The 144,179-nt window shown below is 43.0% G+C and overlaps 2 protein-coding genes, 1 long non-coding RNA gene and 1 pseudogene across 17 annotated transcripts; 2 read left to right on the top strand and 2 right to left on the bottom strand.

The window, feature by feature from the left end:
- The first annotated feature begins 4,386 nt into the window (after positions 1–4,386).
- LOC131396456 (ral-GDS-related protein-like) lies at positions 4,387–5,764 on the top strand. The gene is made up of 2 exons (XM_058528681.1): positions 4,387–4,446; positions 5,213–5,764. The coding sequence occupies exons 1-2, from the start codon at positions 4,438–4,440 to the stop codon at positions 5,540–5,542; spliced, it is 339 nt and encodes a 112-aa protein (XP_058384664.1). The 5' UTR covers positions 4,387–4,437; the 3' UTR covers positions 5,543–5,764.
- Positions 5,765–5,881: 117 nt separating this feature from the next.
- On the top strand, positions 5,882–51,077 carry LOC131396454 (ral guanine nucleotide dissociation stimulator-like). Of its 14 annotated transcripts, none has more exons than XR_009216558.1 (9): positions 5,885–6,469; positions 7,996–8,077; positions 8,475–8,551; positions 9,156–9,188; positions 9,550–9,671; positions 11,301–11,452; positions 16,149–16,183; positions 49,901–49,982; positions 50,693–51,077. XR_009216558.1 is itself a non-coding variant. In XM_058528678.1 (8 exons), exons 1-7 carry the CDS (start codon positions 6,461–6,463, stop codon positions 16,163–16,165), a joined length of 492 nt encoding a protein of 163 aa, XP_058384661.1. In that variant the 5' UTR covers positions 5,885–6,460; the 3' UTR covers positions 16,166–16,183; positions 49,901–49,995. The 14 variants fall into 14 exon arrangements, 9 of the variants coding, with proteins under 9 accessions (XP_058384663.1, XP_058384654.1, XP_058384656.1 ...); XR_009216556.1 differs by lacking the exons at positions 49,901–49,982; positions 50,693–51,077 and adding exons at positions 15,404–15,504; positions 21,370–21,514 and having other exon boundaries at positions 5,887–6,469; XM_058528678.1 differs by lacking the exon at positions 50,693–51,077 and having other exon boundaries at positions 49,901–49,995.
- LOC131396465 (uncharacterized) lies at positions 12,889–60,874 on the bottom strand. 2 transcript variants are annotated; one of them, XR_009216567.1, is made up of 3 exons: positions 60,779–60,874; positions 46,427–46,548; positions 12,889–12,982 (listed from the first exon to the last, which is right to left on the bottom strand). It is a non-coding gene; the product is annotated as an uncharacterized LOC131396465 (long non-coding RNA). The 2 variants fall into 2 exon arrangements; XR_009216566.1 differs by lacking the exon at positions 12,889–12,982 and adding an exon at positions 45,342–45,372.
- Positions 28,855–29,338, bottom strand: LOC131396455 (large ribosomal subunit protein eL34-like; annotated as a pseudogene).
- Positions 60,875–144,179: the final 83,305 nt, after the last annotated feature.

Below are 144,179 nucleotides of genomic sequence, written 5' to 3' on the forward strand. Positions count from 1 at the left end.
CAATGAGAGGCATTAAGATCCTAGGGGATTGCTGCCCACCTCTCTCCATATGGGGTCATTTTCCCCTCATCATCGCATGTGCACAGGCACACCCACTCTCACTGACTTCTCATGTGGGGACCACGGAGGTGCAGTCAAGAAAGAGCCGACACCGGGGAAGTGACAAGAGGCAGGAGGGAGAGAAGTTGCAGGCAGCTCTCCCACAGGGCAGTAACATCCGTTCTCCTAGATACGTGTCCAGGGGCGCAGAGATGGGCAGAGGAATGTGTAACGTTCCTAGGTTTCCACCTGTTCCAGACCCATCCCTGGCCCAGCCTGGGGAGCACAGGACTGGGGTCCTGCAGTCCACCTCTGTGGGCACCGAGAACTGTGATGAGCCCATCCTCCCCTAGTGTAGGCATTGGGAACAGGAGAGAAGACCACAGTGAGGGTCCTTCTATATAAAGTGGAGTGCATCCCGCAGGTGACTCCAAGTGTTCCATGTGGTTGCAACATGTCTGTCGGACTGGGTTCTCCGTCAATGACCTACTGTCATCAATGCTGAGAAAATGCTTTCCACCCCCTGGAGATCATTTAGAACTGAGGAGGCTTGGGGGCTGGGGTGGATGAGAACTGGGGATAAGGAAGAAGATGCTAGAGCACTGGACACCAAGTCCAGGGTCCAGGGAGAAGACCAGTCCTTGTTGGACCGTCGGGGCCCTCATCTGGAGGGAGGGGAGATTCATTGTCCTGGTTGAGATTGGATGCCTCAGGAGTGAAGAGGACACCTGGTGAAGGGCAGCAAGATGGGGGGAAAGGTAGGCTCCCGAGATTGCTCCCACTCCCTAGAAGCCGACAGGTCCTGCTCCTTTACCCCTGGGACCCTGGAGAGCCTCTGCCTTGAGGACACCTGAAGAAAAGTTCCTTTCTGTTTGGTGGTGTTTTGGCAAGGGCTGCAGCGCTAGTGCGGGCCGCCAGGGGGCGGGCAGCCTCTTGTGTCAGTGGTTGCCAGTGAGTTTTTGTTTTTATGTTTTTTCAGGTCTACTGAGACATACTTGATATACAGCACTGTGCAAGGTAACACTGCTGTGTGGTATATTTGAAAGTTGCCAAGAGAGTAGATCCTAAAACTTCTCATCACCAGGAAAAAAGCTTTTATTTCTGTTTTGTGATGGATGTTAACTAACCTTATTTTGGTAACCATTACATAATATATATATATCAAGTCATTCTGCTGTAAACCTGGAATTTACACAGTGTCTGCTGAACTTTTCTTGAGCACCTGGAGCAGCGAAGAGTCAAGCAGAGGTCTTTCTGGCTGTCCCCCTGCCTCAGAAACAACTTGTACCTCCTCTTACTAGTGTTCATCTCCACAATCAAAGTTGGTCATAAGCAGGGGGAGGGGTGCAAGAGCTTCCCATGTACTCATTCAGCAGCTGTGCACTGAGCACTCACCCTGTGCCGGGTGCCCTGGTGGGCCGAAGTGCAGGATGAAAATGACCAAGTGGTCCCTGCCCGCCAGGAGCTCACAATCTAGAGGGGAAAAGGACAAAAGCAAAGACATGAGAAAGAAAAGAGCAAGTGCTGTAGAGAAACACAGCAGGGGGTTGTGAGGGAGGGCTGGGGGTCACTGGTAGGAGGGTCTGAAAGGCCTCACTGGGGTGACATTTGCTGGGACCAGAATGACAGGGGGGAGCCAGCCCTGCACGAGCCTGGTAGCAGTGTGTCAGGGAGAAGGTGCGACTGATGCAGAGTCTTGCAGGCAAGAGTGAGTTTGGCTGGAAGAGGTTAGAAAGGTGGCCAGTGTGGCTGGAGGGACCCTGGGAGGAGAGAACAGGAGCTGGGGTGGAAGGTAGGGCCAGGGCCTGGTGGGCTGTGTCAGTTACCTTTCCCTCTCTGACTTCATTGCCCCAGCCTTGCATTTCAAAACTACAAATGCTGACTATCTCACAATTTGTGTGGATCAGCAATCAGGCACGTTTTAGCTGGGCGCCTCTGCCTCAATGAGTTTAACAGGTTGGGGCTGTGGCCTCAACTGAGGCTCGACGGGGGGAGGACTGGCCCCCAAGTTCACTCTCAGCCTTCAGGGTTCAGTTTGGACTGAGAGCCTGAGTTCCCTTCTGTCTGTTGGCCTGGGCACTCCCTTGCTTCTCTCCTCGATGGGCCTCCACGTTGGGCAGCCCCAAAACACCAGTATTTGATTCCTCAGTTCCAGGGATTCGACAGAGTGAGAGAGAGACATGGAGTAAGAGGAAGTGAGAGACTTTTTTAGTTAAAATCTAGACAAGACATCCCGTCACTTTGGCTGTTATTATGTTCAGAAGCCAGTTACTAACCACTTAGTGGTTCCACGGGGAGGTGTATAACATGGGTGGGGCTTACTGGGTACCACTGTGGAGGCTATCCACCTCATAGGCCAAGATGAGGCTCTTGGGTCTGATTCTACATAAAGCAGCAAACAATTGAATGGGTTTATGCCACAGTATGGCAATATCTGAATTTCCATTAGTTTCAAACCCCTCATGATGCTGACCTGAAAATGAGGCCAAGTTGGATGTGACTGTCCCAATATCACATTCCTGGAACCCAGGCCTATTTTGAGTGGTGTTCTGTGCTGCGTGTCACCTCTCATTATTATTCTTCCATCTCTAAGTTTGGGCCTTAGGTACATGTGACACCAGCCCACAGGGGTAATAGATATTATCTCATATACACTGGGTGACGTCCCTAGGAAGTAGATTCTAGCCTGATCCCCATGGTACAGGTTTGGAGACTGGGGAGGACCTGAGAGGCAGAGTGACTTTCCCAGGATGCAGAACTGGTAAGAAAAAGGAGGTCTGCATTCATCTCTGTCTCCTCAAAGCTAGGACCCTAGTGAGGTTTCCAGGGAGCTGTGGCTAGGGCTGTGTGGGCTCCTTGTGTACAGTTCAGGAGATGACATGGGGGAGGAGGGTGAGCAGCCCGGGGGCAGGGAGCAGCTCTGGGCAAGTCTGATCGAGGGAAGGGGCCCAGGTAATGGAATCTTGAAAAATGACCTCACTTCTTTGGTCATAGACCTCAACAGATCTTAGAACTCTGGTAACCAGGCACCCACAGACCCCCATCCAGCTCACTTGACTGGCGACGGTCAACAGACAAAGATGTTTAGTTGTTGTGTCCCGATTTTTGGAAGATCTGGGCTCAGAAAAGCCCAGAAAGAGAATCTTTTTCGTCGTTGCCGACGTTGGCTCAGCCCTCATCCCCGATGCCTCTGGGCATCTGGCAGGAGGCAGCGAAAGGTAACAACGGGGCAGCCCAGGAAAGGCTGGTGCAGGCCAGGACACAACTGTGATCCCACCTGATCAGCCCCACACTCCTTGCCCCTCTTCGTGTGTGTGTGTGTGTGTGTGTGTGTGCATGTGTCTGTGTGGAGGGGGGAAGGCAGGGCATGAGGGGTGGGTCATTCCTAGTCAGGAGCTGGTTGTTAGGTGTCGGAAGCCTGGTGGGTCTGTCATGTTCATACAGGGTCATGGCTGGCAGCGTGAGAAGGTGAGCTTCTCTACTCATGTGTTACCGAGCCCTAGAGGTTTCATCTATTTCCCTCCCTGACCACAGTTCTTTGCAGGGATGCCCGTCTGTGCCTGAACTGAGGAGCGGACTTGCTCTTGGGGGTCGGCCCCAGTGGCAGTGCAAGCAGCCCCTGATTCCTTCTGGCACAGCTCCCGGGCAGTCTTTGCAGAACTCCACTCAGGAGGTCGTTGAGGAGCTGCCCAATGGTTTCAACTCCACCAACTCACTAGACAAGGGGCAGGTGCACGAGGCCACCCGCACCATCCAGTGCTGCTCTGAGATGAGAGCAGGAGCAGAGGGTCTCCACACTCAGGACCTTGAGACGCTGGGCTTGGACCAGAACTAGGGCGGGACCAGACTGGGGCTGTCCCTTTTTCAAGCTAAAGGGGATGCACATGCAGGTCACCTTGCCTGGTTCGGAGCTGAGCTGCCGTGACCCTCTTTCCCTTGCCCGGTGTGAGCTTCTGGAGGCCACTGAGGCAGAGCCAGAGAGTAAGGGGGACTGCAGGCTGGGAATTCCCGGAAGGGAAGTGGGATCTTTCCTGTGTTTAGAAGGACACGTGGAAAGTCAGCTATGTGGATGAACCTTTCCCTTTATCCCGCTGCAGTGCCAGCTGCAGAGCTCCAGCCAGCAGCAGAAGCAGGGCAGTGGACAGTGGTGGAGGTACAGCTGGCTGCAGCTCCGTCAATACCACCCCCTCTAGCGCTGGAGCCAGCGTCCCCTCCCTCAGCAGTGTTGGAGCTGGAGCAAGGGCCCACGTTGGCTCCAGCAGGAGTGGGAGCTGCTGAGCTGGAGTCACCTGGACCATCACTTCTAGTGGGAAGTCCATCTCCACCTGTGGCCATTAAGAGAAGAAGCCTAACCTCACGGCCTTCCCTCCTAAGCTGGTGGCGGAGCAGTTGACCGTGATGGATGCGGTGAGCAGCTGGGCTCTCAGGGCGGAGGGGCAGGCCTTCCCTCTGCCATCATTGCCCCAGACCTGATCCGGACTCCTATGACCTGGGCCCAAATCCTGGCGCTCCCCCTTACCAACCGTACGACCTGGGCAACTTTCTGAACCCCCAAGGCTTTGCTGTCCACCTGCAGAGCGTAGAGGTGGACACTAACAGGACCTGCTGCACAGAGTGGCTGTGCCGGCTCCACGAGGTAGAAGAGACGGAAAGCTGCACGGGGTCTGGCCCATCAGTGGGGGAGGGGAACTCACTGTGTGCAGCCAGGTCCCTGGTGGCCCAACCGGCTGCTCAGGAGGCTCAACAGCCTCAGCATTTATTAGAGACCTGATGTGTACTTCACTACAAGGGAGACAGACAGGGCCTGTGGTTGTAGCTGCCGCAGGGGAATGTGCATCAGAATCGGAGTGGGACCAGAGGGGGCATCAGGGTGGTGGAAGATGCCCCCTTGGGATGAGCCTAGTTGAGCCACTGTCTGGAGCTTGGAGTTAGCCAGGACGGGCTGGGTGCAAATGCCCCCTCCCTTCCCTGTCAGTATTGGGTCCTGGGTCATCCTGTACTGGGTGCCCGCAGTGGACAGAGAAGAAAACCCAGGGACTCTCACAAGGCTCAGACCACATCCTGAGCTTCCTGAGCTCCCGCTCTAAACCGTGACCCCTGTGCGGCACTTTGGGGGCTGTAGACATGGAGCTGGGGTGTGGCAGGGCTGGGTGACACTCCTCCTGTTCCCCAGGAGCTCTTCCGGAAGGTGATGCCCTCTCAGTGCCTGGGCTCCACCTGGGGCAAGAGGAACAAGCCCGGCAATGAGCACCTGGCACCCACCGTCCAGGCCACCGTCGACCACTTCAGAAGGGTGGTCAGCCTCGTCGTCACCACCTGCCTCGGGGACCCAAGCATGACGGCCCAGGACAGGGCGAGGGTGGTGGAGCACTGGATCCAGGTGGCCCAGGTGTGCTGCGGGAGGCCCAGTGGAGCCCCTCTCTGGAGCCTTGGGAACCGCCTCTGCACCTTTATCAGCTCCCAGGATTGCAGTGTGTGGTCTAAGCCCCTGCACAGTCCCTAGGCCCTTCCTGCTAGGGGCCCGCTGACCTTGACTCCAGGTCCCAGTGGGAGGATGCTCACTTCCTCCCTGGCTCCTTCCCTGGGTTGAGCTAAAATCCTCCTCCTTGTGAAGTGTTACTCTCTGGGTCCTAAATGTGCCCTTCTGGGGCTCCCTGAGCATCTGTCTCATCCAGGAGGGGAGATTTAAATAGAAGGGGACTGAAGCTAGAGCAAGCGTGTCTTTAACGCCCCACCTCACAGCTCATTCTCTTCCCTTCCCCAGGAGTGCGAGATCCTGAAGATCTTCTCCTCGCTCCGTGCTGTCATCTCTGCTCTGCAGAAAATCTCCATAAGCCACCTGAAGAACACGTGGGCGAATGTTTCCCGGTGGGTAGGCCCCTCTCCATAGGAGGATCAGGGTGGATGGGGGATCTCTCGTATGTCTGCCATTGCCCCCTCAGTCACGTGGGAACTCCTGGGAGGCAGCAAATGCTGGGGACAGGACGTGGGCCTCGGTGGGGGTCTCTAAGCCTCCCTGGGTCCTTAGTGCACCAGTTCTGCTTCAGGACTCAGTTTCCCTAAATGCCAGGGTTGAGCCACATTGGAGATTTTCAAGTGTTTATGGCAACAGAACTCTACGCCCAGTTGAAACTCAAAGTGGTCAAAACAGAGGTGCTCTGTAGAGCTGGGGAATGGAGACCCCAGTGACCAACAGGAGAGCCCCTGCCCAGTCCCACGAGACCTTAGCGCTCAGAGGAGCCCAGTGAGAACACTCCTCCAGGCAGGTTGCATCTCTTGGGTTTGCAAAGAAAAAGGATTTGCACTCAGACCCCTCACATTATCCCCCAATTTATCCTTCCTTCTTTCCCCTCCCCTCAGGGAGAGCTCTGAAAAACTTAAGGAGCTCTGTAGCCATGACAAGTCCTTGAGAAGAGAATTGATGACCAAGGTAGAGTGGAGGCTGGAGGTCTGGAAAGAGAGGAGGGGCGAGGGGGAAAGGGGGACTGGGCAGGCTGTGGTTTTGATAGTTTCTCACTTGAACGTTCTCTGAAACATTCCCGTCTGTCTTGTCCAGATTAACAAGCAGAGGGATCTGTTTGGTCCACGGGCGGGTGGGGTGCCATTTGTGAGCACGAGGCCCTGGTCCTGGGACTCGGTGGTGTTGGCTGGGCTGTTCCAGGAGGAGTTGCCGAGCTGGCACCATCAATAGGTCTCTGGCTTCCAAGCACGTCCATCCTGCTGGATGTAGCTTCTTCCAGGCTGTTGGGTGGTTGGGCTGGGTTTAGCCCTCAGCCTAAACCTGTCCTCAAGAAGCCAGGCCCCTGCCGCTCCTTCTGTCTTCACCATGTCTCCAAGGGGAGGCCACCTTGCCTGCCCCAGGTTCGGGCATGACAGGGGATTCCCGTGGCCCAGGTGGACAAACAGGCTGCTCAGCCTTGGTTCTGAACGTCTGGACCAGAGACAGATGTGTGTGCATTCTGGGACCGCCCCCGAACCCCTAGAGCAGTCACTGGAGCCAACCACAGGAGTCTCACCTGAGTGCCCGGTTGGCAATGACATATGCCCCAGGTGGCTTATGTGAAGCGTCTAGGTAACTGACGGATTCTTAGTGGATCTTTCTGAAAGGACGTTGGGAGCTTCATGTAAACGAGGAAGCAAAGCGTCCTGTCACCCCCTTCCCTGTTGATCGGAGGTGGCACCTTGGGGGTCCAGTTCCTGAGTGGATAAAGAAAGAGTTCATTGCAGGGGAATGTCCTGAGGGATTCCTTGGGGAGGAGTAGGATTTGGCACGGCCTGTCCTAGCCTGGGGGCCAGACACTCCATGGGACTGGGGCAGGCAAGAGCCACTCAACCGGACTCCCAAGACACCTCGTCTTCTCCATCCACAGCTCGGCCCAGAACCACGCTTTGAGAGCTCAGGGGACAGTACTGTGGTCAGTGGTGGGGCGGGGGTTAGGTGAGGACGTTGGAACAGGGCCTCTGGCTGGGAGGGGCAAGCGGCCTCTCCTCTGTGGGCCCCTGAGCAACTCACTGCCCCTGTTTGGGCCTCTGCCTCCTCATCACGGAAGTGGAGGGATGGTGATTGTGTGGTGCAGGCCTCATACGGTGGTGATGAGATAAGAGGGAGGAAAGGAATGTGGGAGCTTTCTGCCTGCTCCACACGGAGGGGTGAGGGTGAGGACAACGATGACAGTCATATGTCACTGAGTCCTCAGGAGAACCTCTGAGGTAGCTGGAGTTCTCACACTTTCCAGATGAGGAAACAGGCTCGGGGAGGCCAGGCCACAGGCCCCAGCTCACACCTAGAGTGCGAGTTGGAGCTGGGTTTGTTCTAGAATCACAACACCTTGGAGGATGGAATAGCATTGGTACCAGTTGACTCGAATCAGATGTCCAGGGTCAGAGGCCAGTGGTGCCGGAGAGAAATGGGGTGAGGGGAGTATGGCCCGCTGACACTGTCCTCGACCCTGGCAGGAGGGGCCCTCCACGTTTGCCCCCCCGGAGATCATCCCCCAGAGAGTGCAGGAGAAGCAGCAGCAGCAGCAGGTGAGTGTGCCTGTTGGGGAGTGGCTCTGCCTTCCCAGCTGGAGGCCTCAAATCAAGAGAGGAGGGCCCTTCCTCCTGGTGCCACAGTGCCTGAGTCCCCCAGTAGAAGTGAGCAGGAGGGGGGCCTGGAAGAGCTGGTGCAGGATGGGTGTGTTGTGGGGAGGGCCAGGGACCGCATACCCTGTGATTTGCCAGAAGCCAGCCCTGGGAGGTGAGGAGGAGGAGTGTGGGTGTTCTTGTGGTGTGAAGGGAGGAGGAATTGAGGGGAGGCTGCTAAGGGTCCTAGGCTGCTCCCCGTGGGAACCCTGGGGTGGGCCAGGAGGCTGAGGGTGAGGACTTTTCAGGGGAGGGTCTGCACGGGGACGACTTGACAGCAAGGGCTCATCTCACCCGAACCCCCATGTGACAGGGTGTCGTCCCCTATCTTGGCACTTTCCTCGGTGACCTGCTGATGCTGCACCTGGTGATGGGTGATTATCTCGAGGTGGGTGAATGTGGGGACCAGGCAGTGAGGACCAGGATCCTGAGCCTGGGGATGCAGGAGCCCCCGAACTGAGCTCTGAGCTCTGAGCTCTCAGCACTTGGCACATCTCTCATGAGAGCCTTGCAGCTGCCCCTGGGAGCTGGGGCATCAGGCCCATCTTAGGGATGAGTGAACACAGGCTCCGCCTGAGACACCCATTCTGGTTCCCCAAGCTGGGGAAGCTCAGAGCTGCCTGGTGGCACAGCTGCATGAGGTTTTATCTGAGCTGGACTCAGCCTCTCCCTCCCATGCTGCCCATGGGGGAGAGAGATATCGGGTCCCCCCAAGTCAGGCAGCACGTAAGTGGCTGAGCAATCCCCTCAGCCTGAGGCCTCAGCCTCCATGTCTGTCATCAGAGAGGGTTGTGCTGCCAGGTCCTTCAGCCTCACCCCCCTGTCCTCCTCCTCTGGAGCCCAGAGCCCAGCCTAGGCCCAAGTCCTGTTTTCTCTGCATGCCCGGCCCCCTCTGGGGACCTGGCAGTCGTGCACCATGAGAAGGGGTGGGCATAGAGGGCTAGTCAGGCTAGGGGGCTCTGTCTGATGGACTCTGGCTGTCTGCCTTCCAGGGGAATGAGATCAACCTTCAGAAAAGGACTGAGGTGAGCAGCTGTGGCACTCCCTGCAGGGGAGGGGAAGGAGGTGGAAATCAGAGACCTTCTGGGCAGAACAGTCCCTGGCTCCACCCCCCTGTATCTTAGATTGAGAGGAAGAGTTTGATAACAGAGAAGAGGGAAATCCATCCAATTAGCGGGTGGGTTGAGGGGAGGATGGCATCAAGGAAAACTTCCTGGAGGAGGGGCTGATTATTCCCCTTCTGAGAACAGGTAGAGCCTGGATGGAACTGGAGGGAAGGATGGTTCCCAGGACTGGTCCCCTGCCCCACTTCTCACCCCTGACAAGGCCGCTGCAGCATCCCCCACCCAGGCCCTGTCTGCATCCTCTCCTTCCCTCTGGCCCCAGGAATATCGAGTCATGAGGGAGATCCTGCTGCTCCAGGTGGCCGCAAAGAATTACAACCTAGAGCCCGAGGAGCGATTTGGGGCCTGGTTCCAGGACATGGAGCTGCTTAATGAGAATGATAGGTGAGGCCGGGCAGAAGTTGGCTGAGGGCAGAAGTGGACCCTCTCTGTTGGCCAGTCCAGAGAGCCTGTCTCCATGGCCCCCTGGTCAGCCCCAGGCCTTATCGTGTTGTGACCTCTGGGACACCCAGAATCCAGCTGCTGGGCAGGCAGTGGGGGGGCACCTGAGGTGTGGCTCCTGGTAGGCTCACAGGTGCTTCTCTGTCCTGTAGCTACAGCCTGTCCTGCCAGCTAGGGCCCCAGGCCTAGTTGGCCAGCAGAATACTCTAGGCCAAGAAGAACCGGCCATCATCAAGGTCAGGGGTGAGTGAGTGTCTGAGCCGGGGTGACTGATTCCTAGGGGTTCAGTAAAGCTTCGGGCTAAGCGTGGCCTTGGGGAGTCGGACAACTGGCACTGGGAACCCAGCTCCACTACTGAGCAGTCCTGTGACTGGGGTGACTCTCTCCAGCATCCTGAGACTCTGTTTCCTCCTCTGTAAAACAGGTGATACTAAATGATCGCTCATGTGACAGGGACAAATGGGGTACTGGTGGCTGACAGCACTGAGCACAGGGACTGGAGCACCCAGTGCAGTGGGGACAGGGTGTGGCGCCATGGTTCTGAGGGAGGCCCCCCAAGATAACCCGACTCTTCTACTCAGCTCCCAGGCCCCAACACCGAGCCCCATACCAGTGGCCAATCACAGCCGCATCCTCAGCAGCGGGGACACAGCTGGGACGCTTGCAATGCACCGGGCCGGCTCCTCCCACCTGATGGGTAGGGGAGCATTGCAAGCTGATTCCTGGGGCCCCGTGAAGCCCAAGAGAGTGGGGACGACCCCACCCCAGCTCCCTGACATGTCTACCCCAGCATCTAGTCACCCATTGGGGAGGGACAGTAGTTATGTGTTGTAAATAATAAATGCCATATTTGAATATTATATTAAAGTCCTGTTCCCTTTATAGCCTGGGAGTTGTGGTGTGGTTCTGTCGCTTTCTGTAGGCATGTAAGGGAGACATAGAATCTCACATTTCTCCTTGAATCAAGAACTCTTCTGGGTCATCAGCTTATTGTATGTAGGAGAAGGGAGAAGGGCCAGCCCCTTCCCTGGCCAGTGGGGACACTCCCAAGTCCCCCTAAGTCAGAGGACAAGTTCATTTCAGTATCATTCAGCTGCTCCAGGAGCAGACACGGCCCGCTGCCCGTTCTCTTGGGATTTAAAGGTTGAAGGTACTTTCACAGGCAGAGCAACAACCACTGAAATGTGGGTGTCTTTAAAACAGCACTACCCAGGACCATGTCGTGCCACAGGCAGGGGCTGCCTTTCTACATTCTGGAGGAAGAGGGAATAGTTTCTGCTTCTCTTGTTGAGGTTTCTTTTGATCACATTTTAGGAACTTGTAGTTTTCTAGTTCAACCTCTGGAATTGCATCAGCTGTAAGTGGGGAAAACGATGTAAAAATATCAAAACGTGCACAGGTAGAGGACAAGGCCCGAGGAAGGTCACTTGTAAATGGTCTAAAGGCAGGCAGGACTTTCCCTCCTCAGGCCCCTCTAGGGGCTCCGTGTTCACCCCTGACCTAGATTTGAATCCTCCTGGGATCCTTGCCCAGGTCTCTGACTTCCTTTTCGTGCTTGTTTTCTATCCACAGGCGAAGATTTGTGATGCAGCTTTTAAGGCTACATCTGGGCCTCCTTCCATCATGTCTATGCTGCCTACACACTAGGCTCTCCAGCATCCCTGCACGTACTTATGTAATGCTGTTTCAGGAGGAAATGTCCTGGAGGCCCCAGCCTCTGTCAGGTACATTGTGGCCACTCTTCCCTGGGGGAGTTGATCTGGTGGATCAGGGACGGGTTTTCATTTCCCAGGCTATGGGTCCCTCTATTTGGCCACAGAAAACCGCCACCCTCTCCGTTGCATGCCAAGGTGACTTCTGGGTTTGTGTAGTTCTGAAGTCCATGGTCTCTGACATTCGCCAGTTTACACGCTCAGTCATGATATTACTGACGTGTCCTAAAGGGCTAGATGGGCCTGAACCCATAGATTTTGTAGCCCCCTGGGATGGCTGTGTTATTTTCCACAGCCTTGTGCTGTGGTTATGTGTCATGGGGGCTGTGAACTTTTCCTGTTGGGAGCTTTGAAAGATGAGGCATGAGAGGGGAGGGTGTAGGCAGGTCCATGGAGGGAATGCCACCACACTGATGATCCATGGCCATGAATGGACACAGTCTTACCAATCAAAATACTGAAGTGCTTCCCATCTGGTGGTGAACAGACACTGCTCTGAGCTCACCCTGAGAATCCACCCCATGACCAGGAACTAAAGGGTTCCCACGTGGCTTTTTGAACATCACGTCTGGAAACACCCTGTAAGACAAGGCCCAGATGAATTGCTTGGCAGTTCTGAGCTATCCTCCTCCATCAGAAGGCTGCAAGTGTCCTTCAGACACACAGCAGGCTGGACTCTGCCAGGGAGGCCTTTACAGTGCAAGCTGGTGTTGAGCATACATCCTGGTTCCCAGCAGCCCAGGCCCTTCCTGACATGGCACAGCCATCCAGGAAAGTGATTTGCTAAAGGAAAGATAGGGAAGACTATACTTTACCTCCAAATAGAAAGACAAGCGCCAGCTCCCATGTCTAATCAGGACGAGGAGGTAGTCAAGGGTGCCCACAGGGTTTCTACTGCAGGACTATGAGGCTCCTGAGAACTGATCCTGCATGTAGCAACATTTAATAACCCTTGTGCCCAATGATATAGCAGAAGGGCGACAATTTATTGCACCTTTGGGCATCCATTTGTCAAAAGTGCACTTACAGTCATCCATAAGAGAATCACGTTTGCACAACGGTACATATCACTCAATCTTTTACTGCTTTTTTAAACTTATGTAAATTTAACTAGTGTACAAAATACACAAAATTACTCAAACTTATTCATACCTGAATAAGGAAAAAATATAACAATCACTCCATGTTTTTGCAGGTAGTCACCCTTTCATAGCTGGTATTTATAACTACCTTCTTCCATTACCCACTTCATATTCCCTTTGCCTCAGCAAGCACCTCAGCTGGTTGTGGTTCTTTGCAAACCCTTTTCAATTTCAGTGGTAGAACCTGACCTTCATTCCTGAAGGGTCACAGCCATTCGTAGTCCTGCCTGGACTGGTTTCTTGTAGTTTTCCATTGACGTTAATCACAGGGTACGTGATACTAAGAAAACCCTAAGGAGTCTCCTGTATTCCTTACCTCCATTGTGGAGCAGCAGTCCAGTTTCCTCTTGGTAATCAGGATCAATCACCGCGGCCTGCATGGAAACTCTCTTCCTTTTGCCTGTAGAGTCAGAGGCAAGAGGAGCCGTAAGGGGCTGGGTGGCAGTCTTAATTTCCAGTCCAAAGAAATCAATGTGTTTTCTCCCTTTGGAATGAAGATCCCTAAACCAGTAGAGCATAAGGTCACATGAACATGAAAAAAAATTATGCTAGTGGATCATGAGGGGTAACAGTGGTAGTAGTGAACGGTGCCCCTCGCATTTCCACCCTTGATTGCTGGACTTGTGAATCCCGGCTATGGGAAAATCAGTGCTATATAATGGACGCTGATTTAGAGCATAAGCAGCTTCCTGGGGAACACTGCCCCAAACCTGCAAGGTATTGCCACCTAGGTCGTAGTACTGTAACTCCGTCTTCACACGCCTATTCTTCTCTCAAGTCAGCTGCTTCAGATGGTGGGGAACAGGAAAAGACCAGTGAATTCCATGAGCATGGGTCCATTGCTGCACTTCATTTATGGGCAGTGAGTTCCTTAATCAGAAGCCATGCTGAGTGGAATACCATGGTGGTGGATAAGGCATTCTGTGAGTCTACAGATGGTAGTTAACAGGAACGTTGTGTGAAGGGAAGGCAAATCTGTATCCAGCATAGGTGTCTAACACACTAAGAGCAAAACACTGCCCCTTCCATGGTAGAAGAGGTGCATTGTAATCACCTGCCAGCTGGTTGCTTCCTGATCACCCTGGGGAATAGTGCCCTATCAGGGACCCTGTTTTGGTCTAGGCTCCTGGCAGATTTGGCACTCAGCAGTGGCTGTGGACAGATCAGCCTCGATGAGTGGAAGTCCACGATGCTAAACCCATGCATAACCTCCATTCCTGCCTCTCCGTCACTTTGTTCACGGCCCCCTTGGGCCCCGACAGGAGTGGCTGGGAAGAGAAGCTGGGTAGCACCCACACAACAGGTCATCTTGTCCACTTGACTATCAGAATCCTCCTCTGCTGAGGTTACCCTTTGGTGCGCATTCTTATAGGAAACAAAGAAATTCACCTTTTTTGCCCATTCAGAGAAGTATAGGCACATGCCTCTTCTCCACACCTCCTTGCCACCAATGTTCCTATCACATTCCTTCCAAGCTCTTGACCAGCCATCCAATCGTGCCTCTGTGAACTGAAATTGACTCGTTATCTCTGGCCATTTCTCCCTCCAAGCAAAATAAACCACCAGGTGCATTGCTTAAGTCTGGGCCCCCTGGGAGGATTGCAGCTTGTCACTTTCTTTCAGGGATGTCCCACACAGACACTGTAATGCTTCAGCTGTCCACTTTTGGGTGGCGCCTGCCTATCACATAGAACCATATATAAAGCAGACCGGAGTCTTCTCTTCCTCAGTCAACTTATTGTAGGTATTCTCCGTGAGGCCATAGATGTGGTCTGGGAGAGTGAAGGGAATGTGTCAGGGCTGGGGTCACGGACATTGGGTATACACACTCATGTGACTTGATTGTGCCTGAGGGCCTGCTCCAGCCTGACCTCGTAGACACCACTTCATGGGACGGTGGGGTGCTGCCTGCACCTGCCCCAGGGCCTTCTTTGCTCTGCGCCCCGTTCAAAACTAGCAGCTTTTTGGATCATGCGGTAAAAGAGCCGGAGTTGCCCACCAAAATAAGGAATATGTTGCCTCCAGAATACACAAAGGCGCGCTAGGCAGTATGCCTCTTCTTCATTTGTAGGAAGGGCCAGATGCCGCAACTTATCTTTAACCCTAAAAGTGACACCTCAAAATGCCTGACACCACTAGACTCGCAGACGTGTCACAGAGGCGAGAGGCCCCTGATTCATTTCATTTATTTCCCACCTTCTGACATGCAAGTGTCTTCCAATAAAACAGCTGCTACTTTTGCTGACTAGGTTGAATGAGCATGATGTCAAAAATGTCACGGAACAGGGGCTGGCCTGGTGGTGGGTGGTTAAGTTCACACACTCCGCTTTGCTGGCCTGGGGTTTGCGGGTTCGGATCCCGGGTGTGGACCTACGCACTGGTCATCAAGCCATGCTGTGATGGCATCCCACATATAAAATAGAGGAAGATGAGCGCAGATGTTAGCTGAGGGCCAATCTTCCTCACCAAAAAAGCTCCCCCAAAACAGAAAAGTAACGGAACAGTGTTATGCCTCATGGAAGAGAAAGGTGATCAAGGTCCCTGTAGACTAAGTTATGACATAGAGCTTGAGAGCTGCTACACCCTGAGGTGGGACATTGAAGGTTTATTGCTGGCCTTGACAGGCCAAAGCAAACTATTTCTAGTGTCTTTCCTAACAGATAAAGAAAATACCATTTACCAGATCAAAAGCTGCATACGAGGTATCAGGACTCAAGTAATGAAACTATATGTGGGAAAGCAGCTGTAGTTGTAGTCACCATCTGGTTAAGTTTATGACAATCCTCCATCCTTCTCCAAGATCCATCTGTTTTATACACAGGCCATGAGATGACCTGAATGCAGATATAGTGGGATTCATCACCTCTGCATCCTTCAGTCCTCGGTGGTGGTCCTAATCTCTGCAGCCCCTCCAGGAATGCGGTATTTCTCTTATTTTACTATTCTCCTAAGTAGAGGCAATTCTAGTGGGTTCCATTTGGCCTTCCCTACCGTAATTGCCCTCACTCCACCGGTCAGGGAACCAGTCTCATGATTCTGCCATTTGCTGAGTATGTCAATTACCATTAAGCATTCTGGGACTGGGGGAAAAGCTATAGGATGGGCTCAGGGACCCACTGGAGCCACTATGAGACAGATCTGGGCTAACCTACATTGGTCACCTGATCCTATAAGCCCTACTCTGATTCATGGAGCACAGTGATGTTTTGGGTCTCCTGGAATTAGTGTGTCACTTCAGAACCTGTATTCAATAATCCCTATAATTCTGATTCTTTCCTTTTCCCTAATGTATGGTCACCATCACAAAAAGCTGTACATCCTTTGGGGGAAGGTTGGGAAAAGATTAACCGTTTTAATTTTAAATAGTATATCTAGATCCTTACTCAAGGGAATCAGCCTCCCCTTCACACCAGGGCTCCTGTATCTGTCAAGTGGCTCAGGGGTGGGAAATGATTGAAGGGCCATGACTGTTTCAGTGATTCAAGTTAGACTTCTGTTCACTTGATCTAGAACTATTCTTACACAGATCAAGAATTTCATCGACTGCCTTCTCTTTCCCTCTACAGACACTCGGATCAACTAGCTACCACCATAGGTTTCTGTGAGTCAAATGGATTCTCATTATTGCCTTGACTCCACTATCCATTACAGAAACCATAACCACCTTGTCTCTTGAGATTCAGTGCCTCTGCTTGGTCTCTGCTGCCCCGGGATCCAGGTGTCCTCACTGCATATCAAGATCCCAGGTCACTGGCAGCAGTTCCACTGTAATGTCTGCCCTAAAGAGGAGAGTGGCCACAGAGCTCTTCACTTACTCTGGGGCTGCCCTCATAAATTTATTTCCACAGTAGTAGTGCAAGTGTGTCCTCTGGACCCTGTTGGGGTGGGTAGGCATGTCTTACATGATAAATACACTCTAACGTTCCAAACACCTAAGCCTTGGATACTTTCTTCTATAGGAGACCAAGGAAGGTCAGCCTCACTTAGTGTATTCCCGGCAACCAATGACACTGCTGGAACTCTTTGTGCCCTCTCAAGACACAGCAAAGAGTAGAGAATCTCTGCTTAGTGGGCCCATATCAATAAATTAGACCGGATCCAACTTTATGTTCCTTCCGCCATTATCCAAACCCCTTAATAGCCATTTGCACACAGTTTTCCTAGATTTGTTTCTGTATACACTGGGGAAAGGATGAAGCTATTTTGGAACGTAGCACAACTCCTCATGGGTCATATTTTACACTTCAGTCTCTGGGACATGCTGGGAATTGAGGCTACTAGGTCTAGTAGCAAATGGGGCTGGTGGGTGTAGGTCCTCAGGAGAATCAGCAGTACTTGCAAGGCAGCTTCCCGGGGGAGACCATTACCGAGTCCTTAGGAAAAGCAGAGTTCACCCCCTCACGCAGGGCTGGGAGGGCTTCTTCGTTGGCAAAGAAGACTGTACAATCTTATAATAATTTTTATTCCCATAGAGGTGGTAGTAATATCCAACTTTCATTTCTGGTTATAATAATTTTATCCATTTTCTTTTTTGCTGGTTAGTCTAGCTAAAAGTTTGCCAATTTTATTGCTTTTTTCCTAGAAAACACTTTTGATTTGACTGATTTTCCCTCTTGTTTTCCTGTTCTTTATTTCACCTCTGCTCTTATATTTATTATAAGCCTCTTTTTGCTGGTTTCAGGGTTGGTTTACTCTTCGTTTTCTACTCTTCAAGTTGTAAAGTTAGGTTATGGTTTTGAGATCTTTCTTCTTCTAATGTAGGCATTTACAACTATAAATTTCCCAGTGAGTGTTTCTTTTTCTGCATCCCATGAGTTTGGTAGGTTGTATTTTCATTTTCATTTTATTCAAGGTGTTATCTAGTGTCCCTCATATTTTCAACTTTCATCCACTGGGTGTTAATGCTGTATTGTTTAATTTTTATGTATTTATGATTTTTTCCAGTTTTCTTCCTGTACTTGATTTCTAATTTCACTCCACTGTGATTAGAAATTATATTTTATTTGATTTCAATGTTTTAAAAATTTGCTAAGACTTGTTTGGGGGCCTAAAATATGGTCTATCCTGGGGAATGTTCCATATGCACTTGAGAAGAATACATATTCTGCTGTTTTGGGTGGAAGGTTAAGTCTAATTGATTATGGTGTTGTTCAAGTTCTTTATTTCCTTAGTGATTTTCTGTCTGGTTGTAATATCCTTTTTTGAAAGTGGAGTATTGAAATCTCCATTATTGTTGGAGAACCGTCTATTTCTCCTTTCAATTTTGCTTCATATGTTTTGGGAGCTCTGCTGTTAGATATGTGTGTTTAAAATTGTGACATCGTCTTGATGGATTATACCTTTTATCAATACATAATACCATCATGAATGAGAGAGACCTGATCTCTTCCCTTGAGGAACTCACAAGCAGTCCAGGGAAGAGACTGAGAGACCATCACAGCAGGAGCTGCAAGAGAGGCCTGTGCCACGTGCTGCAGCAGGACCTCATCTCCTTAGGTGTCCTGTGTCCCTGGAATGGCAAATGCACGTAGCACCTGCTCAGTAAGCACTGGCTGGATGCAAGTGAGGAGCACTGACTGTAATGGCAGCACTAGCTCTCATTCAGGGAAACTGAGATTTGTGCTAGTGGCAGAGCTCAGACCAGAACCCCGTGTTCCTGATCTTCTTCTCATTCCCACTTGTCCGTGATGCCAGTAGTGATTCCAGTATTGAATTCATGGCTGAAAGACTCATTCGTCATAGCCTTGTTCTTTTACTTATTCCAAGATCTTACCACGTTACAGGCACGTACTTGGTAATGGTGAGTAAAACTGGAGAAGGCCTCTTTCTTCATGGATCTGGGAGAACAGTGAGAGGTGCGAAGACAGTCATCAGATCACCACAAAGTGTCACATTACAAAAAACAATAACTGATATTTATGGGGAGTGTAGGACATGTCACATACTAGATTGACAGTGTTTGAATGCATAAACTCATTTTGTCCTCAGAAGAATTTTGGATGTGGTAGGTATCACTCCCTATTTATATATACAGTAAAAGGAGCACAGAAAGGCAAAGTAGTTTGGCGGATGTCACACAACTAGAAATTGGTGGTGTGGGGATCCCAACACTCCGAGTCCCAGTTTCCTCAGTTTCTGAAAGCAGAATGACAAAGCTTAGTTGTGCGGATTAAGTTAAAAGAGGAAAACACACCTAGCAACACGACTGAGTTTACAATAGGTGCTCACTAATGATTACTGAATTTCAGTGGCTGTGGGACTCACGAGGTGGACAGGACTTCCCTCATTGTGTTGGTGGGTCCTCATAGCTCTTGCACAAGCTTTGTGAGTGACTTTGAATGGTCAGACTTTGAACAGGTCTCAGGACATCACAGACCTTATGCTTGAAATGTGAAGAATTTGGGTAAGCCCTGGGCCTCCCAGCCTGGCATTCTGGCCTCCTCAGAATGGCCTAACCAGCCTCCAACACTCTTAACCTCAACACACCAGATGGATCACCCTCCTCAAACATGCCCAGGGCTTTCCTCCTCCCACACCTCTGCTCTTCTTGTCCCCCACATAGAATGCCTATCCATCCCACCTCTGCCTCCTCAGACAGGTGGATTTCCTAGGTGACTCCACCCTGTCAGAGAGAATCTGTGTGTCTTCCACGTGAACAAGGCCAGGTCACTTCTGATCCTTTCATCATCCCAATAGCCAAGGGAGAGAGAGCTCATTGTATTCCTGCTTGCCCTACCAGATTGGAGGATGGGATCATAAATTACGTTCTATCCCATGCACTATAAGACATAGAAAGGAGGAAGCAATGGGAATCTTGTTGGGTTGAGGCCATACATCTTCCAGAGAAAAATAGAGCCACACAGTTAAAAAGCCCTGATGTAGATAATTTATCACCTTCTTCAGTAAAACAAAGTTCTGCCATGTAGTCAAACTAAGTGCTTCTTAACATGCAACTCCCTGAGGCTGCTCCTACCCATGAATGGTGGAAATCATTGGGCAAAGTTTGATCAACAGAACTCTTCACTAGTACTGATCTTTTTGCCAAGGGAGTGAAATAGACCTAAGACTTGATCACTCAGCCCAGCTGAGCTCAGCTCGTGGCCAGCCCCGAGTAGACAGTGCTGTATGCCATCTGCATGGACAGTGGTTGTGCCGTCCTATCACACTGCAGGGGACAACTTCTGGGTAGTCTGCATCTCTCTAGGGGGCAGACATCCTGGAGTGGCCTTGGAGCAGATGCTGGAGGACAGTGTCAACTCTTGAACCATGTCTGCAGAATCTGGGTAAATTCACAGGAACCATGGCCTGGTTTTGATTTTCTGAGGATGACCAGTCTAGGGTTATGGATCAAAGTCTGCAGCAGGAGCCACCTCATCCTGGACCTAGCTGAGAGGCAGGAACCTAAGATAGAATCAGAGTAGATGGACCAGGGGAAGGGGCAGCTTGTCTCTGTTCTTCTCAGAGGCTGTTGGAAAAGCTTTCTGGGTGGTGTGACATGTGAAAGGAGCTGGACCAGGACTCCCGGGGACATGAAGATGGCTGGAGGGATCTGAGGTTGTCCCACAGAGCTGGGTATCTACAGTGTTAGGAACAAAAATGAGCTGAGTCCCGACTGGCACTGAATGTCCACAGATAAGACATGGCTATGGGCTTCCAAGGAGAAGTCAGAGCAGAGGAATAGGGGTGGAAGGGGTGGGAGTAGACAGTATAGAGCCTTGAGGGGGAAGGAGTTGGTGACCTAGAGAGCTTCTGGTGAGCAACAGGGCAGATTAGGCAAAACTGAACCCCATCTTGGAGGGCAGCAGGCCTGCAGCCTGGAATATGGACAGAGACTCCAAGAAATGGGGGATGGAGGACTCAGCTAGCAGAGGTAGAGTTCATTTCCAGGAAAAAGAGAAGGGTCTATTTGGAAGGGCAAGGACACAAGGCTTCAGGGGTCCCATGGCCAGGCTGACAGGGGGCTAAGCCTCCTGATCTCCCAGGTAGAAGGGCTCCCAGGGCGTGGAGTGTGGAGAAAGGGGGCAGGGGAGGGGGAACCTGAAGCATCTCAGGGATACCAGGGAAGTCAGCGTACTTGTGTCCTGGAGTTCAACCCCAGTGTGGATTCAAACAGCAGGCATTACCTGCTGACTGATTTAGGCCCCAGTATTTGACAGCCTGTGGCCTGCAATCAGGATGCGAGAAAAGCTGATGAGCATGGGTTGGTGTGATAATGGTCCACATAGAGCCCCCAAAATCCCAAAGGCAAGTCAAGCCAGGCAGTAGGTCACAGGCTGGCCCAGCATCAATTTGTTCCTAAATGGTGCCTGTGTCTTTGCTGAGAATCTAGAAAATGAGGTACAAAAAGCTGGAAGGGTTCATAGAGATCACATTCTAGTCCATCCATCTTGTGAGGAATTTGAATCTCAAAGGGGCTGGGAGCTGCTGTGGCTAATAGAGAGAAGGCATCAGTCACATGACAAATGGATGACTGCATGAATAGACATGGGACCGAAGTAGAAAAACTACCTTTGCTGCACAGAAATGGCTGATTTTGAAGTATTTCAACTGAACAGACCATTTTTCTTGACTAAATAAGTTTCCAACTGACACCATTAAATCTAAAAGGCATTCTTTCTCAAAAATGTCTAAGCCACACATCCATAAATTAAACTTCTAATTGTTCAGCTCGAATCCCACTACCTCTCTCTGACCTCCATTACACTTCAAAGGTCTGTCAAAAGTGCTGGTTACTTAGTAGACTTAAACTCCCTTCTAACCACTGGGTTGAATGTTTTTCCCACTCAGCTTTATAGCCTCCACGGGAAGATAAGCTCTGAGCACAAGTGAAGAGTGTGAACTGTGAACTGCTGATACCTGACCTCCAGGCAGCTTCTACAAAGGTGCAAGACCAGCCCTCCCCAGACGTGTGGCCAGTTGGGATGGGCCACTTACCCACGTCTGCTCCCTCACAGCCATTCTGCATGATGGCCTTGTCTAGGCGGGCAGTCAGCCACGTGCCCTCGAGGCAGCTGCTGAGCAGCCTGGAGAGGCAGGCGCCCAGGCCCAGCAGCACGCTGTAGAATGTGAAGTAGTTGCAGCTGTGGAACACTTTCCTGTGAAGGGGCAGCACCCTTTCTTATGAGAAGACGGCGAGGCAGGCCGGCTCAGGACCTCCCCAGACTAGTGCTCAAATCCTGACTGTCCCATATCCTAGCTGTGTGACCTCGTGCTCTAAGCAGGAGCTGATTGTCCCCACCTCACAGCACTGGTGTGAGGACCGACTCAGACACAGTGTAGAGGGTGCTAAGCAGGACAAATGTTAGCAGGGACTGTAACATATCCTGGGATCCTTGGGTTTTGAAGTTTCTTCTACAATAAGAAATCTCACGTGGTTACAGCTGGTTTTGTTGTTATCATAAAGACTGTGGCTTTCCCACTGTGTGTTGTAACAGTGACCTGCCCCCAGCTGGAACTGCTCAAGTACTCCAGAGGAAACTTCCCAAATGACCACCTGATCACATGGTATCCTGTTGCCTATGGGATAAAAGCCCAAATTTTATCCTTAGTTTATGGATCCTCTTACAGAGGGGCCGATCTGGCCTTGTTGCTTTGTGCCCACTCCCTGCCCCTGATCATCTAAGGCCACTACATGGGCACCATATTAGATCCCCTCTCTTCTTCTAACATGCCCTGCCTTCCTGTCTTCATCTGCACAGTGGGGGCTCTCTCCTCATCTCTAACTGTAGCAATCCTACCATCCTACTGACCTCAGCCCAAATGTCCCATCTGCAGTTGAGTTACCTCCTGCTTCTCATCCACCACCCTGCCTCTCCTTCCTCATTATTTGTGTTTCTCCTATAATCTTTTCACACCCTCTGGAGTCTACATGTCTGTGTCTGTGGCTCCAGTGACTGTGAGCTTGTCACAGCACGTCCTATGGAGACATCTCTTTATCCTCATATTGCTTGTTCAATGAGTGAATAGCTTTGAATGAATGAATCAGAAAGGATTACCATCTGCCAAGTAGTATTGTTTCCTCTTTGAAGTAGCACAATTATTTGCAAGGTTCCTAGATGATGAGTGAGTTTATGCATGGTCACAATGCTCTAATGGGTGGGGCCAGGATTTGGAAGTCTGGCAGGCAGTCTGGCTCCAGAACCCACTCCTGAAGCTCTGTCCCACCCTCTCTCAGAGACCATAAATCACACCTAGGAACCTGCCAAGGATGAAGGGCCAGCACAGACAGACAGCTGAAGTGGAAACCCTACAATTCCACATTCCCTCCTTTGCCCCCAACTGTTAAAGAGAGCACAAGGCTTCTGCTTGTGAACTGTGTCCAGGTTTGGCTGCAGGAAAAAGCCCAATTAAAGTAATAAAATAAATCTCCAGAAACTGATCCTAAAGAAACAGGGGTCTATGAATTGCCTGACCAAAAATTCAAAATAATTGCCTTAAAGAAGTTCAACATGCTACATCAGAACATAGAAAGACACAAATTAAATCAAGAAAATGATTCATGAACAAAATCAGAATATCCAACAAAAAATATAAAAATGACCTCAAAAAATTCTTGTGTTGAACATTATAATAACTGAGTTGGACAATTCACAAGTGTGGCTGGACACCAGAGTTCATCAAGCAGAAGAAATAATCAGTGAACTTGAAGATAAGTCATTTGAAATCCTTGAGTCACAGGAACAAAAAGAATAAAGAAAAATGAAGAAAGCATAAGGGATTTTTGCAACTTCATCAATCAGATCAATACACATATGGGAGTCCCAGAAAGAGAAAAGAGAGAGAAAGGGGAAGAGAGCTTCTTTGCAGAAATAATGGCTGAAATCTTCCCAAATCTGAAGAAGGAAATGAACATCCAAATTCAAGAAGCTTAAAAGGCTCCAGCTAAACACGTTATAGTCAAACTGACAAAGGTCCCAGACGAGAGAATCTTGAAAGCAGCATGAAAGGGACCTATCAGATACAAGCGAAGACCTATAAAACTATCTGCAGTTTCTCAGCAGGAGCATTACAGGCCTGCCAGAGGGGAGTGGGATGATATATTCAAAGTGCAGTCAGATTTTAAAAACCCTGCCAACCAAGCATACTATATCAAGCAGAACTGTCCTTCAAAAATGAAGGCTTGATAAAGACCTCCCCAGATAAACAAACCTGAGGAAGAGCATCACCAACAGAACTGCCTTACGAGAATTGTAAAAGAGTCCTTCATCTTGAAACACAAGGACACTAGAAAGCAAAATGAAAACATGAAAATAGAAAGCTCTCTGGTAGGGTAAACATATAGACAAATACAGAATCCTGTGATAACGGTAACAAAAATCACTTAAAATTCTCGTATACCATTTAAAAGGTAAAAGCACAGAGGGTAACTATAACAATAAAACTATGTTAATAGATACAAAATATAAAAATATGTAATTTTGAAAGTGATAACATAAAGTGTGGGGTGGAAATGTAAGGGATTAATGTTTTTGTATGCAATTGAAGTTAAGTTGTTATCCATTTAGAATAGATTGTTATCACTATAAGATGTTTTATGTAATCCTCACAGTAACCGAAAGGATCATACCTATGGGGATGACAGCAAGACAGTGGATAGGACGTTTCTTCCTCTTGTCTCCCCATAGGAACAATAATTTGGTAGCCATCTACGGACAAAAGTGCCTTTTTGGGAGCTTCGAGATCCAAGTAGGCAGCTGTGAAACACTGGTGGAGCCCAAGACCGGGGAGGGACTTTTCTTTGAGAAGGCAACCCCACAGCCAGGTCTCAGGCTTGCTGACCATATCCCTGGCTGCAGCCATGCTAAAAGCCTCGTTTCCTTGTTGAATTGGCTACAGCCCCATTTGGCTTTGGTCCTGCCATCAGCACCAACCACCAAGAGACCCAGAGGGAGTTACGCCTCTCTGTGTCTTAGGTAACAGGCCTGTCTGCCTTGGTCCTTGCTGTGGACCCTGCAGTGGCCTATGACCAAGCTACAGCTTCTCTCAGCCATGTTCCAGGAATAGACAAGTTTCTACAGAGACCCAGTGGGAGACACACACATCCATGTCCCCAGAGGATGGCCCACGGACATCATTCCAAAAGTGGATCTTGAATCAGCCCTGTAACCTGGCTCCCATCCATCCAAGCCACACTCCAGTAGCAGTTATGCCTGTCCAGGGACCTGCTGGGAGACACGCCCATCTGTGCCCCTGGAGGCAGGTCCACTAACCTAGGTCCAACCATGGGTTCTGAAGCAGTCCTGTAACGTGGCTCCAGCCCCTCTCAGCAGCAGTGAGGGAGCAGACATGCCCACCCAGGGACCTGGTAGGAGGCACCCCATCTGTGCCTTCTAAGGAGGACCTGCAGACCTCAATCTGGCTGCAGATCTGAAGGAGCCCTGTGACTTATTTAGAACACCTCTAAGCTGTGACACTGGGCTAGTCCTGCCACCCAGGGATCCACCTAGTGTCCTGGTGGGGCCATCCCAGGAATCTGACAAGAGATTTACCATTTAACCATCCACACACCTGGAAACAGGTCCACCTTCTGCAGACTCAAATGTGAACCCTGAAGTGGACCTTTGTCCCAGCCAGCCCTATTGACCAAGGTCCTGGATGCAGTCCTATCCACTGAGGGGCCAGACAGGATTCAGCTTGCCCAAGCCCCTAGTAACAGGCCCACAAATCATGGACACCACTGTGGACCCAGCCACAACCACATGACCCATCTCCAGTAGGCTTGACTGTGACCTTGGAGGCAAACCCTTCAGACCATGGACCTGACAGGAGAAGGATTTTTACCAGTGGAACCCAGTCTGTAAGGCTTGAAGAAGTATTTGCTTCTTCACATGTACTAACAACAGTACAGAGCTATACAGATCATAAAGAATCAGGAAAACATGACACCATCAAAAGTAACAAAGTTCCAGTAACCTAACTCAAAGAAATGGAGATCTACAAACTGCCTGACAAAAAATTCAAAATAGTCATCTTAAAGAAGCTGAATAAGATGCAAGAGAACACAGACAGACAACTAAACAAATGCAGGAGAATAATGAATGAACAAAATGAGGTGATTAATAGAGAAATAGAAATCATAAACAAGAATCAAACAGAAATCCTAGTATAATGACAACACCAAAAATTCGAGAGAGCTTCAACAGCAGATTTTATCATGCAGAAGAAAAAATAAGCAAACTCAAAAACATCATTTGAAGTCATCCAGTTAGGAGATCAAAAAGAAAAAATAATGAAAAAGAGTGAAAAAGTGTATGAGATCTATGGGACACCACCATGGGAAGGAATACGCATACTAGGAAGTCCCAGAGGGAGAAGAGAGAGAGCGAGATGGGCAGAAAGCTTATTTAAAGAAATAATGACTGAAAAGTTCCTAAATCTTGGGAGGGATATAGATATTCAGGTTCTTGAAGCTCAAAGGACCCCACCAAGTTCAATATGATGAATATTACCCCAAGACACATTATAATCAAATTGTCATAAGTCAAAAACAAAAAGAGAATTTTGAAATCAGCAAGAGAGAAGTGACTCATCACATTTAAAGGGGTTGTAGTTTTCCCAGCAGAAACCTTGCAGGCCAGGAGGGAGTGGGGTGACCTATCCCAAGTGCTGAAAGAAAAGCACTGCAAATCAAGAACACATTATTCAGTAAAGCTGTCCTTCGGAAATGAAGATAAGATGAAGACATTCCCAGACCAATAAAAGCTGAGGGACTTCATCGATACGAGACCTGCCTTACAAGACATTCTCAAGGGAGTTCTTCAAGTTGAATGAAAAAACACTAAGTAACAACATGAAAGCATATGAAAGTATAAATCTAACTGGTCAAGGTAACATATAGTTAAATTGAGAATATTCCAACACTGTAATGATGATGCATAAACTTTTAACTACGGTATGAATGTTAAAAGCAAAAATATTAAAATAACTATAGCTACAGTAATTTGTTAGTGGATACACAATATAATAATATGTAAAATGTGACATCAATAGCATAAAATGTGAATGAGGGGAGAAATAAAAGTGTACAGATTTGTATGCAATTAAAGTCAAATTGTTATCACTTTAAGTTGGACTTCTATAGGTAGGAGATATTTTACATAAGCCTCATGGAAATCACAAAGAAAAATTCTCTAGTAGATACACAATAGATAATGAGAAAACAATCAAATCATAGAACTACAAAAAAATCAACAAATCACAAGAGACAACAGCGAGAGGAAGAAAGAAACTACAAAACCACCAGAAAATCCAAAAAACAGCAATAGTGGAGCTGGCCTGGTGGCGTAGTGGTTAAGTTCGTGTACTCTGCTTCTGGTGGCCCGGAGTTAGCAGGTTCAGATCCTGGGCGTGGACCTACACACTGCTCATCAAGCCATGCTGTGGCAGACATCCCACATAAAGTAGAGGAAGATGGCATGGATGTTAGCCCAGGGCCAATCTTCCTCAGTAAAAAAGAGGAGGATTGGCAGCAGATGTCAACTCAGGGCTGATCTTCACACACACACACACACACACACACACACACACAAAAGGGCAATAGTAAGTCCTAACCAGCCAATAACTACTTTAATGGTAAATGGATTAAATTCTCCAATCAAAGACACAGGATGGCTGAACAGACAAAATAAACAAGATATAACATTGTGCTACATATGAAAGACTGATTTTAGCTTTTAGGACATACATAGAGTAATAATGAAGGAATTGAACTAAATAACATGCAAATGGTAACCAAAAGAGAGCAGGAGTGGCTATACTTATGTCAGACAAAATAATCTTTCAGTCAAAATCTGTTCACTAGAGACAAGGAGGTCACTATATATTGATACAGGGGCAGTTCATCAAGAAGACATAAAAACTGTAAATATACTGCACTCAACATCGGAGCACCTGACTATATAAAGTAAAAATTAACAGAAATGAGAGGAGAAATCGAGAGTAATAAAATAGTAGGAGGGGACTTCATTCCCCCACTATCAACAATGGATAGATCATTGAGACAGAAAATCAATGAGGACACAGCAGAAGTGAAAAAACACTATTGACCAAAAGGAACCACAAGTCTTGTCTAGAACATCCCATCCAAGAGCAGCACAATACACATTTTTCTTTTCCTTCCTTACACATGGATGATTCTCCAGGATAGACAAAATGTTGGGCCACAAAACAAATCTTAACAAATTTTAAAAAACTGAAATCATCCCAGCTATCTTTTCCAAACACAAAGGTGTGAAACGAGAAAGCAATAACAGGAGGAAAACTGGAAAATTCACAAATATGTGGAAATTACACAACATACTTCTGAACGATCAATAGTTTAAAGAAGATATCAAAAAATACCTTGAGTCAAAGAAAATGGAAACACAACATACAAAAACGTATGGGATGCAGCAAAAATAGTTCTAAGAGGGAAGTATAAAGTGACAAATGGCTACACTAAGAAAAAAGAAATCTCAAACAAACAACCTAGCTTTATGCCTCAAGAAGCTATAAAAACTAGAAAAAGGAGAACAAACGAACCCAAAGGTTAGCAGAAGGAAAGAAATAATAAAGATTAGAGCATAAATAAATGAAATAGATCCTAGAAAGACAATAGAAAAGATCACCAAAAATACGAGTTGGTTTTTTGAAAAAATAAAATAGACAGACCTTTAGCTAGACTAACCAAGAAAAGAGACAAGACTCAAATAGGTAAAATTTAAACTAAAAAGGAGGCATTACAACTGATATCACAGAAATACACAGGATTATCAGAGACTGCTATGAACAATTACATGCCAGCAAATTGGATAATTTAGAAAAAAAGGAACCTAAGCAGAATGTAAGCCCCAAGAGGGTGGAGATGGCTGTCTGTTTTGATCACTGCTGTATCCCTAGCACCCAACAGAGCACCTGGTATACAGCAGTCACTCAATAAAAATTTACTGAGTAAATGAATCAGTGAGTGAATGTGCCAGGCATTGAGTTCAGCACTTTACATGGATGATCTCATTGAGTCCTCACAACACTCTATGCTTTAGCCAGTGTTAATACCATTGATACTTCAGCTAGTATGTCTGACCCAATGGACACTCCCAAGGGTCTTGCTTTGAGCCTCAGGTCCAGCTGCTCTAACGCAGCACTGCCCAACTCCCTTGGTTTTCCCCAGGGTCCTCCCAAATGGACCTCTTGTACAACACATAGGCTATATTTTAAGTCAGGTCACCCCAAATATATCTCCCAATTTGGTGAAAATATGCCCATCCATTTTCCCATAATGTAGGAACAGAAGAAACTTAAATTTTTAGAAGGCTTTTATTTTTATTATTCAAAAAAATCTCCATTTTTAAATCTAGCTTTCTGACTGTGCTTGTGCCATCGACACTTTCACAATGATTTTCTGTTCCTCCTTTAGAAAAGCATACTTGATCCTGTCACAGACACATTTAGCAACCATGGAGGCACCACAGGCCCAGATGATATGTTTTTTTGTTTTAGACAATCTCATAAGAACTTTAGGTCTCACGGCATGAACTCCTTGAAGCTGACCTGGGCACACGCGACATGTGGATTCTGGTGTTGTCCCTCCCTTCTTGGTATAAAGATAGACAATTCTAATACCAGGGGCTTAGGACAGCCTGGCATTGCTGGAAGCTGTATTGTAAGATAGCCTACAACAGTATGTCAAGTGCTGGACCATTTTGAATGCCTCTAGACACTATCCCCAGAAAAGGAAAAGAAAAAGAAACTTAATTGTATTTATAGAGATTAAAAAGAACTGTGTCTTAAAAACATTAGCCCTAATCCTTTGTCATACATTTTGCCAATACCTTCCATTATTTTCATTTGCCTTTTAATTTTATTTACTGTATTTTTTTTTTTACTTGGAAATGTTTTCCTTTTTGTAGCAAAATCTATCAGTCTTTCCTTTATGGTTTCCTTCTTTGCTATTATACATAGAAAACTTTTGTAGTTTAAGTAGGCAAATAATCATACATAATAACCACTTCTCTGTGGAATTATCTGGAGTTGGAATAAAAAACCCTTGGCTTTCCAATGTGAAATCAGGGTGGTGGTGCACAGAATCCCTCCATTTCCACATAATGGCACCAGATTAGCTTTGCAACAGCTCCAGGGTGATCTAAACCTCTCAGGGCCCTGGGGTGTCGAAGTTCTTGTCTCTGGAAGAGAAGATGGAACCATCAGTTCTGTTTCTTCTCCAGCTTCTATAGACTTGGCTCTCTGCAAAGCATCCATCATCACAAACACGACTTCAGTTCCTTGGGCTCAATAACTTTGGGCATTACCTAGCACCTAGGCAATAAGGGAGTATGTTTGCATTACTATGTGTATATTCATACAACTTTCCTCATTAAGCTTCAGAGGACTGAACAACAACAACAATTAAATAGTTTCAAAACAGTCCTCTACAGTAGTTGAAAGTTATATAAGGAAGGAAAAGAAAAAAAAACTCAACCAAATGTAATACTATATGTTAAAACATGGAATTTTCTATGCACGTGAGTGAGAATTGGTTAGGATGAAGAAATTTGCACCATAAAATGAGTTAACTGGTAATGAGTAATGAATTCTAAGTATTCATTGAATTCCAATGAATCCCAAGTAAAGGGCCCTGCTTCCAGTGCCTTGCAAGAAAACCTGGAGACATATAACCTTGCCTATGAGACGGTGGGAAACATAACACAGGCTCACTGTGAGACACTGGTCTCCCAAATACACAAGCAGACCAACATTGTTTTGGCTCTACATTGAGTGCACTGGTTGTCTGGAGACAGTTATATCTTACAGAAATAATAGCAAAGGTAGTGTTGTTCTCTGTGCTATATAATTATCGAAAGCAGCTTCAGAACTTGTTGGAGCCTCCCTCTGTCTTATTTGAAGAAATAAAGTTACGGCAGCAACATGAGGGTTGTGTGATGACAGGGTGCAATGGTAATTAGTTGCTAATTAGAATTTTCTGAAATACTAGGGCGATCATCAGAGGAAAACCCTACTCAACGTCACATGTAAGTTAAAATGCCCCCAGGTAGCTATTAACTTCTGAATATAGTAGCAGGTATAAGCACTTCAGTTGAGGTTAATCAACAGTTCTATTACCTACTTAGCTTTTAGAGGTTACAACTTGATAATTTTTATGGAACTACATCAGTCTAGGTTTATACCCAGGCTTATGAATTTATACATTTAAAAATATCTTTTATTTTATTGCAAGCCTGCTGCTAAAGAAAATTGGCTTTAATAAACATCCTTTTGATATTGGACTCAGTCCGCTTTCTTTTTCCCTTGAGATTTTTTTAGACTTTTCATCAGGGAGAGGTACTTAGGTAACTACCAACACGAAGATGTAAACAGATCTCAAAGACAAAGTCATGTTGACATCATACGGACCTTTCCCTCATGGTGATCCGTGTCAGATCTTTTAAACAAGGAGTCAAAGGAAACTTGGCAAAATGATTCTTTTTAACCTCCAATTACAATTGAAAATCTCATTGGAACCACAAAAAAATTAGAGGGACAGTCCAGAACACAGCCAAAAAATGTAGTCTAGACTTTAACTAGCTACAGAATGCTGTAATTACTGTATCTTGATTTAAGATTTGTATTTAATAAGATACAATGCAGCTGCTATATATTCAGTCTATTTATTGATAAAAATAATACTCAATAGTTTCATCTATGGGGGAAAAGTTCATTTTCTTCACATTCAACAGAAAATATTCAAACATGACAGAATCACATATGATATTTTAACAGATTTGTTTATCTGATCTTGTATGTATTTACCTATTTTTGGTCATTTGCACATAAGAACATAAATATTACCTTATTGTACCAACACTAGTGTATTAGTTATTTATTGATGTTTAACGAATTGTCCCAAAGCTTAGTGGCTTATAATGATAAAAATGTATGATCTCTCAGTTTCTGTGGGTCAGGAATCTGGGGACAGCTTAGCTGGGTGCCTCTGGCTCCAGTTCTCTCATGGGGCTGCAGTTGAGCTGTCAGCCAGGTCTGCAGTCTCATCTAAAGACTGGCGTGGGGGGGATCCACTTCCAAGCTCATACACCTGGTTATTATCAGTCTCAGAAAGTCCACTGCCAAGCTCATTTAGCTGGGCCTCTCCATAGGACTGACTCACAGCATGGTAGCTGGCTGCCCCAGAGTGAACAAAGAGAGAGCTAGAAAGAGGGCATCCAAGATGGAACCTGCAGTCTTTTTTTTTTTTTTTTTTTGCCAAGGAAGATTCACCCTGAACTAATCTTCCTCTTTTTTCGCTTGAGGAAGATTGGCCCTGAGCTAACATCTGTGCCAATCTTCCTCTATTTTGTATCTGGGATGTTGCCACAGCATAGCTGACGAATGGTGTAGGTCCACGCCTGGGATCCAAACCTGTGAACCCAGGCCACCAAAGCGGAGCACACTGAACTCAACCACTAGGCCATGGGGCTGGCCCCTGGAACGCCCAGTCTTTTATAACCGAATCTCAGAAGTGACGTTCCATGCTTCTGCCACATTCTTTTCTTTAGAAGTGAGTCACTAAATCCCCCACCTTGAAAGAGAGGGGATTATACAGGGGTGTGAATAGCAGGAGTCAGGAATGAGAGGGGGATTATCTTAGAGGCTCCTCCCCCAACCATAATCAGTCTATGATGACTTATAGAGAGGAAGCAGATAGTTGTTCTCTCTTACTTCTTGTCTGCCGACCATCTACTTGGGAAATGACTTCCTCCTCATTCTCAGTCTGTGTGGTTCTGGGAGGCTGACTGCTCCCCCTCGCCCTGGCTCTTCGGGTTGGCAGCTGTGCTGTCCCTGGCCTGGCCAGTAATGATACTTCAACTTTCTGGCCACAGTGAGTGGTTCAGGGCTGGGCCATTCACTGTCCTTTTTCAGGAATTGATGTGGGTGCTGGGAAAAAAAGGGTCACAGGTGCTGTGCAACACAGAAAACTGGAATTTTTTCCACCTTCCATACCCATATGTAAGCCGCCTTTACTCCCTGTGAAAAAACTCTTAGAATGAACCAAACACAGAATAACAGAGAGCTGAGAGGTGGAGAGCGAGGGAGCCACACCAAGCTCTCGTGACATCTCCTGCCTCTCCACACCCAGCTATGCCTGAAGTCAGGCTTACCTCTTTTTCAGTTGGTTTTGAATTGGGTTTTTGTCCCTTGCAACAAAAAATGGTCCTGATGTATAGAGATATTATGGATGCAGCCCCAAATATTCTAGCTTCCCTTAACAGAGCTAGCATATCAGTGCCTTTTAGGAATTATCTAAATATTTTGAGTATATTTACATTTTGCAACCTTAGCTTAACTCTTAGAAAACTAAGCTCCATGTGTTTCCTGTTCTGTGAGCTACATCCTTTTATTCACCTTTAATTTACTTTTCTCAAGATTCAGGAATATCTTCTTGTTCCATTTAAGCTCTCTCACAGCAGGGAGACACCGCTTCTCAATTATTTTCTCTCCAACTTGTAGCACAATATCTGGTCATACAGTAGATCCTCAATAACTGTGTAATGAATGAATGAGTAAAGAAACTTCTAAGTACACTTGAGATTATTTTTCCCTAAGTTCAATATTTTATTTTTGCCCCTATAAAGAACAATTCAATATTTTCTGCCTTCTCACATAGCCTCATACTAACATCAATTTATTCCCATATCCTTGGGCTTTTCATTGTGCCTTCCCTCCTGCAAATAAGTCATAAAAATACTAAACAGACGTAGTCATAGGGGAATGCCCGTGTTCACGCTTCTTCCTCCAAGAAGTGTCCTTTTATCCTAAACCATTGTTTCTTGTCTCTAAGCAACCTCCTTGTGCATTGCACCAGTCTCCATCATACCAGGATAACTCCATTTTTAAAATGGCCTTTTGTGTGGAACTTTGTGAAAGGCTTTTTGGAAATCTAAATAGACACCATTGATGGACTTTTGTCCATATGCATATATGCCTCCCAAAAGAGCTTTCATAGATTGATGAGGTCTGATTTCCTCTTATGGAAACCATACGCTCTCCTCCAGCTCCTTCCTTGCCTCCCCCAATCCTACTGGCATGCAATTGTTTTTCTGGGGAGAAGGGCTCAGCTCTTCTCTGTGGATCTGCTTTGATCGGATCCTTGTCAGGTATTGTAAATAATGTAGGGTTAAGATTGCCAAAGTCAAACTATCCTAAAGAGATGAATAACTATGGTTATCTTAGCACGTTGAGATGAGAAACGGAAATATAAACTCAAGTATGGTAAATATGGGCAGAAAAAAGGAAGTAAGGTTAGAAATATAGGAAGTTGTTGGTTGCCAATCAAAGCTTAGGAATGTCTTAGGTCCTTTAGGAATTTGACAATATTATCAATTTCCCTTTTCTTTAGATTCTGCCTTCTTTTGATTTCCTCAACTTTATGCTCTCATCCTACCTTGATAAATGTTCCTTCTCAGTCTTTCTCTGGATACACTTTTTGCCTCTTTAATGTGGTTATTTTCCAGGTCCCATCCTTGGCTTTATTTTTGTTTCCCTCTATATCTTCTCCATTGTCAATTTCATATACTCCTACAGATTTAGGGAGTCTATTTATTCTATAGATGAATAGAATAAAAATGTAAATTTGGGGTGCATACTTGTTCTCTGAACTTCAGAGAGGTCTGTTCACCTGCCTATTGGACATTACCATGTTGATATCCCATAAACACTCCCATTATGAGTCCAAAATCAAATTCATCACCTCTATATAATTTAAGGCCTTTTTCATTATATATGACAAAAAACCATATTTCATGGAATCTAAGAAGAAGCTGAACAGGACAGGGGTACAACTAAGCTCAGAAGCAACTGGAACCAGGACCTGGAAAACTCCATGATTTCTCCCTCCATATCACACCTCTACTTTCCTCTATATGTCTGTTTCTTTCCTCCCATTGTTATAGACTAACTTCTTCTGCTTCTCAGTCTACCTGGTGGGAAACAATGAAGATTTCTGTGTTCCTGCTTCAGTCACACAGAGTGACACTGGCTTGATTCTCTCTGGGTCCTAAATTCACAGTCCCAAGGAAGAAAGTCACGGGCCCAGCCATGGTCAAGTTGTCCACCTATAAATCAATCAGCTTTGGCCTCAGGTACAGGGTTACAGTGTAAGCAACTTGAAGTCCCATAGCTCACTGACGCTCTGCTCATTTTGCTTTAAACTTTTGTTCTCTGTGTGTTTCATTTTGGATAGTTTCTATTGCTACACATTCAACTTTACTATTCTTTTCTTCTATTGTGTCTAATCTGCTGTTAATCCCATCCAGTATATTTTTCACCATATTGTATTTTTCATGTCCACAAGTTCAGTTTGTTTATTAATGTCTTCCATTTCTCTACTTAATATGCTCAATCTTTCCTTTAGATTCTTAAAGAAATGGAATATAGTTATAATAACTGTTTAATGTCTTTATCTACTAATTCTATCTTTGTCTAATTTAATGTCTGTGTCATTTCTGGGTATGTTTCTATTGACTGATTTTTCTCCTCATTATTCATCGTATTTTTCTGCGTGTTTGCACACCTTGTCATTTTTCACTGGATACCAGACATTGTGAATTTTACCTTCTTAGGTGCTGGATATTTTTCTATTCCTATAAATATTTTCTTGAGCTTTATTCTGGGAAGCAGTTAAAAAAACTTGGAAACAGTGTCATCTTTTTGAAGCTTCTTTTAAGCTTTGATAGGCAGGATGAGAGTGGCCTTTATTCTAGAGCTAATTTTGCCACACTACTGAAGCAATGTTCTTTAAATACTCTATCTGATGCCCTGTGAATTACCAGGTTTTTCATTCAAGGACTATTCCCTCTGCTCCTATCCAACGGTTCTTTCTTGAGCCTCGGGTAGCTCCCCCACCCTCAGGTGATCAGTACTCCCCTGAAGACTCTGGGGGCCTCTGCGGGTCTCTGGAGTTCTCTCCCTGTGCAGCGCTCCCCTCCCTACTTCTCTTCCTGAGAACTGAAGATGCCATGGCCTCCCCGGACACTCAGGCTCCACATGGTCTCCCACTCTCTAAGCTGCACCCTGGAGACTCTCTCCAGGCAGTGAGCTAGGATGACCACAGGGCTCCCCTCATTGGTTTCCCCTCTCTCAGGGGTCACTGTCCTCACTGCCTGGTGTGCAGGGTCTGAAAACAAGAGTTTTCTACATTGTGCCTGTTTTTTAAGTTGTTTCTGATGGGAGGGTAAACCCAGTCCATGTTACTCCATCTTGGCCAGAAGTGGAAGTACAATTCAATCTTTTGGAACTACTTGCCGTTTTCTTGTGTGTGTGTGTGTGTGAGGAAGATTAGCCCTGAGGTAACATCCAATGCTAATCTTCCTCTTTTTTTGCTGAGGAAGATTGGCCCTGGGCTAACATCAGTGCCCAACTTCCTCTGCTTTATATGGGACGCCGCCACAGCATGGCTTTACAAGCGGTGCATCGGTGCGTGCCTGGGATCCGAACCTGTGAACCCCGCGCCACCGAAATAGAGTGTGCTCACTTAACCACTATGCCACCGGCCAGCCCCTATTTGCAGATTTTTAAAACTTTGGGCTCTTGCATGTCTCTGTGCTTTTATGTCAGTTCGAAACTTCCTTCCTTTCCACCCTGTCTGTCTGGCAAGGCTCGGTTCCAACATCATCTCCTCCCAAACCTTCCCAGCACCCCCATGCCCCCAGCATCTCTCCTCTGTGCTCCATGGCATCATACACACACCATACGGGCTGGTGCCCCTCACTGAACTCTAAGCCCTGTGTGCACAGATCATAGCTTATTCATCTTTCTAGCTTCAAACTTAGCACAGATGAAACACAGCAGGTACTCAACATATGCTTGGTGAAACGAAGGGAAACATTGCACATAATCACACTGCAACAGAGAACAATCTTCACTGTTGATTTCAGAGTATTTTACAAGCTGTTAACCTGCAAACACTGGCTGTAACTTAAACACTTCTATATTCTGAAGTTCTGATATTGCATTTCTTTGAATCAAGTATGTCATTAGCAGAATTCTCAGCCATTAGATGTGGTGGTTTAGTTAGAAGTGTGTCTGTCTGTAGCCTTCCTTTGAGGACGGTGGCAGACTGTTTGGCACAAGTCTGTGCATTTGGTTTGGTTGCTTATGTTGAGCATGAAATCTTGTCAGTGTGTCACAGATTTTGAAAAAGGGCTTGTGTCTTTACAGCTCACGCTGAGCAGAATGTAACTGTAAACTGCCAAGGAAATATTCTCATCCCTTCCCGACTCAAGACAAAGTCACACCGTCGTCTCCAGGGTGCGTTATATCCTGTGTAAGCTCAATGGCCCGCTCAGTGGAAACATGCTCAACTTCGACAGGAGCTGTGTCAAGAGTTAGATCTCTGCGATTCCATCCCAGGTCCTTCGTGGACTGCACATGTTGTCGTGTGCCCAAATGTGCCCCACCCCCTCCAGATCTCCAGAACACTTTGTGTAGTTTGAGCTTAAACCTACCTGAGGACTCAGTGCTTTCTTTTTGACCTAAATAATTAACTTTATAAAAAAACTGACATAAATAGGACACGTTAACTGGAAAAGAAACAAAATATGTGTGTGTTTGAGCAAGTAAATAATAAAAATCCCCTACAATCACACCACTGAGAGTGTATTATATGTCACATATTATACACGAAGTGTATAATACGTATCTTACATTGTACCTGCTATTTTGTAACTTGTAATCTGCTTTTCTCCCCTAGGATTTTTCCAAGTTAGTATGTTTTCTAAATCCCCAAAGTAGGAAAATTTAAAATAAAATCTTTCACAAACTTTACTTTTTGTTATATTCTCTCTCTTTTTCTCTCTGGAGTATCTGCATTTTAATACAAAACTCTTGAAGACATAATGCCTACCCAAAGGAATTATTCTCAAGTGCTGCAATTTCAGGCATAATGGGGATAAATATTTTGAGTGCTCTTACGTGGCTATACTCATTTCATTCCTGCATAAAGTTAGCTCTGCCAGATTATGCATAACACTAACAGTGTCACTAAACAGGAAGAGTAGGACTAGAAGAGACCATTTAAAAAATTCCAAATGTCATTTTCACTATGTCCTAAGAGACAGCTCCTTTTAGTAACAGCAATGGTATCTGTGAAACTTTACTCCCTAAAGGACAGAAGAAAAATCAGTGGTTTGACATCGCCAACACTTTCCATCAACTTACTCAAGCCAACAATGACCAGTTTCATTGATTCCATTTATTTTCATTTAATTTACTTTTATATTTCTATCTTGAGTTGAGAAAGTCAACAGCCAATTTCCTTTCTTCTTTTTGGGACAATATCATACTGTGAAATAGTCTAATCTAGGCTGATACAAAACTTAATGTTCAGGTCCCTTTAGAAGGATATACTAAGATTCATGATGGCAGGAATGGTGTCTACCTCTAGTGTCTAGCATGGTGCCTGGCAAAGAAGAAGTGCTCAATACACATTTATAGAATCTTATCAAGTGACAGTTGTTTGGAAGTGATCAATTATAACTGAATGATAAAGAATAAACATTTGCATTTGATAACAAAGTACCATCTAAAAATTAATTTCTTTTTGTATCCCTATGTTTTAGAATGACATTGATACACACACACACACACACACACCCCAGGGTTTCTCAACCTTGATACTATTAACATTCGTTGCTTACTGTGCACTGTAGGAGGTTTAGCAGCATCTCTGGCCTCAACCCACTAAATGCCAGTAGCACCTCACTCTCCTCCAAGTTGTGACGATCAAAAATGTCTCCAGATACTGCCTGGTATTCCCTGGGTGAGGGGACTGTCCCCAGTTGAGAACAACACACACAAAGTTAAGACTCTTAAGAAACAATTACAGGGACTCTTACAAGAGATAGATCATATCATTCAAATGATAAATTACTAGTAACACATCAATTCAAAGGAGAGACTAATTTAAGAAGTAGGACTATGTACCTCAATTTCCAGAAAAATGGCTAGTTATCTTGACAATATTAACTGAGTTCTGGGGGAAAAAAATCATACCATGTAAAAAAAACACTCTTTGAAATAGTTCTGCATTAATTTTACACATACAGTTATTTATGTACTTGAACTTTAAGAAAAATATCATCTGATGTCAAATTGGCACCAATATCCTAGTGATTCAAAGAGATTACATGTAAATTCCTTCAAATTAAGATTCTATGATAATTAATGACATTCTTATTTTCTTCACCATGTAAAGTTAATTCTCAATGATACATGCGTGGATTATTCTGGTTCTGCCAATGACTAGTTGTATGATCTTGGGCAAGTTGTTTACCCACTCAGGGCCTCAGTTTCTTCACCTCAGAATGGAGATAATACTAATATCTACTCCTGAATGTGTTGTCAGACTTGAAAGAGTAACTACAAGTGAAGTGCTTAGAGCAGTGACTGAACACCCAATGGATGTCAACAGTTATTAACATCTGCCAATTTGCAACCAGTGTTTCACACCATCTGACCCATCCACTTCCTTCCCTGCCACACATCGTGTTTGGCTAATCCATTCCACTGACCTATACTAAGCCAAATAAACTAACTTCAAGATTAGCTTAAATAAAATATAATTGGGTATTCACAGCTGCTTTACTATTCTATTTATACTATTATTCCTTCTGTTAATATGAATGGGAAACGAAGATTTCATGAGAAAAGAACAACAGTGGATTTCATAAATTCTCATTTTTTCTCCCCAAGTTAAAAATCAATTTTAAATTCATTTTCTCAGGTAATGATTTTTTTCTGTGTGAATCAAAACAATAGTAGGAACAACAGTAACAAGTATTTACCCTCTGTCAGGTACTTTTCTAAGCATATAATTTAATCCTCAACCCTATAAGGTAGGTAATTTTGTTCTTCCCTTTTTATAGATGAGGAAGCTGTGGCAGGAGAGATTACATGACCTGCTCAAGGACATTCGGCTAGTAAGTGGTAGAGCTTGGATAAAAGCCCAGGAAGTCTGACTACGGAGTCTGTGCTCACAGTCTAAATGACTGTAAAACAGCAGCAGCAACAACAACACAGACATAGGACTATACACTTTGTCCCCTTGGATTTTTCTTAGTGTATCTTTAGTATTAAGATAATGACTTCTCATGACCACTGTGAAGCTGAATGACAATATCCCAATTCAATCACTTATTTGCAATTGAAATGGTTAAGTAAATTTTCAGTTGTAGCAAAGTCAGAAAAATCAGTTCTCGGTTCAAAGGAGTATAGTGTATTACATTTAAAAATAGAGCTTGAGAGGGTGGGATATCAGCAAGATATCAGAATAGGAAGACCCAGGCCCTTGTTGCCCCATAGAGACACCAACTTAACAACATACAGACCAAATTGCCTTTGTCAGACTTCCAGAAACGAGTTAAGAGGCTGCAGCAGCCAGGCTAATACAAAGCCAAGAGAGCCACATTGAAGCAGGTAGAAAAGCTTGTTGCATTTTGCCTGCCCTAGCTTTCCCCCCATTCCCCATAGCATGGCACAGTTGGGAGAAAACTCCCAATGCCCAGCTTCTCCTGCAGGAAGAAAAGAGAAGAGTGGAACATAGGCCCAAAGTTTTTGTGGGGGTCCTTGAGGGAATATTCTGTCTCACTTGACTAAGAGTGCTGATGAGAACTGGTGGCATAGTTGCTTGCCAGGTTGGGGGCCACTGAGAACAAAGTGAGGCGTCAAGATGCTGCAGCATCAGGGAGACTGCAGTATCTCAGACACCAGGGAAAGAGAGAGGACAGGCTCTTGAGAAGAAACAGGGGCAAGCCTATTTGACTGGGAAATCACATGCACAAGCCCAGAGAAGACACGTCCCAGAGAAATTCTGAGATGTCCCAGAATCTCTAGTGGGCTGACTGGTGAAAGTCTTCCCCTACATGAAGCCAGTCTATAAAGACTAGAAGAGGTGGCTGTTTTTCAAATGGCAGTGTCTCAACAAAAGATCACAAGGCATACAAAGAAATAGGGAAACATGGCCCAATCAAGAGACCAAAACAAATTTCCAGAAATTGACCCTAAAGAAACAGAGAACAAGGGATTACCTGACAAGGAATTCAAAATAACCATCTTAAAAATGATGAACAAGGTAAAAGAGAAGACAGACAACTAAGAAAATCAGGAAAATGATACATGAACAAAGTGAAAAATATCAAAAAGGAGATAAAAACTATAAAAAAGAACCAAACAAATTCTGGAACTGAAGAATATAATAATTGAATTGAAAAATTCACTAGACGAGTTCCATGCTGAGGCCGCATCCCACATACAGCAACTAGAAGGCTGTGCAACTATGACATACAACTATCTACTGGTGCTTTGGGGGAAAATAAATAAATAAATAAAAATTTATTAAAAAAAAAAGACAGGAGGACGGAATTAGGAATATTTGTTGTTATGAGGTATTTGCACTACCTGTCTAACATTATAGTGTTATTTGAACACGGACTTAGATTAGTTGTAAATGTATAAAGCAAACACTATAGCACCACTAACATGTTTAAAAAATATATATAATTGATATGCTAAGAAATAAGACAAAAGGGAATCTCATAAAATGCTCAGTTAAAACCACAAGTCAGAAAAAGTGTGAAATATGAAAATAGGAACAAAATACAAGGGCAACAAATAGAAAATGGTAACAAATATGACAGGTATTAATCCAACCATATCAATAATCATTGTAAATGTCAATGGTCAAAATACACTAATTAAAAGACAGAGATTGTCAGAGTGGATCAAAAAGCAAGACCCAGCTATATGTTGTCTACAAGAAACCCACTTTAAATATAAAGACACATATAGATTAAAAGTAAAGGTATAGAGAAAGATATACCATGCTAACACTAATCAAAGGAAAGTAGGAGTAGCTATATTAGTTTCAGACAGAGTAGACTCCAGAGCAAGGAAATCTATCAGGGATAAAGGGGAACATTATGTAATGATAAAGGGGTCCATGCTCAAAGAAGATGTGGATAGCCTAAATGGGTACATGCCTGACAACAAGGTGAGGCAAAGCCTGATAGAACTGCAAAGAGAAATAGATGAGTCCAGTATCATAGTTGAAAACTTGAGCACACCTCTAACAGAAATGGACAGATCCAACAGGCAGAAGGCAGTGAGGACACAGCTGGATCAACAGCAACATGGACAGCAACTGGACACAGTTGACATCTATGGACTAAGTCCTCCAATAACAACAGATTACACATTCTTCTCAACTCACCTAGGACACTGACCAGGATAGACACTATAAAACATACCCTGAAGAAATTTAAAAGAATAGAAATCATGCAATATTTGATCTCTGACTGCAATGGAATTAACCTAAAAATCAATAAAAGAAAGATAGCCGGAAAGTCCCAAAATACTTGGAGATTAAACAACAGAGTTCTTTTTTTTTTTCTCTCAAACTACATTCTGCCCAGTGCCAAATCTGGCCTGCTGCCTGGTTTTGTATGACCCCAAGCTAAGAATGGTTTTTACAGTTTTAAATAGTTGGAAGAAAAAAGCAAAAGAGGAAGACTATTTCAGCATCCCTAAATAACATTTTAGAGCAACACAGCTATGCTCATTCATTTAAATATTCTCTATGGCTGCTTTTGTGCTAGTGTCAGAGCTGGGTGGTAAAGACAGAGACCACATCACTCTCGAACCTAAAATATTTACTCACTGGCCCTTTCCAGAAAGTTTGCTGACCTCTGCGACCCCCCCCCAAAAAAACCCCACACATATAAATAACACAAGTCAAAGAAGAAATTTCAAGAAAAATTTTAAAATGTTTTGAATAAATAAAAATTAAAACGCAGCTTATCAAAATGTGTGGGATGCAGCCAAAGATGGGCTAAGATGGACATCTGTGACATTGGATGCATGTATTAGACAACAGGAAAGATCTAAAATCAATAATCTAAGCTTCCATTTTAGGAAACTAGGAAAACAACAGCAAATAAATGAATGTCGTGGCTAAGAGGCCTGACCAAGGTATGGGCCCTTCAGGCGGGCAGGCTCCAAGAGGCGCTCTGCAGCGACCCTGACCACGGGGTCCAGAGGGAGGATCTTGGCAGCCAGAGGGATGGAGGGGATGGCGGGACAGGTGGCTTTGAGAAGGCAAGATCCAGGTTCCCAGGCACCCAGGATTTCCATTTTAGGTAGTGAACTTACTTTTCACAGACCGGCCAGGGAGTTTCTACGTGGGCTTCCACTAGGCTGGTTAGCCCCACCTGGGCGTCAGCCTCAACGTGCGCAGCCCGGCCCGGGGGGGCGGGGCACGGCGTGGAAAGTGGGCGTGGTGGAGAGAAGGGGCGAAGTTGCGGGAGGCGGGGCCCCTCGCTGCACATGCTGGGACCGCACCTGTTGTCTCTTAACCGCTCACAGCCGGCAGCCCGCAGGGCTGCAGGACTACAACTCCCAGGATGCTCTGGGCACGGGGCGAAGCCTAGCCCTGGGGGGAGGAAAAGGGCGGTGTGCACTTGGTCGAGGGCCAAACCGCCCTTGACTCAGGACTCAGGTCCTGCACCGCTCCACGTGGACTGAGTCCTGGAGGGATGTGACGGGCACACGGGGACCAGGGAGTTAGGAGGGTGTGGCGGCTGCATGGGCATCCGCGGGCCTGCAGCGTGCAACTGCTTTTGTCCAAAATTGAAGCCGGGCTCGCGCCTCTTCCCCACCTACTCCCTCCTCTGCTTGATTCCTCCTCCCACCTGCGTGCCTGTGGGTCTTTCCACAGCCTCCTACCTAGTCCAGGGCCAGGTGCTTCTCTAAACCGCTTATGGGAACTGGTTTGACATCCCAGAAACTTTCCACTTTGCCTGTTGCCCTCTGCCTTCTCCAGCCAAAGTGCCATCATTTCATCAGCCTCTGGGAGAAATTCGCTCCTGTGGTCCCTCTTGCAAGCACAACTTAAGAGCTTTGCAGGGTGGTATCATTGGCTGTTGCTTGCCTTTTTCGCAGATGTGGAAGTTGAGGCATCCCTGACGTTAATGATTCGTTTCCCCAGGAGCCACTGAGAGCAAAGAATGGCCCAATTCCCAGGCAAGTATCTAGTAGGCTGTTTTCACCAACCCATTCCAGTGCAGAGGCATAAAATAGCTTGCTTATTTGCAAAAGATAAAATGCAAGCAAGACCTTCCTGTTAATTTTTTTCTGCTCATTCTCTTGGCCGTACTGTACGCTTGAATGCAGAATCAAAAAACTTGAATTGCCAAATTCTCTTTTCCTGAGATCAGTAAACTAACTTCAAAGTTTTATTGAAACCTGTGGAGGAATGGTTAGCAGCTTTCATGATTTATGTCGTCTCTAAAAATCTGGGCATTGATCTAAGTGAAAAAAGCCCTTGTTTATATTACATGTCCCAATAGGTTACATTTCCAATTCCTGAATGTGGGATATTATCAAAACAACTGAAAAACCTGGTCGTGGAAACTGGACTCTGTCAGTTTGTCAAGAATTTGCCTCTTTATGAATTAATGACACATGAATTCCTTACTATTTTTGTAAAGAAAGGACAAGAAACTCTGTAGTGTCTCTGAACGTGGCAAGACGGGGAAGTCTCGTTAGACCACATCCTCGGGTTCTTCTCTCATGTTCAATAGGCCCAGGTGATAGTCCGTGTAGTCAGGTGCAGCGCCGCTCCCCCAGCCCCCAGTGTTGCATCTTACTCTGGCCTGTGCCCTCTTCAGGGGGTTCTGATGACGCTCGTCCACAAGGGTTGGAAGGAGACATTGTAACATGAGGATATCCATCATCTTGAAACAAGGATTAATATAGAGCAAAGTCTCGGGGTCTGTGTGCTCTGATGCACTGCTGTTGGGGTGTGGCTGCAGTGACCACTGTGCTCCCAGCAGTCCCCACAATAGCTGTCTCAGACGTTTGATCTCCTGGCACAACCACAGCAGCTGTTGAGAGCTGGGCGCTCATCATGGTTCAGTGTCTTCCATCATATTTTGTGCCTCTGACGCTCCTCTGCTCACCCCCTTCCCATTCCTATCTGTTTCATTGATTGCTTTGTAGTTGTTTCCTAGGAGCCACTGTGTGTAACTGTATTTGACAGTGTCTTTAGGGACCCACGATCTCTAAATGAGTCACTACACAACACCCACTTATACTGTTGTAGCCTGTGTTCGTCCTCTCCAGTGGAGCTGTGAAGAACCCTGCTTACTCAGAGGTCCTCTCATTCTCATGCTGCTGGGGCTGCTTACGAAGCTGGGTATCTCATCTTTGGTCTCATCAACATTATTCTTTTCATCGATTATTCTGAAGTCGGATACGACTTTGTTAATAATGTGGACACTCGCTGTCACAGGCACTTTTATGTATCTTCTCCAACAGCTCTGTGAAGTAGGCCTGTGACACCCATTTTACAGGGGAGGACACTGAGGTTCAGAGAGGTCGAGTAGCTTCCTTCACTTCACACAGTTTCTTGGTACATTTTGAGCCTCAACCTGGAACTCTGCCTCTCAGATGTGTGCACTTGGCTGGTGTTTCACTTTGCGCCTCTCTGCCAGACCCCCTCAAGGCACACGCCCCATCCTGAGTCCATCATCTGCTTGATGGCAGTCACTCTGCACAAACAGGCTCTGGGCGGGGAATGGACTAGTGGGGCGTGGTCCTCAGGCTTACCCTGGGCAGGTTCTAGGTTCATTGCGAGAGCTGGAGCAGTGGAAGATACTGACCGTCACTCACCTGGAAGGTTTGTTACATAGAAATACTCCACTGACTTTTTGCAGGTGTCCTGTCTTCTTTGTCTTCATCGCTCCTCTGGGCTTTCTCCTACAGTCCGTGCTGTGCAGTAACATACAGTACAGAGACTGGTGAACATAATATTGTTGCCCTGCACCAAACGGTCACATCACTCATTTTTCTAATTATGAAAGAAATACATACTGTAAAAAAAGTCAAATTACACAGATCTATGTAGAGTAAAGTGAAACCCTCCCCTTCCATCCCCTTCCCTGCAAACTCCTCTAGTCAGAAGGAACTATTGTTAAGAGGTTGCAGTTTATTCTTCTGGACATTTCCTATGAATTTATAAATACACAAAGTTTTTTTTAACATAAATTACATAACTACATTGTTTTGCAATTTCCTGTTTCTCAAACCATATATCATAGATGTCTCTCCTTATCCGTGCACGTCACTCTAACTTAGTTTTTTAGATGTTTTACAGGTACTCCAAAGAACAGGAATACCATGATCTGTTTATTTCTTCTTAGATAAAGTTGGGATTACATCCAGTTTCACTATTATACATCATGCTGCAGTAAGATCCTTGTATGGAATTTTTTACACTGCTATTCAACTGCTCAATTTGTTTTGTTTCCTTTTAGTCAGAGACTATGATATTTTCAGCATTTTAATGGGAATTAATTTATAGGGAAATTAATTTTTTCACTGAATAAAGACATTTATGGGGAAACTGGCCTTCAAAGTAATCCATCTTAGTATTCTGGAGAAAAATCATGAAACTTAGAAGGTATTCTGCTTGTTCCATCACATTCTAACAAGTCATGTTAACAATTTAAAGTTGAATGTTTGACTAGCCTCTACTCTCTCTGTCCCGAAGAAGGATGACTTTTTCTTGTCTTAAAAACTTCTGACTCCAGGGGCTCTCAGTTGGGCTTCAGAGAGGATAAGATATTGGTGTTGTATCTGTTTCTCTTCAGCTGTAGGCTGCATCTTCTAAAGATCATAGAATTGAACATGGTCTAATCGATATATATGATTTGGGTCAAAAATTCAAAGTAATGAACCCAAGATAGGAATCTATAACTTTGGTTCTTAATAAAGAATTTCCTTTGATATCCTCAAGTATCTGTGATTACTAGTAAAAACTCACCTGTGGGTGATGAGATGTGGCTCTGCTGGCAATGTCTGGCTTGAACATCCATAGTTAAGGCTGCCACATCCATAGGTAGATTAGACTTGACCTCTCGATGACCTCTGCCCTTGGTCTTTGACCTGGGAAATTTAAGAATTTTAAAAAGCTGCTGTTATTAGCACTCAATGCTAGAAATGCCTGTTAATGACTGAGTTTGATTTGGTAAACCAAAGAGAGCATAAGCAGAACAAAGTCTTTAATATCAATAAAATTTCAAAAAATTCTAATTTTTTAAAATATAACTCTACTTTTGCCACAGTGTAAACTGTGTACATATGAATGAAATATCCCTTTGTCCATTTCTTAAGTTGTTTCCATTGATTTGATGGATTTATCCTCTAATCCGGATTCCAAGTGTGAAAGAACATCTTGGTCCTTCAAAGAAAAGAAGCCATTGAAATTTGATTTTCTTTTAGCTCGGCATCCTACAGGTTTGAAGAATAAATTATCATGTAGTGATACAATGATTCTGAAATCTAATTGTTAATTAGAGGCGTGTAAGTGATGATTGAATGGTGGTTCACCCCCATGGTCAGGGGTATTGTATACATGGACGTGTAAACACGATTCAGGAAGCTGCTTCAGCCCCGTGACATCCCTGAGAACCACAGTGCAGGAGGATCTAGGCACACAGCCATCTGCCTCGATCTCCTGGGTTACATGTAGATCCAAGGGGTCTTGAGAGTGGCTTCAGAGCAGCTAACTTTTATCTATTTCTCCCCTTCCTTCTCTTCAGCTTATCTCAAACAGTCTTGACTATCATATTTTAAAGACCATTATAGTTATTTATATGAGCTGCTTGTTCATTATTGCAGAGTAATAATCAGGCATACCATTAAATATCATTTAATTGACCTAATTAAATTTGTTGTACCATTTCATTGATTAGAACACTAAGTTTACTTCAGAGTTGGATATTCACCAAATGTGTTAATCTGCTTACAATTGCCATGTGCCTCACTCCTCTTAGAAGTGTATCTTTGGCCCATCACAAGATTTTAATGAATCAAATCATCATAAATTAAGATAATGTAGTATCTGGTGGATGACAGGCACATGGGTCCATTTTGGAAATATGCCCATCTGTCTTTGCTCCCCATGGGAAGTTTCTGGTCACTAGGTCTCCAGGTGGCTTGCACAAGCCCTAGGTCTGTAATAGCTTGGTGCCTTTCCTTCTACTTGGGGTCAAAATAAAAGAGGTCAGAGAGACTTACTGAAGTTTCAGAGACTTATGAAGTCTTCTATGAAGACCACCCATGCATAAGTTCTGGATAGCTCTCTGTTCCTAAGACTACTAGTTACTTTAAGGGCTTGTCAGGAGCTGTAAAGGCCTGATATTTTCCCTTACCTGCAAACCAATAAGTTAGCCAATAAGTTAGCAAAGTTAGTCTTTGCTGGCAAAAGACATGAGACCCATGGGTCAGAGACGAAGGACTTAATGACACAGCAATGGCAGTGGTCAGAGTATCAGCATTTGCACCAGTTCACTAAATCTCACTTCCTACAGGGTGATACACAGTGGGCCAGGTAACACGCAGAGGGTTGCAAGAACTCAGAGCTCAAGGAACTCAAATCTTTGATAACGGGCAGGATGTCTGCTGAACTTTGCCCTGGGGGGGGGTGTTAGTTTTATTATACTGGGCAGTAAGCAAGCCTGCCCTTTGCTCCAGAGGAGGCCACTATTTCTATCTTCCAAGGCTGACAGCTCTACATACATCCTTGAAAAGATAGCCTGGTCTTACTGGCTTTCAAAGATAAGCTTGAATGAGACTCGATCATCATTCAGTTTTTCTGTTTCCTTTATTGAGATTGTGAAAATAGGCTCTTTTCTCTGTAAAGTTCACTAACTTTATTCATACATAAGGGGTGCTTTTGGTTTTATTTATTAAGTTGAAATTTTCTCATTAGAGCCAACGATGAAACTATTATGGGTTGGATCTGAAAGTATGCTTTTCCAGGAAAAATGTGAAAGAAGATCAGTGCTCACAGAACTCTGCCACAAGGAGCTGATAGCAACTTAAATGATTTTAATTTGACTACTGTTTTGTACAACTTTCTTCCATCTTACTTCATCCTCTCTGCTTCCAGTAACTCTCATATGGGAATGGGGCAGTCTCAGGGATTCACTGAACTCATTTACAATATTCAAATGGTTTTGTCTGTTGTGTTTTTTAATTGAAGTAAAGTTGACATACAACATTATATTAGTTTCAGGGGTACAACATGATGATTCAATGTTTGTATATATGTTGAAATGATCACCATAATATGTCCGATTAACATCCGTCCCCATACACAGTTATAATTTTTTTTCTCTTGTGATGAGGACATGGAGTATTTCAAGGTGCAGAAGAATCAACGATGATGTCATACTTTTCCATATACAGCTTGATGAATTTGGACATAAGTATACACGCTTGAGACTGTCACCACCATCAAGGCCACAAACATATCCATCACCTCCCAAAGTTTTCTCTCACCTCCTTTATTACTATTATTCTGTGGTGAGAACTCTTAATATAATATCTACTCTATTAGCAAATGTGATGTGTGCAATACAGTCTTGTTAGCTGTAGGCACTATGCCGTATCCTACATCTCCAGAACTTATTTATCTTGATAACTGAAACTTTGTATCCTTTGACCATCAGCTCCCCATTTCTCCATCCCCCAGCCCCTGGCAACCACCATTCTAACCTCTGCTTGTATGAGTTTGACTATTTAAGATTCCATATATAAATGAGTATTTGCCTTTCTCTGTCTGCCTTATTTCACTTAGCATAATGTCTTCTAGGTCCATCCATGTTGTCATAAATGGCAAGAATTCCTTCTTTTTTCAAGGTTGACTAATATTCCATTTCTTTATGCTTCATCCATCAGTGACATTTAGGTTAGTTCCGTATCTTGGTTATTGTGAATTAGCTGCAATGAACATTAGAGTGCAGGTATCTCTTCGAGACCCTGATTTCAATTCCTGTGGGTATATACAAGAAGTGGGATTGCTGGATCACATGCTTGTTTTAATTTTTGGAGGAAGCTCCATACTGTTTTCCATAATGGCTGTACTAGTTTACATTCCCACAAGGGTTCCTTTTCTCCACATCCTCACCAACATTTGTCATCTTTAGTTATTTGGATAATCACCACCTTAACAGGTGTGAAGTGATATCTCACTGTGGTTTTGATTTGCGTTCCCTGATGATTAGTGATGCCAAACACCTTTTCATACACCTGTTGGCCACTTGTATGTCTTCATTGGAAAAAGTCCATTCTGGTCCCTTGCTCATTTTTTAAATTGATTTGTCCTTTTGCTATTGAGCCAACACAAAAAAGAGAACAAAATTTCCAGGCATTATGGGTGCTTCCCAGTTAATACAGATGGTTTTGTATTTACAGTGGTACCAAAAGATCATGTTTCATGCTTTTTCTTCAGCTTGTTATAAGACCAACAGTAGCTGCGACATGGCAGATGATCAGGATCTTCTGGGTTTAGAGGTTTACAACATAAATGAGTGGTAAGGAATTTTTTATTATTCCAAGGAAATTATTGAGATCATAGTCCATGGAATCCAGGATTGATAGGTGTAGGAGGAAATTAAGGTGAGGATTGGTGATCTGGCATTACTTCTGATCTTGAGGGACAGATATCTACTGCATGAGTGTTTGAATAAAAATATTAGAGATCAGGAAATTGTGGTGGGTGAATATGTTTTCTGAATTATTTACTTTTGAACATAACCATTTGGATTATGTGAACATCCGGGATATGGGAGTAAGTCGCTAACAGAGGGTGGTTGATAATGTCACTATTGATTTCACGTCTATGAACACCGAGTGGTCAATGGATTAAGCAAATGAGTAGTCAGAAAACACAGAAATGTTAGGATTTGGGATTTAGTAAAGGACTGGGGACTAACTGTCCTGAGAGGGAGTGCCAGGACTTGTGCGGTTGAGAGTGACAAGGACAAGAAGAGAATAGAATCACACTCAAACAAGGATGGGGTGTTCACAGGATGGAGAGGGAGAAATGATCTGGAGTAGCCTTGAGTTTTGACCTTGAGCTTTCTGTTCTTGATGCAAATCTGCCTGATGACATCCTGGGACACAGGTCAGATCTATCCCCAGAGGATGGGGGAGGGTGGAAGTACAAAACAGCCAGGATAATTGTCCTAAAAAGGCAGGCTTCCTTTATCATTTGACCCAATTTCATGATTTATTTTTGTAGGGTAAGAGGAAAAGAAAGATGATAGCCACGTCTTCACAGAGGAAGCAGCATAACTGTGGGAACCAGTCCAAACCAAATCCTGGTTTAAACATCTCCATCCCTATGAGGATGTCTAGTGACATATTCAAGAGGCCGGTCACTAGAATCCCATCCCATCCTGGCAGTGACAGGTCTCTGGGAGGACACCTTGGACCAGCCCCACAAAGCCTACTGGTCCAAGAGACCGCAAGGACTCCAGGCCTGCAGCAGTGCAGGACAACTAGTAAGTCCTTTCAATCTTGCCAAAGCGTTGCAAAAACTTGCACCTAGTCACACAGGTGAATCCCTGCCAGGTGTGCTCACAGATGGTCTGCACTCCAGGTCCCATGCCCACTCCTGCCAGTCTTCAGATTTGGCAGAGATGATTCCAGGAGCTGATCTGGGTATTCCACAGCTCCACTGCCAACAATTTCTGGTGACTGAGGAAGGTATCAGGAAGGAGGAAAGGGCAGTGAGGAGCACAGGACAGAGACTGGTGATAGCACTGATGGTGGACAGACTTGCTAGCGAGGCAGAGAAAGTGAGGGGCCAAGAATGACGTCCAGAGAGCAGATGAAATGGAGCAGGCACCTCAGTGAGGTCTCTTTGCAGCGTCCCTAATGTTTCCTTGCTTTGAGCTCTTGCAACTTTAAAATATACCAATACTTTTCTTTCATTGAACTCCGCTGCATGACATAGAAAATATAGATAGTGGTTTCTTTCTGAGGTGAGAGGTTGGGTTTCAGGTGAGGAGAGAAGGGAGATCTTCCTTTTTCATGCTGTTCTCTCCTTTTCCTTTACTATGCACATTATTTATTTGTACTTTAAAGTCAGCAGGGAGTTATCAATGTCATGGGATGATTCAAGTTTTGCCCTCAGAGTCACAGTAAAACCTACTTAAAGTGGATAATCCTTTTGTGTAATATTCAATAGATTCCAAAATACTGTTTCAAAAGCGCTTTTATGTCTATGTTCTCAAATAAGATATCTACTTCTAGATCTGCATTTTTCTGTTCTTTGTTGCATGGCTGTCCCGTGTCAGCAAGGGCCTGGTATGTTGGGAACCAAGACTCATCCTCAGCTTCTGGCTGTCCTGAGAAGGTCTCCCTGGCAGAGTCCAGCCTGTGTGTCTGGGTGACACTCGCAGCCATCAGAAAGGAGAGGATAACTCACAAGTGCCAAGCGATTCATCTGGCCTTTTTCTTACAGGGTGTTCCCAAGGGATGAGGTTCAAAATGCCGCATTGTAACCCTTTGAAAGCTCCTGGTCGGGGCCGGCCCCTGGGCTTAGCGGTTAAGTGTGTGCCTTCCGCCACTGGCAGCCCAGGTTTGGATCCTGGGCTCGCACCGACACACCGCTTCTCCGGCCATGCTGAGGCCTCGTCCCACATACAGCAACTAGAAAGACGTGCAACTATGACACACAACTATCTACAGTCACCTTCTTTGTACCATTTCAGATCCTCTTGGCTCCTCATACCCTTGAGTCATATGTCACTTAGCAACCAGCCTTGCAGATATCATATTTGCTTTATGCAAGTGCCTTCTTTTTTTTTTAATTTTATTTATTTATTTTTTCCCCCAAAGCCCCAGTAGATAGTTGTATGTCATAGCTGCACATCCTTCTAGTTATTGTATGTGGGACGTGGCCTCAGCAAGGCCGGAGAAGCAGTGCGTCGTTGGGCGCCGGGTATGCGAACCCGGGCCACCAGCAGAGGAGCGCGCACACTTAACCGCTAAGCCACGGGGCTGGCCCTGCAAGTGCCTCCTGACTGCTCCCCACATTTTGTCCCTGTGCCCTCTGCCTTTCCCTCTCGCCCCGGGGTGTCCATGTTGATGCTGAGGTGTGAAAAACCTCCTGATCAAGCCCACACGTGCCTGACCACGTTCCTTGTTGTGTGGATGTGTGTGTGTTCAGCAATTCTGTATGGCCACAGGGTGCATGGCTATTATGGCATCTATGTGAAGGTGTGTTTTGTTGACATGTGTGTGTTTAGAGAGTTCAAGTCACTGTGGGCTCTGAGACAGTGAGTAGTCTGTATGTGTGTGTGAGTTTGTGTGTATGTTCTGAGTATCAGTGTGCATTATCGTGTGTAGTTTATAGTCTGAATGCGGATGGTCATTTGCAAATAGTATGTATGTGGGTGTGGGTGTGCGTTGTCAGCATTTCCACGTGTTCAGAGGATGTCTGTTATTGTGGGAATGTGTGGAATAAGTATGTTGTTAGAGATCAGTGTGGGCACCAACATTGTTTGCCTGTTACTAGTTCAACACTCAACACCCCTGAAGAAACATTGAGTCCAGACATTCACAGGCCCCATCAGGCCCACAGAGATCCTACTCAGCTGTTTTCTTCCCATCACAGAAATATGAACAGGTAGTCAAGGACCAGTTGATATTTGAGCAATTCCTCTAGCATGAAAGATGGAGCAAGAAACACATACACTGAAGTGAGGGACTAAAGGAGCAGCAGGGAAATCCAGAGATCATAGTGAAAATTCAACTGCATATCTAGTAACATCTTCAAAACATTTAGAGATGTGCCGGTCCCATGGCCTGATGATTAAGTTCAAAGAACTCCACTTCAGTGGTCCAGGTGCAGTTCCTGCAAGTGGACCTACACCACTCATCAGTGGCCAGGCTGTGGTGGCAACTCACATAGAAAATAGAGGAAGGCTGACACAGATGTTAGCTCAGGGTGAATCTTCTTCAGCAAAATAAGAAGATTGGCAACAGATGTTAACTCAGGGTGAATCCTCTTCAGCAAAGAAAATAAAAAAGATAAAACAACCAGTAAGTGCATATATATATGTATTGATGTTATGGCACAATATTGGGGTTCTCTTGCCCAATGCACATTAAAAAAGCCAATTATTCTGGCATCAGTTTTTGGGAAATGAAGTGTAGCTATATTTTGTGAGATTGATCTACAAGGAGACAGGGGGCATGTGTCTGTCTCAGATCTGTCTCCCTGATCCAGGTCTTGGGGCACAATTTATGGGATGAAGGGAAGGGTAGTCTGAAGTGTGGAAGTACATGATTGGAAGTAAGGAGAAGTGAGGTAACTGATGATCTGTGCAAGCAAAGTCAAGCTGCATGGCTCTTCATCAGATGTGTGTTCACAAATTGACAGTGTCACCATGAACGGAGATTGGAGTTTTTAGCTCCTTGATGTCAAAAAGGTCACATATAAAGCATTTGTGTACTCCCAGTTGATGAGTTGGTGGTCTCAACTAGTCTGAACTGGACGAGGGGCCTCAGTTCCCGAAAAAAAACTCTTAACTACTCTGTTGATAAGATGAGGTCAGTTGAACTGGTCCTGGAGGGCCCATGGTTAAGTTGGTATACGCACATCTATGCATATGCATGAGATTATCTGTATGTGTGTTAAATGTAGAGTATACACAAAGCCATGCTCTAGTTAAAGTGGTCAGGACAGATTTTAATCAGGCATATACCACTGCAATAGGGAAGAGGGAATAGGGTGAACTGAACTCAATTTGATTTGTACAGAGGTGACTGGGCATTTGAAAGGGAGAATGAAGGAGCAGACAGAGGGGTGAGCAGGGGCTCAGTAGAGCCAGGGAGGGAAAAGTTGCAGAGTGTTGGTCAGTGCAGTGTGATCTGGCCAGTTATGTCTACTAGTTGGAAATGATCCAGGTTTCACTTCTCTCCTCTCACAGAGTCTGGGAGACAGACACCCTGTCCTCATCTCAAGGAATGGCTCTCAGGACCTTGAGAAATGCACTCCTGAGTTATAGGAGACACACATACAACTCAAAGCGACAGAGGAAAGATTCACAATTGTAAACACTTTTGGGTAAATGCTCTAAGAAAGGAATGTCTGGGGCCAAGGATCGAGTGTTGACCAGAACAGTCAATTCTTTTGGCTGCCTTGAGCTTTCTCAGGCAGGCACTTTAAGGGGGCAGGGGTCATCCTAGGGATGTGGATTTGAGCTCTTAGAAACTATGTCAGTGTTTAAGTCTTATAATGTGTGTGGGGGGGGTGAAATCATTTGTGCTGAGAGGCTGTAGTTATTATAGGCCAAGATCGAGGCCTAGACAGGAATAGGGCTCAAAGGAGCCTGCCTTGAGATTGGTCAAGTACAGGAAACTATATATATAAATAATATATGTATATTTTTTGAATAATACAAATCACTATATTGAATAATATAATATATTGAATTAAATAATATAAATATATATTTAATGAATATATAATGAATGTGTATGTTTATATATATATTTGAATTAAATAATATAAATATATATATATGATTTAAAGGAATATTCAGACATAATAACAGAAATTCACAGAATTGATAAAAGACTTCTACTCTAGATTCAGGCAGCTGAATACATCTCAAGCACAATTAAAAAAAAAAAAATTCTAGAGCCAGATCCATCCAGGGAAACCAAAGAACACTAAATACAAAAGAAGATATTCAAAGCCCCACAGAGGAACAGAACACTTACGGAGACTTACATTTAGACCTGTGATACATTTCTTAACAATGGAAGACAAGAGAGAGTTGGATTAAATCTTCAAGGTACAGAGAGAAAATAACTTTCAGTGTATATCCAATCAAACCATATCTCCAGAACTAGGGTGACTTAAAGATATTTTTATGCAAACATTTACTAAGAGTATTACCACCAACAAATGCTCATTAAGGAACTTCTAAAGAATGTACTTTAAGGGGGCCAGCCACCTGGTGTAGTGGTTTAAGTTCAGCACACTCCACATCCAAGGCCTGGGTTCGTGGGTTTGGATCCCAGGTGTGGATCTACACCACTCCTCAGCCATGCCATGGTGGTGACCCACATACAAAATTGAGGAAGATTGGCACAGATGTTTGACCATGGCTAATCTTCCTCAAGGAAAAAACTTAAAAAGTAAAAAAGAATGTACTTTAAGAAGAAAGAAACTGATAGAAGAAGAAATGCTAAGAGGTAATTCAGATCGTGAGGATAAAAAAGGGTAAACATCTGAATAAATCATTGAAAGCATGACTTTACGAAACAATAATAAAATTGACAATGTATAACTGATGGAGTTAAAAACTAATGACAAGGGAACTTCTGTTTTAGAGGAGACTAGGACAGGAAAGCACTTTTGCTGCAAAACTGGACAAAGCCAGATAAATTATAAATATATTTTTAGAGCATGAGAGAACTTCAGAGTCAACCAACTAAAATTCCAGAAAGAAGAAAAACTCTTTTATGTGAGCAAGGATTTTTATCTTTCTTTCTCCTGCAGGCGTTTTCTGATTCTGGGTGCTTGCCGAGCATCTGGCTTGCTCAGTCAGAGCCTCGGCTAGGGAAAAGAGAAACTAGCCAAACTTGTAGTGATTCTGCAGGAGTGGTGTGGCAGATGAAACCTGAGGGCTTTCAGACACACAACTGCTCTTTCTTACAGCACCTGTGCTAAGTTTTGGTGCCACACAGGAATCTGGGGATCTAGGCCACAAGCTTCCACAAAACAAAGTGAAACCTCCAGAAGTGGTGGAAGTGGGCTGAGTCCAACATACTGCTAGTCTGACCTTCAGGGAATTTGCCATATTGTGAAGCGATGTAAGGTAGGAGGCTGGAGAGCTGCACTGAGATATCTGAAGGGCGTAGCTGAATTTTCTATGGGCTCCCAAACCTGAAGAGACAGAGATCTACCAGACTTAGAACCAGACCCCTGTGCGGGGGAGGGGAGCAGAGCAAACAGGAACAGGGGGAAAGTGGAAGGGCTGGGTTTACTAAAAGTGAGACCCGGCCCCAACTCTGATCAAGGTCTGATTGGACTCAGGCTCTCCAACCTCACTCTGTTTCTCAACGAAGGAAAATAAGGTCATGTGGAACCTCTTAAGTTATGTTACACAGACCTTCCAAAGACACTGGTGAGAGGATGGAAAAGGCAAGCCACAGACTGGGAGAAGACCTTTGCAAATCACATATCTGACAAGACTATAAAGAACTCTCAAAACTCAGCAATAAGAAAATCCAAGTTTAAAATGGGCAGCAGATTTGGACACTTCACCAAAGACGATACGCAGATGGCAAATAAGCACATTAAAGATGCTTGAAGTCATTAATTGTGAGAAAATGCACATAAAAACCACATTGAGATACTGCTACGTACCTATTGGAATGACTAGAATTAAAGAGGTTGACCATACCAAGTGTTAATGAGGGTGGAAAGTAACTGGAACACTCCTACATTGCTGGTGGGAACACAAAGTGGTTCAGCCTCTTTGGAAAACAGTCTTATTTATTTATTTATTTATTTATTTTGTGAGGAAGATCAACACTGAGCTAACATCCATGCCAATCCTCCTCCTTTTCTTTTCCCCAAAGCCCCAGTAGATAGTTGTATGTCATAGTTGCACATCTTTATAGTTGCTGTATGTTGGACACGGCCTCAGCATGGCCGGAGAAGCGGTGCATCGATGCACGCCCGGGATCTGAAGCTGGGTTGCCAGTAGTGGAGCGGACACACTTAACCACTAAGCAACAGGGCTGGCCCCTGGAAAACAGTTTTAAAGTGGAGTTTGTTATGCTGCTATAACAAATTAGCACAAATTTCATTTCTTAAAACAACTCAGATTTATTGTTTTACAGTTCTGTAGGTTAGCAGTCTGACATGGGTCTCCTTGGGCTAAAATCAAGATGTTGGCAGAGTTAGGTTCTTTTGGGGGGACTCTAAATGTTAATCCATTTCATAGCCTTTTCCAGCTTCTAGAGACCACAATATTCCTTAGCCTATGGCCCCCCTCCTCCACCCTCAAAACCAAGATCTCTGCATCTCTCTGGCCCTGCTTCCCTTGTTGCATCTTTTTTCTACTCGCCTGCTTCTCTTTCCTTTTAAGGGCCTTTGTGATGACCTGGGCCCACCTGGATAATCCAGGATAATCTCCCTATTTTAAAGTCAGTTGATCAGCAACCTTAATTCCATCTGCAAATTTAATTCACCTTTTCCAAGTAAACTAATGTATTCCCAGGTTCCAGGGATTAGGACATCTTTCTGGGCCATGACTTTGCTACCACAAACAGTTTTTAAAATAAAGTTAAACATACACATACCATGTGACCCAGCAATTCCACTTCTAGGTGCTTACCCAAGAGAAGAAGACTAATGCTCACACAAAAACTTTTTTGCAAAGATTTATAGGAGCTTTATTCATAGTCAAAAAAGACAAAACTGAAAATAACTCAAATGTCCTTCAACTAGTGGTACAGTCACACAATGGATACTACATTCAGCAATAAAACAGAAGGAACTGGGACCGGCCCCGTGGCTTAGAGGTTAAGTGCGCGCGTTCCGCTGCTCGCGTCCCGGGTTCGGATCCCGGGCGCGCACCGATGCACCACTTCTCCGGCCATGCTGAGGCCGCATCCCACGTACAGCAACTAGAAGGATGTGCAGCTATGACATACAACTATGTACTGGGGATTTGGGGGAAAAAAATAAATAAGTAAAAAAAAAAAACAGAAGGAACTGCTGATACAGTCAACAACATAGATGAACACTCAAATCAATGTATTTTGCTAAATGAAAGAAACCAGACTCAAAATCCCAAATACTGTAGGATTCCATTTATATGATATTCTAGAAAAGACAAACCATAGGGAAAGACAACAGATCATTAGTTGCCAGGGGTTAAGGATGCGGAAAGAGTTGACTACAAAAGAGCAGCTGAAGGGAGTTCTGGGTGCTGGAACTGTTCTGTATCTTGATTTTGGTAGTGGCACAGCTCTATGCATTTGTCAAAACAGTTGTACAAAGAGGAAAACAAATACATCATCTCTCACTCATCAGATTGGCAAAACTTTAAAAATCTGACAATGCCGATCTGACAATTCTCAGGGCAAGGATGACTCAGACACTGTTGGCAGGAATGGAAATTGTTAAAACTTCAGAGGGTGATTTGGCTGCAGCTCGTCAAGTTGCAGATGCACATCAGCCTCTGGTCCAGCAATCCACTCACAGGCAGGTGTCCATTCTAGGGAGTCCACGTGTGCTAGAGGAGACACACATATGTATAGTCATTAAACATGGTATGGGAATGAATTAATTGTGGTTAGTAGTTATTTAAAAAAGAAAGGAAAAAATGCATATGGGTAAGAATGAACCCTGCTGGCTACATATATGATCTGGGAAGGTAACTCACTGGTTTGTCTACTGAATAGTACGTAGCACAGAGAGCACTGCACTAGGAATCTGGAAACAAACATCTGAGCATTTAGTTCCAACTCTGCCACTAAGTAACAGTGAGACTATGGATGACTTAACTTGAGAAACCTCACTTTCCATTTCCTAGAAAATGAAGAGTTTAGGCTCTACAACCACTAAAATTATTTCCAACTCCACAATTCTATGATTCAATAAGTCAACAATCAAAAATTATGTTCCAAAGTACCTATGTTCAGAAACTGTTTTTCCCAGACATCCTGAAATTAGAAACTATCAGGGAAATAGGATATCTTAAAACATTGATACATAAAATGGCCCAAATTTCTTGGTACGTCTATGACAAGCTGTTTAATCAAGATCGTAACTCAGAAAGAGCGTATAGACAGTGAAACCTACCATATTGACTTGGGTGACCCTCAGGTAAAACATATGTCCTCACCCATTTTAACATTCCAAAACAAATTCATCATACTAATGAGTCCATCTTGTCAAGTTCAGGTCTGTCTAGCCAAAAGTCATTCATGTATATGGTAAGATTTACTTCATTTTTTAACAAAGATAAAATGATAAATGGCTTTTTGTATTTTTGCCTGTTTCACCTATAAAAATCTTACATTATGATTTAATAGCTTCAGCCTGCTACAATAATTTAAAGAGCCTTTTGAAACTTGTAATATGCCATGTCCAACAGGATCTAGTAAAAAATCAGTAGTTCACAATCCAAAAATGCTTATTTAGATTCATTACCAACAATACTTACACTTCAAAGACACCAATAACCAACATGTCATTTGTTCCTACTGCAGAATTTCATAGGTAGTTAAATTCTGGTATCATCCAAAACTATAATTAGGATACTATCAATAAAATGTATTTTTTTAATCAGAAATATTAAAACTAATGATTAAACTATAAACTAAATGATTAACTAAATATTAAAACTAATGGCAACTAACGATCTGTTGTCTTTCCCTATGGTTTATCTTCTCTAGAATATCATATAAATGAAATCCTACCGTATTTGGCCTTTTAACCTTTGACTCTCTCAGTCAAATCAAAATTTGAAAATTCTTATTCTATGAGCTTTCCAAATCTAAATTCTTACAATTCTAAATGAGTATGGAGACAAAACACACACTACATACTACTTCTAAAAACCTCCTCCTTATCCGGTTTTCATTTTAACACCAACTGCCCAGAAAAATCTTTCCACTGAAACCAAAATTCCGTACACATTATGTCAATCATCAATTGATCAGTCATCAGTCTATGTTAACAGAAGGTGAGTTATTATTAGGAAGCTACATAATTTGCACCAAAGACTGTTTAAAGCTCCTTTCATTAAATGCAGTTTACAACAATTCACAGGCTTCAAAGTTCTCCTTGCAAATATAGAGTCAATTATCAGAAACCATTAATGGGATTAGGCTTTTCTATAAAGGTGGTCCCAAGGAAGTAGGAACGTTTATTTGTTTAAAGAACGCAGTGAGGAGCCCAATAGCCTGAGCGGAGTCAGGCAGAGGAGAGCTGACCACAGTCCATCTTCTGAAGGAAAGTGTTCACCCAGGGATGTCGAGACATGGCCTAGACGGGGTCCCAGGGGCTTGAACTTAGGGCGCGGGCAGAGGGCAGGCGACTCCCTGCCGCCCCCTCCACCTCCGCTGGGTGGGCATGAGGCCCAGCCGGGGTGGGGCCCCGCCAAGACAGAGGGACCAGCCAGCCAGGAGGCGCTCCACTGCTCCTCCAAGGGACAGAGTTGGGCTCCCCCGCCTGGGGCAGCCCGCCAGCAGCCCCGGCCCCCGGCCCCATCCGCCGACCCCCCCCACCGCGCTCCCGCCATCTGCAGTGGAGATCTCCGCAGGGAGCCCGCCGCCCACCACCTACCTCAGCGCTGCCTCCTGCCCAGCGCTCCTCCACACTGCAGAAAGGAGAGCTCCCCAGTGCTGAAAATCCTGGAGGAAGGATCCAGAAACCACCAATCCCCCCCACAGACCTCGGAGACAGCCACGTCAGCACCAGGGACCCTGCCTCCAGTGCACGCGCCCCAGGGCTCTCCAGCTCGCCAGCCCCTCTGCCGCTCTGAGCGCCAGTCCTGCGCATGCGCAGGCCTCCAAGGATACAATGGGAACCTCTGGGGGCACCGGGAGTGGGGTGGGGGTGTGGGGACCAAGATGTCCCTGAGACAGAGAGCGGGAGCGGGCTGGCACTCTGCAGCCCTTGACTCTGCTCTCCCTGGATGACCATCAGCTCCTGGAGAAGATCTGCCTTCCCTTGGGGCGGCTCCTCCTGTCCTGAGAAGCACGTCACACGATCTAACATTTGTTTAAAAAAGAACGATGACATCCTTAACACCTGATGTGTTGTGTCCCCAGAAGAATTCTCTGCTTCCCCAGAAGACTAGACAGCGAGCAGCTGGGACTGAGTTCTGACCCAGGAAGGAAGGACGCTGAAGCCACAGCTGTCTCCCCTCTGCTGGCTCCTTCCCCTGATCTGTGGCCCTGATGGGGCGACAGCGTTGGGGCCTCCTGCAGGTGACAAGGTTCAAATATTTGCCCACGATATTACATTTCTTATGGTTTAGTGGTTAAAACGGGAGGCTAGCTGTCAGTTTTTCAGACGATTTCACTTGCAGAAATGTCTTTGGACAGAGAAGTTTGTTTTCTTAATTTCTGATTTTTATAATCAATAACAATAGTTAAAATACTTATTTTCTTAATCTCATTGGCATGCTAAAACAAACAAGTCACTTGGTTTTCACCAAATTGGCCACATTTTCATTAAAACTTTGGAAGTATTGCTGTTTGAGGTAAAGAAAGCATTTGGGAAGAACAATTACCCTTAGATAATATCTTCCCACATAAATGTACAAACACACAGTTATGAGCCATTCTGAGGGGCCTGGGAAATCCAGTTTGAGTTCTACAATGGATCCTCTGAAGTAAGGTTAAATTAGTAATTTTCTGAGGAGTTTGCAAGTAAATATTCATGTCGCCTTCATCAAATAGGTCTGGTGATTTAAATGATGTTTGAGCTTAATGATAAAAGTTTTCAAGAGACTGAGAAATATTAAGTAAATGTACTTAAAACAAAAGGTGCAAATCAAAGTAAAACATGCCATTATCCTCTTTAAAACAGAGTCACAGTAGCACTATTGTCAAGGTATGAGAAGGAATAGAAATGCTTTATAAAGTCAATTCTTCACTTGTAAAGGACCTAACGTGACATTCTAGAAGTCTCCATAGTCTTTCACTCATCTAGATAAAATTGCTCAATTTATATTTTGAATACTAATGAATCTGAGGGCAAAATATTCAAGGTCAGTGTTTAATTGTTTTTCATTGTTGCAAAGTACATGGGTATAAAGTGTGGCTGAAATCCATGGTCTTGGAGAAGAAAAATATATAGAACTTATTTATCACTCTTACAGCGTGTCCTGACTTAATCCTACAAATGTCCCAAGGATAAAGCCTCGGTGAATTCCATTCTGTTCTTAGATATGACATCTTTCATTTCTAATGAATATTCTCAAATTAGGCTCTAGGTAGTAATTATGTTCCTGATGCAAATAGACAATAAAAAAGAATCCATGCTTGATTAAATTTGGCTCAAGAGGACTACTTAGAACCAAAATTTGTTTTTTGCTTTGTTTTTCTTTATCGATTTCTTTCTTTCTCCTCAGCGGAGTCGACAGATAAATGACACAGAAAGCTGAGAGACTGGAGGGCAGGGTCTTGAAGAATGTGGGATTTCCTAATCTTCCAGATCTTTTTTATGTTTAAAATTCTGTGATTTTTGCTATTTATATAGGGGTTCATTTTTTTCATTATTTCTAATAGTGATCATAATAGTGAGACTAACAAAACTTAGCACCTGTGGAACATTTTTCGTCCTAAAAATTTACGTTATTCTGACAACTGTTAATATTTTAAAAAGCCTCTAAGGGCTAATCTGATGCTCAGAGGATTTTTAGGGTGGTGAGACTGTTCTGTACATAATGGTGGCTACATGTCACTATATGTGTGTCAAAACCCATGGAACTGTACAACACAAAGAATGACCCTTAATCTAGGGACTGTAGTTCATAATAACGTTTCAATATTGTTCATTCATTATAACAAACGTATCACACTAATGCAAGGTGTTAATAATAGGGGAGATGGGGCTTGGGAGAGAGGGGAGGGTCAGTGCGGTGGGTGTATGGAGCTCTATGTACTATCTGTTCAATTCTCTGTAAATCTAAAACTGTACTTTTAAGAATAAAGTTTTTTAAAGTTTTTTTGAAAGGCACCGAAAGGTGAGGTAACACCATAGGGCATCTATTTTGTGCAGAAGGGCAAGGAAGAAGATGTTGAAATGATTTAAACAGTTCACCTTGTGACAGTTTCAATTGTGGTGTGTTTCTGAAGCCTTAGACAAGGGCAGGACATAGAATTTGAGACATGGATGAAATAAAGGAGAAGGAAGACATCAGAGTGATGAGACCTGATCAATTAAAATTTAGGACAAATTACTAAATTGGATGGATTTGTTTTTATTTTCTTTGCTTTTTAGAAACCTTACACCTTTCTATGAAAGCCACACGTGCACAGTGTCAACAGGTAAGTTTCCTACCGAGTGGCAGCTGCTTCTCTCCCTCTGCATCTTCTATTCCTTTCCCCCGCCTCTCACTACCTCTGACTGATGGTCGCTGTGTCTATTTCCCTTCCTTACTCTCCCTCTCTCCTGTTTGTTTTATTTTCTTTATCTTTGTGCTTCTTTCTCCTCTAACACATCAGACTAACCATAACCTTCCTGGTCATTGTTTAGTTCCACTGAAAGAACTCAGTGGTTTCCATCAAGAACTGATAGATCAGTGTTCTGGGAAAAATTTCTCTATTTCAGCTACTTCTCCACCCTCAATCTGAAGCAGGAAAATTTCTTGAACTTTGAAGCAATTTTTTATATATTTATCTTTTTTGAATCCATATTTCAGAGCTCCCGGTCATATTGGAAAAATTCCTGAAGACGGCTGCCTGGAGTTGAGCCGATAGTTCTTCCTATGGCCATAAAGGAGAATCCTTATTTTGGCCATGGGGCCTCAGGAGAAGCCCTCGTGAGAGAGGAATCCTTGCTAACCTTACGTTGTACCTAGGACTGGCTTCTCCTAAGGCAGTGGTTCTCAAACTCCAGTGTGCATTAGAACCGTGTGGAGGTCCACTTCAACACAGAATGTTGAGACCATCCCAGAATTTGTGATCCAGTAGGATGGGGGGACCCGAGAATTTACGTCTCTGACCATTTCCCAGGTGATGTTGCTGACCAGCCACACATGGAGAACCACCGGCTTAGAAAACCTAGGTTTCAAACGATGCTTTGCTTGAGCAGACAGCCAAAAGTATCAAAATCTTAATCAAGATTCACCAACAACTTGAATGCGTTGACATTTGGATCTAGAGGCTCCTGAATTTTCAGGGGTTTAAGCAAACATTACTTTGAGTTCAAGGTTTGTGACTCTCCTAAGTGTCGCCCAATTCCTTTGCTTGCTTCCCTCGACCCCTAACTGGCTAGAAAAGAATATTAAAAACAAAGCCAGCTTTGATTATTTAATCCTCAGTCAATTAAGACATTTTTGAGTAAGATTTTTTTGACAGAATAGCCAACTTTATCTACACTATTGGAAACGAATTATTACTGATAACAATGGTTATTTACTGAGGTCCTAATATGTCTCAACCCCTTTACATACTTTTGTTGCTCTGCTTCTCAGAACCCTACAGCATCCCAGGTGTGTTTACTGTTTCTCCACCACTCCTCTAAGGAACTCCCCAAAGCACACTCATATTTGACCTCACCAAGCCTTCTCTCATTTAAGTTAGCAGTAGATTAAAATTACAGAAGAAACTTGAAGGGGTCTTGAGCCCCAGCAGGAGAAGGGCTAAAGTCTATCCAGGACAAATGGCTTAATGTATGTTTCGGAGAAGTTTCCAGGGACAAAGAGTCCACATCCTCCAGAAACCAGTTCTGTTGATTATTAATATCTGTAATCAATGATATACATTAATTAATTTTTTTATTGATTGGTTGATTGCTATATTATGTTGCCATATAAAAAATTTTTCATTGTGTTTAGTTAAATAATTTTCAGTTTATATCCACCTTTTAAATTTATCCTTCTCTGGACTTCCTCATACATTGAAGATGGTAATTGTCATCTATTAGTATTTTCCTCTTCAGTTTAGATAACCTCAGTTTCTTTACTGTGTTAAAAATATTTAATAAGTGTTGTGCTTTTTTTCTCCAGTTCTTCTCTAGGTTCAATTTATTGGGTAGTATAGTGGAAAGATGACTTCAGAGGTCCTGTGTGGTAAAGAATCATCTTTGTACTGTATTCAATGTGAATAAAATCTCTATTAGATTTGTGTTCAGTCTTATCTGGAAGCTGAACCTTTCCTTCCATCCTCCCTCTATTGTCTGGAATAGTTAATAATCCCAGACCTAGATTTTTGCTTGTGGAAAGTGTTTGTTGTTTTTGTTGGTTAGTTGGCTTGACGTTTTAACAATTCAATTTATTTAGTAGCTATGTGAGTTTTCCTATTTTATGTTATTTTTTGTGTCAGTCTCAGTATAGTGGTTTTTTATAAAGTGAATTTTGACCTTTGTTGTCTAATTCGTAGTCCTAAGTATTTCACAAAATGGTGTATCTCGTTAAGATCTAAGCACTCTGTAGAGAATACTTCTTATTTGATTTCTAACATTTGTGTTTCATTTCTTTCTCTTTTCCTTAATCAGTTTTGCTAGTGGTTTATTAACTTTATTAATATTTTAAAAATAACTTTTAGCCTGATTTGTTTCTTTAGTATTTTTCTATTTCATTGATTCTTATCTTTATTATTGTTTCCATTCTGTATTTTTTCCAGTGTGATTCTCTTTTAATTCTTGAGACAGAAGCTGAGATTATCGATTTCCTGTCTTTCTTCCATATTAATACATTAATTTAAGGCTACACACCATTGCCTTCTAAGCACAGATGTAGCTGGTATCTCTTGTCTTCCCTAGTGTATTTCTAAACTCTGTGCTGCAAGCCATGTCTGACCTATAGGGTCTCCAGCCCATGAGCCTGCAACCATGCCAGTCTTTATGTGTCTCCATCCTTCTACCTGAAGCTCATATCTTCTATCCAGTATCACCATCTCATATGACTGCAGCCCACGTCTGCCCTTTTGTGTTGTCAAGGTTTTCTCTCCCCTTTGTCTATACCACCTCTCAAAATCTCCATTTCTTGTTCCTGTAGACCATGCCAACCCATATGTGTCTCCATGCCCTCTCTCTAAAACCCGTGTCAGACAACTAATGTCATTCTCTCACGTACCTGCAGCACGTATCTTTCCTCGAGTGTCTCTATCTCCTGTGCCCACATTTGATACCAGACCTCACATGTGTCTCTCACTCCATGTGTCTGTATCCCTTTCCATCCTTGGGTGTGCCTGTCTGCTGTGCGTCACCCCATGCCAGCTTGTGTTTGCGTATGTTCTCTGTGCCTCCAGCCCATCTAGACAACCAGTGTTTTATTTGCTGTTTCTCTAGCCCCTGTCCAAACTCGTGTGTTTCCCTACCCTGTTCCTGTAGCCCATGTGTGCCTCAAGTGTCTTCACACAGTGTCCCACACTTGGGTGTCATTCACCTGTTAAAGGACATCTTGGTTCCTTCTAGGTTTTGGCCATTGTGAATAAAGCTGTTTTTTAGATGTTCTTAGGGGTCTGTGTGTGGATGTATATTTTCACAGTAGTTGGAGAAATACACTGGTGCACAATTGGTGCACCATATAGTGACACTATATTTAGCTTCATAAGAATTAGCAAGATGTCTTCTTAAGATGTTGTTCTGTGTGTATTCCCATCAGCAATCAATGAGATTTCCTATTGTCCCACATCCTCACCAGTAATTGGTATTGTGAGTTTTTGGTTTTTAGCTATTCTACTAGAAGAGTGGAGTGTCTCATTGGTGTTTTAATTTGCTTTTTCTTAATGCACAATGCATTTTATTTTCCAATAATTCCTTGTTGTTGAACAATTTATATTTGCTTATTTCCCATGTATATACTTTTTTTGGTAACTTTATTCATATTTTGGTCAATTTATTTTAATTTGGGGAGTTTGTTTTCTTTTTGTAGCATTTGACTGGTTCTTTGATTATTTTGCATGCAAGTCTTCCTGCAGATATGTGTTTTACAAATGTATTATCCTAGTCAGGAGTTTGTATTTCCACTCTGTGAATGCTGTCTTTCCCAGATTGGAGAGTTTAAATTTAACCAAGTCCACATGATCCATTGCTTTCTTCATGGATTGCGCTTTTTGTGTTGTATATGAAAACTAATCATCAAACTATAAATCATGATGATTTTCTCTTGTTTCCCAGTATGATTTTTACAGTTTTGCTCTTTATATTTAAGTTGATGAGTGATTTTGAGTAAATTTATGTCTAAGGTGCAAAGTTTGTGTCTTTGTTCATTTATTTCCATAGGGTCATCCTTTTGTATCATCACCATGGTTGATGATGACTAGAGACTAAAAGACTAAAGACTATTGTTTTTTATGTTGGAGTGCATTTATTGTCTCTACCAAGATCAAGTTTTCTGTATTTGCAGAGGTCTATGTGTGGAATTTCCATGCTTTTTCATTTACCTCTGTGTCTATTCATTTTAAAATATCACGGTCTCTTGATTATTGTAGTATTGTAAAATATCACAGTCTCTTGACTTTGTAATTAATCTTGAAATTGAGAAGTGTGAGTTCAACAATTTGTTCTTCATCAGGATTGTCTAGACTACTCAAGGTTTCAAATGACTTGGTCAATATCTACAAAATAGCTTGGTGAGATTTTTATTGGAATTGCACTGGATCTTTAGATCAATTTAAGAAGAATTGACATCTTAATAATATTGTGACTTTTGGTCATGAGCAAGGAATATATCTCAATTGATTTATTTTTTCCTTTATTGCTTTTAAGAGTGTCTCATATTTTTTTTCCACAGATATCTGTAAATATTTTATTCGATTTACACTTGAGGATTTCTTTGTGTATGTGTGTGTGTTGTTAATGGTATTCTTTCATATTCCAATTATTTGTTGGTATGTAGAAAATCAACTGAATTTTGTATACTGAATTTGAAATTTGCTTCATGATCTCTCTATAAATTCCCATCTGGGCACAGAACAGGGGGCTCTATTTCTGTTTGAACATCCCAAATCATGGCATTGAATAATCTGAATACTGAATTTTAGCCATTCACCAGAATTGCCAAGGCACACAGCCACCACTAATACTGCCGTTACAAACCTTTTCTGAGAGGCATGCCCTCAGATTCACTAAAGAACGCCCGTTATCCACTTTGCCTGGCAGTGGCAGTTTGGCAAGAAGACTGCAGAGCCCTTACAGGCTTGTTCCTAGAGCTGAGCTAAACTATCGCTGTCTTCCATTCCTAAAACGGAGACTGTGCTAAACCTCCCTCAGCTCTAGGAATTAAGACTGTCTCACACATAACTTCCAAGACACACTGCAGTTAAAAGCCTTTTCCGAGAGGCATTCCCTCGGATTCACTAAAGAAAACCGGTACTCAATTTGGCCTGCCAGTGGCAGTTTGGCGAGAAACTGCAGAGCCAGATTGTATGTATAACTGAGATCAAATGGTATTTGTCTTTCTCTGTCTCAGTTATTTCACTTAGCATAATGACCTCAAGGTCCATCCATGACATTGCAAATGGCAAGATTTTTTCATTTTTATGGCTCAATAATATTCCATTGTAAATATATACCACATTTTCTTTCCTTTTATTTTTTGGGAGGAAGATCAGCCCTGAGCTAACATGTGCCAATCCTCTTCTTTTTGCTGAGGAAGACTCGCCCTGGGCTAACATCCGTGCCCATCTTCCTCCACTTTAAATGAGACTCCATCACAACATGGTCTGACAAGCGGTGAAGCAGGGCGTACCCGGGATCCGAACCCCGGGCCACCACAGTGGAACACACGCACTTGACCACTACGACACCAGGCCGACCCATACCACATTTTCTTTATCTACTGATCTATTGATGGACATTTAGGTTGTTTCCATATCTTAGTTATTATAAATAATGCTGTAATAATCACAGGGGTGCATATATCTTTTCAAGTTAGTGTTTTCATTTTCTTCGGATAAATACACTGAAGTGTATCTATTTTTAATTTTTTCAGGAACCTCTACAGTCTTTTCCATAGTGGCTGCACCAATTTAAATTCCCATGAACAGCGCACAAGAGCTCCCTTTTCTTCGCATCCTTGCCAACACTTATTATCTCTTGTCTCTTTGATGATCACCATCCTTACAGGTGTGAGATGATAGCTCTATGTGGTTTTGATTTGCATTTCCCTGATGATTAGTGACGTTGATCTCCTTCTCATGTATGTGTTGACCATTTGGATGTCTTCTTGGGACAAATGTCTACTTAGTCTTTTGCCCATTTTTCGATTGGATTGCTTTTTTGTTATTGGGTTGTATGAGGTTTTTATAAATTTTGTTATGGGTTGTATAAGTGTTACATAAATTTTGGATATTTAACCCCTTATCTAATACATGGTTTGCAAAATTTTTCTCTCAGCCTTTTGATTTTGTTGGTTGTTTCTTCTGCTGGGCAGAAGCTTTTAAGTTTGATGTAGTCCAATTTGTTGATTTTTTCTTTTGTTGTTTGCGGTTTTAGTGGGATATCCATAAAATCATTGCCAAGACCAATGTGGAGGAGCCTCTTCCCTATGTTTTCTTCTAGCAGTTTTACAGCTTCAGGTCTGAGAATGCACAAAAGGCCGGGAGGAGCAATGTCCCTTTTTTTCGGTGCTGAACAGATTCAGTCTCTCATTTCTCTATCAAGCAGTTCTGTTCAGACCTTATAAACACAATTCTTTCCAATTTTAAGCCAAATTAAAAACTTCAGCTTGCCCCATTCACTCCAAAAGTGCCCCCTAGGCTCCTCTGGCCTAGGAAATTCCCCCTGGGTTCCTGTTTCCTAGGAATTCTGCCCTATGTTCCTCTGACCTAGGGAATGTACCAGTACCCCCTTAAGACACCTTGCCTTAAGCCTTGAAAACAGCTCAAATTAACTCTGAACTGTTGACTTACAATAAGGAGGTCCAGGTTTCAGGAGAACTCACTGGGGTCACCTGAAGAATGCAGTGATCTGGAGGGCACAGTGGGCCCCTATTGGTACCCAATGCCAGTTCAGTGTAGATTCCAGGTGGTCTCTCGTGGGTTTCTCTGAAATCCTTCCACGACTACACCAACAAATGTCTACATAAATAATCCATAATCAATCTATAAATCAAAATTGGGATGAGTTTATTATGAGCCAACTTTTGAGGACCATGGCCCTGGGCCTTCCTTCCATAAGGAAGGAAGGGCACCAAAGTAGTGGGGTTTACAGAGTGGTTATATGTCTTCAAAAAGCATGTATCACATAGGATTGTAATGTCCCTTTTACTATAGCTACAAGATCGCCCTGTCAGATTGCCCTGCCAGAACAGCTATTGATGGACGCAGTGGGGAGCAGGTCTGCTGTCTCGATGGGCTTAGCTGGTGTCAGGTCTGTTGTCTCAAACTGGGTGGTCACAGGATGACTGCAACAACCAAATCCTAGCTTAGGGAGAAATGCTCATCCTTAAGGTAATGCCAATGAGGGGGAAGTTGCATCCTTATCTTAAGGGCATTTACTCTTCTCTTTGGGACACGGGAAAGCAGATACACAATGCAGGCGACAAGCCATTTTGGAAAAACAAACTCCGGCCGAATTAGTTTTACCCTAAACGGCTTCCTCATGTGCTCCAATATATCCTATTGCTTGCCATTTATTTATCAGTTCCTTAGTACGCATTGTGTGTCTGTTATGTATATAGAATATGTAATATCCTGGGGAAAACAGGCGTTATACGATGTGGTGCCTGGAGGCAAGGAGCTTACAACCGTACTTGGAAAATAACTACATTTCTGAAATGCTAAACAGAAATACAGCAGAGAAAAAGACATGCCTCGATGGTCGAGGAAATGCCACAACAAAGTTATTAATTGAATACAAAACAGCGACAATCAGCACAAATGCCAAGAAAGCTCTGGAGACTCAAGTTTGCTCAACTAGCTTCTCACAATAAAGCAAAGGTTCAGCACTGTTTCTGGAGAGACCTTGATGTGGACGTATGGTGATGACTTTGAGTTCTTCTGAAGAGGATTTTTTAAACACAGGAAATAATGTGTGATTATTCTAACTAAACATAGATTTTTAAAATGTCAAAATGAGTGGTACCCCTGGTTTGTTATTTCTGAATAACAGCTGTTATTGTCTTAGCTCTTTCCGCATAGTGTTTGCTCCTGCCTCACACCAGCCCTATGAACAGGTCCAGGGCGGGTATCATTCCTGATTTCCTGATGAGAACGCTGAGGCCTTGTCAAGTTAGGACATCTGTCTGGGTGCCAGTATTGATGATATCTTAGGATTTTTGTCTACTCAGTCTTTTTCTTTATCTTCTGTAATTGCCATTATGTTTTGATATAACTGATAACTTGCTACCTTGGTTTTTCAAATGAAACCCACAAAGTTTGTGAGTATCTTTTGGTACCTTGTTAAGCAAATGAGGAAAATGAGATTACCAGCTACAGCTGCTGCTCATATTGACAAGCCATCTCCTTTATTTTTCTACCTGACAAGCGTGTTCATTCAATAGACATTAAGTGGCTGTTATGCAGTCATCATGACATTGTCAAGAGTGGGGGGATTGACAGGACAACTGTGCACACTTCTCATGCTGAGGAGGCTCTCAGTGCATTTGAGGGAAGATGAGATACAGTCAGGAAAGTGTTAAGCTGTCACCCTTCCAGAAAGCACAACATTATTGTCAAAACGAGGGGTGCAAGTGTGCCACGTCTGTGTGCTGATTCTGGAGTGGTCCAGGTGAGCTGGGGCTTCAACCAGACTTTAGTGATTGATGAGACTCTGTGAGGGGAGGACCAGGGAGGGCCTTCTAGTGGAGTGGAGCTTGACTCAGGAAACAGGGAGAGATGACTTTGGGGGCTGGACGGGAGGCATGTAGAAAAATTTAAGTGATAGTCTGGTTGAAGAGATGGCATCTGTAGACACTAAGAAGCCATGAAAGAAATTGTGTTTTCCTTATTTTCTGCTACTGGAGCCATGCAGTGAAGGAGAGGTTTTGAGATTACATCACAGCACTGTAATGTGTGAGAGTCCTGGGGTGTGGCTGAAAGCCTGGAGGACTTGAACTTTCCATATATATATATTTTATATGGGGTTGTATAGAGTGCTTATAGCATACATTGTATTGGGGTGAACGTGGAATCCTAAGTGAAACCATTTATCCCTTTGGCTGTTGGTGCCGCCTGTTTTATATGGAGCCAGCAATGTCCAAGACTGAATGGCATTGTATTAGGATGAGAAAGCGCTCTAGGCAAGAGTCCCTTCATCAGGGGATGTGCAGCTTGCTACCCGGATAGATGCCCGGCTACACCTTCCATGAAAAGTTCACATGATACAGATATGAAGGAGGCAGGATCCTGTGCCTAATGGCTGGCAACAGGCAGGGAGACATTTTCCTAAACCGGCAGCTGGCGCAGCACTGTCAGGACATCACACCTGACATCCTCCTTTGCCCGAGTCTTACCTTCTTCCTCTAAGTATGAGGATATTCTCTGATATTTTCGCCAATCCACATATATGGAATCCCTTCAGTTTCACCAATGAGAGCTCATTTCTAAATTCATGCTAATTAAACAAACCACTCATTTCACCAGTGAAAAGCTATTTCTGATATTCAGTAAGCTAAGTAGCAAAGCCTCTGTTGCTTATCAAGATATGACTAGCTTAAAGAGACGTGAATAGCTGAAATGCACAGCCAGGTCTTAAATGTGACACTTTCTGATACAAGACTAGCTGACCCCTGGAATCTGAATTGTCTATTAGGGTCAATGACTGTCCCTGAAGGTAAAGCTTGAACTAACTGATCTATGTGTTGTGTATTACCATCAATGCTGAAGAATATTTTATGAATTTCTTAATTTGTTAAAAAAATTACAGAAAGAGCGTCTCCTGTCCATCAGTTAATTCAGTTTACTTTATAGTCCCAACACGATAACCACAGTATGTTTTTTGTTTTTAATTTGCTCTTTACCTCTGCCACACTCTTATTCTCTTCGCTCTGCTTTATAATCCACAAAGGTTTAGGGAAATATACATATAGGTAAGGCAAATGTCATGAGGAGAACCCGGGACACGCGGATATTGAACACACACACCCTAAACATGTTGTTGTTCTGAAATCCTAATGAGTAGCTTTGCAAGGTGTTTATAGGCCTCAAAGTGGCCTCCTTTGTGAGATTTCCACTTTACTCCCTGGTGCCAGGTGTAGTTGTGAGCCTTCTCATTCTGTCCACATTCTATTGGTCTGTAGCTGGGAAAAGTTTTCTTTGCCAGCAGATCCCTGTCCAATTCTTTTATTCTTGTCTGGTTTATTTACTTTTTCACTATATTTCTCCCAAACAGTTCCCAACATAGACCCAAGTCAGTTTCCTGGACCTTTTGTTGTTCAAGGCAAGGAAGCCGTTATCATCCTGTGGTGCCTAGTATAGGTTGTCCTTTGACTTTGCCACACGTATTCAAACAGGTGTTAAAGGACAGCATATTCGAATGTGTTAAAGACGCTAAAAAGTTGCTTAAGAGATGCTTGAAGTTCAGGGAGTTCTCCGACTGAGTGTCTGGATTTTCTGATCTTATATTCTCGGCCCATATGCCATCTCTACCTCTAAATAAAGAGACTTATCTTCTCAAAGAAACAGCTCTTAGTTTCATTGAACGTTTCTATTCTTTTCTAGCCTCTCCTTCTGCTATTTCTATTTCTGCTCTGATTTTTGTTATTTCTGTCCTTGTATTGACTTTAGCCTTTGTTTATTCTTCTTTTTCTTGTTCTTTTAGGTACAATGTTAGATTGTTTATTTGGGCTTTTTCTCATTCCTTGAGGTAGGCTTGTATTGCTATAAATTTCACTCTTAGTACTACTTTTGTTGCATCCCATATGTTTTCATATGTTGTTTTTCATTTTCATTTGTCTCTAGGTATATTTTGCTTTCTCCTTTGATTTATTCATTGATCCAATAGTTGTTCAGAAGCATGTTGTTTAGTGTCCAAATATTTGTGACTTTTCCAACTTTTTCTTGTAGTTGATTTCCAGTTTCGTACAATTGTGGTCAGAAAAATGCGTGATATGATTTCAGTCTTCTTAGAATTATTGAGGCTTGCTTTGTTTCCCAACGTATTTCTATCTTTGAGAATGTTCCATGTGAACTTGGGAAGAATGTGTATTCTGCTGTTTTGGGATGAAATGTTCTCTATATATCTATTAGGACCATCTGGTCTGATGTTGCTTTTAAAGCCACTGTTACCTTGTTGACTTTCTGTGTGGATGATCAATCCATTGATGTGGGTGGGGTGTGGAAGTCCCCTACAATTATTGTGTTGCTGTCAATTTCTCCCTTTAAGTCTGATAATAGTTGCTTTATATAGTTTGTTGCTCCTGTGTTAGGTGCATGTATATTAATGTATTATGTCTTCTTGGTGGAATGTCCCTTTTATCCTTATGTAATGTCTGTCTTTGTCTCTTGTCAGGCAAGGGAAACAAAAGAAAAAATAAGGAAGTGGGATTACAACAGACTAAAAAGTTTCTGCACAGCAAAGGACACTGTCAACAAAATGAAAAGACAACCTACCAACTGGGAGAAAATATTTGCAAATCATATATCTGACAAGGGGTTAATTTCCAAAATATATAAAGAACACAAACAACTCCACAACAAAAAAATGAACGACCTGATCAAAACATGAGCAGAGGATATGAAAAGACATTTTTCCAAATAAGTTATACAGATGGCCAACAGGCACATGAAAGATGTTCAACGTTACTAATTATTAGGGCAATGCAAATCAAAACTACAATGAGATATCACCTCACACCCATCAGAATGGCTATTATTAAAAAGGCAAGAAATAATAAGTCTTGGAAAGGATGTGGAGAAAAGGGAACCCTCATATATTGCTGGTGGGAATGCAAACTGCTGCAGCCACAATGGAAAAAAGGATGGAGATTACTCAAAAAATTAAAAATAAAAATACCATAAGATCCAGCTATTCTACCTCTGGATATTTATCCGAAGAATATGAAGTCAGTAATTCAAACAAATGTATGCGCCCCTATGTTCTTCACAGCATTATTCACAATAGCCAACACTGGGAAGCAACTCAAGGACTTATCAATGGATGAATGAATAAAGATGTGATATATATACATATATACCATGGAATACTACTCAGCCATAAAGAAGACAACATCATGTCATTTGTGACAGTATGGATGAACATTGACGGTATTATACTAAGCGAAACAAGTCAGATAGACAAAGAAACATACTGATTGATTACACTCATATTTGGAAAATAAACAAACACATAGATAAGGAGTACAGATTGTAGTTGCCAGAGGGAAAGAGGGAAAGGTGTAAAGGGGCACATATGTATGGTGACAGACGAAAACAAGACTATTGGTGGTGAACATGATCCAGTCTATACAGAACTGAAATATAGTAATGTACACCTGAAATTTACACAGTTATAAGCCATATGACCTCAATAAAATTAAAAAGAAATTTATTTTTAAATATGGCAAGACCCACTTTACACCTGGACTGCAGGTAGCCCACACACTCACTGAATTACACAGAAGGGCAGTTTCCCAGGTGAGTCCTGTCTGTTTTGCCACCCTCGGAACCTCCTGATGAAGAACACAGGCCCTAGGATGCTGAAGCAGGTGGGACCCCTGGAACAGGGAATGTTCTGAGAGTGTGTGACACAAAGTATCTGTGCAGTGCATACTGGGTAGTGAGTTTGTGCTTCTCTTCAAGGTGTGCCTTTGGTCATAATCTGCCAATATCTCAAGGAAAATCACTCTTAGGCTTCTTAAATGGAAAATTCTCGTGTCCCAACTTCAAAGCTGCTGAGTTAGAAGTCCGGGGAAGGGACACTGGACTTGTCCAGTTATTACCGTGTAGACTGAAGTCTGAGAAGCACTGCTGCTGGCGTCCAGCTGTAGCCACTGCCCGAGGTCAAAGCTCCACATCTTGTGAGGCCTGAGACGGCTCCCAGGGGAGATTTCTGTCTGTCGTCTGCAGAGGGGCGGCCACCTCACCTCTTCCCGCTGACTCGCTTCCCTAACTGGCTTCCTTGTGCCTTTCTTAGTCCTTTTCTTTACCTTCAGGGATAACTGGGAGAGGCAAGATAGAGATACAAATTTTACTAAATCTAACACTTAAGTAATCTTTAAAAAAAATTGTACAGCGTTCAGATGTAATATTTATTTTTCTGTTGGGTTGTATTTTGTCTTTCTCCCTTTTGTTGTCTTATAGTATTTTGTGTTATTGGCTGGGAAGATAGCGTGATATTAACATCAGCTTTATATTGAGCCCCAAACCAGGAAAGCACTTTATATTTGTCATATGGAATTAAGAATCACAATTGTGTAATGATGTTTAAAGGAATTTGGTTGTTTTATTCCTTGTTTTTTCTTCTTTTTGGTATAATAAAGTCCCAGTTTCTTCTTGGTGGACTGATCAGGAATATTGATGTCTGATCTATAAGTGAAGAGTAAATAGAAGTGCATTGTTACTATTCAGAAGTCTCTCCCTCACCAACTTTTACTAAATGGTAGCATGGGTGTTAGAATTAAGAAATTGTTTTTTCCCCCATTGGATTATAGAGAGAAAGATAGTCGTTAGAGACTTCACTTGGAGTTGTAGTAAAAAAGCATCACAGAAGAGCACTGAGCTTGGGCTCGGCCATGTATCCGCTTTGTAACCTGGCTTAGTTTTCCAGCCACTGTACCCAGTCTCGTCATCTGTAAAATCGTGAGAAGAACAACATTTACTACATTGGGATATTTTGAGTGTTATGGGAGTTCCTGTATGTTCAAGCACAGAATTAACATTCAGAGTGCAGTGCCTGGTTCAGTAGAAGTGTTTGCTTCTGTTATTATAATTATCATTATTTCATCTCCTTATCTTCCTCACGAGTTCCCTGTAAAACCAACAATGATCCACAGTGTCAACAGTTTTATTCCAGGTCCCTGCTTAAAGGCCTGCAGAGGGAGCCTCGTGCTCATAACCTCCTGTTTTTATCCCAGTCTCTAGGGGGATGCATTTACCTCTTTCTTCTTTGCACTGAGGCACTGAATGGGGGTCCACACCCAGCCCTGCATGTCTTTCTTTTGATATCCGATGCTTTTGAAACACTGCTTAGTGTTTACTTGGTGGACTATACTCCCTAACATGAGCAACTCATGGGAGATAAGATGTAGGAAACATTGTTCCATGTAGGTCTCTGAGTTTATCATAATGCAGAGTACAGTTGATCAAGGGCAAAGGTAGAGTTCCTTAATACAAAGATCTTCAGAGATGAGGGTGTTCTAATGTGACACCACCTGAAAATAAAGCAAGAACATAAAAGCATATGTAGTCTTACAAGGAAAAGCACACAACTAAAAGAATTGATCCCATTAAATACACTATTCTATTTGTTTATGCATCAAATTACTGATAGGAAATAGCCAAGTGTAGAGATAGTAGAATTGATCGATTTCATAGAGAATTCTCTTTAACAGTTGTTCATATCTTGTGTTTTACATCATTGATTAGGGTAATATTTTCATCTTTTCCTTTCCTAGCGTCTTTATCTTTCTCAGCTTTTCCAAGAGATATATTTATATTACCCTCTAAAATTTTAGGGCAATTTAAAAAAAGTTATGAAACATTTTAAGTTATTGATTTTGTATGCTGGAGGAGCACTAGATTGCAAGTGAATTAGTGATAATTAGAGTTTTAGTTTGGTAAAAGATGGTAGTTGGAATTGATAACAGGATGTTTGTAACCTAGTTTTTTCTTCATTTTTTGATGTAGTTTTCAAAATGACAGAGCAAGTAATTTTTAATATAATAACTTGTCTCATTTTAAAATATGTGTTCTTGGAGAGGGTGATGTAGTTAAGTAGAAAATAATTTAATGTAGTGACTTGTTTTTCTCCAGTTGATCTGTTATAAACCCAACAGCCATATAGCATTCTTTTGTCCAAATGACCTGAAGACACTTTCTTCACTTTTCTTGCTGTGACTCTAGCAATCTAGGGTCACACCACCTTCTCCCTCCTAGTCATGTTTTCAGTTGTAAGAGTGACATTGTCAATAATATAGTGACAACTTTGCACACAGTCTACTATTTACTAAAATATGTATATCAATTGCAAATTTTGATAACATAATTATTAAATAATGAACTATTTGCAGTGCACTTAACAACTGATTGCTACACATTATTGTGTAGTGACATCATGGTTAAAACCATTATTTGCAACATGTGGCCCCTTTCAATTTTATTTTAAAGGAAAGGGTTCAATGACTTTTTTCTTTTTGAAGAAGAAAGACTTGCATTTCCATCTTAGAAAATCGAGATCTTGTTTTTTGCCTTTTCTTTTTTTGTCTTCAGCTCTTCTTTATATTGGTTACTAATTCACATGTCCAGTTACTTCAGATTCATGGTGCTACCTCCTCTGCCTTTTTCATGGCTCTCACTTTAATTTTTCCATAATCCTGTCTGTGAAAGAGGTTTCTCTCCACCTTCATATATCAAGGAAGGAACCGACCCTCCTTTATGTGAACTTGGAGACAGAGGCCAAGGTGAAGCCTTGGTGCACCTCCACACCAGTGAGCTGCAGAATGGCTGCAGATTCCTGTGAATCTTTTGCTCCCCTCCTGGCTCCCTACATAGTTGGCATTGTCTCCAGGGAGGAGCCCAGCTTCTTACAATCGAATTGTTGAAGTCTCTAGAAGCCGGCTGAAGGATAAGACTGGCTAGAAAGGACATCAGCAAGCAATGTGCTCCAAAAGTTGGTGGCAGAAACATTAAGAAGAAGAAAACCTTTCCGATTATCTTGTTTTCTCTTTATCTTCTCTCCCTTCATTTTCCTTTACTTAGATGATACAAAGCCTGTCCACCCCCCATGGTGGTTGTTTTTTTCCTCAAAGCCCCAGTACAGAGCTGTATATCTTAGTTGTAGGTCAACTCATGGTGGTTCTTTTCCTGGAGTCTCATGGCTCTTTCATTCAAATTATTTCTGTATTGTAATTTGTCTGTTCGTACATATCTGTCTTCCTTGCAGACTGTCAACATTTCAAGACCTTTGGGCACATAGTATATACTTAAGTATTTGAGTGAATAAATGAAGCTTTTTTGTTGGATAAGATCTAAATAAATAAAATACCTACTCAACACACGAATGCAAGCATTTGAGAGAGAGTTCTCTGGCTGCTAAAGCAGCCTGTGGACCAGTTTAGGGGCTCAGTGCCAAGGTTACTTAATAGATTTAGATAAAATGAAAGAGATAATTAACTTTAGTTTTAAAATTCATGGAGAACAGGAGCAGGATATCTAGGTGTGGATCAGGACTTGATCATTCTTGTTGCACCTTTGGAAAATCCAGTCCTTTATGTTTCTTTGAAAATGTGACTGGCCAAGAGAATGAACAGAGGACTGGTTTTTAGAAAGGCAATTTTGTCACAGGAAATCCTGGAGGAAAATATATGGAAGGAGAGCAGGTAGAAACAGGGCAGAAACTTTTTGTGTAGAAACCCTAAAAATTGGGTTTACATGCTGTCTGAAAGAACTGTAACCCAACTTTTCTCCAATATAGATTTGAGCAGCTTTTAAATATCTAGGTATACAAAAGGATTAGAAAGGAAAATAGATCAAACTGAAAGGAATTTAGGATGGAACAATGAGATGAAGCTGAAGTAAGCCAGCGCACTGAAATGTGTTTCAGAAGGACCTGCAGTTTTCCTTTTTTTTTTCCTTTTTTTTCCCTCCAAAGCCCCAGTATATAGTTGTATGTCATAGATGCGATTCCTTCTAGTTGCTGTACATGGGACGCCACCTCAGCATTGCCGGAGAAGCTATGCATCGGTGCTCGCCCGGGATCCGAACCCGGGCCACCAGCAGCGGAGCACTCGCATTTAAGCACCAAGCCACTGGGTCGGCCCGGAGGGACTTGCAGTTTTTAAAGGTAGTTGGAAATGTATCCCTCAGGTTTAAAATAGAAAGGAAAATGAGCACAATTCTCTATCATCTCATGTCCATGAGATTAAAAGCAACAGTGTCTCAGTGAAGCAAAACATTCCTGGCCTCTAATGTCCCAAAAACTGTTTTGAATGGTGCCTAATGAAAGAGATTCTGTGTGACATAATGCAAATACAGTATCATCAACTCATTTCCAAGTTTAATTCAAATACTTTAGGCTAAGTTCACTTGAGGTAATGGAGAATTCTATAAGGGGCCAAGGAAGAGGCTGACAGCATTCTCTTTCAGCTTTTCACTTGACCAAGGGAGAAAATGTTCTTGAACAGATTGACCACAGCTCCTGAAGACAATGCTCCATTTTCAATTTTTCTTTTTGTAAACTCAGCCCGCATTTCCTATTACAAATGCAAGCTAAAGCCTGTGTGTAGACATCCTTCGTTGGCAATGAGGAGCAGATCCATACTATTAAGTAATCAAATAAGCAGAACATCATGTCGGTCCCTTTCAGGAAAATTACAGGTTTAAGCCCACCTTCATTGGTGGAAGGACATGGTATACCAGAATTAAAATATCTACCATTTATTATGCAGCTAATCATAACTTATGCTATTTAAAGGAAACTGAATGAATTCTTCTTCTATTAAGTTGACTAGATTTTAGTTAAACTGATGTATAATTTTATATAGGTACATTTTTACTTAAAATGTAAAACTCTTTAGAGACTGCCTCACTCAGTTTTAGAGGCACATTTTGTATATTTTGATGATTTTATTTATTTTCCTTCATAGCAGAGAGGCACATCCTACTCTTTATCTTGCTGACCTCTCTACAAGGTAAAACTCATCCAAGTTTATTTTGTCTTATAAGGCATAGGCTTACGTTGTGATGATAAAGAGATGATGTCTGAAACATGTTTGGAACTGTAGGGAGCCCAGAAGTTTAGATTATGCTCAGAATTTTGTGAGGTAACTTCAAAAAAGATGGCACATTTAAAGTTTTGCCAGGAAAGTTTTCTCCTACTTTTCTTCACAGTGATTAAAAAAAAAAAAAAAGTTAAATTTCTTAATTCTTCCGATGGGTGAGTGTAGGAGTTGGCAGGATTATATGTATCCTTGAGAGATCTCTCTCTGGGTTATTCTTTCAAAACAACTATCTTGGGCCGGCCCCGTGGCTTAGCGGTTAGGTGAACGCACTCCGGCGCTGGCGGCCCGGGTTTGTATCCCAGGTGTGAACCGATGCACTGCTTCTCCGGCCATGCTGAGGCCACGTCCCTTATACAGCAACTAGAAGGATGTGCAGCTATGACATACAACTATCTACTGGTGTTTTGGGGGAAAAAAATAAATAAAATTTTTAAAAAAGTAATTAAAAAAAAAACCCTCCACCCTAGTTCATGAATATATAATGGGGATTCTGTCAGTCCCAGAGCTGCTGAGAGAGGCAGTTCCCAAAGCTCCAGCAGGTCCCGGGAGAGGAGAGCGCTGGTAATCAGTGTCATCAGAGTTTGGATGAGACGTGGTCATTCTCTGGATGTTAGAACTGAGTGGAGTTTTCAAACGCAGCCCAGTGACTCTGGACCTGAGCCCTGCTCAGAAGCCAGTTGACTTGTCATTCACTCTGAGCATGGTGTCTTCCCTCTGCTGGTGCCCCTTTTTGCCATTTCTCATGCTTCTCCTGCCTCTTTCTCTTTCCTACACTTACTTTCTTCTTTTTTCTCTCTTTCTTACTTTTACTCTCTGTTATATTCCTTCTGCTTATCATTTTTTTCTTCCTTCTCTTATTGTTCTCATTCATTTTCTTTTTATTTTGTAGTACAGTTACTCTGTACTTCACGTTCATCTTAAAATCTTGACCCTCTACAACTCTTATACTTCGGTTAGCTATTTTGAAGAGAGTTTATTGATAAATTTCTCTTAGATGTTATAACATGCTGATTCAAGGAAATAAAAACTATCATGAAAGGGATGCAGTTGGAGAATGAATTCAGTTCAGGTAGCCATGGAATTACACAGAGGGAAACTGAGAGGGAAACTGAGAGCTTAAGTGTGGGTGTTCAAAATATTTCCTGATACATCTTTATAGTTCATTGTTGTGGTAAACTGCACAAAGTCTTATTTACTGTTGGAGCCCAGAAGTTTGCTCCTCTGGGCAGGTCAGCAGGTCTCGTCCTATAGAAAAGAAGCTAGGAAACACTGCCTGCGTTTCTAATGTAAAGAACTGTTTGCTTTCCACCTGGAGACCCTTTGGGCTCTTCCTTGCACTATCTGAATAGAAAAAGAGGAAGAGAAGCTTTTCTCCATCTGCACAAAGCAGGGACCTTATCTTGAGTTTGAGAGGATTTACATGTGACTGAAAACAAAAGTGATCTCGAGTTTGGATTTGCTTTAACAAGATTTATTGGCTGGCTTTGATGTTAAAGATCTTTATTCAAAATTGGCTACCTCTAGTGCTAAGTTCAGAGTGGGGATTTGTCAGTATAAGAGAGAAGAATCCCTTTTGGATTAATTCAGTGAAATACAATATTTGGGAAAATGGTTATATTTGAAGGCCACTTGTTAATATTCTGTTGTCACAGTGACATCTGTTGGTAAGTGACTACTTCATGCTATTCTCGATGATTTCTGTTTGAAAGACACACCCTGAGCTTGATAAATAAATGGCAAGCAATAGGATATATTGGAGCATATGAGGAAGTCATTTGGGGTAAATCTAATTCGGCCTGAGTTTGTTTTTCCAAAAGGGCTTGTCACCTGCATTGTGTATCTGCTTTGCCATGTCTCAAAGAGAAGAGTAAATGCCCTTAACATATAAGGATGCATCTTCCCCCTCATTGGTATTGCCTTAAGGATAAGCACTTCTCCCTAGGCTGGGATTTGACTGCGGCACTCATCCTGTGACCACCCAGCTCCAGACAACAGACCTGACACCAGCCACGCCCATCGAGATGGCAGACCTTCTCTCCGCTGTGTCCATCTATAGCTATTCTGACAGGGCAACCTAGCAGGGCGATCTTGTGGCTATTGTAAAAGGGACATTACAATCCTAAGTGATACATGCTCTTTGATGGTATATAACCGCTCTGTACACCTCACTTCCTCGGTGCCCTTCCTTCCTTATGGAAGGAAGGCCCAAAGCCATGGTCCTCAAAAATTGGCTCATAATAAATTCACCCCAATTTTCATTTATATATTGGTTATGGATTATTTATGTAGATATTTCTTGGTGTAGTTGTGGCAGGATATCAGAGAAACCCACCAGAGACCACCTGGAATCTACACTGATCTGGCATTTGGTACCAATAGGAGCCCATTGTGTTCCCCAGATCACTGCATTCTTCAGGTGACCCCAGTGAGTTCTCCTGAAACCTGGACCTCTTTATTTTAAGTCGACAGTCCAGAGTTTATTTGAGCTGTTTTTAAGGCTTAAGGCTAGGTGTCTTAAGGGGGTACTGGTACATTCCCTAGGTCAGAGGAACCTAAGGAGAAATTCCTAGGAAAGAGAAATGTAGAGGGAATTTCCTAGGCCAAGGGAGTCTAGGTGGAAATTTTGGAGTGAATGGGGAAGGATGACTTTTTAATATGGCTTAAAATTGGGAAGAATTATATTTTTAAAGAATGAACAAAACTGCTTGATAAAGAAATTAGAGACTTTGGGGCCGGCCCGGTGGCGCAAGCGGTTAAGTGCGCGCGCTCCGCTGCGGCGGCCCGGGGTTCGCTGGTTCGGATCCCGGGCGTGCACCGACGCACTGCTTGGTAAGCCATGCTGTGGCGGCGTCCCATATAAAGTGGAGGAAGATAGGCACAGATGTTAGCCCAGGGCCGTCTTCCTCAGCAAAAAAAAAGAGGAGGATTGGCGGATGTTAGCTCAGGGCTGATCTCCTCACAAAAAAAAAAAAAAAAGAAATGAGAGACTGAATCTGTTCAGCTCCAAAGAAAGGGACATTGATCCTCCCGACCTTTCAGGAATTCTCAGGCAACTGAGCATCTCAGCGGGGGTGTCAAAGGCGAACACCACGACGTATAACGGTCCTTCCTATAGGGAGCTCCACTATCGTTCGTGTTAATTAATCACAGGTTCGTCCAGGGATGCGTACGGGCAGGTTGGTCACCCACACTCCAAACCCCCACGGCAGTACCTAGACTTCGGGTGGGAGAAACCGAGGCATGTAAGAGAGTGATTATGACTTTTCTTTAGCGAGTAACACTCACAAGCAGCACACTCCTGACCCACTACACAGTCCCTAGAAATTGTTCAGACTTTGTAGCAAAATAAAATGAAAGAAAAGCGGGAAATCGAGTTTGCTCCACCATTCCTGGCTGGGCCGCCAGGCCTCTGAACCTAGGAGTCTTTCGCAAGTGCTAAGACAGCAGGGGACCTAAGACTGAAAGAAAAAAAAAATTGGAAAGAAGCTTTCTGCAGATGGAAACTACTAAATTTTCTAAAACAGCAGCTATAAATTCTTTGTTGCATCTGTCTGTTCTTTATGTGTGTGTGTCTACATGTATGTTATATGTGCCTGATATTTTAGTTCTGGAGGTTAAGGTCAAAATCAAGAGGTCTATTCAATTAACTTGAAATAAGCACTTAAAAAAGTTATTTCTAAATCCAAATGTTTTTCCAGTTAACATGATATGAAATAATCTTTGGTAAATAAAAGCTTATTTAAGCTCGTTAGTTTTCAGCATTGGATATAATGCAGATATGCAGCCTTTATTCGTCAAATAAACTGTTATTTCTATTACAAAACTGGTCTCAAAAATAGTAAATGATGGCTAATATTATCTAATGTCTCATAAAGTCTTGTAGGCAATCTAAATAATTATTGAGGGGCTGGCTCCGTGGCTTGGCAATTAAGAGCGTGTGCTCCGCTGCTGGTGGCCAGGTTCGGATCCTGGGCGCGCGCACCGAGGCACCGCTTCTCCGGCCATGCTGAGGCTGAGTCCCACATACAGCAACTAGAAGGATGTGCAGCTATGACATACAACTAACTACTAGGGCTTTGGGGGGATAAAATAAATAAATAAAATCTTTAAAAATAAATAAATAAATAAACAAATAATTATTGAGAACAGGTAACTAAATACATGTGGAAAAAATGAGTATTAAGTGAACTTTAACCAATAGTCATATGTTATAGTGTATATAGCTTCCAAACTCTTTTTGGTGACTTAAAACTTTCGGGTTTTGCTAAATTTTATGATAAAAATTCATTGAGTACCTAGACCATTTCCAAATAAGATAAGATATTAGACATTGATTGCTAAATATAGGTTTATCTACTTTTGGCTTATTATAGAAAAACTAAAAGGTGTTTTGGGTCTATCGGTAAACATGTCTTGCGTTTTCTTTAAAAGATTGTACTATAAAGTAACGTGTTTCCAAAAATTATAAAAAGTGTCCATATGAATTTGTCAAGCTATGAAATGCTAATGTAAAAGAAATTTTATAATTGCTTACTTAGTTTTTACTTAAAAATTAAGGTTTCTAAGGGTGAAAAATTTCTAATATGTGATTAACCTACTAAAAACTTAAGAAAAATATGTTTACATTCAAGGAGAGTAAGATGTGTGTTTTCATTAAAAGATATGAAAAATGGAAATATTTTTGTTTGGTTAGGAAAGATAAATTTGCCCTGAAAAGTACTAGAAGGATAAAAAAAGGAGTGCAGGGCACAAATTCTAAATGTAAACAAAGAGTTATAAAAGGTTTATTGAAGAGAAACCCTGAGGAGTTTTATACATGGTCGAGTTGGCTAAGATTAAACTAAATCCAATTAAGTAAATGATTTTTAATATCAAAAGTAAGCTGGTGCAAAATTCAAATTTGGTCTTCTTCCTTTTAAAAGGATAATTTTATTCTACTCTTTTTTGTTTTTTTCCCCCAAAGCCCTAGTAGATAGTTGTACGTCATAGTTGCACATCCTTCTAGTTGCTGTATGTGGAACGTGGCCTCAGCGTGGCCGGAGAAGCAGTGCGGTGCGTGGGTGCATGCACAGGATCCAAACCAGGGCCGCCAGCAGCAGAGGGTGCGCACCCAACCGCTAAGCCACGGGGCCGGCCCTATTCTACTCTTAATCTACTCTTGATAGAGGTTATTACGTAAAAAGACTTTTCTTTACGTTGAGTTAACTTTATCTAAAGAACAGAGATCTGTTTTGTTAAGGTAATTTCCTATGTTCAAAAGACTGAGGTTTCTCTATTAAGGTCTTTTTGACCGTTTAAATGCTGTTTGTTAACTAAGCATGGTTTCACTGCAACAAGAGCAGGAACTGCTTGATCTTGTCTGACCAAGTGTTTAAAACCCCTCTGTATTTTTGACAATCTCCCCAAAATTCATATCCTAAATAAAGTCTTTCTTATAACTTTTTTCTTTGAGAATTTTCAAAGGACCCTGGCAGTTCTCAAGGAAATTTGATCTCTTCCTATAAAGAGGGAGATATTAAACTAATTAGGCTTGTTAAGTATGCTAAATTGCACGGGCGGCATTGTCAAGTAAATGATAAAACTTCTTAGGTTATACTGCCTAGGTAAACATTACTCACTATTTTAACCCTGCTATCTTGCTTCCAACATTACAAGAGGAAGGACCACGACTGCATTCTATTTAATTTCATTTACAGATGGTCTTACTTAAATGATAAGCAAGATATTACCAAGCTGGATATGCTGCCCAACCTCGAGAATGCCTGTGTGGAGGAAGAGGGAGAATCCCCCTCTTTGCTTTCCCTTAAGGTTCTTATGGCTGGCCAAATAATTAACAAGACAGGTTAGCAGGAGAAAATAATACCAAGTATAATAACATGTATACATGGGAGAAACCAGGGACACTGTGTTTCTCAACACAATAGCAGAAATTCTCATCTTAAATACCGTCTTTAAGTAAAGACAGAGGAGGATGTTACAGGAGATCACCACTAAAGCACTGTAAACAAGAGTAAGGCTATTATGCAGATTTAAGGCCTCACCTTCCACATTGATAAGTTTCTAGAAATGAGGTCATCCCCCCTCTTCCCAATACAGAGAGAGAGATACCTTTACAAATGGAGATTTCCCTTTTAAATGTAAATGTTTGTCTGGCAACTCCTCACAGGGTCATCCAGAGAATGTGGCCAGAGAGACAGATCTTCTGATAAGATGGGCTTGTTGGTGTCTTTCCTATTGTAACATCCATTTTATATTATATTACAGTCATCAGATAGAAGATATGTTGCAGGAAGGAGTTACTATGTCAAATTCTTTAGGCAGTTAGTGGGGGAGGTCAAATGTCCGTCAGAGAAAACAATTGAGGTAAAGAGATATACTTCAGGGTGGCCAAATCTTGATCTCCCACACCTGCTAATTCCTATAACTCTACTAACCCAATAAAAAACTTCTTTCCACAGGCTTGAAAGAAATCACCACCCAAGAAGAGAAACAGATATAGCAGTCAAAATGGGGAATTTTTGTCACCCTTCTCACAGATGTGGCTTGCACCCAGTAAAAAAAAACCCATAGTACTGTGGGGAGAGAGGGAGAATCCCCCTCTGCCCTTTCCCTTAAGGTTCTTATGGCTGGCCAAATAATCAACAAGACAGGTGAGCAGGAGAAAATAATACCAAGTTTAATAACATGTATACATGGGAGAAACTCAGAAATGAGCAACTCGTCCCTCTGTCTAAGCTGCTTGCTTAAGTATTGTAGCTAAAGGTGAGGAAGGTGTTGGGGGTGGGTAGTGGTCTGGGACTTCAGAAGGCAAGAAGACAATTCTTTTCAGGGTCATCTATAGATAACATTGTCAGGGAGAGATAGAGTTTTTTGATAAAAGGGGCTTGGTGCCCCTCCCATTGTAACATCTATTTTACATTATCTTTACAGCCAACATGATAGAAGATCTTTTCCAGGAAGGAGCCACCATGTCAAATTCTTTAGGCAGTTAATGGGGGAGGTCAAATGTCCCTCAGAGAAAACAATCAAGGTAAAGAGATATATTTCAGGGTGGCCAAATCTTGATCTCCCACAGTCCCCACTTTGAAACTAAAATTTTCACAGTCCTTTTGAAACTTAAATAAGTTTCATAGTCCAGAAGCTAAGTTGGTAGAGTGTTTCATCTCACTGAACACATTTCTTAGTCCTGATAACAGATCAGTTCAATTAAGTTCATTTTAGAGGGTGGTGACGCAGGTGGGCTCTCAATGTTATGCCTATATTGTGGAAGCAAGCAATCAAGTATTTAATAGAAGCATTTCTATGTAAACAAAAGAAAAACAAGGTTAATGGTTGGAGCAAGTTGTAAAGCAGTTTCTTTAGAGAACAGCCAGTTAAGAAGATTTTTAGATGTCAGCGTCAAAGCATCTTTTGCAGTTTAAAATGTCTCTGATGATGTCGTCAGGTCATCTCTCAAGTTTATATCAAGTCCATTGGCTTCAGTTTGTAAGGCTTCAGGAAAAAGGGCAGGTTTAGTTCTCAGTGATTCCAAAAGAAAATGATAGAAAAAAATGAAAAACATTAGTTTGGACATATGTAGCCAGATATTTTAGGATACTAGAAGAAATCAGGATCCAGTCCAGTAAACAGATATAAAACAAAAACCTCAAAAGACAATTAACAAAACTAGGATCTAATAGCCACAAATGTATACTATAGTTTTTACAGAAATATAATTTTTTTCTCTAAAATCACCCTCATTTTTATCAAAGATAGCCAAATTTAGACTAACTAGTTTGTAAAATAAGTCTAGTTCCAATAAAGTTGGCCCAATTATTTACATAAGTACATCAAGAATAGCAATTGATCATATAAGCTCCTTTAAATCTGCTTTGCTGGAACTTTTTATAAGGAATCTCAGATTGAACTTGAAAGGCCATTCGAGGCGAGGAAAGCCAAGCCAAGGGTTTTGTCATCAGACTTTGCCTGTGTGGGAGATCAAGATTTGGCCACCCTGAAATATATCTCTTTACCTTGATTGTTTTCTCTGAGGGACATTTGACCTCTCCCACTAACTGCCTAAAGAATTTGACATGGTGGCTCCTTCCTGGAACAGATCTTCTATCATGATGGCTGTAATGATAATGTAAAATAGATGTTACAATGGGAAGGGCACCAAGCCCCTTTTATCAAAAAAAACTCTATCTCTCCCTGACCACATTATCTATATATGACCCTGGAAAGAATTGTCTTCTTGCCTTCTGAAGTCCCAGACTACTACCCACCCCCAACACCTTCCTCACCTTTAGCTACAATACTTAAGCAAGCAGCTTAGACAGAGGGACGAGTTGTTCATTTCTGAGTTTCTCCCATGTATACATGTTATTAAACTTGGTATTATTTTCTCCTGCTAACCTGTCTTGTTGATTATTTGGCCAGCCATAAGAACCTTAAGGGAAAGGGCAGAGGGGGATTCTCCCTCTCACCCCACACCTGCAATACCTACACATTTGGGTGAATTCCTCTCTTCCGAGGTTCCCCCAAAATATTTTGAGGTTCCTTGTACCTGCTAGATAAGTGATGTTCTTTACTTATCCAGTAAATGCTGCTTGGAACATTGAACATAAGGTACCAGGCCAATATTTCCACATGGATTTATTCCATAAAGTCCAATCTTCATTCTTCAAATCTGTATGGCTATATCACAAATATGATGTTCCAGTCACAGCCTTGGTAATATAACCAGTGTTTCCAATTGTGTCCTGTTATAAGGAGAACATATTCTTATTGAACTTATGCAAATAACTATATTCCCATGAAAACAACAATACTTACTTACTAGGAGTTTTTAAATTCTGGAGGGATCAGGTAGAGAGAAAAAGAGAAATATTTTAATTTTGATTACAAAAGTATCATTTACCAAATTGCTATAAGTCATAGCTAGCTCAGGAGAAAAGAGAAAAAGTTTTCCTTAAATCTGAAAAAACAAAACATTAGAAATTCAGCAATACTTCAAATGAAAAATCATAAAAATTATAATCATCCTTATCAGTTCATTCAGTCCTGTGTAGTCCATTTTTGATCCCAATCTTTTTGTTAGTGGCTTCATGAAGTCATCAGTTTCTCCATCAGATTTCTGTAATTTCTTACCCATTTCATTTTTATGATCAGCAAGTTTATCAGAAGCCTGTACTCCAGTGTAACTATCACAGTCCTTTCCATGAATTTTTCTGAAGTTGCAAAAGCATTAGAGCAAAGAAATATCTGTAAACAAGACCTCAAAATGGCAATTGACAAAGAAATTTGGTTAATTTTGTGACATACAACACTTTAAAATAATAATAACCAGAATTAAGACTGATAACCAGGACAGACCAGAATTTCAGTAATGTTATGCAATTTTAAAATGCCTATATAGGGCCAGCTCCATGGCTTAGCAGTTAAGTGCTCACGCTCCGCTGCTGAAGGCCTGGGTTGGGATCCCGGGCGCGCACTGAGGCACCGCTTCTCTGGCCATGCTGAAGCCATGTCCCACATACAGCAACTAGAAGGATGTGCAACCATGACATACAACTATTTACTGGGGTTTTGGGGGAAAAATAAATAAATAAATAATTTAATAAAAAGCCTATGTCAATAACACTTACCTACAAACTACCACACAAGCAGGTTTATTATCACTTGTCTGACAATGCTTCCCATGTAGTTTAACATACTGAGTAAGCCTAATAAGTTTAGTAACTTCCTTCTTATAGGAAGAGAGCAAATATCTCCAAACTAGGATGAGAAGAAGACAACATCAGTTGTAGACAGCTGTCCTAAGACTCCGGACCAAGCCTGTATTCCCAACCTTAAATCCACTCATTTAAACCTTTGTTTTGCTTAAACTGTATACCTATTTTATAATTGTTACATTTAAGATTTTCAGAATAGTATCATACTTAAGGAAAGTGATTGATTTGGAACAGACTGGTCTTAAAGTCCAGGCATTTATTGGGTGGCTCCTAATATAACTTAATGGTTATATAGAAAAAATCTCTGGCCCTGACTACTGGCCTGATGGCTAAAACACTGCACCCTATCTTTCCTTAAATGTAGGGAAGGATTCACAGTGACAACTGCTGCCAACCTGCCTCTGCTTAAAGCCAGACAGGCTCATTCAGTGTTCCCCTGGTATGACCACTGGGCAGCTAACGATATTTGTTCCTTTTTTAGGGCTAAATGATGTCACATCACATACAGAAGCCCTTAATGACAGTCAAGCAGGAATTGCCTTATTAAATACTAAAATATCTTTAATAAAAGACTGTCTTTCAAAATAGAATGACCTTAGATATTTTAACTACATCCCAAGGTGGTACGTGTACAATCATTCAAACTGAATGCTGTGTTTTTATACCTGATGAGCCTTCCAATGTGTCGTCTCTGCTAAAGCCCATGAAAAAGCAGGTGAATGCCTGAAGCGATCCTGCGTTCAGTCTTGAGTTGTTTGGTTGGCTCCCTTCTGGTATTGCTTCCCTTTTTCGATCTGGATTGCAATTCCTATTTCTATTACTTCTTGGAATTCTTGTACTAGTCATAATATTTAAACTAATTGCTGTTTTCTATACTCAGTGCTGTAAGACTGTCATGTAAGCTGGAATGATGAAAGCTGAGGTGGTCGATTGATCCTATAACCTTGGACAAACTTCCTTTTTTGATAAGGACTATGCCTAAGAACTCATTTTACACTAATCTTTTCAAAGACGTTAAATTATTGTCATTGTTACTGTACTTGTTCTATAATTGTGAATAGCGTAAACACAAGGAGTCATAAAAAGCACATATACAATGTTTGTGCAACAACCTAAAATTAATCCAAAACCCATGAAATGCTTCCTCTATTAATATATATATAGCTCTTTGCTTGTCCACTATATCCAATTAATTCCCCCCAAGGTGGACAACTGAGCAAATAAATGAGATAAAAGCCTGGCACCGAGGGACATGAGGGACCCAGGGCAGGCAGCAACCACTCTGGGGCCGAGGGACAATATTTTGATCATCAATGCTTTCTATCAAAAGATTATAGATCAAAAGGGAGAAAATTATAAATAAATGACAAGCAATAGGATATATTGGAGCATATGAGGAAACCATTTGAGGTAAAACAAATTTAGCCTGGGTTTGTTTTTCCAGAAGGGCCTGTCGCCTGCATTGTGTATCTGCTTTGCCATGTCCCAAAGAGAAGGGCAAATGCCCTTAAGATAAGGATTCAACTTCCCCCTCCTTGGCATTTCCTTAAGGATAAGCATTTCTCCCTAGGCTGGGATTTGACTGCTGCACTGATCCTGTGACCACCCAGCTGGAGACAACAGACCTGACACCAGCCACGCCCTCCCCACTCTGTCCATCAATAGCTATTCTGGCAGGGCAACCTGGCAGGGCGATCTTGTGGCTATTGTGAAAGGGACATTGCAATCTGATGTGATACATGCTCTTTGATGGTACATAACCACTCTCTACACTCCATTTCTTTGGTGCCCTTCCTTCTTTAGGGAAGGAAGGCCCTGGGCCATGGTCCTCAAAAGTTGGCTCATAATAAACTCACCCCAATTTTGATTTATAGATTGATTATAGATTATTTACGTCGACATGTTTTACAAGTAATATCTTGAAAGGAAAAAACAAGAAAACAGCAGCCCTGCATTACACGTGAAAGTTGTGCTCCCCCTGGAGGGAAAATGTGGATACAACATGGGTCGAGTACTTGATTTTATAATCCACTGGTGCCTTTCAAAAATATAGCTATTATTGTAAGAGTAAAGATATCCTTAAGAATATTGCCACAAAAAAGGTTTTCCCAGCTTCTTTTTGTCAGAGATGAGACCGACATCAGCCTGGGGCACTTGAAGAGGCATGGTGGACTCAGCTGAGGGTTATTTAATTACTATGAGATGATTAGCCAATAGCGAATAAGATGCAGAATGATTAAAAAGAGTTAAAGAGACATAAAGTTGGGAATAATTAAGCAAATAGTGCCTTCAAAATATCCTCTCATTATTTTTATAGCATTTTTTTTGAGGCACGACTAGGATAATATGTTAGATTTTTCTAAATCCTTATCTCCAGGGCGTCTATTACTGAGTTCTTCATTAAATATGATAATGCCAAAGAAAACCTGGACACAAGTATTCCGTACTATCAACAAGGACAAAACATGTAGAACATTGCTCTATATATTAAGATTCCAGCTGTAATAGTTAAGATATATATTCATGTGTGTAAAATTATAATGATTTTCTATTTTTCTCGGGCCGTGAACCATGGTAAAATATATAATAATAAGCAGAAAACCTGAAGAACTAGATGATTTAAAACACCAGATGTTACAGCTTGGCCAATCAAGGTTGAAATAAATCAATTTAAATTTCACACCTTCTCCTTTCCTTGTAGCCAGTGAAGTGTCTGAAAGACCGAAAACACATAAAATTAATTGAGTTAAGAGTATTTGGAAGCAGTTGAGGTTAAGCACTCAACAATGGTGGCCCTTACTTCTGGAGCCATTGACTCTGTGTCATAAGTTTATTGTATAGACGAGGTCTATTCTTAGATGATTTGTGTATGTTTCATAGAAGAGAGACAGGGTACACCGGTTCCTTTATTACCTCATGCAATTCTTACAGTAATCCTTTAAAGTAACTATTATAATTCATATTTAACTGATAAAGAAAACCACGTTTAGGGGCCTGCCCAGTGGCGCAAGCGGTTAAGCACGCACGCTCCGCTGCGCCAGCCCGGGGTTCGCCGGTTCTGATCCTGGGCACACACCAATGCACCGCTTGGCAAACCATGCTGTGGTGGAGTCCCATATAAAGTGGAGGAAGATGGGCATAGATGTTAGCCTAGGGTCGGTCTTCCTCAGCAAAAAAAGATGAAGATTGGCAGAAGTTAGCACAGGGCTGATCTTCCTCACAAAAAAAAATAAAAAAGACCATGTTTACAAAATTGATCAAGGGTAAGTGGGAAGATCTGAACATCAGTCTGTTGGGTTTTATGCCTCATATTTTCTTCACTGTGATAAAAATGGTACTTCAACATGGGTACTCACCATCTGGCTATTTAATACCAGCTCCTGCCAACATCATTGGATGAGATGAGATGAGAAGTTTATTTCCAAAGTTATTCTATTATATTTAAACTATACTATTTATGAGTCAAATGTCAAGTCATATTTTAGAGGTATAGAGAACAACTGATTACTTCACCTACACATTTTTCAGTTTTATTATAACTTTCGTGTGCCACATTGTGTCAACTTTACCAACTTTAGTGCTTCACTGTTCTTTTTTACAAAACTTACAATTTCATTTTCCATGTAAAGCACCTTGCTGTTGTCTTCTTAGTTACTAGATGGCAGTTCTGTATGTCTGTAAATTACCACTGCAGCAGGAAACGAGAGGTCTTAAGCCAGTTTGCTCTGTACAAATGATGAACATAGGAGGATTCCTGGTCCATCAAGGCTGCCTGTGTTATTCTGGGCCGTAACGGGGATGTCCAGGACTGCTTAGTCAGAAGCAGGAAGCAGAGTCAGAAAGCATCTTCTAAGTTCTCTTCAGATGTGAGTTCAGGCACTTATCCTCTCACCTGAGCACACTGGAGTTTAATGAATGTGTTCTGACTCTTAATCTCTCCCTGTAGTTAATAAGTCTGAGAGCTCCATACCCCTAGAAAAAACACACGACTCATAAAGCCTTTTCTCAACTAAACGGAATTGAGGGCTATGGTGTTGCCCGAGAGTCTGATGCTTAAAGCAAACGCAGCTGGTGCTCATATGGAGGGAAAGAGCGTCAGCCACTCCTGGAGGGTTTTTATTGATGCTCCTATGGAATGAGCAAGTTTAAAATAAAACCACATTGCTTAAACCTCACTAACTGATTATTTTATATTCAAGTAATATGCTGTGAAAATCTGCTATGTCTAGAAAACTTTTTCATAAAACTGAAACAATTCTGTTTTTTATTCTCTGGTATTTGAAATACTATTAAAACTGTAAATCCTTTAACATTCTACAATATACAAACAGGCAAATATCAATTATATTCTCTAAAAATGTTTGCTCCCATGTTAAAGATTAATATATGGTAGCAAAACGGGTTACCACCCAGTTTTTAACTAATTTTTTGCTTTTGAAATTACATATAAAAATTGTGTTTTGAAGTATTTTCCTAAAACTCAGCATTTCTCTGGTATAAATGGACTAGTTGATAGGTAACTAGAATGAAATTTGATCTTTAAAACTTTAGCTTTGTGTAAGAATTGATAATATCAGACAGTTGAAAGTTGGGTCTCTCCACATTATGATATTTATTAATTGTGAATAGCCACATCTATTACGAAGTGCTGAATAATAAAAGAAATTAAACAATATCAGCACTCTCTTACCCCACATGTAGAGTTTATATGCAAATAAACTCTCAAAGGTCAGGAAAATGCTTATGATTTCAGCTAACTGGTAAAATACTATCTCATTCCAGTTTGAACCTCATTTGAAATTGACTTAAAACTCTTCTCTTAGGATCCTGCTCTGATCAGTGTGCCCTGGTCCCCTCAATGCCTCATTTGATTGCAAACTTATCTGAGGAATTGAATATTCTTTTCCATTTGTTCTCTTGAAGGTATCTGTGATAGTGCTTTTTATACAATGAACACTTGGTACAATTTATTATTAGTTTCAGAAACACCCTGGGCCGGCCGTGTGGCTTAGTGGTTAAGTGTGCGCGTTACGCTACTGGCAGCCTGAGTTCGGATCTCGGGCGTGCACTGACGTACCGCTTCTCTGGCCATGCTGAGGCTGCATCCCACATACAGCACCTAGAAGGATGTGCAACTATGACATACAACTATCTAGTGGGGCTTTGGGGAAAAAAGGAGGAGGATTCGCAATAGATGTTAGCTCAGACCTGGTCTTCCTCAGCAAAAAAAAAGAGGAGGATTAGCATGGATGTTAGCTCAGGGTTGATCTTCCTCACACACACACACAAAAGAAACATCTTTATTTAGGAACAAACCAAGGAAACAGATGTGAGGAATGTGGGGTAGCCTAGTTGATGGTGCTTGAGGGATTCTTCACGTGAGTCTCAGCACAGAAAAGTTTAAAGAGTAAAGCAGCATTGGTCAGATCAAAAGTGTGGGGTGAACATAATTCTGAAGGGATAATTATGGAGATGGAAAAACAAGAAGCCACTTGAATTGCATTGGAAGGTATTAGACACATCAAAGGGCTGGGACAAACACCTTGTTTAATGTAAGTTCTTTCTTAACTAGAAGGCAAAAAGTAACATGAATTTACATTGTAATTATAAACCACAAAACATCAATTCACAAGACAAGTAAACAACTAAAGTAGAAACCAGTGTGAGAAAAATAGAGGTTAAAGGAGAGATGGAGAGAGATGGTTGGGGTCAGAAAACATGGCTTAGTCATCCTTGAAGTCTCCCTCAGACTCTGATCATTCTTAGTGCTCAGTAAACACTTTGAGCCCATGAGCCTGGGGAGGGGCAAAGTGAGAGGTGGTTGGGAAGGGAGACAATGCGAGGATACCCTTGTGGAGACACTGACATTGAAAATCAATGACACTTTGCCAAGGTGTTTACCATAACATATTAAGGATTATTCTGGAAAGTTAAGGATTTTTCTGGAATGTACATTTTCATTTTATGGAAACTCCACCTAGTCCAGAGAACGATCGAGACATTTCAGCTTTAGAAATAAAGAGAGGGGCCAGCCCTGTGGCACAGCGGTAAAGTGCGCGTGCTCCACTGTGGCAGCCCCGGTTCACAGGTTCGGATCCTGGTGCGCACCGACATACCGCTTGTCAAACCATGCTGTGGTAACAGCCCATATAAGTTAGAGGAAGAGGGGCACAGATGTTAATCCAGGGCCAATCTTCCTCAGCAAAAAGAGGAAGGTTGGCATCAGAAGTTATCTCAAGGCTGATCTTCCTCAGAAAAAAAGAAAGAAAAGGAAATAATGAGAAAGTTTTCTGTCAGTTTTAAGAATGAAAACCAGTTAGCATCTGGAAAACAGTTGCAATTTGAGATGAGAATGTGGAGAAAGAATTAGATGTCACACATTGTTTTTGCTTTTCTCTAGGGCAGTAAGGCTTGCAGGGGGAATAAGTTCCATCTTTGCTCTATTGAGTTTGAGAAGATGTAAAATTCATTTGTTCTGGGCAACACTGTTGACCTGTGGGGAAAGACAAATGGTTCAAGCAGCTAATCTAAAGGAATAACCTATATGTGCAAGGTATTTGTGGTAGGTATTGAAGGAACTACAAAGAATTATAAGGTTCCAAGCTCGTCCACATACATGACATGGTTTGCAAGATGTAACCTGATTCTGTGAAGGTATTTAGTGTATGTTGTATTAGAGAACCTAAAAAAAATGGGAATGTTATCGAGAAATTGTAATTAAGGACAGCTTCTTAGGAGAGGTGGACTACACCAAGTCCTCAAAGGGACCACTTTTGGGCAGGTGGAGGGAAGAAAGAGTGAGGATTTCAGATGGGGGAAGATAGGAAAGTTACAGACGTAGAAAGGAACGTGGCATTTGGGCATGGGGGTGGGGAGGCCATGACAGGCACAGTCTTCCCATGACTGAGAGGCAGCTCAGTTTCCTTCTCCAGGAGCCCAGCACTGCTTCCCACCTCCTGGCCTCCTCCACCTGTAGACTCCCCGTCTGAGCCAAGGCCTATCTTATCTGGATCGCTGCCTAGTCTCCCAACAGGTCCCTTTACTTCCAGTCTTAATTTCTTCTAATCTTTCCTCCACAATGCCTCCAGAGTTACTTTCAAGAATCCAAATTTGTTTAAATGTGACATCTGCTTATACTCTTTCAATGACTGCTCAGAGCATTGGAGAGAACATTCAGACTCCTGAGCTGGACATGCAGGCTTTCCCTTGCTGTCCTCATCTTTAGCCTCATCACCCACTGTTTTCTACATGTTTGCTTTGTTCCAGCCTTAAAAATACCCCCATTGTCTGAAAGCTTTAGCATTCTTTATATCTGTCTTTTTATATGTGTTTCTTCTGCACTCCTACCCCCTTGTTTAATCAACTTAATTCCTATTTCTTAATCTAAACTCATGTCAAATGTTCCTTCCTCTTGGACACTTTTCCTGACATGTCTCGTCTCCATCTAGAGACCTCTTTTGATGTCCCCACGTTGGAACCCTGTACTTATCTACTTTTCCAGAACTGTTATTTTATTCATGTCTCACAGACAGTGAGCTCCTTAAAGCTGAGACTATATTTCTTCTTGATAAATAAATGGCAAGCAGTAGGATACATTGGAGCATATGAGGAAGCCATTTGGTGTAAAAAAATTGGGACTGACCTAGTTTTTTTTTTTTTTTCCCAAAAGGGGCCTGTAGCCTCTGTTCATCTATTGTACATCCACTTTAAGCAATTAACATGTCCCAAAGACAAGAACAATGCCCTTAAGGTGTAAATGCAACATCCTCTACATTGGCGTTTCCTTAAGGATAAGCATTTCTCCCTAGGCTAGGATTTCATTGCTGTGCTCATCCTGTGACCACCCAACTAGAGACAACAACCTCGCCCATGGAGACAGCAGACCTGATACCCACTGTGTCTATCAATCAAGGTGCTGACAGGTCAATGTCAAGGCTATTTTAAAAGAGACATTGCAATCACATGTGATACATGCTCTTTGATAGTATATAACCACTGTGTACACCCGACTTCTTCGGAGTGCTCCATTTCCTCATGAAAGGACTCTTCCAGGCTATATGGCCTTCAAAGTTTTGCTCATGATAAACTCACCTCAATTTTGATTTATCGATTGGTTATGGGTTATTTGCATCGACATTTCTTGGTGTAGTTGCAGCAGGATTTCAGAGAAATCCACCGGAGACCACCTCGAATCTACACTGAACCGACACTTGGTACCACAGTGACACTTTGAGCCCCACCCAGATCACTGTGTTTTTCAGGTGACCCTGGTGAGTTCTCTTGAATCCCGGACCTCCTTATTTTAAGTTGATGGTACAAGAGTTTATTTGAGCTATTTTAAGGTCTTGAGACTAGAGGCTTTGAAGGGTACCGGTACATTTCCTAGGTGGAGAAAAACCTAGAGGGAATTTCCTAGGCTAAGGGACCTTAGGGGTAGCTTGGAGTAAACTGAGTTGGTTGTCCTTTTAATTTGGCTTTAAAATTGGAAAGAATTATGTTTATAAGGTCTGAACAAAACTGCTTGATAGAGAAATGAGAGTCTGAACTTGTTTAGCTATGAAGAATAGAGACGGCTCCTCCTGGCTGAAAAGGCGTTTTACAGGTGACTGAAAAACCTCAGTAGGAGTGTCAGAGGTGAACCTCACGACGTATAGCTGTCCTATAGGGCGTTCCCTTATCATTCACGTTAATTAATTATAGCTTCGTCCTGGGACACGCACATGAGGGTAGGTCACCCGCGCTCCGAACCCCCACGGTGGTCCTAGACTGCCAGCGGGAGAAACCAAGACACGTAAGAGAGTGATTACGACATTCCTTTAGGGAATAACACTCAAAGCAGCACACTTGTGACCCACTACACAGTTCGAGAAGTTGTTCAGACTTTAGAAAAAACAAACGAACAAACAGAACTAAAAATGGGAAACCATGCTTCAAAAGCCTGCCGGCTTCCAGATGGACAACCCCCGACGGGGACTCCCGCGGGTTTCACGTATAATGCAGACGGAAACAATGCTTCCAAATATTTAACTAAATGGGAAAGGTTAACTAAGGATGACTTAGGTCGTAAATGGCCAAAATCTGGAACGTTTGACCTCTGAAAACTACTGTATTTGCGCGCTCATGTTGAAAAAGCCAGCAATAAAACCAAAACCAAAGAAGGGGAAGCTTATTACGATTGGCATTTAGAAGCTTCAAAGTGTAATAATGATAAAATAACTTCTTTACAGGAGACTAACTGTAAACTGACTGAGACTATTTCTGAATTAAAGAGAAAGAAGTCAGAATCTGTCCACCCCCTTCACCTCCTCTACCTCCTCCACCGCCGCCGCTTTCAGCACCTCAGAGCTCATCTCCTTCTCCCTCAGCACCCGTGTATCCTTTCCTTTCTGAGCTTCCGTACCCTGACCTATCCACTTCACCTCCTCCTCCCTCACCTCCTCCTCCTCCCTCACCTCCTCCTCCTCCCTCACCTCCTCCTCCTCTCTCACCTCCTCCTCCGTCACCTCCTCCTCCCTCACCTCCTCCTCCCTCTCCTCCTCCTCCTCCCCCTCTCCTCCTCCTCCTCCCTCACCTCCTCCTCCCTCTCCTCCTCCGTCACCTCCTCCTCCTCCCTCTCCTCCTCCTCCCTCACCTATTCCTCCTCCTTCACCTCCTCCTCCTCCCTCAACTCCTCGTCCTCCTCCTTCACCTCCTCCTCCCTCAACTCCTCCTCCTCCTCACGTCCTCCTCCTCCCTCACTTCCTCCTCCTCTTTAACACTCCCTTCCTCCTCCACCCCTAGAGAAAACAAGGAGTAATCCTCAGGGAGCAGGTACTGAAAGTCCTAAAGTTATAGTGGATTCTTTTAAGGAGAAACCTGTTACTGGGTGAGGTGAGCCTGCTCTTGTGTATACTCCTTGGACTAGAAGTGAATTTAAGAATTTGACGAAGGACTTCCCAGACCCTTTGCAAGATCCTTTAGGGTTTACTCAAGAATTTGATTTTATTGTTAGAACATAAGCACAGGATATTCAGATTTATATCAGCTTGTGCATTTGCTGGTGTCTGAGAACAAAGCAAATGAATGGATAAAAGAGGCAGATTGGAGAGACCCCCTGGAGGATTTCCATAAGCATGAGCCTCACCACCTTAAGGAGTGTAGGGATATCACTCGAAACTTACACGAAGCCATTCCAGTAGTTTTTCCCAGGAGGATAGATTGGGCTAAAGTCCATCAATGTAAGCACAGACCCGAGGACTCTATCTTTGATTATTTCGAAAGGCTTGAGAGAGCCTTCAAACAGCACTCTGGGGCGGCTCCCGAATGTTTTGAGGATCATTAAAATGATTCAATTTTCAATTCAATTTCCTTGGAAGGATTAGATGAGGAATTAGCAAAATTAGTTAAGAGACATGAACTGGATTGGACTTTAATGCACACTAGTGCTCTTGTCACTATTACAGATAAACTATCTAAAACCCTCCAGAAAAAAAAGGCCACTAAGGTTATGAGTATACAGCTACAACAGCTTAGTGGCCCAATAGATGCCACCCTTTGAAAATCTAACCAGAAATGAAATCACCGTGTCTGTTACTATTGCAAAAAGCCTAGTCATTTCAAACAAGACTGCCATAAACTCAAATGGGATTTAGGGAGTGACAGCAATAAACAGGAATAGGGCTGTTCCAAGGATTACTAGAGGGCATTTTCTCTCTTCCTCACAATGCCTTAGGGGAAATTGAGATAACTATTGGAGGGGAAACTTTAAAGGTTCTTGTAGATACCGGGGCTACCTTATCTGTCTTCAACCCTACCCTTATTCATTGCCCTCTCCATCGGAGTAAACGGACAGTTCATATGGTAGGGGTTTAGAATTTTCCAATGCAGGATTTTAAATCAGAACCAATAATTTTTCAATTAAGAACCATCACAGGAAAAAATGTGTTTCTCCTGGTTAAATGTGCTCCAATTCATTTGATTGGACGAGATCTTCTAGAAGCATACAACGTCCATATTGCCTTTTCATGAAAGGGCGAACTGCTTCTAGATTCAGAAAATCGGGATGCTGACCAGACTGTAATTGCTGAAAGGTTGATGATTGTGAAATCAATGACTCAAATAAAAGAGAAAACTGATGACCTGTTATTACAAGTGCCTAGAGAATTATGGTCATCATCCTCTTCAGATATTGGGAAAATTAAATCAGCCACGCTTATTAAGGTGACTGTTGACAATTCTAAGCCTCTATCTAATATTCAGCAATATCCACTTAGACCAGAGGCGTTAAATGGGATAAGCCCTATCATTCAGGATTTCTTGAAAAGAGACTTATAATTCCTTGTACTAGTCCCTGTAATACACCTATCTTGCCTGTAAAAAAGCCGAATGGGAAAGGCTGAAGATTTGTTCAAGATCCGAGAGCTATAAATAACCTCGTGATTCCCCGACATCCTGTGGTTTCTAACCCACACACTTTGCTCTCGGCCATTCCAACTAACAGCAGCTATTTCTCAGTCACTGATTTATGCAGTGCCTTCTTCAGCATTCCCGTAGAAAAGAATAGTCAATATCTTTTTGCCTTTACGTGGGAAGATCGCCAGGATACCTGGACAGTGATGCCACAGAGCTACACTGAGACGCCCACTTATTTTTCCCGGATACGCCAGGCTGATTTAGTGAATATAGAATTCCCTAATGACTCCATTTTAATTCAATATGTGGATGATTTCTCTTGTGTTCAAACACTAATTTGGATTCTCAGAAGGACACAATTTATCTGTTGCAACAGTTAGCATCTAAGGGGCATAAATTGTCTAAGGACAAATTACATTTTTGCCTGCCTGTTGTAAAATATCTAGGACACTTGGTATCTAAGGATGGACTGTTGATTGATTCTGAAAGGATTAAAGGAATCCTGGCTTTTTCTCTCCCTAAGACAAAGAAACAGTTAAGAAGATTCCTAAGACTAACTGGATGTTGCAGGAACTGGGTACCTAACTTTTCACTTATTGCCCAGCCCTTATATACATTACTAAAGTCTGACCAGCCTGATATAATTGAATGGACACCAGAAGGAGAGAAGGCAGTAACTACCTTCAAGTCTGTTTTGGCCCAAGCACCAGCCTTAGGACATCCTAATTACAGTTTGCCATTTTTCCTCTTCGTACATGAAGATAAAGGAAATGCCTTAGGTATCTTAACTCAAAAACACGGAGGTCGACATTGACCTATAGGGTATTATAGTCACCAGTTAGACTCAGTGGCAAAAGGGCTTCCACCTTGTATGAGAGCCATTTCAGCAGCAGCGTTCTTATGCAAGACCACTGAAGAAATAGTGATGGGGTCTCCTTTGACTATCTATGTTCCTCAGTCAGTTGAATCTCTCCTAAATTCTCATCACACTCAGCATTACTCTGTCAGCTGACTAGCCTCCTATGAAGTTCTGTTGCTCTCTGCTCCTAGTATTACCTTATCCCAGTGTAATAATCTTAACCCTGCAACTTTACTTCCAGCATCACAAGAAGAAGATGCCCACTACTACATTTATTAACTAATTACCTATCTACTCTTAGGAACGATTTGCAAGAAACTCCCATTGATAATGCTGATCTAATTTGGTTTACAGATGGATCTTACTCAAAGGATGAACAAGGATGTTATCGGGCTGGATATGCAGTAACGTCCTCAGTAGACGTAATTTACCAGAGATAAAGTCAGCACAGCAAGCTGAGTCAATTGCTTTAACTCGAGCTTGTCAATTGGCCAAAGACCAGGTAGCAAATATCGACACTGACAGTTGTTATGCTTTCGGAGTAGCACATGACTTTGGAATGCTGTGGAAACAACGAGGGTTTTTAACCTCTTCAGATCAGCCTATAAAGAAGGAGAAACAGGTTGCAGAATTATTACATTCTATACAGCTGCCAAGACAACTAGCGATTGTTAAAATACTAGGGCATTCCAAATCTGATACTTTGGAAGCTAAAGGAATCAGGCTTGCTGACGTAGCTGCTCAACAAGCAGCCTTGAAGGCTTGCCCTATCCAGCCTCGAGAATGCCTGCTGCTTCCTATTAACTCTGCTAACCCAGTAAAAGACTTCCTTCTACAGGCTCAAGAAGTGGCCACGTAAGATGAAAAACAGATATGGCTGTCAAAAGGGGAATTTTTGACACCCCCTCACAGATGTGGTTTGGGCCCAATAGGAAACCCATAGTACCTGTTGGAGCACAATTGCCCCTGCTCCAGCATATACACCAACTAACCCACTGGGCACCTGAAAAGATGATTTTATGGGGAAAACAATACTTTCGGAAACTTTCTCCCACAGTGGCCCATAAAACTTATACTAGTTGTGTTATATGCCCAAAGTATAATCCAGGGAAACCAATTCATGGGTCACAAGGTCAATTTCCCCTTCTTAAGGGACCCTTTGAGGTATGGCAATTGGACTTTGTCTAAATGCCACCATCTCAAGGATATAAATACATCTTGGTAATAATCTGTATGTTCTCACATTGGGTTGAGGCCCTTCCTTGCAGAAGAGCAACGGCTCTAACAGTAGGGAAATTACTATAAGAGAGAATAATTCATGCTTGGGGAATTCCTACCGAGTTACTTAGTGACAGGGGAACTCATTTCACCTGACAAATAATTAAATCTTTTTGTAATATTTGGCCAAAAATGCAGCATTTCCACTGTGCTTACCATCTCCAATCCTCAGGATTGGTGGAAAGAACTAATAGCATGATCAAACTTCAATTGGCTTTCCTTCATTAAGTAGTAGATAATAACAACAATAAACAAACACATAGGGACAGAGATTGGATTGGTGGTTACCAGAGGGGAAGGGGAGAGGGAGGAGGGTGAAAGGGATAATTCGGTACATGTGTGGTGATGGGTTGTAATTAGTATTTTGGTGGTGAACATGATGTAATCTATGCAGAAATAGAAGTACAATGATGTACACCTGAAACTTTTACAATGTTATAAACCAATGTTACTGCAATAAACAAAAAATTAAAAAAAAAAAAAACTTCAATTGGCAAAGGTTTCAGAAGCATTTAATCTCTCATGGCCAAAAGCTCTTCCTCTAGTTCTCCTCAGTCTTAGATCTACATCCTTTGGTAAACATCAACTGTCTTCTTTCGAAATAATAGCTGGACGACCTATGCAATTAGATGAAGAAATGTATGAACCAACTTTACTTAAAGGAGATATTTTACATTATTATCAAGGTCTCATTGAGGCTCTTAAAAGAAATGAGAAATTGGTAGCTAATTCTTTTCACAGTAAGCTCCCAGGAGACAAAGATTTTAAGGATCATGGATTACAACCTGGAGATTTTGTTTATTGGAAGACATACCCGATAAAGGACTCTTTGCAGCCCCTTTGGAAAGGACCATATCAGGTGTTTTTAACCAATCCATGTGCTGCAAAATTAAAAGGCGTAGACTCATGGATTCACATTTCTCATTTAAAAAATCTTCTCCACCTGAATGGACTTCAACTCCAGTCTCTGACACCCAACTTCGACTGATCAAGATGAATATCTCCAAACCAGGATGAGAAGAAGATGACATCTGTTGCAGACAGCTGTCCCGAGACTCTGGACCAGGCCTGTATTCCTAACCTTATATCTCCTCATTTAAACCCTTGCAGTGTTTAAGCTTTATGTAATTGCTAAAATAATCAATTTCTAGATTGCCTTACCATTTTCCTACACCAATGCTTTACCCTTCAACTTTATAAGATAGATTAGAACATACTTACAAAACCAGTGAATTAGCAAAATGATTCCAACACATCACCATGCCCAGGTAAGCTGTAACACAGGGAGGTGGTATTTCTTTGGAGAATAAGATGCATTTTAAATTTTAGGAAAAAGTAGTTCAGCTTCTGTTTCATCGTAAGGATTTCAGAGATGCCATTTTAGCTCTCTGCATGTGAAGCTCTTTTGTCCACAATACGTTCTTCTTTAGAGAGCCCTTGGTAAGTTATTTACCACTTATCACATGTTCTGAGAGTTCCTTCTTTCTTGAAATCCTCTTTCAAACTTGAATACGTACTTTATTTTGGTGCACAGTCTCCTCTATTTAAAATCTGGATTTCTCTTCCTATAAGATCATGTATGGTACATGCAGCCTTACTGTAAATTTGGAATGCTATTGGTTTGTTCAAAAACCTTAGAATGTTTTAGAATTTAGAACCAGATAAATAGAGAATTTATAAGCTTCTGTGTAGGATTCATATTTTTCAGATGTCTAGAGGTATCCCAACTTGCCAGTAATGTGGCCTTAGATTTAGCAGAACTTGAAAATCTGAATATAGTAGAAAATGAATTACATCTCTCATATTAACATTTACAAAATTAATGATCACAATGTTAACTTGCCAATAAGCACTTTCTATATTCTAGGCTCTGAAAGGCTCTTGCTTACATAATAAACGTGACAAAGTTTCAAAGAGGAGCCAATTAACTTTTCAGCAAAAGCTTTACTTGACCGTATCTTGGCTTCCTTTTTGACAGTTTTAGCCTTAATGTTACCATAATGTTTTCTTTTTCTGGAAATCAGATAATCTTCTATTTGGTGAACATTTTCATTTTTAATGGCCACTTATATTTTGTGATACGCACGTGTTCAAACAATCTATAAGAACGAACTATTACCACCCACATATAAGATTATATAGGAATGGAAGAATTTTGGTTGACTTATTGTATATAATTGTTCAGCCAAAGCAGATGACAGACTCTACCACTTACAATGATTTAGGGGTTTGAAGCAGTATTTTTAAATTTTTTTATTTATTTTATTTTTTCCCCCCAAAGCCCCAGTAGATAGCTGTATGTCATAGCTGCACACCCTTCTAGTTGCTGTATGTGGGACTCGGCCTCAGGATGGATGGAGAAGTGGTGCCTCGATGCGCACCCCGGATCCAAACCCGGGCCGCCAGCATCGCAGCTCGCGCACTTAACCACCAAGCCACAGGGCCGGCCCTGAAGCAGTATTTTTTAATACAAATAATCTCAAAATTGGTAATATATAAAGTATATTACTTACTGTGTTAACTAACCAAAATAATTAAATTTGTTATCTTTCCTCCATATATAAGGATGCACCCATTATATAGATACTGTACACAATTGCAAAGATCAATTTTTTTCCTTTTCAAAATGTATTTATTTTAATTTTTAATAGTGAGAACCTTAGTGTTGGGTAAACTGCTGCACAACTACTGGAAATGATGAGAGTCTTTTTGAAAAGCATAGAAGTCTAAAGATAATGAAAAATACATTTCTCCCATGTCAAGTCCCTTGAGGATCTGATAGGCCTCTGTCTAGTTGTAGCCTGAAGAGATGAAGATTAAGTACCAGCACAGGACACAAGGGAACAGGTTCCCAACTTGAGGCCTTCACATGGACCACAGAGTGCCCGGCAGACGCTTGAGAATTAAATATGGGCCTTTTCCATAGATGGGCCCTGAGAGGAGGATTTTCCTTAAATGACCAGAGAATAGACAACCTTTTTTCTTGATAATAAGTAATACTTATCATGTAAATTTCTTTATAAATCTCTGAATAAAATAAAAAAATGTAACCCGTATAGAAATCAACTCTTACTGACAAGCCCTATAGCCTTCTCTAGAGAGCTCAACAGAAAATGTCTCAGCTGACTGTGAATTAGTCTTCTCTGAAAGCCAGCCAACTCTTCACTGATAGCCCTGGATAAGGAAGGCCAGATACAATTCTTTGAAGATGTTTAGCTGAATTCAGAACCAAAAATCCTACCTCCAGTTGGCTCCTCTGTGAGAATGGATGACCGGCTTTATTTCACAGGCTGGGCAGTTAAGGTTTCAGATGAGCTTAATTGCTCTGTTCCCCACGTATGGAAAAGGAGGTTTAGGGCTGATTTTGCAGGTAAAGATAGGGTCATAGAGGGGAATAAAGATTTCAGCAAATTGGTTTTTTTTTCTCTACAGTGGAAATAATTTAAGAAGCAGATAGTCTCTCACTCCAACTTCTCTTCCCTGTTCTCTATTTGTAATATCGCTGTAAAAATTCTCTCTATAAAAATTTCAGTCTTTTTTCTTTGCAATCTGTTTATTATCATCTTTATGAATTCTCTGACTTCATCACCTTCTTGGCACTACAACGCTAGCCATTGAGATATTATTATAGATTCAGTTTTGCAATTTCATCCTCTTATCTCTATTTCCTCTGCCATCTCTTGGTTTTAGTTCTTATTGTATCTTATGCTTGAAAACATTTGAAGCTTACAGAGTATATCAGTTCCTTATTTTCTCAACTTTTTATTATCTAAGAAGTGCCTTCAACTGTCATTTTTTTAAAAAAAGAAGTGAAATATATAACAGAACAATATATTGTAATAAACTGACCACTTATAAAATTAAGTTCAACCTGAAATCCCTCCCCACTTAACAGAGACCATCTTTTATAATTCACCATGCTTTAGTTTAGGTAGGGTCAGTTTATCAATGATTTTTGGATGTTTTAAACCACATGAGATAAGTACAGTGTAAAGTAAAATTGTTAATCTTGCAGAAGTTGTAGAATTTCCTGATGGTTAAAGAACTTCATGGTGGAGAACCTGAATCATATGGAAAGTAGTTGATTAATTAGCACCTGACAGAGTTTGTTAATTTGGTAAGGATGATGATAAGACATTTGGAAAAGATAACTTTGCATATCAGAGTATTGTCAGAGGCCACTGGGAAAATTCATAATGTTCTCAAATTCTACAAAAAATGACCATTTTTTCGTAAATGATGTCATACATGATGGCATCATATACTTCTATTAGAAAATTTGCAATGAAGAAAATTAACACTTGAGTCACTTTAATTCTAACAATTTGTTTATGCTTACTATTAGGTTAAAAAACTTTTTAGAAATAAAGTGATAAGTGATGTACTTGCTTAATTTTTAATATTTTAGAAAAAAACTTTTTCACATAAAATATATTTATTCCTATTTATTTTATGTTGAATTTATTCCTGGGCCTAAAGACTTTCTTTTAATTAACTAAAACCAATTCCTTCAAACTATTCCAAAAAGTTGAAGAGGAGAGAATACTGCTAAAGTCATCCTAGTGTGTTAGCACTACCCTGATATCAAAGCCAAAAACACTAAGAGAAAAGAAAACATGTCAATACCTATGATGAATATTTATACAAAAATCCTCAATAAAATAGTAACAAACCAAATTAAGCAGCATAGTAAAAGGATTTTACATCATTTTTAAGTGAGATTTATTCCTGGAATGCTAGGATGTTTCAATATATGAAAATGAATCAATGTAATAAACCACATTAACAAAATGAAGGAAAAAAACACATGATCATCTCAATGGATGCAGAAAAAGCAGTTGACAAAACTAAACATTTTTTCATGTTAAAAACACTAAAAAACTCGCAGAGTAAAGGGTAGGTACTTCAACATAATAAAAGCCACATATAGAAATCCACAGAGACTATCGTATTCAAGTCTTAAACAAGACTGAAAGCTTTTCCTCTAAGATAAGGAACAAGGCAAGAATGCCCACTTTCACCACTTATATTCAACATGGTATTAGAAGTTCTAGCCAAAGCAATTAGGCAAGAAAAAGAAAGAAATAGCATCCAAATTGGAAAGGAAGAAGTAATATTATATTTGTTTACACATAATATCTTATATGTTGGAACCCCTAAAAATTCCACAAAAAAATAGTTATAACTAATAAATTCTGCAGAGTAGTGGGACACAAAATCAACACTCAAAAATTAGTTGTTCTTCTATACATTAATAATAAGTAATCTAAAAAAGAAATTTAAAAATTTTACATTTTTATTTACAATAACATCTAAAAGAGTAAAAGACTTAAGAATCAACTTACTCAAAGAGGTAAAAATTCCAACGATTTTTTTTTGCAAAAATAGAAAAATCCTAAAATTCATATGGACTCTCAAGGGACCCTGAATAGCCAAAACAATCTAGAAAATGAAGAAGAAACTTGGAGAACTCACACTTCCTGATTTCAAAACTTACTACAAAGTAATCAAAACAGTGTGGTACTGGCATAAATACACACAATATACTAATGAAGTAGTATAGAGAGACCTCAAATAAACCCTTGCATATATGGTCAAATGATTTTTGACAAGGGTGCAAAGACCACTCATTGGAGAAAGGATAAGTTTTTCAACAAATGGTGGCTGGGAAAACTGGATACCCACATGCAAAAGAATGAGGTTGGACCCTTACCCTACATCATATACAAAAATTACCTCAAAATGGATCAAAGATCTAAATTTTCGAGTTGAAGCTATAAAATGCTTGGAAGAAAACATAGGGTAAAATCTGCATGTCATTGGGTCCAAATGCCATTGCTACCAATGATTTCTTTAATATGACACCAAAGACATAATCAACAAAAAAAATAACAAATTGGACTTCATCAAAAATGCAAAAGTTTTCTGTATCACAAGATACTATCAACAGAGTAAAAAGGCAACCCACAGAATGGTTGAAAATATTTGTAAATCACATATCAGATAAGGGATTAATAGCTAGAATATATAAAGAACTCCTACAACTCAACAATAAAAACAAACCAATTTAAAAGTGCACAAAGGACTTGAATAGACATTTCACCATAGAAAATATAAAATGTCCAGTAAACACATGAAAACATGCTCAACATCACTAAGTATCAGAAAATGCAAAATAAAGCCATAGTGAGATATATCTTCACACCCATTAGGATAGTTACTATCACAAAATCAGAAAATAACAAGTGTTGGCAAGGATGTTAAGAAATTGGAACCCCTGTGCTCTGATGGTGATAATATAAAACTGTGGAAAACAATATGGCAGTTCCTTCAAAAACTAAAAATAGAATTACCATATAATCTAGAAATTCCACTTATGAGTTCTGAAATAATAGAAAATATATTTATTTGTCTCTGCCTACAGTTCCTGGCACAGAGCTCCTAAAACACTTGTAATTTCCTACATGATAAGAACACTAGGAGTATCTCTTGTTCTAATGTTTGTCTTTGACCCCATCCGTGACACAGAGCTCCTAAAACCCTTGTAATTTCCCAAGTGATAAGAACACTAGGAGAATCATTTGTTCTATTGAGGCAATTTGCGTAGGCTTCAGGATGGGGGCTGGTCACCAGAAAGACCAAGCCCTAATTAAAAGGTTGGAAATTTTAGCCCTACCCCTTATCCTCCAGAGAGGGGATAGGGGCTGGAGACTGAATTAATAATTGATCATGCCTGCATGAGGGATCCTCCATAAAAATCCCAATAGAAGAAGGTTCAGAGAACTTCCAGGTTGGCAATGACAAAGAATGCTTGGAGAGTAGTGAATCTGGAGATGGCATGAAAGCTCTGTGCCCCTTCTCACATACCTTTCCTTTTGCACCACTTCCATCAGGCTGTTCTTGAGTTATATCCTTTTATAATAAACTGGTGAGGTAGTAAATGTTTCTCTGAGATTTGTGAACCACTCTAGGAAATTAATCAAACCCAAGGAGGAGGTTGTGGGAATCTCTGATTTATAGCCAGTTAGTCAAAATATAGGTAACAGCCTGGGCTTGTAACTGACATCTGAAGTTGAGGTGAGGTTGGGTGAGTGTGCAGTCTTATAGGACTGAGCCCTCAACCTGTGGAATCTGATGTATCTTTGTGTTGACAGCATCAAATTGAGTTGAGTTATCTGACACCAGCTGGCATTCCAAGAATTGCTTGTTGGAGGTGTGGGGAACCCTCCCACATGTCAAAAAATGAATCTCTGAACAACATTTATGGGTATACACTCAACAGAATTGAATGCAGAGGTATAAAGACATATATTTACATCTATGTTCTTAACAGTGTTATTCAAAATAACCAGAAGCTGGAAGCAAGCCAGGTGTCATCAACAGTTTTTTTGAATTGACAAAAAAAAAATGTGGTTTATACACACAGTGGAATACCATTCACCCTTAAAAAAGAAGGAATTCTGACACATGCTATGACATAGATGAACCTTGAGGATTTTATGCTAAGTGAAATAAAGCAAGCCACAAAAGGGAAAATATTGTATGATTCCACTGATATAAGGTACTTAGAGTAGTCAAATTCATAGGAATAGAAAGGACAATGGTGCTTCCCAGGGGCAAGAGGAAGGGATAACAGGAAGTTGTTGCTTAATGTGCACAGAGTTTCAATGCAAGGTGAAAATAGTTCTGTGGATGGTTGGAGGTTATCACTACACAATAATGTGAATGTACTGAATGTCACTGAACTGTACACTTAAAAATGGTTAAAATGGTCAATTTTATGTTATGCATATTTTATGACCATTAAAAATATTAATTATTTTCAACAAATGAACAAACACTAGCTATATACAATAGCATGGATGAATATCACAACCATAATGCTGCATAAAAGAAATTATATTCAAAAGGCTATATGTTTTATAATTCCATTTACATAAAATCCAATAAAGAAACAAAACCGAGGTCTGGCTTCCAGTAATGGTGGAGTAGCATGTTGAACTAACACTCTCACAGATAACAACGATAAAATCTGCATGAAATATTATATATATTTATATAGAATCATGTATCTATATGTAATACACATACAACAAATGTGTATATGTGTGTATGTATAAATCTCTTCCAAAAGCAAGCAGAACTGAGAGGGAGTCTTCCCTTGAATGATGAGAATTGCACCAGGAGATATTTGCAAGCTTGAGTCTTTTGCCTCAAAGCATTCCAAAATCTGTACATGGCCCAGACAGGGGCAAAACTACAGTCTTACTTGTAATGTTAGAGGATGTATTTTGGGGCTGACAGAGTAGCTGGAAAGTTAGGGGAGAAATTCTGGAAGGGAGGGAGCCAAGGAGGGATGAAAATCACAAAATATGCATGTAAGTTTCCCCCCTACACACACCAATTTGGCAGATCTTTGAACAACACACATGCAGGGTAGGTTCCCAAGGGCCTAGTGTAAAACCAGCAGTGGGACGATGAATGAACTGAATGAGGATTTCAGCTATGCTCACTGTGAAGGAGATAAGATTGTAGTTTCTGTCCAGCCAAGTTAAATCCCTGCTAGAAAAATAATAACACTCTTCAAAGGAATACAATAGAATCCAGAGTCTCTATAACTATCATTCATGGTTTCCAGCACACAATTTAAAAAATCATGAGATTTGAAGAAATAGGAAAATGTAATCCATATATGACCAAAAGCAGGCAGTAGAAACTATCCCAAAGGTGTTGCAATTAGCAGACAAGGATAAGAAAGCAGCTATTATAAAGATGATCATGATGGCAAAGAAAAATATTCTCATAATTAATGAACAGATGTGGAAACTCAGCAGAGAAATGGAAATAATAAAAACAAACCAAATAGGAAGATGAAATAAAAAAATAATTTTGAGTTTACCAGTAGATTAGAAACAGTAAAGGAAACATAAAGACAGAGCAATAGAAATTATTTAGTCTGAAGAAAAGAATGTAAAAATTTTGAAGAAAAATGAAGAAATCTTACAACCTGTGAGATGATTGAGTCCTCAGCAGAGAGGAGAGTGACAGAAAAATCAAATGAGGCAGAAAGGCAAATCAATAAGTAATAGCATAAAACTTCCATAATTTGGTGGAAAATCTCAAATTTTAGATCCAAGAAAGTCAATAAACACACAAAATAAAACCTTACCTAGGCACATGATAGTCAAGCTGCTAAAATCCAAAGATAAACAGAAAATCTTGAAAGCAGTCAGGCAAAAACATATATAGAGGGGAAGACGTTACATACAGGGAGAAATAATGTGAATGATGGATGATATATTATCAAAAACAAAAGAGACAAATCAACAACAAAATGACATCTTTCAAGTGCAGAAAGAAAACCCAAATGTCAACACAGGATTCTATATTTAGCAGAACTCACTTTCAAAAAGGAGGCAGAGGGACCAGCCAGATGACATACTGGTTAAGTGCGTACACTCCGCTGCTGGTGGCCCGGGTTTGGATCCCCGGTGCACAACGACACACTGCTTGTCAAGCCATGCTGTGGCAGCATCCCATATAAAGTAGAGGAAGATGAGCATGGATGTTAGCCCAGAGCCAGTCTTCCTCAGCAAAAAGAGGAGGATTGGCAGATGTTAGCTGAGGGCTGATCTTCCTCACACACACACACACAATAAAAGGAAGCAGAAGCCACAATAAGATACCCCACTCTTATTAGGTGGCTAAAATAAAAAATAAAATTGCAAATACCAAGTGCTGGTGAGGGCTAGGAGCAACTAGAACTGGGAATGCAACATGATAGTTGCATTCGGAAAACGGTTTAGCAGGTTCTTATAAAGTTAAACATACACTAATGACTCAGCTACCCCACTCTTAGGTATTTACTGAGGCTTATTGAAAACTAATGTTCAAACAAAAATCTTTGTGTGAATCTTCATAGCCATTTTATTCATAATTGCCAAAAGCTGGAAAAAAACTAAATGTCCTTCATCAAGACAATGGAGAAAGAAACTGTGGTGCATCGGTACATTAGAATAGTACTTGGCAATAAAAAGGATAAACTCTTGATTCACACCACAACATGGATGAATCTTGGATGCATATCTCTAAGTGAAGGAAGCCAGATTCAAAAGGCTATATAGTATATGATTCCATTTATATAACTTTCTAGAAAAGGCAGAATTACAGGGATGGACAGTGGTTGCCAAGGGATGGACTGGGGGAAGGAGTTGACTACAAAGACACAGTATGAGAGAATTTTGGGGGTGAAAAAACAGCTCTGTATGATACTGTGGAGGTGGATACATGACCATAAAGTTGTCAAAACCCATAGAACTGTACACCACAAAGAATGAATTTTACTCTGCAAATTTTAAAAATCAATCAGGATGCTGGGGAACTCAGATGGAACGCAGTGACAAATGAATCTCACTGTATTACAAGCATATGACATAACCACACAGAAGGGGTAGGGATGAAAGGTCCTGACCTGAGTAACTTTGGAAGACAGTGTTTTGATGGGATACTGTAAAACTAAAGTGCTGGACACAAACACTGTACTCTAGGTGGTAAACTTGATTTTCATAACGGTATGGATTAGCAATTCTGAAAGTAGTTGACACATTAGTAAATATACGTAACTAACTGAAGTTAAGTTTCTCACTGTTGGTGAAAGAAGTTACATATAAACAAAAGGAAAATGCTAAAATAAACTCTGTGGTGCTGGATTGGAGTTGGAAGTATCAGTATGAATCCATGTCTCTTTTAATGTATCTATCCAGATAGATAAATAGATTGACAGATAGATTGTTAGATAGATGTGTATACCTGAGTTTATATTCATACATACATTTCCAAGCTCTGCTGAGAGGGTCTAGAAGCAGTGACACCCTAGTATCAATGAGTACACCTAGCTCCCAGATCTTGGCTTCTAAATATCATTCTGCAATAAAATGAACTAGGTTTTCTTGGAGAAAAGGTTAATTCTAGGGCTGGAGATGGAAAATACAAGATGAGCCTGGAGCATCTTGTAGTGCCAGAAAGTAGGAAAGTGCTTTAAGGAAAAAACACAGAACATGATGAGATGTGTCAAAAGCAATCAATCTGAAAGACTTTCCAATGGCTCAAGCTGGAAACCTGTGAGCAACAAAATAAACAATGGTAGCACTGAATTATTCCCCAGAGAATAAAATAAATATCCATGAGTCTATACTGATATAAAAAAGATTAAATAAGAAAGGAAGGATTAACTAGAAAGGAAGGAAAGGAAGAAAGAAAAAAGGGGGAAAAAAAGAATGAGAGAAAGAGAGAAAGAAAGGAAGAAGAAAGGGAGAGGGAAGGGGGAATCTTCCTCACCGAATTCCAAATAATAACAGCGGCTGGATAGCATGAAATAGAAAATCGCCACTAGAACACCACAGTAATTATTACTGTGGGCAAGACTGACTGATGAATGCAAAAACTGTGGGCGAAACTTGAAGAACAAACAGTACATTTCCAGAACGTCAAAGCATCTCCCTCCAAATACTTAACATTTTTCTCTTAATTTCTTTAAAAGACCTAAGACTATTTAAAGCAAAAATTATAACACTGTATTGTGGGATTTATAACATGAGTAGATGTAAAATTTATGATAACAATAGCACAAAGGACAGACAGAGGTAAATGGAACTGTTCTGTAGCAAGGCTTCCATATTTTAAATTGATTAAACTGGTGCACTATTAAGTCTAGGTCAGCTGTGATATGTTAAAGATGCATATTGTAATCTGGACCAACCACTAAAAACTGCAAAGGTGTGTCACTTAAATGCTAATAAAGGAATTAAACAGCATACAAAAGGGTTTGTACAAGAATGTTCACAGGAGATGACCTGCACGTCCCCAGGAGGAAGACGAGCGCACTGCAGGGCATCCACAGAGCAGAACGTGCCAAGGAGCAAACGCTGACACACACATGCTGGGCGAGTCTCATCAACCTCGTGCTGAGGGAGGCAAGCTGAACAGAAAACAATACACGTGGGATGATTTCAGCCAAGATGAACCTATGGTGAAAAAATCACAACAGTGGTTTCCTCAGAGGAAGGAAAAAATTGCCTGGGAAGGAACGAGAAAGGGTTTTCTGAGGGTGATGGAAATATTCCATTCTCAAAGGGGTGAAGGCTATATGGGCATGTTTATTTGCCAAAACTGTCTGGTTGAGAGTTGTGCCTTTCAGTGTGCGTACATCTTAACCCCCCTCACACACACAAAGGACTAAAAGAATAATAAAGTGAGGTGAAAATGGGCTGCTTCCATTTCCACAAAAATGGAAGATGATTAGTAGTTGTTGAAGCTGAGTGACGGCCTACTATGCTATTTTGTTTATTTTGTATATTGTTTTAATTGCTCTGTAATAAAACACTTGTATAAGAAGACAAACTCGATATACAGTGTTCTCTGGTAAGATAGTTATCTTTGGGGAGGAAGGAGGGAGAAAGTGATTGTCGAGGCCTGAGTGAAGCTGGTGCTAGTTCTTTGTCACACAAGTGTGTTCACTTTTTAATAATTCTTTGAGGTTTACATAGATGACATCTGTATATATTTCTGTAAGTATGTTATACATCAATAAACATTTTAAATCCTGCATATCTGCACGAAGATCCTAACTCAATATCTCAGAATAACAGCGGGGTTTTGTTTTAAAGTGAAACACGTTCACTCATGACATCACCAGATGGATTTTAATACTCCCAAGTATCTATTAACGCCCTCACCCTTGCGTGTCCCCCGGACTCTCTCCATTTTTGCCTCACTTTGGCAAGTGGCATGGCTTTGAGTTTTTATGATGGGTATGGGCACTTCAGGTGAGCAGGATCTCTGCAGCGACCGTGACCACGGGGTCCAGAAGGTGGTTCATGGCAGCCTGGAGGGATGGAGTGGATGGTGGGTCAGGTGGCCTTGAAAAGGCAAATTCAAGGATCCCAGACACCCAGTATTTCCATTTTAGATATTGAATTTACATTTCAAATACTGACCAGGGAGCTTCCATGAGAGCTGCAAGCATTCTCAGCAACAGCCAGGCTGGAGAGCCCCACCCCTACCTGAGTATAGGCCTCAAGGGATGCAGCCCAGTCACACTGCGCATATTCCAGGGGGTGGGCAGGGCATGGAGAGTGGGCGAGGTATAGAAAAGAGGCAGGGTGGAGGGTGGGGTGGAGAAACAGAGGGGCGGGGCCCAGAGGCAGAGGGAGAAGGCGGGAGTTGGGGCTCCTAGCTGTGCATGCTGGGAGCTTTTGTCTCTTAATCGCTCCTGGCTGGGAGTGTGCAGGACTGCAGGACTACAACTCCCAGGATGCTCTGGACATGGCGTGGTGCCTAGCCCTAGAGGGAGGAGCAGGGCAGTGTGCCCTTGGCCAAGGGACAAACCGCCCTTGACTCAGGACTCTGGTCCACCCGTAGCACGTGGACTGAGTCTCGGAGGGATGTGACGGGTCCAGCGGGACCAGGGAGTTAGGAAGATGTGGCGGCTGCATGGGCAGCTGAGGGCCTGCAGCGTGCAACTGGTTTTGTCCAAAATTGAAGTCAGATTCGTGCCTCTTCCACACTGCCTCCCTCCGTTGCTTGATTCCTCCTCCCATCTGTGTGCCTGTGGGTCTTTCCATAGCCTCCTACCAAGTCCAGGGCCAGGTGTTTCTCTAAAATGCTTATGGGAACTGGTTTGACATCCCAGAAACTTTCCACTTTCCTGCTGCCCTCTGCCTTCTCCAGCCAAAGTGCCATCATTTCATCAGCTTTTGAGAGTCATTCGCCCTTGTGGCCCCTCTTGCAAGCACAACTTAAGAGCTTTGCAGGGTGGTAACATTGGCTGTTGCTTGATTTTTTTGAGATGTGGAAGCTGAGACATCTGTGAGGTTAATCATTGGTTTCCCCAGAATCCACTAAGAGCAGAAAACAACCCAATTCCCAAGCAAGTATCTAGTAGGCCGTTTTCACCAACACATTCCAGTGCAGAGGCCTCTGAAACAGCAACCTTAAGATGAGAATAGCTTGAGCATTTTGCCCTTTAGATTGGTCGCCTAATCTCAGCTTAGGCTTGAGTGGCCAGTCTCTCAGGGACACGGGTGATTACTCTGATCCCTCAGGAAGAGAATGGTGGTCCAGCTTTGGGAGAGGGATGTTCTAGGTAGACAGCATTTGGGCAGCATTTGAAACCCATCAGCTTTAATATCTCTGCTTTGGATTCCGGCAAGGTTCCCGGATAAACATGCCTAGGGATAGTCAGATGTACCATATTCTTTAAAAATTGATTAGAGTAGTGAAAGGAAAAGAGTATAAAATATCCTGCTTATTTGCAAAAGATAAAATGCAAGCAAGATCTTCTTGTTAATTTTTTTCTGCTCATTCTCTCGCCTGTACTGTACGCTTGAATGCAGAAACAAAACTTGAATTGTCAAATTCTCTTTTCCTGAGATAGGCAAATTAACTTAAAAGTCTTATTGAAACCTGCGGAGGAATGGTTAGCAGCTTTCATGATTTATGTCCTCCCTAAAAATCTGGGCGTTGATCTACATGAGAAAAAGTCCCTGTTTATATTATACATCCCAATAGGTTACATTTCGGAATCCTGAATGTGGGATATTATCAAAACGACTGAAAAAACTGGTCGTGGAAACTGGACCCTGTCACTTTGTCAAGAATTTGCCTCTTTATGAATTAATGACACATGAATTCTTTAACATTTTTGTAGAGAAAGGATGAGAAACTCTGTAGTGTCTCTGAATGTGGCAAGACGTGGAAGTCTCATCAGACCAAGTCCTCGGGTTCTTGTCTCGTGTTCAATAGGCCTGGGTGATAGTCCGTGTGGTCAGGTGCAGCGCCGCTCCCCCAGCCCCCAGTGTTCCATCCTACTCTGGCCTGTGCCCTCTTCAGGGGGTTCTGATTACACTTGTCCACAAGGGTTGGAAGGACACATTGTAACATGAGGATATTCATCATCTTGAAACAAGGATTAATTAATCCCAGGAAAGTCTCTGGGTCTGTGTGCTCTGATGCACTGCTGTTGGGGTGTGGCCGCAGTGACCACTGTGCTCCCAGCAGTCCCCACAATGGCTGTCTCAGACGTTTGATCTCCTGGTGCAACCACAGCAGCTGTTGACAGAACTGGGCACTCGTCATGGTTCAGTGTCTTCCATCAGATTTTGTGGCTCTGACCCTCCTCTGCTCATCCCCTTCCCATTCCTATCTGTTGCGTTGATTTCTTTGCAGTTGTTTCCTAGGAGCCACTGTGTGTAACTGGATTTCACAGTGTCTTTAGGGACCCACCCTCACTACACGAGTCACTGTACAACAGCCGCTTATATTGTTGTAGCCCATGTTTCTCCTCTCCAGTGGAGCTGCGAAGCAGCCTGCTTACTCGGAGCTCCTCTCATTCTCACGCTGCTGGGGCTGCTTACGAAGCTGGGTATCTCGTCTTTGGTCTCATCAACATTATTCTTTTCATCGATTATTCTGAAGTTGGATACAAATTTGTTAATAATGTGGACACTGGCTGTCACAGGCACTTTTATGTATCTTCCCCAACAGCTCTGTGAAGTAGGTCTGTGATCCCCATTTTACAGGGGGGGCACACTGAGGCTCAGAGAGGTCGAGTAGCTCCCTTCACACAGTTTCTTGGTACATTTTGAGTCTCCACTTGGAACTCTGACTCTCAGGTGTGTGCACTTAGCTGGTGTTCCATTTGTGCCTCTCTGCCAGCCTCCCCAAAGGCACACGCCCCATCCTGAGTCCATTGTCTGCTTGATGGAAGTCACCCTGCACAAACCGGCATGGGCGGGGGGTGGAATAGCGGGGCATGGTTCTCTGGCTTACCCTGAGCAAGTTCTAAGTTTATTGCGAGAGCTAGAGCAGTGGAATATACTGACCGTCACTCCCCTGGAAGGTTTGTTATGTAGAAATACTCCACTGACTTTTTGCAGGTGTCGTGTCATCTTTGTCTTCATTGCTCCTCTGGGCTGTCTCCTACAGTCCGTGCTGTGCAGTAACATAGAGTACAGAGACTGGTGAACACAATACTGATGCCATGCACCAAACTGTCACATCACTCATTTTTCTAATTATGAAAGAAATACATACTTTAAAAAAGTCAAATTACACGAATCTATGTAGAGTAAAGTGAAACCTTCCCCTTCCATCCCCTTCTCTGCAAATCACTCCGCTAGTCAGAAGGAACTGTTGTTAGGAGGTTGCAGCTTATTCTTCTGGACATTTCCTATGAATTTATGAATACACATCAAGTTTTTTAAACATAAATTACATAATTGCATCGTTTTGCAATTTGCTGTTTCCCAAACCATTTATCATAGATGTCTCTCCTTATCAGTGCACGTCACTCTAACTTAGCTTTTTAGAAGTTTTAAAGGTACTCCAAAGAACAGGAATACCATGGTCTGTTTATTTCTGCTTTGATAGACATGGGATTATATCCAGTTTCACTATTATACATAATGCTGTAGTAAGATCCCTGTATGGACTTTATTACACTGCTATTCATCTGCTCAATTTGCTTTGTTTCCTTTTAGTCAGAGACTATGATATATTTTCAACATTTTTATGGGAATTTTTTATAGGAAAATTAATTTTATCACCACGTAAAGACATTTATGGGGAAACTGGACTTCAAAGTCATCCAACTCAGTATTCTCGAGAAAAATCTTGAAACTTAGAAGGTATTCTGCTTGCTCCATCACACTCTAACAAGTCATGTTAACAATTTAAAGTTGAATGTTTGACTAGCCTCTACTCTCTCTGTTCAGAAGAAGGATGACTTTCTCTTGTCTTGAAAACTTGTGACTCCAGGGGCTCTCAGTTGGGCTTCAGAGAGGATAAGATATTGGTGTTGTATCTGTTTCTCTTCAGCTGTAGGCTGCATCTTCTAAAGATCATAGAATTGAACATTGTCCAATGGATATGTATGATGTGGGTCAAAAATTCAAAGTATTGAATCCAAGATAGGAATCTATAACTTTGGTTCTTAATAAAGAATTTCCTTTGATATCCTCATGTCTCTGTGATTACTAGTAAAAACTCACCTATGGGTGAGAGATGTGGTTCTGCTGGCAATGTCTGGCTTGAACATCCATAGTTAAGCCTGCCACATCCGTGGTAGATTAGACTTGACCTCTTGACAACCTCTGCCTTAGTCTTTGACCTGGGAAAGCTAAGAATTTTAAAAAGCTGCTGTTATTAGCACTCAATGCTAGAAATGCCCATTAAAGAGTGAATTTGATTTGGTAAACCAAAAGGAGTATAAGCAGAACCAAGTCTTTAATATCTATAAAGTTTCAAAAAATTCTAATTTTTTAAAAATATAACTCTATTTTTGCCACAGTACAAACTGTGTATATATGAATGAAATATCCCTCTGTCCATTTCTTAACTTGTTTCCATTGATTTGATGGATTTATCCTCTAATCCGGGATCTAAGTGTGAAAGAATATCTTGGTCCTTCAAAGAAATGAAGTCATTGAAATTTGATTTTCTTTTAGCTCGGCATTCTACAGGTTTGAGGAATAAATTATCATGAAATGATACAATGCTTCTGAAATCTAATTGTTAATTAGAGGGGTGTAAGGGATGATTGAATGGTGGTTCATCCCCGTGGTCAGGTGTATTGTACACATGGACGTGTAAACACGATTCAGGAAGATGCTTCATTCCTGTGATATTCCTGAGAACCACAGTGCAGGAGGATCTAGGCACACAGCCATCTGCTTCGATCTCCTGGGTTACATGTAGATCCAGGGATCTTGAGAGTGGCGTCAGAGCAGCTAGCTTTTATCTATTTCTCCCCTTCCTTCTCTCCAGCTTATCTAAAACAGTCCTGACTATCATATTTTAAAGACCAATTATAGTTATTTACATGAGCTGTTTATTCATTATTGCAGAGTAATAATCAGGCATACCATTAAATATCATTTAATCTACCTAATTAAATTTGTTGTACCTTTTAATTGATTACGACACTAAAGTTAGTTCAGAGTTTGATATTTACCAAATGTGTTAATCTGCTTACAACTGCCATGTGCCTCATTCCTCTTTGAAGTGTATCTTTGGCCCATCACAAGATTTTAATGAATCCAATCATCATATATTAAGATAATGTACTATCTTTTGGATGATAGGGAGGCATATGGGTCCATTTTCAAAATATGCCCATCTGTCTTTGCTCCCCATGGGAAGTTTCTGGTCACTAGGTCTCCAGGTAGCTTGCACAAGCTTTAGGTCTATAATAGCTTGGTGCTTTTCCTTCTACTTGGGGTAGAAATAAAAGAGGTCAGAGAGACTTACTGAAGTTTTAGAGACTTATGAAGTCTTCTATGAAGACCATCCATGCATAATGTTCTGGATAGCTCTCTGTTCCCAAGAGTACTAGTTACCTTAAAGGCTTGTCAGGAACTGTGAAAAGTCTGATATTTTACCTTACATGCAAACCAATAAGATAGCCTACCATGGTCTTACAGATGTTGGCAAAAGACATGAGACCCATGGGTCAGAGACAAAGGACTTAATGACGCAGCAATAGCAGTGGCCAGAGTATCAGCATTTGCACCGGTTCACTAAATCCCACTTCCTACAGGGTGATACACAGTGGGCCAGGTGACACGCAGAGGGTTGCAAGAACTCAGAGCTTAAGGATCTCAAATCTTTGATAACGGGCAGGAAGTCTGCTGCTGACCTTTGCCTCAGGGGGGGTGTTATTTTTATTATACTGGGCAGTAAGCAAGCCTGCTCTTTGCTACAGAGTACACCACTATTTCTATCTTCCAAGGCTGAAAGCTCTACACACATCCTTGAACAGATAATCTAGTCTTACTGTCTTTGAATGATAAGCTTGAATGAGACTTGATCATCATTCAGTTCTTTTGTTTCCTTTATTGAGATTGTGCAAATATGCTCTTTTCTCTGTAAAGTTCACTAACTTTATTCATACATAAGGAATGCTTTTGGTTTCATTTATTAAGTTAAAATTTTCTTATTAGAGTAAATGCTGAAACTACTATGGGTTGGATCTGAAAGTATGCTTTTCCAGGAAAAATGTGAAAGAAGATCAGTGCTCACAGAACTCTGCCACAAGGAGCTGATAGCAACTTAAATGATTTTAATTTGAATCCTGTTTTGTACAACTTTCTTCCATCTTACTTCATTCTCTCTGCTTCCTGTAACTCCCATATGGGAATGGGGCAGTTTCAGGGATTCACTGAATTCATTTACAATATTCAAATGATTTTGCTTGTTGTGTTTTTTAATTGAAGTAAAGTTGACATACACCATTATATTAGTTTCAGGGGTACAACATAATGATTCAGTGTTTGTATATATGTTGAATGATCACCACAATAAATGCAGTTAACATCCGTCCTCATACATAGTTACAAATTTTTTCTCTTGTGATGACTACTAGGCGTGTATCAAAGTGCAGAAGAATCAACAATGATATCATACTTCTCCATATACAGCTTGATGAATTTGGACATAAGTATACACCCTTGAGACTGTCACCACCATCAAGGCCACAAACATATCCATCACCTCCCAAAGTTTTCTCTCACCTCCTTTATTACTATTATTCTGTGGTAAGAACTCTTAATATCTACTCTATTAGCAAATGTGACGTATGCAATACAATCTTGTTAGCTGTAGGCACTATGCCGTATCCTACATCCCCGGAAATTATTTATCTTGATAATTGAAACTCTGTATCCTTTGACCATCAGCTCCCCATTTCTCCATTCCCCCAGCCCCTGGAAACCACCATTCTAACCTCTGCTTATGAGAGTTTGACTATTTTAGATTCCACATATAAGCGAGTATTTGTCTTTCTCTGTCTGCCTTATTTCACTTAGCATAATGTCTTCTAGGTCCATCCATATTGTAAAAAATGGCAGAAATTCCTTCTTTTTTCAAGGTTGACTAATATTCCATTTCTTTATCCATTCATCCAGCAGTGACATTTAGGTTACTTCCATATCTTGGCTATTGTTAATTAGCTGCAATGAACGTTAGGGCACAGGTATCTCTTTGAGACCCTGATTTCAATTCTTGTGGGTATATACCAGAAGTGGGATTGCTGGATCATATGCTAGTTTTAATTTTTTTTAAATCTTTTTTTTTGTTTGCTTTTGTGAGGCAGATCAGCCCTGAGCTAACATCCATGCCAATCCTCCTCTTTTTTTGCTGAGGAAGATGGCCCTGAGCTAACATTTATTGCCAATCCTCCTCCTTTTTTCCCCCCTTTTCTCCCCAAAGCCCCAGTAGATAGTTGTATGTCATAGTTCAACATCCTTCTGGTTGCTGTATGTGGGATGGGGCCACAGCATGGCAGGACAAGCTGTGCATCAGTGTGCGCCTGGGATCTGAACTGGGGCAGCGATTATCAGAGCGTGCGTACTCAACCGCTAAGCCATGGGGCCAGACCCATTAGTTTTAATTTTTGGAGGAAAATCCGTACTATTTTCCATAATGGCTGTAGTAGGTTACATTCCCACAAGGGTTCCTTTTCTCCACATCCTCACCAACATTTGTCATCTTTAGTTTTTTTGATACGTGCCATCTTAACAGGTGTGAAGTGATAGATCATTGTGGTTTTGATTTGCATTCCCTGATGATTAGTGATGCCAAACAGCTTTTCATACACCTGTTGGCCACTTGTATGTCTTCAATGGAAAACGTCTATTCTGGTCCCTTGCCCATTTTTTAAATTGATTTGTCTTTTTACTATTGAGCCAAAACAAAAATAGAGAACAAAATTTCCAGGCATTATGGGTGCTTCCCAGTTGATGCAGATGGTTTTCTCTTTACAGTGGTACCAAAAGATCATGTTTTGTGCTTTTTCTTCGGTTTGTTATAAGACCAGCAGTAACTACGGCATGGCAGATAATCAGGATCTTCTGGGCTTGGAGGTTTACAGTATAAATGAGTGGTAAGGAATTTTTTATTATTCCAAGGAAATTATTGAGATCATAGTCCATGGAATCCAGGATTGATAGGTGTAGGAGGAAATTAAGGTGAGGATCGGTGATCTGTCATTACTTCTGATCTTGAGGGACAGGTATCTACTGTATGAGTGTTTGAATAAAAATATTAGAGATCAGGAATCTGTGTGGGTGAATGTTTTCTGAATTATGTACTTTTGAACATCACCATTTGGATTATGTGATCATCTGGGATATGGGAGTAAGTCGTTAACAGGGGGTGGTTGACAATGTCACTATTGATTTAACTTCTATGAACACCAAGTGGTCAATGGATTAAGTAAATGAGTAGTCAGAAAACACAGAAATGGTAGGATTTGGGATTTAGTAAAAGACTGGGGACCGACTGTCCTGAGAGGGAGTGCCAGGACTTGTGAGGTTGAGAGTGACAAGGACAAGAAGAGAATAGAAACACTGTCAAACAAGGAGGGGTTGTTAACAGGATGGAGGGAGAGAAATGATCTGGAGTAGCCTTGAGTTTTGACCTTGAGCGTTCTGTTCTTGATGCAAATTTGCCTGATGATGTCCCGGGACACAGGTCAGATCTATCCCCAGAGGATAGAGGGAGGGTGGAAGTACAAAACAGCCAGGATAATTGTCCTAAAAAGGCAGGCTTCCTTTATCATTTGACCCAATTTCATGATTTATTTTTATAGGGTAAGAGGAAAAGAAGGATGATAGTCACGTCTTCACAGACGAAGCAGCGTGACTGTGGAAACCAGTCTAAACCAAAGCCTGCTTTAAGCATCTCCATCCCTTTGAGGATGTCCAGTGACATATTCAGAAGCCCGGTTACTAGAATCCCATCCCATCCTGGCAGTGACGGGTCTCTGGGAGGACACCTTGAACCAGCCCCACCAGGTCTGCTGGCCCGAGAGACCACAAGGACTCCAGGCCTGCAGCAGTGCAGGACAACTGGTAAGTCCTTTCAATCTTACCAAAGCATTGCAAAAATTTGCACATAGTCACACAGGTGAATCCCTGCCCGGTGTGCTCACAGGTTGTTTGCACTCCAGGTCCCATGCCCACTCCTGCCAGTCTTCAGATTTAGCAGAGATGATTCCAGGAGCTGATCTGGGCATTCCACAGCTCCACTGCCAACAATTTCTGGTGACTGAGGAAGATATCAGGGAGGAGGAAAGGGCAGTGAAGAGCACAGGAGAGAGATTGGTGATAGCACTGATGGCGGACAAAATTGCTAGCGAGACAGAAAAAGTGATGGGCCAAGAAGGACATCCTGACAGCAGATGAAATGGAGCAGGCATCTCATTGAGGTCTGTCTGCAGCGTCCCTAATGTTTCCTTGCTTTAAGATCTTGAAACTTTAAAATATACCGAAAATTTTCTTTTATTAAACTGCACTGTGTGACATGGAAAATATATACAGTGGTTTCTTTCAGAGGTGAGAGGTTGGGATTCAGGTGAGGAGACCAAGGAGATCTTCCTTTTTCATGCTGTTCTCTCATTTTCCTTTACTATGTGCATTATTTATTTGTACTGTGAAGTCAGCAGTGAGTTATCAACGTCACGGGATGATTCAGTTTTTCCCCTCACAGTCACAGTAAAACCTACTTAAAGTGGATTATTCATTTTGCATAATATTCCAATAGAATCCAAAATATTGGGCCAGCCCGGTGGCTTAGCAGTTAAGTGTGCACGATCCATTACTGGCGGCCCGGGTTCGGATCCCGGGCGCGCACCAATGCACCGCTTCTCCGGCCATGCTGAGGCCACGTCTCACATACAGCAACTAGAAGAATGTGCAACTATGACATACAACTATCTACTGGGACTTTGGGGAACAAAACAAAGGAGGAGGATTGGCAATAGATGTTAGCTCAGAGCCGGCCTTCCTCAGCAAAAAGAGGAGGATTAGCACGGATGTTAGCTCAGGGCTGATCTCCCTCACAAAAAAATAAATCAATAAAGAATCCAAAATATTATTTCACAAGCACTTTTATGTCTATGTTCTCAAATAAGGTATTTCCTTCTAGCTCTCCATTTTTATATTCTTTGTTGCATGCTAATTCAGAGTTGCACCTAAGAAAATACCAGATTTCCCTCAGTATTTTAGATCCATATGTGTCGGAAATTTGATACATGAAGATGGACATAGCAGTTGGGGTATCATGCTATTATCAAAAGAGACTTTTTCAGCATCAGTCATCTGACAAGAACCCACTGCTTGTTGGGATTTTATTCTCTATTTGAGGGATCAAGCTCTCACTGTTGGCACCTCTCTTTCTCTTTCGAGGGAAAGTACGGCCTTCCCAGTCTTTCCATTACCAAATCACTTTCCTGGGTGGCTGTGCCATGTCAGGAAGGGCCTGGGATGCCAGGAACCAGGATTCATCCTCAGCTTCTGGCTGTCCTGAGAAGGCTTCCCTGGCAGAGTCCAGCCTGTGTGTCTGGGTGACACTTGGAGCCAACAGAAAGGAGGGGATAACTCAAAAGTGCCAAGCGATTCATCTGGCCCTTGTCTTACAGGGCGTTTCCAAGGGATGAGGTTCAAAATGCCACTTGGTAACGCTTTAAAATCTCCTAGTCATGGGGTGGGTTCTCAGTGTGAGCTTAGAGCAGTGTCTGTTCACAACCAGATGGGAAGAATTTCAGTATTATAAATGGTAAGGCTGTGTTCATGCACGTCCATGGATCATCACTTCTGTTGCATTCCCTGATGGACCAACCCACACCCCTGTCATGCCTCATCTTTCAAAGATGTCAACAGGGTTCACACCCCAGCAGGTGGTGGTAATGTAACCACAGCAGAAGACTGGGGAAAAAAACACAGCCACCTAGGAACGACACACTTTAAGGACTCATGCCCAATTGCCCCATTTGGAAGAGTTGGGAACACCAACACTGAGTATGTAAACTGGAGGATTGTCCAAGACCATGGACCTCAGAGTGACAGGGGCTCAGAAGTCACCCTGAACAGCAAGGGAGAGTGTGGGTTCACTCACTGGCCAGGATTATGTTCCCTTACCCTGGCAAAGCAGAGCTCACCCGTGATCCATCAGGCCAAGCCAGGGAGGAGTAACCAGGATGAACCTGAGAGAGAGGCTGGGGGCCTTCTAGGGAATTTCTGCCATAAAGTGAATTGCATAAGGAAGGCAGGGAGCTGAAAATCCTAGTTCACAGAGAGCAATCATGTTTATGGGACGAGGTGCAAGAGTAGCCACAAATCTTTCCTCTTGGATACAAAACAAGCAGGAAAAGGAATTCAGAGGCCTGGACAAGGACCCCAGCAGGATTCAAATCTAGGTCAGTGCTGAACATGGAGGGGCCTCAGAGGGAGAGTCCTGCCTGCTTTTAGTCCATTTGCAAATGACCTTCCTCAGGCCTTGTCCTCTCCACGTGCACGTTTTGATCTTTTTTACATTGTTTTCCCCAGTTAGAGCTGATGCAATTCCAGAGATTGAACTAGAAAACTAAAAGTTCCTAAAATTTGGTCAAAAGAAACCTCAACAAGAGAAGCAGAAAACATTCTCTGTTCCTCCAGAATGTAGAAAGGCAACCCCTGCTTGTGGCACGACATGGTCCTGAGTAGTGCTCTTTTAAAGATACTCACATTTCAGTGGTTGTTGCTCTGCCCGTGAAAGTACCTTCAACCTTTAAATCCCAAGAGAACGGGTGGGGGGCCGTGTCTGCTCCTGGAGGAGCTGAATGATACTGAAATGAACTTGTCCTCGGAGTTAGGGGGACTTGGGAGTGTACTCACTAACCAGGGAAGGGGCTGGCCCTTCTCTCCTCTCCCACATAAAATAAGCTGATGATCCAGAAGAGTTCTTGATGCAAGGAGAAATGTGAGATTCTGTGTCTCACTTACATACCTACAGAAAGCAAGAGTACCACACCACAACTCTCAGGCTGTAAAGGGAACAGGACTTGAATATAATATTCAAATATGGCATTTATTATTTACAACAAATAACTACTGTCCCTCCCCAATGGGTGAATAGGTGCTTGGGTAGAGATGTCAGGGAGCTGGGGTGGGGTCGTCCCCTCTCTCTTGGGCTTCAGGGGACCCAAGGAATCAGCTTACAATGCTCCCCTTCCCATCAGGTGGGAGGAGCTTGCCAAGTGCATCACTAGCATCCCAGCTGTGTTGTCGCTGCTGAGGATGGGGCTGTGATCGGCCACTGGTACAGGGCTCGGTGTTGGGACCTGGGGACTGAGTAGAAGTGTCGGGTTATCTTGAGGGCCTCCCTCAGAATCATGGCCTCCACCCTGTCCCCACTGCACTGGGTGCTCCAGACCCTGTGTTCAGTGTTGTCAGCCACCAGTACCCGATTTGTCCCTGTCACGTGAGCAATCATTTAGTATCACCTGTTACACAGAGGAGGAAACAGAGTCTCAGGAAGCTGAAGAGAGTCACCCCAGCCACAAGACTGGTCGGTAGTGGAGCTGGGATCCCAGTGTCAGCTGTCCAACTCTTCATGGACAAGCTTAGCCCAATGCCTTACAGAACCCCTAGGAGTCAGTCACCGCGGCCCAAACACTCACTCACCCCTGACATTGATGACGGCGGGTTCTTCTTGGCCTTGAGTATTCTGCTGGCCAGCTAGGTCTGGGGCTCCATCTGGCAGGACAGGATGTAGCTACAGGACAGAGAGGCACCTGTGAGCCTACCAGGAGCCACACCTCAGGTGTCCCCCCACTGCCTGCCCAGCAGCTGGAGTCTGGGTGTCCCAGAGGTCGCCATGCAATAAGGCCTGGGGCTGACTGGGGGCCCACGGAGATAGACTCTCTGGACTGACCAACAGGGAGACTTCACCCCTGCCCTCACCTAACTCCTGCCGGGCCTCACCTATCATTCTTGTTGAGCAGCTCCATGTCCTGGAACCAGGCCCCAAATCTCTCCTCGGGCTCTGGTTGTAATTCTTTGCAGCCACCTGGAGCAGCAGGATCTCCCTCATGACTCAGTATTCCAGGTAGCAGAGGGAAGGAGAGGATGCAGACAGGGCCTGGGTGGGGGATGCTGAAGGGGCCCTGTGGGGGGTGAGGAGTGGGGCAGGGGACCAGTGTGGGGAACTCTCCTTCCCTCCAGTTCCATCCAAGCTCTACATGTTCTCAGAATGGGTATAATCAGCCCCTCCTCCAGGATGTTTTCTTTGATGTCATCCTCCCCTCAACCCATCCACCAATTGGATGAGCCTCCCACTTCTCTGTTATCAAACTCTTCCAATCAATGTAAGATACAGGTGGTGGACCCAGGGACTGTTCTGCCCAGAAGGTCTCTGATGTCCATCTCCTTCCCCTCCCCTGCAGGGAGTGCCACAGCTGCTCCTCAGTCCTCTTCTCAAGGTTGATCTCATTCCCCTGGAAGGCAGACAGCCAGAGTCCATCAGACTGAGCACCCTAGCCTGACTAGCCCCCTATGCCCAGCCCTTATTTTGCACTACTACCAGGTCCCCAGAGGGGGCCAGGGATGCAGAGAGAACAGGACTTGGACCTAGGCCTGGCTCTGGGCTCCAGAGAAGGAGGACATGTAGGGGACGTTGAGGGACCTGGCAGCACAACCCTGTCTGATGACTGACTTGGAGGCTGAGGCTTCAGGCAGAGGTGACTGCTCAGCCACTTATGTGTTGCCTGAATTGGGGTGGACTCTTGGCCCACCCCAGGGTTCCCACAAGGAGCTGCCTAAGACTCTTAGCAGCCTCCCCACAATTCCTCCTCTCTTCACACCCCAAGAACACCACACTCCTCCTCCTCACCTCCCAGGGCCAACTTCTGGCTAATCACAGGGTGTACGGTCCCTGGCCTCCCCACAACAAACCCATCCTGCACCAGCTTTTCCAGGCCCTACTCCTGGTCACTTCTACTTGAGGATTCAGACACTGTGGCACCAAGAGGAAGAGCCCTCCTCTCTTGATTTGAGGCCTCCAGCTGGGAGGGCAGAGCCCCTCCCCCACAGGCACACTCATCTTCTGTTGCTGCTGCTGCTTCTCCTGCACTGTCTGGGGGTTGCTCTCCGGGGGGTGGAAATGTGGAAGGCCCCTCCTGCCAGGGTCAAGGACAGTGTCGGTGAGGCGATAGTCCCCTCACCTCATTTCTCCCCAGCACCACTGGCCTCCAACCCTGAACATCTGACTCAAGTCAACTGGTACCAATGCCACTCCATCCTCCAAGGTGTTGTGATTCCAGAACAAGCCCAGCTCTAATTCTCACTCTGCGTGTGAGCTTGGGCTTTTGGTCTGGCCTACTCGAGCCTGTTTCCTCATGTGGAAAGTGTGAGAACTCCAGCTACATCACAGGTTCTCCTGAGGACTCAGTGTCACATGACTTTCATCATTGTGCTCGCCCTCACCTCTCCAGGTGGAGCAGGGAGAAAGCTCCCACATTCCTTTCCTCCCTCTTCATCACCACCCTGTGAGGCCTGCACCACACAATCACCATCCTTCCATTACCCTGATGAGGAGACAGAGGCCCAAACAGGGGCAGTGAGTTGCTCAGGGGCCCACAGAGGAGAGGCCACTTGCCCCTCCTAGCCAGAGGCCCGGTTCCAACATCCTCACCTAAACCCAGCACCACCACTAATAACTGTCCTGTCCCTTGAGCTCTCAAAGCTTGGTCCTGGGCTGATCCGTGGATCAAGTGGGTGGGCTGTCTTGGGAGTCTGGTTGAGTGGCTCCTGCCTGCTCCAGTCCTGTGGAGTGTCTGGCCCCCAGTTTGGGACAGAGGCCGTGCCAAAGCCTTCTCCTCCTCAAGGAACTCCTCAAGACATTCCCCTGCACTGAACTCTTTCTTCATCCACTTAGGAACTGGACCCCCAATGTGCCCCCTCCGATCCACAGGCAAGGGGTTGACAGGATGTTTTGCTTCCTTGTTTACATGAAGCTTCTAACGTCCTTTCCGCAGGATCCACTAAGAATCCATCAGTTGCCTAGAAGCTACTCATAAGCCACCGGGGGCATATGTCATTGCCAACCAGGCACTCAGGTTAAACTCCTGTGGTTGACTCAAGTGACTGCTCTAGGGGTCCAGTGGGGAGTTCCAGAATGCACACCCATCTGTCTCTGGTGCAGCCTTTCAGACCCAAGGATGAGCAGTCTGTTTATCCACCTGGGCCATGGGAATCCTGTGCAGTGCACGTCCCTGGGGCAGGCAGTGTGTCCCACCTTGGAGATGAGGTGAAGACAGAAGGAGGAGCAGGGGCCTGGGTTCCTGAGGACAGGTTTAGGCTGAGGGCTAAACCCACCCCAACCACCCAACAGACTGGGAGAAGCTACAGCCAGCAGGATGGACGTGCATGGAAGCCAGAGACCTGCTGATGGTGCCAGCTCTGCAATTCCTCCTGTAACAGCCCAGCCAACACCACTGTGTCCCATGACCATGGCCATCTGCCCACAAATGTCACCCCACCTGCCCATGGGCCAAACAGATCCCTCTGCTGGTTAATCTGGACAAGGTAGACGGGAATGTTTCAGAGAATGTTCAAGTGAGAAACTATCAAAACCTCCACTCTACCTTGGCCACGGTTCTCAGCTCAAGGAATTTTCATGCCTTTAGAGCTCCTTAAGTTTTCACAGCTCTGCTTGAGGGGAGGGGAAAGAAGGAAGGATAAATTTAGGAATAATGTGAGGTGTCTAATTGCAAATCTCTTTTCTTTGCAAACTTGAGAGATTCAAACTTCCGGAGGAGTGTTCTCACTGGGCTCCTCTGAGTGCTAAGGTCTCGTGGGACCGGGGTGGGGCTCTCCTGTTGGTCACTGGGGTCTCAATTCCCCAGCTCTACAGAGCAGCTCTGTTTTGACTGCTTTGAGTTTCAACTGGGAGTAAAGTGCTGTTGCTATAAATACTTGAAAATGTCCAATTTGGCTCAACTCAGTACTTGACACTCAGGGAAACTGAGTCCTGAAGCAGAACTGGTGCACTAAGGACACCAGGAGACTTAGAGACCCCCTGCCGAGGCCCAGGCCCTGTCACCAGAATTTGCTGCCTACCAGGAGTTCCCAGCTGACTGGCAGACATACAGGAAATCCCCATCCACCCTGGTCCTCCTATGGAGAGAGTCCTACCCACGGGGAAACTTCCCCCCATGTGTTCTTCAGGTAGCTTGTCGAAGTTTTCTGCAAAGCAGAGATGACAGTGCAGGGCAAGGAGAAGTTTTTCAGGATCTTGCACTCCTGGGGAAGGGACGAGAATGAGTTGTGATGTGGGGCGCTAGAGCCCTGCTTGCTCTAGCTTCAGTCCCCTTCTGTTTAAATCTCCCCTCCTGGATGAGACAGATGCTCAGGGAGCCCAAGAAGGGCACATTTAGGACCGAAAGAGTAACACTCACAGGGAAGAGGATTTTAGCTCAACCCAGGGAAGGGGCCAGGTAGGAAGTGAGCATCCTCCCTCTGGGACCTGGAGTCAAGATCAGCGGGCCCCTGGCAGGAAGGGCCTAGGGACTGTGCAGGGGCTTAGACCACACAATGCAATCCTGGGAGCTGATAAAGGTGGAGGCAGTTCCCCAGGCTCCAGAGAGGGGCTCCACTGGGCCTCCCACAGCATACCTGGGCCAACTGGAACCAGTGCTCCACCACCTTCGCCCTGTCCTGAGCTGTCATGCTTGGGTCCCCAAGGCAGGTGGTGATGACGAGGCTGACCACCCTTCTGAAGTGGCCGGCAGTGGCCTGGACGGTGGGTGCCGGGCTTGTTCCTCTTGCCCCAGGTGGAGCCCAGGCACTGAGAGAGCACCACCTTCTGGAAGAGCTCCTGGGGAGCAGGGGGAGTGTCACCCAGCCTGCCACATGCCAGCTCTGTGTCCACAGCCCCAAAAGTCCCACACAGGAGTCACAGTTTAGAGCTGGAGCTCAGGAAGCTCAGGATGCGGCCTGAGGCTTGTGAGAGTCCCTGGCTTTTTACTCTGTCCACCGAGGACACCCAGCACAGGATGACCCAGGACCCAATACTGGCAGGGAAGGGAGAGGGGCATTTTCCATCACCCTGATCCCCCCTCTGGCCCACTCCCCATTCTGATGCACATTCCCCCGTGGCAGCTACAACCACAAGCCTTGTCTGTTTCCCTTGTAGTGTAATACACATGAAGTGCCTAATAAGTCCTGAGGCTGTTGAGCCTCCTGAGCAGCTGGTTGGCCACTGTGGACCTGGCTGCACACAGTGAGCCCCTCCCCGCACAGATGGGCCAGGCCTTGCCCAGCTTTCCATCTCTTCTACCTCATGGAGTCAGCACAGCCACTCTGTGCAACAGGTCCTCTTAATGTCCACCTCTACAGTCTGCAGTGGACAACAAAGGCTTGGGGGTTCAAAAAGTTGCCCAGATTGTACGGCTGGTAAGGGGTGGACCCGGGGTTTGGGCCCAGATCATAGGAGTCTGGATCAGGTCTGGGGCAATGATGGCAGAGGGAAGGCCTGCCTCACCACACTCGGAGAGCCCAGCTGCTCACTGCATCCATCATAGTCAACTGCTCCACCACCAGCTTAGGAGGGAAGGCCATGAAATTAGGCTTCTTCTTACGCTCCTTAACGGCCAAAATGGAGATGGACTTCCCACTAGAAATGATGGTCCAGGTGACTCCAGCTGACTTGCTCCCACTCCTGCTGGAGCCGATGTTGGCCCTTGCTCCAGTGCCAACACTGCTGGTGGAGGGGACGCTTGCTCCAGTGTTAGAGGGGGTGGTGTCAACGGAGCTGGGAACAGGTCTACCTCCACCACTGCCCACTGCTCTGCTTCTGCCGCTGGCTGGAGCTCTGCATCTGGCACTGGAGCGGGATAAAGAGAAAGGTTCACCCACATAGCTGACTTTCCATGTGTCCTTCCAAACACATGAAAGATCTCACTTCCCTTCCAGGAATAGCCAGCCTGTGGTCCCCCTTGCCCTCTGGCTCTGCCTCAGTGGCCTCCAGAAGCTCACACCGGGCAAGTGAAAGAGGGTCACTGCAGCTCACCAGTGAACCAGGCAGGGTTACCTGCATGTATATACCCTTTAGTTTGAAAAAAGGACAACATCAGTCTGGTCCCACCCTAGTTCTGGTCCAACCTCGTCATCTCAAGGTCCTGAGAGTGGAGACCCTCTGCTCCTGCTCTCATCTCAGAGCAGCACTGGATGGAGTTGGTGGCCTCATGCACGTGCCACTTGTCTAGTGAGTTGGTGGAGTTGAAACCATCAGGCAGTTCTTCGACGACCTCCTGAGTGGAGTTCTGCAAAGATTGCCTGAGAGCTGGGCCAGAAGGAATTAGGGAGTGCCTGCACACTGCCACTGGGGCCAACCCCAAAGAGAAAGTCTGCTCCTCAGTTCAGGCACAGAGGGGTATCCCTGCAAAGAACTCTGGTCAGGGAGGGAAGGAGATGAAACCTCTAGGGCTCAGTAACATATGAGTAGAGGAGCTCAGCTTCTCATGCTGCCAGCCATGACCTGGGCTATGAACATGACAGACTCACCAGGTTTCCGACACCTAACAACCAGATCCTGCTCAAGAATGACCCGCCCCTCATGCCCTGCCTTCCCCACTCCACACAGACACATGCACACACACACACACACACACACACACACACACACACACACACACACAAAGAGGGGCAACGGGTGGGGGGCTGATCAGGTGGGATCACAGTTGTGCCCTGGCCTGCACTAGACTTTCCTGGGCTGCCCCGTGTTACCTTTCACTGCCTCCTGCCAGTTGACCAAAGACATCGGGGATGAGGGCTGAGCCAACGTTGGCAACTACCAGAAAGTTTCTTTCTGGGCTTTTTCAGCCCAGATACTCCAAAAGTTGGGAAACAACAACAAAACATATTTGCCTGTTGACTGTCTCCAATCAAGTGAGCAGGATGGGGGGGTTGTGGCTGCCTGGTTACCAGAGTTCCAAGATCTGTTGAAGTCTATGTCCCCATGTCATTTCCTGAACAGTACACAATGAGTCCACACAGCCATAGCCACAGCTCCCTAGAAACCTAACTGGGGTCCTAGCTTTGAGGAGACAGAGATGAATGCAGACCTCCTTTTCCTTACCAGTTCTGCTCCTGGGAAAGTCCCTGTGCCTCTCCGGTCCTCCCTAGTCTGCAAACCTGCATCATGGGGATCAGGCTAGAATCTACTTCCTAGGGACGTCACCCAGTGTATACGTGATAATATCTATTACCCCTGTGCGCTGGTGTCACATGTACCTAAGACACAAACTTAAAGATGGAAGAATAATAAGCAGGAGTGACATGTAGCTCAGAACACCACTAAAAAAAGGCCTTGGTTTTCTAGCAATGTGATATTGGAAAGGTCGCTTCCAACTTGGCCTCCTCATTTTCAGGTCAGCATCATGAAGGGGTTGCAACTAATGGAAATTCAGATATTGTCATCCTGTGGCATAAAACCATTCAATTGTTTCCTGTTTTATGGAAAATGAGACACAATTGGTTCATCTTGGCCTATGAGGTGGGAAGCCTCCACAGTGGTACCCAATAAGCCCCACCCATGGTATGGCCATCCCCATGGAAACACTAAGTAATTAGTAACTGGCTTCTGAACATAAAAACAGCCAAAGTGATGGGATGTCGTCTAAATTTTAACTAAAATAGTCTCTCACTTCCTCTTACTCCCTCTCTCATGTTCCATCTCTCTCTCTCTCTCTGTCTCACTCTGTTGAATCCCTGGAACTGAGGAATCAAATATCTATGTATTGGGGTTGCCCAATGTGGAGGCCCATGAAGGAGAGAAGCAAGGGCTTGCCCAGGACAACAGACAGAAAGGAACTCATGCTCTCAGTCCAAACTGAATCCTGAAGGCTGAGAGTGAACTTGGGGGCCAGTTGTCCCCAGTCGAGCCTCAGCTGAAGCTACAGCCCCAACCTGTTAAACTCACTGAGGCAGAGGCACCCAGCTAAAACATGCCTGATTGCTGATCCACACAAATTTTGAGATAGTCAACATTTGTAATTTTGAAGTGAAAGGTTAGGGGCGATGAAGTCAGAGAGGGAAAGGTAACTGACATAGCCTACCAGACCCTGCCCCTACCTTCCACCCTAGCTCCTGTTTTTTCCCCTCAGCCTCCCTCTAGCCACACTGGCCACCTTTCTAACCTCCTCTGGCCAAACTCACTTCTGCCTGTGAGACTCAGGACCAGTGGTGCCATCTCCCTGACACACTGCTCCCAGACTCATGCAGTGCTGGCTCCCTCTTGTCACTCCAGTCCCAGAAAATGTCACCCTATTGAGGCCTTTTAGATTCTCCTATCCAGTGATGCCCAGCCCTCCCTCACAGCCTCCTGCTGTGTTTCTCTACTACACTTGTTCTTTTCTTGCTCATGTCTTTGCTTTTGTCCATTTCCCCTCTAGACTGTGAGCTCCTGGCAGGTAGGGACCACTTGGTCATTTTCATCCTGCACTTCAGCACACCAGGGCACCTGACACAGGGTGAGTGCTCATTGCACAGCTGCTGAATGAATACATGGGAAGATCTTGCACCCCTCCCCCCGATTCTGACCAACGTTGATTGTGGAGATGAACACTAGTAATAGGAGGTACAAGTTGTTTCTGAGGCAGAGGGACAGCCAGAAAGAACTCTGCTTGACTTTTTGCTGCTTCAGGAGCTCAAGTAAAGTTCAATGGACACCGAGTAAATTCCAGGTTTACAGCAGAACGACTTGACACATACATATATTATGTAATGGGTACCAAAGTAAATTTAGTCAACATTAATCACCAAACAGAAATAAAAGTTTTTTTCCTGATGATGAGAAGCTTTAGGATTTACTCTCTTAGGAACATTCAAATATACCATACAGCAGTGTTAACTTACACAGTGCTGTATATCAAGTAGATCTCAATACAACTGAAAATAAATAAAAACAAAAACTCACTAGCCACCACTGATACAAGAGGCTTCCCGCCCCCTGGTGGCCAGAACTAACACTACAGCCCAGGCAGGAACTCCACCAAACAGAAAGGAACTTTTCTTCAGGTGTCCTCAAGGCAGAGGCTATCCAGTGTCCCAGGGTTAGAGGAGCAGGACCTCTCAGCTTCGAGGGAGTGGGAGGAATCTCGGGAGCCTACCTTTCCCCCCCTCTTGTTGTTCCCCACCAGGTGTCCTCATCACTCCTAAGGCATCCTAACCTCAGCCATGACAATGATTCCCCCTACCTCCAGATGAGGACCCCAGGGGTCCAACAAGCATTAGTTTTCTCCCTGGAGTTTGGACTTGGTCCAGTCCTCTGGTATCTTCTTCCTTATCCTCAGTTCTCATCCACCCAAGCCCCCAAGCCTCCTCAGTTCTAAAGCATCTCCAGGGGCGGGAAAGCATTTGCGCAGCGTTTCAGAGCACAGCAGGTCATCAACAGAGAACCTAGTCCAACAGACTCGTTGCAAGCATATGGAACACCTGGAATCACCCGCTGGATGCACTCCACTTTATACAGAAGGACCCTCACTGAGGTCTTCTCTTCTGTTCCCAATGTCTACACAAGGGGAGGATGGGCTCATCACAGTTCTGGGTGCCCACAGAGGTGGACTGCAGGACCCCAGTCCTGTGCTCCCCAGGCTGGGCCAGGGAGGGGTCTGGAACAGGTAGAAACCTAGGAACATTAGGGATTCCTCTGCCCATCTCTGGGCTCCTGGACAGGTATCTAGGAGAACAGATGCTACTGCCCCATGGAAGAGCTGCCTCCACCCTCTCTCTCTCCTGCCACTTGTCACTTTCCCTGTGTCAGCTCTTTCCTGACTGCACCTCCGTGGTCCCCAGATGAGAAGCCAGTGTGAGTGGGTGTGCCTGTGCACATACGATGATGAGGAGAGGAAAATGACCCCATATGGAGAGGGGTGGGCAGCAATCCCCTAGGATCTTAACACCTCTCGTTGCCAAAGGAAAACTGAGGGGAGTGGCGGAGCCCTGGCCAAGGAAGCTGGAGCTCTGTCTAGTCTTCAGGACTCTGATCACCTCCTGTGGTCTGGGCCAGTACCTGCCTTTTTCTGGGCCAGTTTCCCAACTGTACAGTGAGAGGTAAGATGTTCAACGGCACAAGCATGTGCTCGTCCAGGACAAGTCATCAGGCCCCATCGATACATTAAGTACGTTTTCAGTGCATTGAAGACATTAATATTGCTGTGCAATCATCACCATGATCCATCTTCAGAACTCTTCTCATCTTGCAAAACTGAAATTCTATAGCCATTCATGAATAATCCCCCATTTTCCCTCCTTTCAGCCCCTGGCAAACACCATTCTACTTTCTGTCTCTCTGAATCTGGCAATTTCAGGAAGCTCATAGAAGGAAAATCACACAAGTTGTATTTTTGTGACTGGTTTATTTCATTTAGAGTAATATCCTGAAGGTTCTTCCATGGAGTGCCATATCTTAGAATTTCCTTTCTTTTCTAAGGATTAATAATATGCCATTGTATGTATATTCCACATTTTGCTCATCCATGCATCCCTGGACAGATACCATACCCAAAACCAAGCCCAAAGTAAAATGGGGCCCCAGTCAGATTTTTATCAACAGTCCCCTGGAGACTACTTTATTAAGCCATGTCCCATATGATATTTACTAAGGATCTAATCTTGGGCTGTGTGTGGTTTTTCAGAAACTCCATTTGTCCTTCTTGAGCAAGTTTCAACTGCTTTGAGCCAGTGAGACTACAAGACGGCTGGCAAGACTCAAACCACAACTGCACAAGTGACTGGAGAATGACCTGGGGGACCAAGAAGTCCCCTGCAGATCAAGTTAAGAACATCGTCTTTTGAACATGGGATGTATGACAGAACATGAAAATCTGCACTTGGCCAAAGAGCCTAGGACTGCCCCCAACCTTCCTGTACTCGCTCCTTTGCCCTTAAAAAACCCTTTTCAACAGCACATTGGGCAGAAAGATTTAACTTTTGTCTCCTGTCTCCTTGCTGGCCAACCTCGTAATAAAGCTTTTTCCCTTCTACAACAGCGGGTATCCCATTTGGCTTATGGTTGCATTGGGCAGTGAGCCCTTCCTCGGTTACAATACTTGGGTGGCTTCCATGTTTTAGCTATTACGAATAATGATGCTATGAACATGGGTGTTGAACTATGTCTTTGAGAACACGCTTTCAACTCTTTGGGGGGGGGGTATATACCCAGAAGTGGAATTGCTGTGTCCTATATAATTATATTTTTAATTTTTTTTAGAAATTGTTATACTGATTTCTACAGCAACTATATGTTATATATTCCCACTACAGTGCACAAGGGTTCCAACTTCTCCACATTTTGGCCAACACTGGTTCTAGTCTTTTTCTTCTTCTTTTTTTTTTTTTTTGATAGATGCCATCCTAATGAATGTGAGGTGGCCTCTCAGTTTCTGATTTGCATTTCCCTAATGATTACTGATGTTGAGCATCTTTTCATATGCTTATTGGTCATTTGCAGATATTCTTTGAAGAAATGTCTATTCCTGTACTTTGTTCAATTTTGATTTAGATTGTTTGTTTTTTGTTGTTGAGTTTAGGAGTTCTCTATCTATTCTGGATATTAAGGCCTTGTCAGATACATGGTTTTCAAATATGGTCTGCCATCCTGTGGGCTGTGCTTTTACTCAGTTGATAATGACTTCTGAGGCACAAAACTTTTTAAAATTCGTGAAGTCCAGCATGTGTATTTTCTTATTTTATTGGCTGTTCCTTGGGTGTCATATCCATGAAATCATTACCAAATTCTATTTTGTCAAGTTTTCTCTTGTGTTTTCTTCTAATCGTATTACAGTGTTAGCTCTTACATTTAGGTGTTGATTCACTGGGAATCAAGTTTTGTATACAGTGTTAGGTAAGGGTCCAGGCTGATTCTTTTGCTTGTAGATATCCACTTTTTCCAGTACAACTTGTTGAAAAGACTTTTCCCCATTTAATAATCTTGGCACCCTTGTCAAACATCATTTGATCACATGGGTGAGGGTTAATTTCTGGGCTCTCAATTCTGTTTCCATTGGTCAATATGTCTGTCTTTATGCCATGACAATGGTGTTTTGATATTATAGATTTGTAGTAAGTTTTCAATCAGGAAGAATCAGTCCTCCAACTTAATACCTCCTTTCAAGATTATTTTTGGTATCTGGGCTTACTTGAGATTCCATGAGAATCTTAGGATGGGTTTTTTTCTATTTCAGCACAAAATGTTCTTGGGATTTTGATAAGGACTGCACTGCATTTGTTGATGTCTTTGGATAATGTTGACACCGTCACAATAAAGAGTGTTCCATTCAACTGTGATGTGATGTCTTTCATTTCTAGTAGTGCCGGGTGGCTTTTCAGGTTGAGGGTCAGCACTCCTCAAGGTAGTCATGCAGAAACCCACAGTTCATCCTCATTGTGCCTTCACCATTTCCTTAGAACCCATCGACCATCAACAAAGGGCAAAATGCATGTAAAATGCACCTGAGAAGTTTTCAGGGACTGGTTGTGCATGGAGCACATATTACTTCCACTACTCTCCATTAGCAAGAACCAAGGACTGAAGCAACAGACCTTAACACATGGAGACTGCAGACTCCACCAGCAGACCCCAACAAATGGGGACTGTGGACTAACCAAGGGCCAAGGACTCGGGTTCCTGGTAGAACCATCTGGAAGTTCAAGCTGACCCACTAAGACTTTGCCTGGTATTGCTGATTAACCAAGGGCTAAGACTGATGCTCTCTTAGAGTATCCTGTCAGTCTAGAATGACCCATCGACCCTGGACTGGAAAGCCAGTTAGATGGGGAGCTCAATACAAAGACACTGGATCTCAGATCCGAGAGGAACTTACCCACGGCCCTCGGAAATAGCGAAAAAGATGGAGAACTCAAAAGTTGTGCGGGTACCAATGCCTGTGTTTCTGATCCCCGAAGGCATCAGATGTCTCCTTTGGATCCTACTGCTATCATCAAAGTGGTACAAAACAAAATAAAACTGAGTAAATTTTAAATATCTTATTGGTTTTTTTCAACAGTTCATGAATCAGGCAGCATCCAATCTAGCAGAGAGAAAGGAACTCCCAGGAGCTGTACAAAATGGAAAACTTTTATAGACAGAAGGGATCAGGAACAAAAAAGTTACACTAGACAAAAAAGAGAGTTGGTTACTGCAAGGTTACCTTCCTTTAGGGGATGACAGGGCTCTATCACGAAGATGACCTACCTGCTGCTCATCAGGTGATTGCCGATTGACTGGTTTAAGATTCCACTCCTGGGAGGGCCAAAAGTCTAATTGAGTCTCAGCTTGTTGATGTGGGGCTTAGCATAAGTGGCTCCATTTGGGCCTGGTGTTTTGTTTTAAACACATGACTTCTACTGGTCCCTGCTTTCCCCAGTTACACCCCGGCTGTCCTTTCATTGACAATTGTTTGTCACACACCCACTGCACCTGCCTCTAATCCTTCCCCTTCAACATCATAATCTCACACACAGCTCCTCCCGACACTATCATGACGTCTCCCACCACGCATCCCCTATATTTACACGCTGCCAGCAAGATGCTTCACTAACACCACCACCATTTATGTCCAATGGACCGAAAGGGCTGCCCGTGCCCTGGGAATCAGGAGTCACAGGGTCTGTCCTTGGCTTCCAATCACCTATTGTACCCCAGCTGAAGGACTTACCCTGCGGAGACACTCAGTTGTAGCCAACTGCATTGAACAACACCATCTTTGCCCCAGGATTCCTTCAAAATGCTCCACTCACTTTCTGCCCCAACTGCTCCTTGAGGGGTCATTTTGGGGTAGCCTTCGAGGCCACCTTGGTGATTTTGTGCCTTGGCCCAAACAGCTTTGGCCCACAAACACTTTAACCATACCTCCTGAAATCATATAACACAGGTAACTAGTGAATGGGTGCAAATTACTCGTTTTACCTCCAAGAGCCTTAATGACTATTTCACACCAGGAGCATCCAATTTTGGGTTTTACTTTGGGCTTATATCACAAGGCTCTCAACCAGTGAGCTTCTCTCTTCCCCAGCCCTCTGAGTAGATTTCTCCAGGCTATATTCTGCAAGGCATCATTGTCTCTCTCTCAGCCTGCTTCCCTCAGGTTGCAGGTCCCTGAGGTTCCTGCCCTGACTGACTACCACCAACCCATAGAGACACTGTCAGTCCTATAGCACTGGGTGTTCAGTTCTACCAGGACTGACTGACTGGACTGGGCACAGGTGCGGTGGCCCTACTCACAAAAAATCAGGTAACTGAGGCAACAAAGAAGTATCAAAAATCTTAACACAACATGAACAACAACTCCGTAAGACCCTATCCCATCCCTTGTGCAACAGTCTCATGAGTTTCTTGCCTAAATGATTTTAGAAAATGGCCTGGCCCCAGACTGGCTATACCAGCCAAGGAAGGAGGGATTTGTGCCTTTCTTAGAACCACTTGCTGAATGTAAATCAACACACAAGTTCAAACCTACCTCCACCAGATGGCCCAAGAGGTTAAAGAATTGCATAATATTACCCAAATCTTTTAAAAGATCCCCAAGTCCCCGGAGATCACTGACCTACTTTCATGTCTGTTCTCTCCAAGTTGGGGACGATGGAAACGGACTGGATTTTAGACTTTTGTTGGTACAATTTTAGGATTTGTTACTATAGCCCTCATCAGATGTTTACTCTCTTGGTTACAAGGTGCCCTACCTCTAATAAATCCATTAATTACCCTTATTCAATATTCCAACCAACTTAAAATTAACTAAATCAAAATTAATCAATACCCTGATTAGTTCAAAAATTTCAAAATTTTTATGGAAGAAAATCTGCTTAACACAGAATACACCATTGGAAGTACTTTAAAGTATACACTTCAGTGTCTTTTAGTACAATGATTATGTCGTGTGGTTATCACCACTGTCTAATTCCAGAACATTTTCAACACCCCCAAACAAACCCATACTCATTCACACTCTATTTTCTCCGAACCCAAGCCCATGGAAACAACTCATCTGTTTTCTCCCCCTATGGATTTGCCTATTCTGGACAGTTCATTCAAATGGCATCATGCTATCTGTGGCCTTTGTGGACAGCCTCA

This window comes from Diceros bicornis, chromosome 33 (genome assembly GCF_020826845.1).
Source record: "Diceros bicornis minor isolate mBicDic1 chromosome 33, mDicBic1.mat.cur, whole genome shotgun sequence".
NCBI lineage: Eukaryota > Metazoa > Chordata > Mammalia > Perissodactyla > Rhinocerotidae > Diceros > Diceros bicornis.

Coding starts and splice junctions, on each gene's coding strand:
- LOC131396454 (XM_058528671.1), top strand. Junction 9,189..9,549: donor ACCTTCAGAAAAGGACTGAG/GTGAGCAGCTGT, acceptor CTCTGGCCCCAG/GAATATCGAGTCATGAGGGA. Junction 9,672..11,300: donor CTGCTTAATGAGAATGATAG/GTGAGGCCGGGC, acceptor TTCTATCCACAG/GCGAAGATTTGTGATGCAGC.